Source organism: Staurois parvus, unplaced genomic scaffold (genome assembly GCF_062004578.1).
Source record: "Staurois parvus isolate SC_StPar_1 unplaced genomic scaffold, SC_StPar_1.0 ptg000270l, whole genome shotgun sequence".
Lineage (NCBI taxonomy): Eukaryota > Metazoa > Chordata > Amphibia > Anura > Ranidae > Staurois > Staurois parvus.
Genome location: NW_028318066.1, coordinates 935978 through 1080156, shown reverse-complemented (window position 1 = coordinate 1080156; position 144179 = coordinate 935978). Strand labels below are relative to the sequence as shown.

At 42.5% G+C, this 144179-nt stretch overlaps 2 protein-coding genes and 1 long non-coding RNA gene across 3 annotated transcripts; 2 read left to right on the top strand and 1 right to left on the bottom strand.

Annotated features, from left to right (window-relative positions):
* The first annotated feature begins 54842 nt into the window (after positions 1–54842).
* On the top strand, positions 54843–105850 carry RBP1 (retinol binding protein 1). The gene is made up of 4 exons (XM_089681532.1): positions 54843–55030; positions 62598–62776; positions 96565–96666; positions 105624–105850. Exons 1-4 carry the CDS (start codon positions 54958–54960, stop codon positions 105678–105680), a joined length of 411 nt encoding a protein of 136 aa, XP_089537658.1. The 5' UTR covers positions 54843–54957; the 3' UTR covers positions 105681–105850.
* On the bottom strand, positions 84523–118896 carry LOC149459167 (uncharacterized). Its single transcript, XR_016313323.1, has 2 exons — positions 118804–118896; positions 84523–84682 (listed from the first exon to the last, which is right to left on the bottom strand). It is a non-coding gene; the product is annotated as an uncharacterized LOC149459167 (long non-coding RNA).
* RBP2 (retinol binding protein 2) lies at positions 116551–126141 on the top strand. The gene is made up of 4 exons (XM_089681533.1): positions 116551–116709; positions 124860–125038; positions 125125–125226; positions 126002–126141. Exons 1-4 carry the CDS (start codon positions 116637–116639, stop codon positions 126053–126055), a joined length of 408 nt encoding a protein of 135 aa, XP_089537659.1. The 5' UTR covers positions 116551–116636; the 3' UTR covers positions 126056–126141.
* Positions 126142–144179: the final 18038 nt, after the last annotated feature.

Sequence of the window (144179 nt, the reverse complement as noted above, 5' to 3'; positions counted from 1 at the left end):
ATCTGAGGCTTGCCCAAATTTCACCAGGAAATTAAGGATAATTACCAAAGCAGCAAGGATCTGCTTTATTTCAGTGTTCTGTAATAAGGAATTAAAATAAACTCTTAAACAGAACCAGAACTGAGTAACTGTAAACTTGGTGAAAAGCAAAAACTATGACCACTTCAGACAGTGATGGAGCGGTTGCTTAGTCTAATAACTGTATGAAATTATCCTACTCACGTATTTAATATTAATTTTGAATCATAATGAAAGTCAGAGTATCATTAGTCTTACTTTGCTACCATAGTTACAACTGTTGTTACATAATATTTCTGTTTTATGAGCTAAAGTTTACTTTATATAAACCACTCTACCATGCAGTAGTTTTAAAGCATACCTGCTAAGCAGCATTGAAAGCTCTGCCACAAATCATGGTACCTGTACCGTAGTGCATTATAGGTCCAATACACTAGGCTTATTTGTTGGGATGAGCTTCAGGTTCGGGTCAAGCATGGGTTTGCAAACCCAACCCATTCCCTGTTCATGGACACAGTGAACTGCCAACATAGAAACTAATTACTAATAATGCACTTCTATAATGCATTGGACTTTAAATTTAGGTCAAGTGGCTTAGAATGGCCAAGAATGGGGGCTTTGTTATGTGCCAGCAAGTGTTACCAGCAGTCAGTGTGTTTCGGAGTAGATAGGGAGAGCTGGCCGTGTATAATTAGGGGGAGATATTTGTGCTATACAGTGCTATACACAATGCCGTATTGTGCACACATTACTGTGAAGTGCAGTGTGGTGGGCTACATATTAATATATACAGTATCTATATAATTATACAATGCTGTATTTCCTATACCCAAGTATGTTATGAAAGGTAAGTATTACCTTTGAACTCCATGGCTTTGTATTTTGAAAATACTCAAAATGTTCCATATTACAGTCAATGCAGGGTAGCAGGGTATTGTCCCTGAACACTGTACGCAAAAGCACCTATGAGATGGAACAGTGCAGTCACTGGTGCACCCCCATCTCTAATTATATAAATAGCTTGTGGTGGGTGTCACTGAGTGGGCAAAGAATGACTTTCTGATTTTTCAGACCAGAGCCCTTTATTAATGGAAATTCAAGTCAGAATTACTGGGGGGGGTGGGTGTTAACATTAGAAAAAATACTCCAGCATCAGTGTTAGTTTTTGATGGTCACAATTCAGTGTAAAGTATCTCAACCTCATAGACTGGTATTTACCTCATGAATTATTATTTTATCTCCACCTAGATTTCCCCTGTTTCCTGCTCATTCCAATGGACACCTCACAATAAAAGCCAGATAGAAGGTAATGGTATGTTAGCAGTGAGAACTAGTATAATAATAATTTGTCTTTTCATGGAGTATTGCAAAAATCAATTCTATTATTATAGTAATCGAAACTATAAAGTGCATATAGCAAATTCACATGACCCATGTGGTAAAGCCTTCCTTGATTTTCTTTAAATTGAATTGAAAAAATTAGATGTAGAAATGACTCAATAACATATTGCTTGGAACTGCATTTCTGCAAAATGCATCAAGAACAAATCCCCAGTCCACCACCAATAGAGTTATCTTAAGTCATTATTGCTCAACATATAGAATTACAGTGCTAGTAGTTTACTATAGCTAATGGGTGTTGGATAGGTAAAATCTGTGCTTAAGGGCTACAGTGACTGTATCTCAATGTTTTCTCCCCCTTTTTTATTTTATTTTAACATATTGGTGATATTTGTACTTTTTAAATAATATTAATACAAAGTTTATTTTTATGCACATGGTAATTGCTGTAATTGGGGGACCTTAAAAGTCTGCTATTTCCTTCTGTCAGATTTAATTTGCAATGGAAAATAACATATGCGGTATATTTTTAAAAAGTGATGAAATGGTGTGTAGTTGTAACATTGTTTTTGTCTTGGAGCCTGTTGGTTTGTTCTTAGTTATCCTTGAAGAGAACCTATAGTGGAGTCCTGTAGGTTTTATTTTTTACAGTAGGACTAAAATATAAAAAAGTTTGATTATTTGTTTTTGTAGGGAGGTAAATATAAAATCTTGCATATGAATACTTTGTTTTTCATTTGCGCCTATCAGGGGGACCTCTTGGCTCATTTTGACATGTCTTCCAGTTTGTTCTTACAACCTACTGTAAAGAAATCCATTGCCCATTAACCTAGAAAATGGCCATTACTGATTGCTAAGGTTTGTCTCTCATTGACTTGACTGATTTTTGGATTCGGGACCTGAACTACAGAACAGTTTGGAGAACTTGTCCCGAACTAAATCCCAGGTACAATTAGCTCATCCCTAGCTGACGCATATAAATGTAGAAATGCTGCTACAGACAATAAAAAATCATTTTAAAAACAGTCCTGGTAAAGATATTTGATAGTTCTTTGCCTTTTATGTAAGGATATAGAGTTGTTATATTGTATTTGAAAAATAAATTACATTTTTGCAGGAAAATGGCTACTCATATCTCTTCAGTGGAGATAATAACAAATGTGGTTTCCTATACCCGAGTATCATTTTCATAAATGTGCTGGGGTGTATATATAGAAAATGCTATTTTTATATCTGATGCATTAAAATGGAATATGCCCTTAGGAGATGTCTATATTTATAGTATGTTTCAGTGAACTGCATTACTTTGCACACCCAGTGCTGAAAATGGAGCTTGGTTTGCATTGAATAGACATCATAAAGAATAATCACCTAATCTCAGGACAGGCTGCTTTTGGTTTATGTGCCATATGGTGATTATGGGGCATGATAGCTGCATTCTACTATTTCCAGGCAAGCATTATAGATTCATCTTGTTGCTTGAAGCTGTATTTCTTTCAAATCAGTGTGTGAGGAGTATGGTAGCTACAATGGTGCTCACTTACCAAAGTCTCTGAAAGAAAAACTGCATTTCTTTTATGTTCAAATCTGCACAGAAAATGGCAGTTGGAATGTGATCAGTTGCTATGAACAATGCAGATTTTCTTTGCAATGTATGTTAAATTGAGGGCTTCTCCTTTTTTAGATAAGTGATGGTAAATTTGAAAATGATAGAGGGCCTCAAGTGTGGCCCCCAACATTTCCAGAGGGCCACACAATAGCAGCATGTTTTTTGTGTGGAGGCCCATTGTGCTGCGCAAGGCAGCCCATGCAAAATGTTTGGATTGTAATGCACCTCAACACCTGAAAATTCCAGTCCTGCTGCATATTTACTGAAAACATAGTTGGAATATAAAAGCCCTATTGTTGGAGGTAGTAATAGTAACTCCCAGCATTGGTGTCAGTGGCCACAATAATAATTCCCAGCATTGGTGTTAGTGGCCATAATAATAACAACCCCCAGAGTTAGTGTCATTGGTAGCAATAATAGCTTCCAGAAATGTTGTCAATAACCACAATAATAACCCCCACAATTTATGTCAGTAGTTGCAATAATAACCCCCAGCCTGTGTGTTTGGTGCCAGCATTTGTGTCAGTGGCAGTACTATTACCCCTCCCCCACACTGGTGGACAGTTACAGTGCTATTTAACTCCCCTGCATCAGAGTGTTAATTAAAGCCCACCCCTGTCTTGGTTGTCTGTGGCAGAGTTATTTAACTTCTGCCCTGCATTGGTGGTCAATACCACTGTTATTTAACATTCGCCTTTGGTATTCAGTGGCAGTGTTATTTAACCAACCCACATTGGTAGTCAGTGGCGGTGTTAATTGACCCCCTTTCTCTGCATTGGTGTTCGGTAGCACTGTTACTTAACACCCCCTTCCCCTTTAGTGGTCAGTGGCAGTATTATTTACCCAGACTTTAACCCCCCCTATCTCCATGCTGCTGGTCATTGGCAGTTTAATTTTACCTCTATACCCTGCATTGATTTTCACTGGTGGTGTTTTTACCCCCCCCCCCCCCATGGATCAAGGCCAATATTCATGTATCACAAAGGGGTCCTGTGTGTCTCCAAAACATTGCACTTGGTCCTTTGTGATGTGATCTTTCTGCAATAAAAGTTTTGAACGACATTTGATTTTCCATGGTGTGCTGGCGAATATGTGCATTGATCCATGATGATTCCAGTATTCAGCTGGTAGTCAATGCAGCACCCATTACTGATGAGCCCTATTTCAAGGAAAGTGTGCAATGGGAATATAGACAAGTCTGGTTCCTTACATGATCACACTCTCCAGTGGACCAGAGGGAGATTGCTGTGAGGCAGTGGACATATGTCCCTGTAAGAGAAGAGTGTAAGTACTCACCTCTCCCACTGCCCATGCCGCCAAATGCTGTTTTTAATTCAGAGAAATCATCCACTGAATGGGAATAAAGGCAGAATTACCAAAGCATGAGATAACATTAAAAAGAACAGCCAGCTGACCACCTTGTCATTTTTTATATACTGAAAACAATAAAAGAAATGATTACAATATAAAAAGAACAACCAGCAGAACCTTTATGGAATAAAATTTGCAGCAGGACATGTTTTTTGGCTTTAAAATAAAGTTAATATTAAATCACATAAATGTCATAACCATAAAGCAGATAAGCTATAAACGGTATCTGCAACTACCACCAGCTATAATTAATATATAAATAAATATTATTAGTCCAGCCACCACAACTCTAATGGACTAACAAAATGAATAACATTTTGTCTTAAACTGTCCCTTAAACACTGTTTTAGCTAAACAGCAACTGATGCTGTTCTTTTCTCCCTCATATAGCCCATCCAGAAGACATGAGGACAGGTGGGGTGGGTAAACAACTACAATGGGGGGGGGGGGGTTGGGCTCAACCAAAATACTTAGTTTGCCAAGAGTGGGTGCACGCTAGTGGTTCTTCTCCCCACACTCATGGAAATGTAGGCAGAACTAATATTGAAATTCATGAAATATTAAAACGAACAACCAACAGGCCATTAGTAAAACAAAACTGATTGCGGTTAATCTTTTTTGGTTTAAAAATGAAAGTGGTTGTAAAGTAAAAGGTAATTATCCTAATGCATTCTCTGCATTAAGGTTAAAAAAACCTCTTACATGCAGCTCCTTCCAGCAGCCCTCCCAAATACTCACCTGAGCCCGAGCTTGGTCTGCTGCTGTGCAAGTCTGCAGGGGCTCCTCTCTCCTCCCCTGGCTCTCACAGGCTTGGCTGAGAGCAGTGAGAGCCATTGGCTCCTGCTGATATCGATCAAAACTTGTAGGTAGAGAGTGGAGGGCTGGGCTGAGCCAGACTGTGTGTCCAAATAGATGCAAACAGCCTGGCCAGGAGTACTGATGGGGGATCCCAGAAGAGGAGGGGTTGGGCTCCTCTATGCAAAACCATTGCACAGAGCAGGTAAGTATACTGTGTTCCATATTTTAATGAAATAAAAAACAAAGCTTTAGTATCACTTTAAGTTAATAATAACCCATGTAAAAATCTTAACCAAAAAGTAAATAAGCTATACTGTAAATGGTATCTGTAAGTGCCATCAGATATAACTAACTAGTATACGTATTAATAAATATTTGTAGCTCAGCTATCATGGCTGTAGCTAACTAACAACCTAAATACCAACTTGACTTAAACTGTCCCAACAGCCTGGGACAGTTTCATATTGTTGACACAGACTGGCACTCACAATCACCACTTCCAATTCTTTACACGTTTGAAGATCTAAATTAAATAAATCTACTGGAAGGCAACATCCAAGTGTATAAAATCAGAACAATTAAATCCTGGAAAACCCCCAAGGTCACAATTTCAAAACAAGATACTGATATTAGAGGAAAGGAACTTGGAAATAGATTTATTGTTCAATTCTGGAATAACTAACCACAGCAGGTGCTGGCTTGGGGGCTAAATTTTGTTATGCCATATAAAAGAGTATCCAGAAGAGCTGTTTCAAGGTCGTTGACCAGCAGACATATTTTTAATGCATCTTATAATGGGGTACACTTACAAGCGTTAGGCTATTTACACTTTCTCATGTTAAATTAAAAAAAATCCCTTCCAAAATTGGGGGTAGCTTAACAGCTAGCTTAGTTCTTTATTTTAACCCAACATTAAAGTGAATTTTGATTGTATTTGTTCCTGGGCTTGTGATTTTATTGACTTCCACAGGGTTGGGATCGCTCCTTTATTTGTTGTTTTGTGCTCATGTATCATTGCAGGTTGGATGAGTTGTTGAAGCTGAAATACTGTGGTTATCTACATATCCCCTGGAACCTCATTGCGCTTGGTATTTGCACATTTATTAACATTTTTGTAGGCCACCAATATAATCTCCACATGCAGTTACAGACCACTTCAGTGATCCAGGTTTTTCTCATCCATGACACTGGCATAAATACAGAATGCTTGTAACCAACTATTAAATGATATGCAGTTCTGCATCTATCCTCATTTCCTTTGCCTTCTTCCTTGTTATCAATCTTTCCATCCCTAGTGGCAACAAGGATAGGCCTCATATTTTTCACACAAATTTTTTTCTTTTATGCTTTTGCTAAAGCAAAAGCTCCAATGAGATATTTCACAAGGTAATGCTTCTTTTAAACAATTTTCAGCAATATGATGGACTATTCAGAATCCAGGAAGGTTAATAATAAAATTGGTATTCAAATGAGCTGTTGCATCCAACAATACAGAAGATTAGGTGCTAGCAGTATTAGCATGAAAGCCAGTAGCTGAAGAACCTTTAAACTGTTCTGCCAACTTAAAAAAAATATTTAGCCAATTGAAGTTACAGATTTAAATGATCAGACTTGCCAATTTCAGGAGGATGTGCTGTGTCATTCCTAGAGGCGATTGCCAATATCCTTCGGAAGCATATAGATGGGGAGCAATGTTCCATGCGGGATGACTGGGATCCAGATTTGGCTCTGGTATCCCTCCTCTACAGTCTTGGCATCTTTTATTTCCTGGGAGATTGACCCAAGTATATTGGTGGCCTGAGAAGCAGCACTTGCTGCAGATACTGGTCCAACAATTACTGAGCCCTCTATTGTTCATTGCCATAGGGAAAATTTTTTAGAGCCCTCTTTAGCAATCCTGTGGATCCAAGATGACGTTGCTCTTGAGATGACCATTGAAAATATATCTGCCATCCCTGGAAGATGCGTTGATAGCCAGTTACCTGGAAGTGGCATCAGTGGATGAACACCTGAAGCTGTACAGATTGCGGTGAACCCAGCAGTCAAGCAGCAGCTTGGGAACTGTCTTTGCAACTCTACTTATGATTGAAATCCAAAGAGGGCACTGGACCTTGATTCAGAGCACAGCCCAGGATCAGATCTACTTCTGGAGCTAAAGTTGAATCTGATGACTCCAAAGAGGATTGAACTGAAGATCTGGGGGGTCTTGACTTGTTGGCACTGGAAGTTTTAGGCAACTTCTCATAACGGCTTCTCTGTCTTCTTTTCTGGCCTGTGTCATAAGGCAACATGGACAAGCCTTCATGGATAAGCACTGCAGCAGCTCAGGTATTATATGTGTCAACTAGCTTACTGTAACTAATCTAATTGGCTTAGAGGGGTAAAGAAAAAGTAGATACATTTGATCATAAGATTTCAGAAACGTAAAAAGTAGGAACCAAATGGTCTCATTTGAATGTAGCTTGTATAATCCTTATGATGAGTTTTATTCCTTTTTTAAAGTGACCCTGCCAGCAGAGCCCATATCTTCACAGCTTTCCAAACACTGCATGTATTTCACATTTCCAGGTATGTGGAATACCTGCTTCCCCACTGCACACTGTGGATTCTCCTGCCAGTTTGCACATCACTAGAGGACATACACTATATTGCCAAAAGTACTGGGACACCTACCTTTACACACACATGAACTTTATTGGCATCCCAGTCTTAGTCCATAGGTTTCAATATTGAGTTGGCCCACCCTTTGCAGCTATAACAGCTTCAACTCTTCTGGGAAGGCTGTCCAAAAGGTTTAGGAATGTGTCTATGGGAATGTTTAACCATTCTTCCAGAAGCGCATTTTTGAGGTCAGGCACTAATTCATCCCAAAGGTGTTCTATCGGGTTGAGGCCAGGACTCTGTGCAGGCCAGTCAAGTTCCACCACCCCAAATGCACTCATCCATGTCTTCTTTATGGACCTCGTCATGTTGGAACAGAAAGGGGCCATCCCCAAACTGTTCCCACAAAGTTGGAAGCATGAAATTGTCCAAAATGTCTTGGTATGCTGACGCCTTAAGAGTTCCCTTCACTGAAACTAAGGGGCCAAGCCCTACCCCACACCATAATCCCCCCTCCACCAAACTTTACACTTGGCACAATGCAGTCTGGCAAGTACCGTTCTCCTGGCAACTGCCAAATTCAGACACGTCCATTGGATTGCCAGACAGAGAAGCATGATTCGTCACTCCAGAGAACATGTCTTCACTGCCTTAGAGTCCAGTGGTGCTTTATACCACTGCATCCAACTCTTTGCATTGTACTTGGTGATGTAACGCTTGGATGCAGCTGCTCGGTCATGGAAAACCATTCCATGAAGCTCTCTAGGCACTGTTTTTGTGCTAATCTGAAGTCCACACAAAGTTTGGAGGTCTTTAGCTATTGACTCTGCAGACAGTTGGTGACTGCTGTGCACTATGCTTCAGCTCTATCATTTTACGAGGCCTATCACTTTGTGGCTGAGTTACTGTTGTTCCCAGTTGCTTCCACTTTGTTATAATACCACTAACAGATGACTGTGGAATATTTAGTAGCAAGGAATTTCACGGATGGACTTATTACACAAGTGGCAACCTATCACTTTACCACGCTTGAATTCACTTCTTAGAGCTCCTTAAAGTGGCCCATTCTTTCACAAATGTTTGTAGAAGCAGTCTGCATGCCTAGGTGATTGATTTTATACACCTATGGCTATGGAGGTGACTGAAACATCTGAATTCAATGATTTGGAGGGGTGCCCCAATACTTTTGGCAATATAGTGTACTGTATGAGCCTATGGGAGAAACCATTGCATGCAGTTGGGGAAAAAGGTATTCAACCCATCTGGATGGTAAAATATCTGCAGAGGCTAGCAACCGGTAAAGAGACAGTATTTTAACAAATGGACCATTAGAAACGTAAGTATAGCGACTCTCCTTTGAAAGGTATGTAATTCTATACGCATGACCTTGTGTTTACAGGGTCGCTTTAGTTGTTTTTTTTTTGGGGGGGGGGTTTACTTTAGTAAATGAGAAGTCTGTTTTTAGATGCAAAATTATTTGGTTTCACAAATTGTTACCAGTTTCAAATAGATTTTGCTAGTCCACTTCCCAGGTGTTTATCAATTGTAATCTATAAACTGGCAAAGTTGAAACAGCAATGTGGGTTCAAAAGTAGCAAATACATTTAGTGTAACCAGTGATAGCATCCAATCTGACCATTGTAGCCACACTGAGTTATATTACGTATTGAATTATTTTTGTCTGTGTAATGACAAAAGACTGCAGCTACCAGTCCAATTATTAGCATGGCCCAGTGATTTCATTATCCTAGTAAATTCTGTAGGGGAGAAATTTACCTCAATAGGAATGCATTAGAACTATTCTGTCAGAGACACTAAAGGTAATTTGCTCAGGTCATATCAGGCAAGGATAACTAAACAAATTCTATCTGGGAACCTCACAAAACCTTCATATTGACAGATATATCTTTTAAGAATTTAAAATGTACTATTACATTTAGAATCACATTTCCATGGAGACTGTTAAACAGCACAACATTTAACCATTTCATCTTTCCATATCTTTATGCCTTTGAGTGGTTTTGTTACTGATGTCATATTTGCATTAATGTTACATACTGTCATGACGGAGACATGCACTCTTTTCCATAATATACAAAATATTGTTTAATAACGCATAGGAGCAATCAGATTTAGGGTTCCTTCCTACATTAATTGGAAACTGAACATGATCCAGCCATTTAGGGTAAATCAAGGAACTCTGTATGTCTATAGGTCCTAGCCAAGGCTCCACAGTTGAGCTGTCTCAGAGTAAGGACCAAGGTCGATGGGCCTTTATCAGCTTCAGAACTGCTTTTACTACCATACAAGTCTAAGAGACTGCAAAAGCCACTGAGGCAAGTTGAATGCATCTGAAAAGATTTATGAGAGTCTGAGAGATGCTGCAGCTGGATGGGGCTGTACAGTGCACCTACCGATAAGTACATTTGGGGCAATATGAACCCAGGGACGAATGCCCAGAATGCAAGTAGTCTCCGTTCTATGCATTTGTCCCTGGGCACATATTGCCCTAAATGTAAGTACTGTTGAGTGGACCTCCTAGCTTCATTCCGCAGCAGTTTCCGACTCTCATAGAGTTTGCTAGGCTGCCAGCAGTGGGGCTGGAGAGTGAGCCTGTGCCCTCCAGCCACAGCTAAACCCTGGAGCCTCATGCACTATGGCTAAATGGATGTGAAAAGCAAGTTGTATATTCTCATCAAGCCTCTATCAAAAAGGACACATTCTTAGCTGATGGTTTCACCTGAGATGGTCTTCTTCATCCATAGGCATGATCATGCAAGTTTGTCCAATAGGATGTTTGCAGAAAGATTTTTCATTTAAAAACAGTTCAGCAGCCAGGCTATGTGTGCACAGATGGCTCCGACTAATGTCATTCGGCAGCTTTAGGTTTTTGCTGATCTGACCTACTGTACGTAAACTGGAAACTGATTTTATTTGTTGCTGCACTTTACGCATTATCACTATTCTTTACACTGCTTTAGTGAATTAGATTTAAATGGTTATCTTTCAGCATTATTACCATGAAGCATACCACAGCATTGTAAGAAGGCTTTGTGAGCTGTTGTCTGGAAAGCAAGCATGGATACTAATAATAATTATCTAATGTCAGATGTGGGCATCACTTTATTCGCTAAGTTACACAAACATTCACTCTTTTTTGTTTTATTACACCAACCTCTTAGATTGTAAGCTCCAAAGAGCAGGGCCCTCCTAACCCTCTTGTATTGAACTGTACTGTTGCTGTATTGTCCCCCGTTGAATTGTAAAGTGCTGAGCAAACTGTAGGCGCTATATAAATCCAGTATAATAATAATAATAACCTCATTGTGTAGCCCTGCAAAGCAGAAGCAGAGTCTGTGTCTATGACAGACATACTTGTCATAATGTGCACTCCAGTGCTACGCAGTCGCTCATCTCATTGGTCCCCAGTGCATTCGTCTTTGCCTAGTCTTCCTTCTGGGTTCTTGCTGCTTGACCACATGAATTGCTGGGCCACAATGATGTCACTCCTGTGCATCTGTATGGGAGTCACATTTCCAAGGCACACAGCAGGTGCCGTAAATGTACGCTGAACTGCACATGCGCAGCTCAGTGTACCTGGCAGCTGACAGGCAGAGGGAAGCATTTATGACAGAAGAGACCAATAGGTTTAGGACCGCAAAAGTCATATTTCCACAGGCTCCAGTGATTAACTCGACCTTTTGTTCAGAGTGTTGCTGATTTATAGCAACTGAAGCAAAAAATGGAGCTACTGTCTCTCCAGATGCATCTCATTTTTTCCATAGAATGAAAGATAAAAGCTGACTGGTTGCTGTAGCTCCATATTTGCTCCACTATTGATAAATGAGTTCCAGCGTGTGCAGTGAATAGGAACAAAACAAAAGAGATGGCAGTATGGTTTATCTCCTACTTTTGCTTGTATGAACTAATATATACAACATATAAAGTGTATACATACAGTGGCAAGAACAAGTATGTGAACCCCTTGAAATTAACTGGTTTTCACAACAATACACAAACACAATGTTCTTATGCTGAGAACACGCAAATGATTCTAATTTCCTGTAAGTGAACCCTTGGAGTTAATAGCTGGTTGAATCTCCTCTGGCAGTGCTTTTGGTAGATCTGGATCAGATCTGAACAACATTCAGGTGGAATTTTTGATTATTCCTTTTTCACAAAACTGCTTCAGCTCAGACACATTTGTAGGAAGTCTGGGGTGAATGGCTCTTTGTAGGTTATTCCACAGCATCTGCATGGGTTACGTTCTGGGCTCTGACTGGGCCACTCCAAATGGTGCATTTTCTATTTCTGAAGCCACTCCATGGTGGATTTACTTTGATGTTGATAGTCATTGTCCTGTTGCTTACCCAACTTCTACTAAGCTTCAACTGATGTCATGGGCGGACTGACAACTCAAGGGGCCCCCGGGCAATGGGGGATCATGGGACCCCTGTGTCCTTGCCCAAACTCAAAAAAGCCTATGAAAAAGGTACCAGGGGCATCTCATGGGGCCCTCTACTGACTCCGGGCCCTCAGGCAGTGCCCGAGTTTCCAAATGGTCAGTCCGCCCCTGGCTGATGTACAGCTACTATCCTGTAGGATTTTTTCATTTTCCCCTCCATGATGGCAAGTGGTTCAGGCTGTGAGGCAGCAAAGCAAGTACAATTCATAATGTTCCCTCCACTATACTTCACCTTTGGGATGATGTTGGCAAGCTGTGCCTTTTTTACTGAGCATTGTTCCCAAATAATTCAACTTCATCAGTCCACAAAACATTTCCCCAGTAGCATTGCTGTCTACCAAGGTGCTTTTTGCCAAACTTCATGCATGCATCAATGTTTCCTTTGGAGAGCAGTGGCTTCCTACATGGTGTTCTGCCATGGACTTCCTGCCTGTCCAAAGATTTATGTATGGTAGACTCATGGACAGGGAAGTTTGCCAGTTCCAGTGATGTCTTCAAGTCTTTAGCTGTTACTCATGAGTTCTTTACCTCATTGAGGATTCTGGTTTGTGCCTTGGGAGTCATCTTTGCTAGATGCCCACTTCTAGAAAGAGTAGCCACAGTACCAAACTGTCTCTATTTATAGACAGTTTGTCTAACTGTCGAATGATGGATGCTTAAATGCTTTGAGTTGGCGTTTCAAGCCTTATGCAGATCAGCTACTTTTGATCATGTGTCTTTAGAGAGCCCCTTTTTGCGAGACATGGTGCACATCAGCTGATGCTTCTTATGAACAGCAATCTTAAAATGGTTGAGTAGAAATCCTAAAATGGTTGTCAGTAAATGAGTGTCATTTATCAATCAGAGTAGCTCTAAACTACACCTCCAAACTCATTTTGTTAATTGTGCAAACTACTGTCTCCAGTTAGCTTTCGTTGAAGCAATTAGTCTTCTTCTCCAGCACGGTGAATGCTTAGTGGGTCTGTTCAATAAAGACATGAGAAATTAAAAGTGTTTGAGCATTATTAGTTTAATGTGTGACTTAGATGAGGATTATGATTATTATACAGGATTTATATAGCGCCAACAGTTTCCTCAGCACTTTACAATATAACGGCAGACAATACAGCAACAATACAGTTCAATACAAGAGGGTTAGGAGGGCCCTGTTCCTTGGAGCTTACAATCTAAGAGATTAGAGATAAGAGATTAGATCATATTTAATGGAATGTTACTGCAGAAATCTAGTTAATTCCAAGGGGTTCACATATATTTTCTTGCCACTGTATATTACATTTACATCTACTGTGTATCTTTGATTTATTTTCTGCATACATGTTGTCTGTTGTGTTGTCTGTGATGGTCTATCCCAGTGTTTGTATATAACTCTTAGGGGATATACCTGCTGACCAACCCCATCCGCTGTCATTTAAGCCCTGCAGAGTTTATGATCTCCATGCTAACACTGGCTGATTTTGTGGAGTGCTGTGTCAGTATGATAAATAGTACCAGGGTAAATGAGATGCAGGGAACCCTGCTGATGTTTTGTTTAATTCTCCCTTTGCCACTCGATACCAACATATCAGAATATTTGATAGCATTGTGTGTGACTCCAGAGCAGAAATATTTCTGCTGTTTAAAAAGATCTGTAAATTCAGCCTGACGTTTCTGGAACATACAGATTCTTGTCACTTGTGTCCTGGATTTTCAAACCTGAGTGAAGCAATGAAATGATTTGCAGCCAGAAATCCTGAACTGTGTAATTATCTGTTCTCTCATACCCATCTGTAAAGCATATCTAAATCTACTTGATTTAAATACCAGTATACAACCACACAGCTTTCATTATATTATGATGATTTAACTAAAGAAGTGCCAGTTTCTTAGAATTTGATGGAGATGCATGAAAAATGTGCAGCAGTTTGTCACCCTCTTCTGGCCATTTCAGGGAATGCAGGATTCACTTTAGGGGGAAAAAAATCACCAGAATTAGAAGGAATTGCCCTGATAAAGCTTGTGAGTAGAGATGAGTGAGTCTAATTGCAAATAGAGGTAATATGGAAACTTTTCAGAATTAAATTTTTTATAATGACATTTTTGGTTTGCTTTAATTTGTGCTTGTGGGTTTGTACAATCTATAGAAAATTATTGAAAAAATCATGTGGGCTCCCTCATCTTGCCAGCTCTCCCTCACTGCTCCTTCCTCTATATCAGCCAGCAATAAAATCTCCAATGTCAGCTGGTGTCAGACACTAAAAGGAACAGAAATATCACTCGCTCTATCATGTGACGGTGCTCAGGCATGATGATTGACAGATAGACCTGAACACTGTCACATAAGAGGAGGAAACATACTCCCCCATAGAGCCTTATATTATCACAGGCATTAGCAGGAGCAGAGGGACAGCATTGTAAAGGTGCAAGTCAGGGTTTCAGAGGGGGCCTTTACATACAGTGCCATGAAAAAGTATTCATACCCCTTGAAATTAATACTTTTTCAAGGCACTGTATTTACCAAATATTTGTAAATGCTATATTGTGCTGTTTGCAACACTGTAAAATGAAAGGTATGCAAAACTGTAAATCAGCAACTTATGATAAAAATCCGGAGGTATTGAGCATTTCTGTGTTCATTTAGGGAGAGAAGAGATAGTAAACATGTAATTTATGTTTCTGATCCCTTCAGCTATGAATGATCACAGGAGTGCTCGGTATTGAGTACTCTTGTGTTCATTCAAGAAACCGATAGGATTGGTAGAGATAGGAGACGTGTTTACCAAACTCCAGTTTGCCATCTTTGCCCTGGATATTTAATGACCTTGCCCTGGAACTACAGTAGTTGTCACACTGGAAGAGGAGTGTATTAGGATTACAGAAAATTAAAATAGATAACAATCAGCACATTCAAACAGCAAAGGAAATAATCACCCCACCAGATATTTGACAGCATTCAAAGGTATTTTTTGCACTTATTTACCAGATGTATCACAACAATTTGAGTGGTATATACAGTGGGGCAAAAAAGTATTTAGTCAGCCACCAATTGTGCAAGTTCTCCCACTTAAAAAGATGAGAGAGGCCTGTAATTGGCATCATAGGTTGACCTCAACTATGAGAGACAAAATGAGAAAACAAATCCAGACAATCACATTGGCTGATTTGGAAAGAATTTATTTGCAAATTATGGTGGAAAATAAGTATTTGGTCACCTACAAACAAGCAAAATTTCTGGCTCTCACAGACCTGTACCTTCTTCTTTAAGAGGCTCCACTGTCCTGCACTCGTTACCTGTATCATGGGCACCTGTTTGAACTTGTTATCAGTATAAAAGACACCTGTCCACAACCTCAAACAGTCACACTCAAAACTCCACTATGGTGAAGACTAAAGAGCTGTCGAAGGACACCATAAACAAAATTGTAGACCTGCACCAGGCTGGGAAGACTGAATCTGCAATAGGCAAGCAGCTTGGTGTGAACAAATCAACTGTGGGAGCAATAATTAGAAAATGGAAGACATACAAGACCACTGATAATCTCCCTCGATCTGGGGCTCCACGCAAGATCTCACCCCATGGGGTCAAAATGATCACAAGAACGGTGAGCAAAAATCCCAGGAAAACACGGGGGGACCTAGTGAATGACCTGCAGAGAGCTGGGACCAACGTAACAAAGGCTACCACCAGTAACACACTACGCCGCCAGGCACTCATATCCTGCAGTGCCAGACGTGTCCCCCTGCTTAAGCCAGTACATGTCCGGGCCCGTCTGAAGTTTGCTAGAGAGCATTTGGATGATCCAGAAGAGGATTGGGAGAATGTCATATGGTCAGATGAAACCAAGATAGAACTGTTTGGTAGAAACACAACTCGTCGTGTTTGGAGGAGAGAGAATGCTGAGTTGCATCCAAAGAACACCATACCTACTGTGAAGCATGGGGGTGGCAACATCATGCTTTGGGGCTGTTTCTCCACAAAGGGACCAGGACGACTGATCCATGTACAGGACAGAATGAATGGGGCCATGTATCATGAGATTGTGAGTGCAAACCTCCTTCCATCAGCAAGGGCATTGAAGATGAAACGTGGCTGGGTCTTCCAACATGACAATGATCCCAAACATACCGCCCGGGCAACGAAGGAGTGGCTTCGTAAGAAGCATTTCAAGGTCCTGGAGTGGCCTAGCCAGTCTCCAGATCTCAACCCCATAGAAAACCTTTGGAGGGAGTTGAAAGTCTGTGTGGCCCAGCGACAACCCCAAAACATCACTGCTCTAGAGGAGATCTGCATGGAGGAATGGGCCAACATAACAGCAACAGTGTGTGCCAACCTTGTGAAGACTTACAGGAAATGTTTGACCTCTGTCATTGCCAACAAAGGATATATAACAAAGTATTGAGATGAACTTTTGATATTGACCAAATACTTATTTTCCACCATAATTTGCAAATAAATTCTTTCCAAATCAGCCAATGTGATTGTCTGGATTTTTTTTCTCATTTTGTCTCTCATAGTTGAGGTCTACCTATGATGCCAATTACAGGCCTCTCTCATCTTTTTAAGTGGGAGAACTTGCACAATTGGTGTCTGACTAAATACTTTTTTGCCCCACTGTATAGACCAAAAGGGAGCAAATAAGAGAAGTTTATTATAATCAATGTATACAGGCGAGCGCTAATACACATATATAACAGCAGCTAGCACTTAAGGTATAGGTAACATTTCCAACATAAATATATATATAAAAGTGCAGCGCTATAAAACTCACAATCTTATCGATACAAGGTGAAACAGTAAAACGCAGCATATAAAACTTTGCATTTACAAAGATATAAGAAAAGCTCCTTGGACACGCCCCCACCTGGAGAGCTGAGGCACACTCAGGAGAGTGGAAGAACCTGGAGAGCGAGGGTAGACTGATTGCCAGCTCTTCTGTCACACAGGAGGACCGGGGAGCCCTGGATCCCTCACTGAACACAAACAGTTGAGCTATCTCCCTAGGACCAGGGACTTATCTTCCATCTATATTCGGATGAAGCAGTAGGATTAACCCCTTGGCTGCCTCTTCACCTCCAGATGTGACAGGTTACAGTAGAAGCCTAATATTATTTACTTTCTGGTGAGTGTACATCCATCCAAGGTGGTGGATTCCCTTTGTGAATACTTGCACACTCGCACTTTGCACTTGGCGATATTGCACTTGATCAACATAAGGACATTTACAGATTATTATTTGCTGGATGTTATTAGATATTATATTGAACTATGGACATTTTTTGATTCACTATACTGCACTTTAGTGCACTGTATAGCACTTTACCTTGCAGAGTTCTTTTCTTATATCTTTATAAATGCAAGATGTTATATATAAATATATGCTGCATTTTACTGTTTCACCTTTTATCAATAAGATTGTGAGTTTTATAGAGCTGCACTTTTATATATATATATAAGAGAAGTTTATTGTTTGGGTTAGCATACACGTAACCCTTTAAGGCCTCGTTCACACAGGAACACTTAGGCCTCTTTCACACTGACAGTCCAGCCGGGTCCACCTGTCAGTTTTCCAGGCAGACTCGATCGGACCATCCATAGACCTCTATGGACTGGCGGCCGTCAGTGAACAAGTGTCCACTGACACACGCCAGCATCCAATCTGATCCTGTACGCCAAAAGCAGTCGGATGGGGATCTGTTCAACATCCGTTTGGTGGATCCGATGGCAGTCAGATGGAAACGGACAGGCGGTCTGTTTCCATCCGACCACCCATAGAAAACAGGGGGCAGTGTCTGTGTCTGCTCTGCAGTAGCGGAGCGGACACAGACCTGTAATCTGCCTGCTAAGCAGGGCTCAGCAGAGGGATCCCCCACTGAGCAGGCGGGTCCGCACTGTCTGTAAAGGGCCTTAAGCATACGGGAATAAGCTTGAGAAAAATTAGTGCTGTAGGAACAACTAGCTGGAAACATCACAGAGCAGTTTACATGTTTGCCAGTGACCCATGGATCTTCAGATAATGTCCAAATAATTCTTCCTTGAAGAATAATAACATCACAGCCAGGGGCGGACTGACAACTCATGGGGCCCCCGGGCACTAGGGGATCATGGGGCCCCTGTGTCCTCACCCAAACTCAAAAAAGCCTATGAAAAAGGTACCAGGGGCATCTCATGGGGCCCCCTACTGATCCCGGGCCCTCGGGCAGTGCCCGAGTTTCCAAATGGTCAGTCCGCCCCTGATCACAGCATAGTGTAGAAGTGCAATGTTTCAGAGCCAAGCAGGACTGGACCCCCTTGTCAGGCATGCCCTGTACGGTTCTGAAAATCTGTGCAATCCATGTGGGGAAACATGGCCCCTGCACAGGTGTACACTTATGTATGCCTGTGTGAGTGAGGCCTTACTGTCACTGTCATATGACATACATCAGTGGCAGTGGGCAGGTTTCATTACAGCTGCTGGGTGTGCATGTACAGTAAATCTGAAAAGCTGACTGATGATTTTCAGGCAGAAGTGATTTGGTGGATGAACAGCCCCCTGATTACGTTTTTTTTTCTGCCCTCTTCCTCGTGTGACCTTTCCCCCAGCACCATGTTTTTTAGGCTTTGCTATCCCACCTGCAGGCCCTGGACCCACTGGGTGGGTGTTGCTGCATAGAAGGGAGAGAGACCAGCAAACGTCACTTCTGGTTTCTTTTTTCACATTCCCCTGGGATGAAGCTAATGGAGAGCGATCTGTACTTCATTACCTTTAGTGGAGAGCAGGTGAGACATTAGTGGTCTAATAGAAAACCTGTTTGAAAGAAAAAAGGGGTGCTGTTGCGGTTAGGAAAAAAATGAAGTAACATATGTGAAGAAATTTAACTATATATAAGATACCAATAGAGCAGCAGTCCTAAATGTGAATTTCTAATCACTACTAATAGAAAACCTGTCTAAGTAAAAATGCTATCACATCAGGGCTACTGGTCCTTTTGTGGTAGCAATAAAGGTAGGTGTGAACATTGAAAAAATAATAAATGATTGTGGCTTCAAATACTAGATATAAAATAAAAAATAGATAATGAAGAATCCTGCGAGTGACCTGTAAGGAGTGGTATGGCATAACCAGCAAGGATCACCTGTCATAATCCATTTATACATCTTTTGGTGAATCTATTGACAATTTTACATCAGTCTTCCTGACTATGAAGTGTAGGTGATGGAGATCACTTTTGGAGGAACCTTAGAGAATGTCTTGGCTTATAAAACACAATGCGATCTATGACCACCGGAATAGGGTCATATAGGTCTGGTGAAAGAGACATTCATTTGTCTTTGCACCGAACTGTGGATATACGGATTTTCTTGTCACCATCAGTGAACCTTAAAAAAGGACTGTTACACTTTCTGTTTATTTAGCACATGGTGGAAGCACAAGGACTTTTTATGGAAATAGGATTAATATATGGCTATTGATTATATTGTTTGATGAACAGTTCACCAACAGGTTGTCCACCCACAGATAACCAATATCCAGCAATTACCTGGGTGAACCCTTGTTCTTTTTATGCATAGCGCCTACCTATGCGTTATTAGTTAGCAATAAAGGTATATGAAGAAAAAAAAAAAGGGTAAGTTTAGCATGTTTTTTACTGACAATGTGCACTTGATAAACGCTTGTTACGCTAATATCATATGACATTAATTATTGAACCTAAAACCTTTTTATTCTCCAGGGTCTCTGCTTTCAGAAAATATATACTACTGAACATGTGGATTTAAATTGTTTGCTCTCTTGGGCTAACCTAGAAAGTTTTTTATACAATATCATCCCCTAGTGGAAGTTTACAAAAGTGCAATTTTCCCCTACAATACTGAACTCTAAGGCCTCCTGCACATGGGAGTAAAAAACATCATGTTTTTTTTATTTGAAATGAGATGCATTATTGTCTATGGAATATTATACACAGCAGAGTAAAGATCAGCAATACAGCAATGAGTACAGAGCCGTAAAACAAAAATAGAAAATTTTACATTTGAGTGCAGTAATTTACGAGCATACGCATGTTTACGCATCTACAAGCATGTTTACGTGAGTAGAAATGAGTATATTATAACACTGGCAATGAAGAAGAATTTTGCGCATCTATAAGTTTATGAACCTTTACATGCCTACACCTGTGTTTACTCAAGGTCTTTACAAAACATTTTACTCAGGATCTGTTAATAAGAAGTATAAACATCAGTAAATTATTATGCCCGTTTGCAACTGACCTAAAGCTGGGCATGCTAGCTGCATAAAAAAAAAAAAAAACAGATTCCTGCAACCACACAAGCAATGTGGATATAGAAAACTCTCTGCTGAGACAATGTATTCTGAGAGCAGGGACTCTCCCCTGTTGGAATACACGGATCAGCATTGCAGCTGATTGCCTGCAAGCTGCTGATCGAAGCAGGTTTTCCAGCAGTCCCGTTTGACAAAAAAAAGCTCATCTAACAATTGATTTTTTTCTAACAGGGAGGGCTACACACAGAACAAAATTTGTCCGCTCCCTCCAAAACTGGACGAATTTCGATCCGTGTGTATCCAGCTTAAGTAATTATTTTGAGCTGAAATCCAGGGAAAAAAAGAAACATTTTTAGATATTTGCTTTGAAAACAATCACCTCTAATGATTGTTGTACCATCTGTGGGGATGCTGCTGTGTTAAGTAAGACTATTGGTTTCATTCAGGCAGAAGATAAACACAGCAACTCTAAGACTGTTACAATGTATTAATAAATACAGAGGTAGGTAAACTCACATTTTTAGAGTGAGATAAAGGTTCGTATGTATAATGGGTGGCGGGGACATTATGATGTTGAGCTCAGCGCTGGGGCACAGTGGATTCGCAGGCAGTGTGGAGTAGAGAAGCTGGTGGGCACCTCTATCCAGGAAAGCCGAGATGGAGCGCACAGTGGAGTGCAGGCATCTGCAAACATTGCGGCATTGTGATGTCACCAATGAGGAAGCAGAGAAACGTTTCTGAGCATGCGTGAAGTCCCGATCATACATGTGCACTCCCTTTTCAAGCTCTTGGACTTTGCGCATGCTCAGAAACATGTACTTTCTCTGATTCCCCCTGGGTGACGTCACAACGCAACGTCCACAGATGCTGCACTCCAGTGAGCTCCATCTCAGCTTTCCTAGATAGAGATGACCATCCCCCGCCACATTCGCGGCTCTTTTGGGCTCTCCCACTGGGAGAACCAAGCGACCAACAGGTGCTTCCACTGGCTATCCATAGAGCTGATCAGAGACAGAACATCTCTGATCACTTCTATGGTACAGGAAACTTGAAGCAATGAGATGAAGCATTCATCTCTTCCAGTTTCCCTGGATGCAAACAGCGCCATTTTTAAATAGGTACAGTATCTGATCACACCTATCAGATGCTTTTAAGAGGAGAGGAGACATCTGGGGTCTGATAGACCCCAGATCTCTCCCTAAAGAGTATCTGTCACTGCCTATTGCTATCACAGGGGATATTTATATTCTGATTTAAAAAACATTTAAATCAACAGTGTAAAAATAAGTAAAAAAAAAATAACTTTTAAAAAATGATGGTTGAGCCCAAAGGTGAACGCACGCAGGCAAACGATTGATCGTCCCCCACACGTGTGAGGTTTCAGTTCATATCAGATCAAGGGCAGTAATTCGAGCTCTAGAGTGTCTAAATCTAAAGTGGTAACCTGTAAAGGTTTTTAAAGCCTTGCCTATTGACCTGTGCACAGGTGTGCGCAATTTTGACATGTGTGGTATTTATTTACGTGTAACAATCTTTTAGATTTTACCAAAAATTGGGTACTATATTGTGTTTTTGTGCATTAAAATTCAAAAAAGTGTATTTTTTGCCAAAAAATTGCATTTCAAAAACTGCTGCACAAATGCTGTGTGACATAAAAAATTGCGACACCCGTCAATTTATTTTTCTAGTGACTCTGCTTTAAAAAAGAATAAAATGTTAGGGGGTTCTAAGAAATTTTGTAGCAAAAAATACAAATTTTTACATGTACACAAAAAGTGTCATAAAAGGCCTGGTCTTAGTGACAGTATGAATTAAACTAATTGTTAAAAGCAGCCTTATTTAACCTTTTACCATGAAGGAACCCTTGGAATAATGTTTGGCGCTGAGGGATTCCCTGCTAATAATTACTGCATCTACATCTCACTGTAAATGAATGTGATGGTCAGTGGCAGTGGCGTAGCATGGGTTGCCAGCGCCTGGGGCAAAGCAAGTAATTTGCACCCCCTTACCCATGGACTTTGAGTCTCCATACAAACTAGCAGCTCCAAAACCACTCGAAAAAACATTGGATAAAAACGTTAATATTAACGTTTTTGCAGTGTTTAGTAGCACTTTCAAAAAAGTGTTTTAGGAGCGCTAGCGTTTATAGAAAGTGGCGGTTGCCGGCATCCTTAACAACCACCTGGGAGCCACCCAACCCCAAAGCAGCTCCCCCATGTTCAAGGCATGTGGCCTGGTATGGTTCAGGAGGGGGAGGCAGTCACTTGCCCCCTCTCCCTTTCCTGGCCTGCTAGGCATACTCAGATAAGGGTCCTGGGATTTTGGGGGGACCACCAAGCCATTTTATTTTTTTTTATTTTAGTGTGAGGTTCCCCTTAAAATGCATACCACACCCAAAGGGCCTGGTAGAGAATTGTGTGGGAATTCCCCCTTACAGATAGCTACAAAAGACCACTAAGGCAGTGGGAATTTATCTGAGATACAGAAGTTGCTCATTGCTCAAGGACCCGCTAGAAACCTATGGAGGAACCCTGCTCTGAGGCTGCATTCTTGAGGGACCTCAGTCAATCCCCAACAGAAAGCTTGGCAAGGGGCTTGGACTCCCTTAAAAGTTTAAGAGCCTGCTCAGTAGCAGGAGTGTGTGAGGAGTCAGGGGGAAGAAGGAATCGGAGGCTGGAGGAGGAAGGCTGTCAGGAGGCCTGCCTACGTGCCTGGAGCTGGAAAGGAGGAAAACTCAGGACTCACTGGTCCCCTGAGAGAGGACCACCTGTATGGCAGGGAAGGAGCAGCCCAGCTGATAGAACTGGTAGCAGCCGCCATCCCGCAAGCGGTACAAGAGAGGATCTGAGTGGTACAAGGAGGACTGTGGTGGGAAACCAGGTTACTCCCTACTAGTGACTGATCACCTCAATTAAAGGGACAGGAGTAAGATCCCCTGCTCAGAAATAGAAGTTCCAAGATTGCTGGGTGAAGAGGAGTTTATCTAGTGTCTGGGGTGGTAAAACTGCAGCTGCTGGCTAGCACTCCAACAGAGACTAGGTTGCATCAGAGAAGGAGAAGCTTGTGCATAGTTTAGGAAGTTGTCCTTAGATTTTGTTTCCCTTGAGTATCCTATACCACCTTAGTCCATCCAAGTTCTAATCCACGCAATAAAATAACAAAACAAACAGTCAAAGACTGATTTCTGGTTCCGAATGCAAGCCTGTGTGGAAAATGCTGAATGACTGGCTGTGCAGTACTATAAGGGGACCCAAATTCATCAGCAATCCCTAAGGGGGTAGTGCTACATATCAAACAATACAGTAGGAATGCCACCTTGGGTTTTGGTAAGGTCAATGTAAACTGTATCTTTGCCCACTGAAAATTAGCAACATAAGGTGACAGTGGACTTGGTATCACGAGAATAATGGCTTAGTTGCCTAGAGACACTTATGGTGAGGAGGCTAGGGCCTAGGCTATAATGCAATAACTGCAAGGCAACTGTAAACTCTTGACTAGGCAGGTACTCTATTACAGTCCTTAACCTCTTGCCGACCGCGCATAGCCGAATGACGGCTTCACCGCGGCCGGCCAGTTCTGAGTGGACGTCATATGACGTCCTCCCAGAACGCACTCTCCTGCGCGCCCCAGGGGGCGCGCACCCGGCGATCTCCGTGATCGCTGTGTCCTACGGACACAGCTGATCACGGGATGTGGTGAAAGGCCGATCCCACCGGCCTTTTACCACGTGATCAGCGGTGTCCAATGACACGCTGATCACAGGGAAAGGCAAGTGCCGGTTCTCGGCTGCACTTTCCTCACGCTGTCAGATCGTGAGGAAAGTACTGCCGAGAACCGGCAGTTGTCAGAGCGAGGATCGGCACCGATCATCAGGGCACTGATGATCAGTGCCCTGATGATCGGTGCCCAGCAGTGACACCCGCAAGTTGCGCCCACTAGCCCCGCCCACCCGTTCCCAGCAGTGCCCCCACCTGTGCCCAGCAGTGCCCCCACCTGTGCCCAGCAGTGCCCCCACCTGTGCCACTCTGCAGTGCCACCTACCTGTGCCCAGAAGTGCCACCTACATGTGCCCAGAAGTGCCACCCACCTGTGCCCACCCACCTGTGCCCACCAGTGCCACCCACCTGTGCCCACCAGTGCCACCCACCTGTGCCCACCCACCAGTGCTGCCCACCAGTGCCACCCACCAGTGCTGCCCAGCAGTGCTGCCAGTCAGTGCCACCAGTCAGTGCCCAGGGGTTGTGCCAGTCAGTGCCGCCAGTCAGTGCCCAGAAGTGATGCCAGTCAGTGCCGTCTATCAGTACCCATCATCAGTGTCACCTATCAGTGCCGCCTATCAGTGCTGCATATCAGTGCCGCCTATCCATGACCCCTAATTAGTGCTGTCTATCAGTGCCGCCTATCCGTGCCACCTCATTAGTACTGCCTATCAGTGCCCTTTAGTGCTGCCTATCAGTGCCCATCAGTGCCGCCTATCAGTGCCCATCAGTGCCGCCTCATCAACGCAAATCAGTGAAGGAGAAAAAATACCTGTTTGAAAAATTTTATAAAAGAAACAAATAAACTTTTTTTTTTTTTTCAAATTTTTTGCACTTTTTTAATTTATAGCGCAAAAAGTAAAGCGCCCAGTGGCGATTAAATACCACCAAAAGAAAGCTCTATTTGTGAGAAAAAAATGATCAAAATTTCATATGGGTACAATGTTGCATGACCGCGCAATTGTCAATCAAAGTGCGGCAGCGCTGAAAGCTGAAAATTGGCTTGGTAAGGAAGGGGGTATAAGTGCCTGGTAGGCAAGTGGTTAAAGTAAGTCTTTGGCCGGCCATGTTGGAGCATCTGAAGATAGTTTTTGTAACAAGGAAATGTTTTGTAGAACTAAAGTGGAGAAGAGTCCAGCAAGGAGTTAATTATCAGAGATATAATACTAGATACTGTATCTCCCAGATGTTCAGGGATACAGTTCTGATTTTACTACAGAGCCAGTCAATATGTAACAAAGGGTTAATACCCCCCTTACCAACTCCACAGTATTTGTAGTACAAGGTCTCCTTCAGTGATGAACGGGGGTCCACTTTAAAATGAGAATGGAAAAAGGGGGCACGAATTAGAGCCCACAGACATGGAATTGTGACTGCCATATTCTGCTCTCATTATTTAAAAAAAAAAAATTTGGATCAATATTTTATGTCACTTCCCTGTTACGAGTGAGTCATTAAGACTGAGCTGGAACTTCATGTGTACTTGCAGTGGGAAAAACGTGTTTTTTTCAGAAGATTCTACAGCACAATTTAAGGATCCTACCTTCAGCCACTCATCACAGTTGACCGGGATCGGCTCGGCGAGCTCCCTTTCCGCCCGCCCTTGTCGCTGGCACCTTATGTGGTTTTGTCACCCTTGTATCAAGACAGGACCTTCCCTTCTGCACACACCATTGCCTCTATCCCAGACTTCCTTGTGTTTTCCTAGGCTTTCTAATTTATATGACTCCTCCTGACTTAAGCACACTGAATTTTGTTTCATGGGTCTGGATAGTAATGGAGTTCCTTCTGGCTGGCACCTCAACTCCCAGAGTGCAATTTAAAAGGACATTTGACATGCTGGGATTTTCAAGGCACAGTACAACCATTCTCATAAAATATACATTTTATTGATACATACACCATAAAACAATTTTTGACATCAAATTGTATAACTAAAATCGCAGTTGCCTTGAAAGCAACAACTCAAGATACATTACAAAGCACAAAATACAGATGTAGGTTCTCTGAAAGCTCCATGCATTTCTTGAATTTTATCTACTTCGTCAGGAGCCAGAGACGGAGAGATGATATAACACTAAATCTAAAAAGACATATACATCACATTAACACATATTAATGTATTCTGCTTTTTTGTCCATGTGTTGTGAAGAATAGTTACCTGAATGCATCCAAAAGAAAAAGAAACCTTAAGGGAGGAGCCAATGTCAGAGGTTTGAGGGGGGAGGCACATGTGGATGTAAAAAATCAGCTCATATGCTTGTTGAAGGAAATTAGGCGACGATACTGGTAGTATATCCCATAAAATTGGAAATGTAGAAGGTGTACGCTGATGGGGTATTTACATAGTTAGTCTGGATGAAAAAAGACAAAAGTCCATCCAGTTCAACCATTAAAAAAAAAGTTATAATTTTACGCCCACAGTTGATCCAGAGGAAGGCAAAAAAAAATCCAGCAAAGCATGACCCAATTTGCTCCTGCAGAGAAAAAAATTCCTTCCTGATCCCCCGTGAGGCAATCGGATATTCCCTGGATCAACTGTACCTATAAATGTTAGTATTCAGTTATATTCTGTGTATCCAAGAAATAATCCAGGCCTTTTTTAAAGCAATCCACTGAGCTGGCCAAAACCAACTCTTGAGGGAGTCTATTCCACATTTTCACAGCTCTCACTGTGAAGAAACCTTTCCGTGTTTGGAGATTACATTTATTTTCCTCCAGACGTAAAGAGTGCCTCCTTGTCCTCTGTGATGACCTCAGGGTGAATAACCGAGTTCACTATATGAACCACTGATGTATTTATACATGTTGATCATATCCCCCCTTAATCTCCTCTTCTCAAGAGAGAATAAATTCAGTTCCTCTAATCTTTCCTCATAGCTGATCTCCTCCATGCCTCTTATCAGTTTGGTTGCCATTCTCTGTACTTTCTCCAGTTCCCCAATGTTGTTTTTGTGAATTGGTGCCCAAAACTGAACTGCATATTCCAGATGAGGTGTTACTAATGATTTGTACAGGGGTAATATGATATCTCTCTCTCTGGAGTCTATACCTCTTTTAATACAAGAGAGGATTTTGCTCACTTTAGAAACCACAGCTTGGCATTGCATGCCATTATTAAGCTTGCGATCTACCAGAACTCCCAGATCCTTCTCCACCATTGATTCCCCCAGTTGTTCCCCCCTAGTATGTATGATGCATGCATATTCTTAACCCCCATGTGCACATTTGCATTGTAAAATAACACCAAATACTCTCTAGTTTCCATAATCACATAATAAGGTTGTCCCAGATATCTCCATATATCTATAAATAGGCACATATTTACTCATCTCTCCTAACAGGGAAAGCGCAAACGTTTGCCAATATGCATGCATGTTCGTTATACACACATATAAGGGCAGTAATTAAACATATAATTGGGATGTGGCACTTTTCAGGCCAAGAAATGTTGTGTCCCAGAGTGCAATGCTCTTGACTGAAGATGAATCAGAGTCCACAAATCTCCATTTAGTTGAAGAAAAAGGAACCTTCTTTCAAGAAAGGTTAACTGTGATAATGTATTAAAAAAAACTACACATTACACAATGAGCCTTGTTACACCTGTACAGGGGATCAGAGTCTTCTTAAAAGCTCAAATACGTAATTACCTCTTGAGTATGTATCAGGTCTACCTGCTGCCACTGCCACTTGTCTAGTGTGTATCTTGGACATATCTAGGACAACTTCAGGTAAAGGGAGAACCTAAGTACAGTGCCAAAACAGCTCTGCTTTGCTCCATATGATTGTGTTCTGGAGGTGATCCCAGATCAGCAAATTCTCATTATGTAACAGAAAGCTCAACAAGCAGGGCTGTCAACCCAAAATGTGGTTTTTGTTTTAAGGATAGCTGCCAAAAAACAGACAGCTCAACTGTTCTGTGGGAACTTTGTGATAGCTTGATGACCCGTAATAATATCATGGCCTAATTTTTAAGCACTGAGATTTTCTTGGCAATTGTTTAGTAATGTGATACACACTTCTTACTAACTTCTAATTTTTTACTATTTTGAGACTTATGTGATAAAGCTTTGTGATTGGCAGATACACATATGCATAAGCAGCTAATAGGAATTTGAGAAAGGCCATACTTTTTTGAACAGAGGAGTGATTTAAAAAGAAATTATGAACAGACCAAAACTTAATTTGTCATGAATCTAGGCCACTGTTGTTCAATGTATTTGATACAGGATGCCTCAAGTGCAGCCCAAGACATCACCAAAAAGGTCACACCTCATATTTAGTGAATTTAGTTACAGAAAGCTGCATAAAGGCAACAGGAGATGGTCAGAGAGTAAACATGCTATAGCATAAGTTCAAACCTGAAAATGAAGTGGAATGTAAATCAATCTATACCCCACTTCTCTATAGCAGTTGGGAACTGGGGGGCATGCTTTAGGAGACAGTCATAGCCTGCAGACTCATTACATGAGACTGTTACAAATCACAATTTTGCAGCCTCTTTACAGGTTAATGCTTCCACATTTGTGGTCCTTACAGTTCTCTTTAAAATTACTCGTGCCACATTTGGCATTTCCCTCAGCAAGATCAATTAAAAAAGGTTAGAGTAAAAACAAAATATACAAAGTGTAAAGAGAGGGGCAGGACAGAAAAAAAGTAAGATGGTGTAAAAGTAATAAACCAAACATTGCCTATTAGAAACCACTTCATAGAAGATTTTACCTTCACTGGCCCGCGTAAGCACTAAAACAGACCACTGTCTGCAGGTTGGGCACTGGGGATCTAGGCAATTCACATTAAACATATGATTAAATAATGGTTATTGTTTACTGCAGGGCAAAATACATGTTTGAATGATCAGTAGATCCATTAATTTAGGCACCTGATGCAATGTTTGAATTTTCCTGTAGAAGTCAAGTCTGCTCCCTCCCCTTTTACCTCTGAGCCTCCATAATGTTTAGACCACCAAATACACTAAAGAACCAATAGGGTGACTTAGGAAATGAGAAGGTAAGCTCTGCTTTTGTGTTTTTCGTCATAGACTATTTGGCTTGTGAAAACATACTTCAGACTCAGAAGCAAGTCAAATGAGGTCATCACACAGGACTAAGGGGGCATTCTTTACGTCTGGAGGAAAATAAATTTAATCTCAACACAGAAAGGTTTCTTCACAGTGAGAGCTGTGAAAATGTGGAATGGACTCCCTCATGAGTTGGTTCTGGACAGCTCGGTGGATAGCTTTAAAAAAGGCCTGGATTCTTTCCTAGATACACAGAATATAACTTGATAAGATTTAATCCAGGGAATATCCGATTGCCTCTCGGGGGACCACAAAGGAATTTTTTCCCTGCAGGAGCAAATTGGATCATGCTTTACTGGGTTTTTTTGCCTTTCTCTGGATCAACTGTGGGTATAACATTATAACTTTTCTTTTTTTTGTTAATGGTTAAATCAATCCTTTTACCCCAGAGGAACCCTTGAAATAATTTTCATGTCTCAAGGAACCCCTAGTGAGATTAGACTATCAGGGGTCATTCCTCTTATGTTGGTGATAGTAAATGGGAAAAAATGTCACCCTCACAGTGGTAGCCAGAATGACTTTCTTGCAATCACGATGCTTGTTAGCCGGTGTTATTGCCCCTTAAAGAGAATGTAAACCCAACATTTCATATTCCTGATATTTTACTGCTGTACCATGTACTTGTATAGAAAAAGTTCCTTAGTGGTGCTGGAAACTCAGCCTGCTCTTCTACAATGATTAGACTTGTCCTGACACCCCCCCCCCCCACACACACCCACTGCCTTTGACTGGGAAGACCAGTTTGCTGCTGTTTCTCCTCCCCAAAACAGCTGTGATCACTTATAAAAAAAGGGAGAAAAAGGTATTTATACAGTTTTGCTTTTCATTTCTATTTTAAACTGAATGGGTTGTTTTACAAGGTAAGGGTTTAGAATCCTTTTAAGTACCCATGATCGATTAGGAGGTAACCACCCAACATGGTCTACCCAGTACAGGTGATGCTCTACGTTATCGCATCACTTTCAGATACTGGGTTGTGTGTGTAAAATACTTATATTCTTAGTTTAACAGGCTGTGGATCTGTGGTCTTTTTTTAATTCCACTGGCAATCTATTTTTGCAGAATTATTCTGGCAGCAGGTCAAAAAAGAGCATTGCCTCCTGAAAATTGTACAGAATGAATCCTGTGAAAATGACTCAGCTGACAGTGACCACTCTGTAACCCCCTTTAACAGACTATTTCATTTTCACGGGAAATTGGCTTTTCTTTTCCCCTTCCAGCGCAGTGACCTAGTGAGCCGTATATCAGCTGATTCTCTATTGTGTTAGCGAACATATTCAACTCTTGGCCCAAACACATATCAAAGCACAGTGTGCTGTGACAGAGTGTGGATATGCAGGGCTGATCTGTGGCCACTTGCTGGTAAGAGACAAAGGAGGATCCTGGAGGGTGATCACAGTGTGAGTCACACAAAGGAAGCCTCTGCTGGGGAGAAAGGAGCCTAACTATGACTTGTATCCAAAGTTACAGCTACTAATCGAATAGGCATTGTTGCAGAAGAAAGACACATGAAACTTAATTACATCTTATTGTTAGATATTAGTTGTTTGAATTGTAGGAGAAACATGACATCCACATATCATTACCTAGGCACCATCAGTACAGCTATTCCTAGTTTTTTTTTATTAAATAAAATACTGGTTTCACTTTTTTTCATCCTTTATTGCATGTTAGCGCTGTTAATCTCATGCAGCCTCTTTGTAACCATGTCCTGTCTACATACAAATACACTAGTAATAGCTGCATGGCGGTCAGGGTTCCCTGATGGTGATAACTGTAGACCATGTTTGCGTAGTGTGTGTTGAAATGCTTACTTTGAAGTCTCCATTGGGCATTCCTTTAACAGGTAACAATGCAGAATAATAATTGGGAGACACAGAGAGTGAAATGTCACCCTATAACAGGAAGTGCCTGAACAAGGACCTTTGTAGCAGAATTTGGAGTTTGTCGTAAAGAAATTAGAATGCCATTGACTCTTCCTTTACAAATTCTAGTTCCCTGCTTATCAGTCTAATCCAAGGGTCTCCAAACTTTCCAAACAATGGGCCAGTTTACTGTCCTTCAGGCTTTAGGGAGGGCCGGACTTTGGGCAGTAGAAAATGCCCCAACATCAGTGAGAAAACAATGCCCTATCTTTGGTTTTAGTGGCAGGACTAATGCCTTATTGTTGGTATCAGTGGGGGGAATAGTGCCCCATCATAGGTGTCAGTGGAAGAAATGTTACAGCATTTGTGTCTGTGGAAGGGATAGTGCCCCGAGGGCCAGATAAAGGCAGTCAAAGGGCCACATCCGGCCGCAGTTTGGAGACCACTGGTCTAATCCATTAGGATCAACACTGGCCTGGAACATATATGCAATGATTTTAAGATGCAAAAATTCCAAAAGGGAACCACTCATCATGTAAAAGTCTCAAAAAAGTTTAAAGTGAGATTAACCACTTACCATCCCCCCTATAGTAGAAGTACTGCTACAGGGCGGCATGACCGCACAAAATCACGTACAGTATATATACTTGATTTGCATTTTTGGGTAGGGGGCACGTGCACCGCCCTAAACGTGCTGCTATTGGAGGCTGGGGATGTCAATCACTGTGTCCTGGTCAGGACTCGGTGATCGTTGTCAAAGTTGACAGCAGAGAGAAACAAAGCAGCACATCTCCCAAGTAAAACAGCACACAGTTAACCCTTTGATCGCCCCAGATGTTATCCCCTTCCTGCCCAGTGTCATTAGTACAGTGTCAGTGTTTTTTATTAGCACTGATCACTGTATTAGTGTCACTGGGGATGTCAGAAATCAAAGAAATTTGATTTTTTTAAATTTTTTTATTGGAAATGTTTATAGCAAAAGTCAAAAATATTGTTTGTTTGATTTTTTCAAAATTGTCAGTCTTTTTTTGTTTATAGCGCAAAAAATTAAAAACACAGAGGTGATCAAATACCACCAAAATAAAGCTCGATTTGTGGGGAAAAATGAGATAAATTTTATTTATGTACAGCATTGCATGTCCGTGCAATTGTCAGTTAAAATAGCGCAGCGCTGTATCACAAAAAAAGGCTGGTCAGGAAGGGGGGTAAATCCTCTGAAGAGCAAATGGTTTTTAGTGTTACTAGACCAAGGATCCTGCATTCACTCTGGTCTCCTGCAGTACACAGAACATTTTATTTTAGTAAATATAAATTGCTAAATACTTTTTCTCATCAGCAGTATAGCAGTCTTGTGACTTCTATCAGTGTCCAGCAGAGCACTTATTAAAGCTTGTAGAAGGAGCTTTCATTCTCCTCTGACTGTCCTATGAGACTGCAAGACCCCTGACCCTCTCTCTGGAAAGTGCTGATTGGCCCTGTGCTGATCACATGCACTCTCTCAAGAAGAAAAAAACCTCCCTAGTAATATATATCAAATTCAGCATGCCCCTAAGGCTCTGTTCTATAAGGAGATGAGTCAGGGACAGTAGAAGAAGGGGGGGCATAGAAAACAGGCTCAAACATCCTTTTACACAATGCAGACATTTCACAGTGAGTATACCAAGCATGTTTTACTGCATATACAGGGTTTGGCAACACTTTAAAGGCAAACCTCTTCTCGAGTACCCCGCTGGCACTCCTGGTCCCTCCCTCCTGCCGTGTGCCCCCAGAGCAAGCAGCTTGCTTTGGGGGCGCCCAAGCAGGCTTGCTCCCAAGCTGCTGCTCTATGTGTCCATTCACACACAGAGCTTCAGCCCGGCCCTGCCCCCTCTGTTTCAACATTGGCTCACTGGCTGTGATTGATAACAGTGGCAGCCAACGGCTCCCCCTGCTGTCTCAGCTAATAAGGAGGGAGAGTCCCTGAGAGCCAAGGCTTGTGCACATTGCTGGATTGCGACAGGGCCCAGGCAAGTATTAGGGGGGCTCAGGGGGATACTGCACACAGAAGGTTTTTTACCTTCATGCATATAAAACCTTAAGCCTTTACAACCACTTTAAGTCCTGCAACACATAGACTAATCCATCTGATTTACAAACCCTCCAATGCATTTCGCTTAATCATAGGGTATTGGTCACACACAAGAACAGGTCTGTATAACAGGATTCCATCCTGTTTATCTGATCAATTAGTCTGTGTGTTGGAGGATTTAATATGCTTTTTTCAGGCTTTTGCATGGTGAGTGGTTCCCTTGTCCTTTTGGAATCTTAATATGAACTGTGATAGCGGCTGATGAAAAAAATCTCTCCAAATGGGATAGAATAAACAAATGCAAACCTGACAAATGCTTCAGCCCTTCCCACTATATCCAAAACTATATTTAGGCTGGAGTTGTACTTTCACAACAATCTGGCTACTCCAGCCCTCGCTAGTAGCAGACATTGCAAGGGTGCACACTCCCTTAACACGGAAAGGTTCGCTCACTCTGCATCGCAGCTCCACATACAATCATAGAATGTCTAGTCGGATATTGCTTATTGTTATAATGTACAAAGTCCAAAGAATTGGCACAAAGCAGAAGCATGATTTTTCCATCACTCAGACAGGTGAGTTGTAATAGCCTTTTCAAAAGGCTCTCTCCTTTTACTATCCCAGTGATAATTAATCAGTCATTTCCATACTAATGGGTTGTCCACTAAGAGGATAAATATCCCACCTATGCTGTTCACATGATGCTATGTACAACAAACAAAAATCCACCAAAAAGGATATAACACCTCATAGGCTAACAACAGAAGTATTTATTTTGGACATAAGAAAAATATATAATGTAATTAGCATATCATACATGTCAATGCATACCACCAAGTAGAGTTCACCCCCCCTTCCTTCCCCTCCACCCCCAACCAAGAAGCCGCCCCCCCCCCCCCCCCCCACACACACACACCCACTACCCCCCCCCCCCCCACAGCCCGAGCCCTACACCCTTCACTCACCTAACACCCCCAACCCACTCCAAGACCCCCGGGGCCATCACCACACACCCCTCCCTATGTTCACCTTGTCCCCCTATCCTGATGAAGATGGGCCCCACAATAGTCCCTCTGGACCAGTACTGGAGAATGTATGGAATATATATCAGTATAATGATAGTCAATGTCTCAACAAGGATTGATACCAGTAATCACCCCACTGGGGGGGAGAATTCACTCAATCAATTTGTGTCCTTGTTGTGGGGATATATACCCCGCCGCTCAGTTCTCTAATACACAGCTGCTTCCTCCGGACTGTGATGGAATAACTCAGAGTCTTTCAGGTTAACCACCTGACAGGTGCCAGCAACTCTAGCCTACCAAAAGTGCACTGTATGAAGGGTAGCTGATTGACCCATAGACAGCCTTTATGTGTCATAGATGGGTGCCTTGATTAACATTGCAATCATATGCCATATAGAGAACAGATTGTAAGGCTGCCTGAGCATAGCAGCATCAACCAGTTCAACTCCAGAGCATTTTTTTTTTCACATACATGTAAAAATGGCAGTTTTTGGCAAAAAAATTACTTAAACCCCCAGAACATTGTATACTATATTTTCTGAAAGCAGAGGCCATGTAGAATTTAAAAAATTATATTTGCACATTTTTATGTCACATGATATTTGCGCAACAGTTTATTAACCACTTTCTGACCGCCCTATAGCAGATATACTGCTATAGGGCGGCACAGGTGCGCAAAATCACAGATATATAAGTGATTTTGCATTTCCCAGTAGGGGGCGCGCGCCCTACCCGCACTGCCATTCGTGGCTGTGGCTGTCAATCACCGGGCCCCGGCCGATGATTACTCACCGGCGGCGCCCGGTGATTGCCGTGCATCCTCGATGGGGAGGAGAACTACTGTATATGTAAACAATACAGTTCTCCTCCCTGTCAGCACGTGCATACTGCTTTGCATTGTCATGCAAAGCAGTGTGATTACAGTGAAGCACAGACACACAGACACAAGTGAAACAGCACACAGTTAACCCTTTGATCACCCATCATGTTAACCCCTTCCTGCCCAGTGCCCTTAGTACAGTGTCAGTGATTTTTCTGTGAGCTCTGATCACTGTATTGCCGTCACTTGGGGATGTCAGTGATATCAAGTCATTTCCTCCCAGTATCAGAATGCCCACCGCAGTCCTGCTATGAGTCGCTGATCACCGCCATTACTAGTAAAAAAATAAAAAAAATTCCAGTATCTATACTGCCATTTGTAAACGCTAAACCTTTCTTGTAAATGATTAATTTACATGTATTGGGATTTTTTTTAGCAGAATACATTTTGGCCTAAATTTATGACAAAATTAGATTTTTTAAATTTTTTTACTGGACGTGTTAAATAGAAAAAAGACAAAAATATAGTTTTTTTCTCAAAATTGTCTGTTTTTTTTATTTCATAGCGCAAAAAATAAAAAAGGCAATCAAATACCACTGCAAGAAAGCTCAATTCGTGGGGAAAAAAAGGACGTAAATTCCATTTGGGTGCAGCATTGCAGGATTGCGCAAGGGGGGTAAATCCTCTGGACGGCTAGTGGTTAAATGCACATTTTCAGGAAAAAAATATAATAAAATGAATTTTAGTGTGTTAGGCAAATTAGGCAGCCACAAGGCCCCTGTGAGAGGGAGGCCCTATGCAATTTGCCTAATTAGAGAGCCATCTCTGTATGGACATTGATACTTTTAGTGTACAAAGATTTTCTTGAAGCCAATATCCAAGTGTGGGTGTGCCTATATCTAGTTACAGTTGTATCTACAGACATGTACTCTTGGGAGAGAGCTGTTAATATTTGAGCACCACCAGTTCTTTCCTTTGTTGTGTTTTTCCTTTCTTTGCATTGTAGGTTGTGACATTGGTGTGTGGTGAATCAAGCATATCTCTCCATATACAGTAATCAATATTCCCTGAGATGTACTAAAGCCGGCCATACTCAGAATAAAATTTGTCTGGTTCAGCAGGGGACAAATCCTGATCAAAGGGACATGTTGGAAATTTTTCCAAGGACCAGTAGCTGCAGTCATTTGGTACAATGTCCAGGCAGGGAGATTCCTCCATCCACTTTGATGACTCCATCTGCCCATTTATATGAGCATCAAAAGGATTTGACTGTTGGATCAAGGAAAGACATTGGTCATGCAGACATTTTCACATTTGTTGGAAAAACTCTTATACAATAACAATTTTTCTAACAACAGCAAACCCTCATTACATTCATTAAGCCATACAAGACAAACCTTGAGGACTTCTGTGACTTGTTGCTTATGCATGGATTTACCCAGGCTTCTTTGGGGCTAATACCTATTGGAGAAAAACTGATGGATTTACTGGCAGCAGATTTGGGACTAGAGGTGTCGGAAACCTATGGACTAAATATAAACATTTTGTTTCACTAATCCCTGACTATTGGGCTTCTATAAATAATAGGTTACGACTGATCTGATAATTTTCTATATTGCACTACAACTAAATCTCCTCATGCAGGTAGGTGGGCTCCAGGAGATTGCACATCAATTGAGCTGTACTGGCAAGAAAGTAAATGAGCTTCTGCCTCAGCCGCCTGGTGCTCCACAATTAAGGTGACCATTTGTTTTACAATCCCTTCTATAGAATGACATCTTTATGGCTACACAACTTAAAGTGTTCTAAATCATGGCAACCTCAGCTGCCATGTAGTCGTTTATATGCTAAGAACATTCATTTTAAACAGGAGAGCGGATGTATGTGTTATGGCAAAGTACTTGCAACATATACTTGGCCAAATAAATTATAGGGGGTGATTCACACATAGTATGATGACTGGAATTGTTCCACACTGGATGAACTGCTAGGGCACACAGAAAACAATTGTTTTCTAAGTGCCCCGTTCACCCTGCAACATAGCTGCATTTTACCATGGCTGTGGAGTTTGAGGGATGCTGAAATGTTAGTTCCTCATCAGGTCCACCGGCATGTGATTCCTGTCTTTAGTCAATTATGGAAATATTTAGGAAAAACCTTCAGCAGCTGAATACTGCCAGGGTTGTGTTTTTAGTGGTTGCTAGGATGCCTGCAGCTGCCAACATCCTAGCAACCTACAAGCTCTGAACAGGAAGCTCTCATATTCGTGTAACACTTACACTTGAAGGAACTGCTTGGGTCCCCTGCTCCTGTGCCCGCGACTCTGCAAATAGCACCTCATACTCTGACACACTTGGCTGGGTGGGTAATATTTATTGCAGATTTCAATGAAGCCCTGGTGGTAAAAGAGATATGAATAATAGTAATGACACAGGAAACAATTAAACAAGAGCAAGAAATATACTGCAAATGGGTGAACAGTAGCAAGAAGCATACTTTATAGCAGCCTTTCTCAACTAGGGCACCCAGGCACCCCGGGGGTGCCTTGAGGTTTCTTCAGGGGTTCCTTGGCAAAATGCCTAAAAGTTGCACAAAACTTGTATACAAGCCAGTTGGTGGAAGAAGCCTGACTTTTAGTTACACAAAGCCACAGGTTTTCATTTTGGACCATTAAGACCTCCTAGCCTCTGGCGTCCTGACAACCAATGATATCAGTTGATAAGGAAGTTGTCCGTTGCCTGCACAGCATCCTAGTTTGTCCCTCCCTTGCCCCTCTCTATCAGTTCTGGGGTCACATTAGCTCAGTGATGGAGAAAAACTAAGAGAAACACTGTAATACTACTCAGTACCAGTGTGCAAACGTGTATTTGATTTGGAAGAATAAATCACCTCTAATGTTGGGTGTCCTACATGTGTAGATGTTGCTGCATTATATAAAACTATTAGAACAGTTTTTTACATTTTAGAATGGGGTGCCTCAGGACTGTCCGTAATTTTAAAAGGTGCTTTGCGACTGTACATAACTTTAGAGGGTGCCTTGGGACTGTCCATAATTTTAGAGGGTGCCTTGGGACTGTCCATAATTTTAAAGGGTGCCTTGACTTAAAAAAGGTTGAGAAACACTGCTTTAAAGGATTATCTCATCTTTTGTAACATTTTACATGTTACATCCATATTCAGGGTGTACCATGTAACATGTTATGATCTGACCAGCCCCCGCACCCCACCATTCCCACTGTGACAGCTAGCAGGGGATCTTCTCTTCTCTGCTAGTTGACACAATTTTAAAAAAATGTGGCTCTGCCCACCCATCCACGTCATTCATTCTCGGCAATCTGTGAATGGGAAAACTACAAGTCCTGGAAGCCTTTGCAGCTGTCAGCTTGTAGTTTTCAATGAACTAACATTCGTAGTTAATTGAACCTTCCTGTCAGTAAGTATCTGCCTGCTCATATGGGATGTACGAGCAAGCAGATATACTGAAAGGCCAGGGGTCTGCTGATCGCTGGTGCACTGCTTTAGAGACCCCACAAACAAAAAATAACAAATGTACATTTTTTCACCTGCAAACAAATCTGCATTTATTATTTTTTGTTTAAAGGTGAACTTATCCTTTAAAGACAAATAATTGACGTAGAGAGCAACCCTTTCCTAAGTCCTCCACTGGAGCATTCCTAACTAAGGAGAATTACACCATCATAACAGTTCAGCAGTCTGTAATCTATTCTCTCTATTTTGCTGGCTTATTAGGGCCCAACTCTTATGTCGGAGTGCTCATGATAATGTCCCTTTAGGCTCAGATAAAGGCACTGGCACTTGGAAATCTGGCACTAACTGACACTGGGTGAGAGGTAGACTGACTGACCAGCGATGCTAATACAGTGATTATTGATAATAATATACACCAGGGCTTAAAACTTTGAGTCTAGACCTACTAGCCAGGCACAAACCTTACTCTCCACCAGTTGCCCCAGCCAACCTTGTCCAGGTCTGCCTCCAACCCCACCCCTGGCCCGTCCCCCAACCCTGCCCCCAACCACGCCCCCTTAAAGCTTATGAAATTACATTTTTCTTTAGAATAAAAGGTCCAAAATATAAAAAACTGCAATTATAACATAGCTTTATTATGTCAATTTAAACATAACAGCAATAGCTTAATAGCAATAGGGTGCATTGTTATTAACCAGGTTAAATATAGGTACATACTGTGCTTGCATGTAAAAAGAAAAATACATTGAATGATGAATGATTGAATGATGAATTAATCAATACAGAGCTCCATTAATATGTATTTGTTTTTATCAAGGGACATTTGTATCTTTTATATAATAGTAATATTACTATTGCCCCTGTTAATCTCCTATTCTCATAACGGATCATTATTTGTCTTCTCTCAGCGGAGGAGAGCGGACCTCTCCTGCACCTATCCCCTCAGCGGCGCTGCCAGTGTAATGGCGGTGCTGAAGAAGAAGCCGGAAGTCGGAAACCGGAAGTTGGAAATCGGAACTTCACAATGAGGCTTGGAGCGCAGGTGTAGCCGCTCGCCACACAAGGATTTCTGAGTGGGCGAGCGGCTTTTTTAAGCCCTGCTATACACTGTCTCTGTACTAATGACACTGGCAGGGAAGGGGCTAAAGTGATACCTAATTTTTTTTTAAATAACAAATATGTCATACTTACCTGCTCTTTGCAGTGGTTTTTCACACAGCAGCCCCACACCCCCAATCCTCGTCTTCTCTGGTCCCCCACCGAGGATTCTGGCTCCTCCCCCCTGAGCAGTGCCCCCCATAGCAAGCTGCTATGGTGGCTGATGTCCTTGATCAAGTATGGTCATTGCTGTATTTGGTCAGTGATGTCAGCCACCATCCCCAGCACTTTATATTCACCTGTCAGCCTGGAATCCCCAGCTGACACCTGAATGGGTGGGGGTGGGGTACATCACTGGTTGCTAGGAAGCTGCCAGCCTCCAGCCCTCCAACAACCGGCCTGAGCTGGAAGGTGTCACAATTAAGCAGCTTTAGCAATACTCTGAATGTATCACTTCCCCCAGCAGCTAGAGATCTGGCAGGTGGAAGGGCTAACATCCAATTTAGTTTGTGCATTCACTGAACAGGCAAAAGCAGATCCTAGTTTGGGCTGAATCCAAAGTTCATGCAATAGTGACAATAGTAGACCATGCCTGCACAATGATTGACAGGGTGACAACATAGGAGCACAATTGGGAAACAGTTATCATCCCATGCCTGAACAAGTACCTTCATGGCAGGATCACCAGGTATTATTTTAGTTCAGGATTGAAACTAACCTTTGATATTACATTTATACGTGTGTTAAAGCTTTCGTGACAATTAATGCTTCGATTTACATCTACTTTAACTGTATGGCTAGTTGGAGACCGACAGATATCTACCCATCGTCTGAAACATCAGTACCCACCACTGTTTCTTAAGTGACTCAAGAGCAGATGCAGTCTAGTGCATTTTTAATCTGCATCAAAAATGCATTCACTGTGTTTTCCATGTATTCCAATGGCCCTAGTTCACATGTATGGAAGCATCTGGAAGGCAGCAAATATCCCGGAATGCATGTAAACACACCAGAATGCATATTATCCTGAGATTTTTCAAGTGTCAAAAAAAGATGAAAAAAAGACAGTGGAATCAAAAATGTATGTAAACGCATATGCAAAAATGCCTCCACAACATAATCGTGGTGTCAACTAGCCCTGAGAATGAAGAAGCATGTATGCAGAGATAATATAGGATTTGTGTCTATAAAGCAGCCCCGTTTCATTTATTTGGCATACATAACACATATAAAACATAAAATGACTCAACTTACAATAGATGCAAACATATCCACATAATATAACCATTATAGCTTGGCAGAATACCTTCGATGTGTACTGAGATAAAATTCAGTGTCTTTTCAGATTTTAGAGGAATGCAGTTCCTCCAGCGCTAAATGTAATGGCAAGGGGTGCTAGGGTGTGCTGGAGAGCCTATTGTTGCTGGCTGCTGTGGAACTATTGACACTGGGGGGATCTATTGTTTCAGGGGGGATTATTGTTGGGAAAGTCCCCTGTGGCTGGTGGGGGATCTATTGTTGCTGGGAGGGGTTAACTGCTGCTGGAAGGGGTCTACTGTTGAAGGATGGGTCTATTGTTGCCGACAACTGGAGGGGTTGTTGAAGCTGACTGCTGGGAGATCGGTTGTTGCTATCGGGTCCATTGTTGCTGGAACGGATCTGCTGTTGCTGGCAAGGGTATTTTGTTGCAGGGGAGGGGTCTATTTAACCTCGGAAACTACTAAGCAACATATTCACTCCCTTGTTATCTCTCGCCTTGACTATTGTAACTCCCTCCTCATTGGCCTACCTCATTGCAGGCTATCCCCTCTTCAGTCTATCATGAATGCTGCTGCCAGACTCATCCACCTTACTAACAGTTCCATATCAGCCACCCCTCTCTGCCAATCCCTCCACTGGCTTCCCATTGCCCAACAAATAAAATTGAAAATATTAACAATAACATATAAAGCCATTTATAACTCTGCCCCAAATTACATCACCGATCTTGTCTCCAAATATCACCCAAACCGTACTCTCCGCTCCTCGCAAGACCTCCTGCTCTCTAGCTCCCTTGTCTCCTCCTCCCATGCTCATCTCCAGGACTTCTCCAGAGCTTCCCCCATCCTCTGGAACTCTCTACCCCAATTTATCAGACTATCGCCTACTCTGCTCACTTTTAGGCAATCTCTGAAAACCTATCTCTTCGGGGAAGCCTATCCTGCCCTCAGCTAATAATGGAATCTTCTACATCTCCTACCAGTCCATCCCCCACAGCTACTACCTTTTGTACCACTAGCCCCTCCCTCTTAGATTGTAAGCTCCAAGGCGCAGGGCCCTCCTAACCCTCTTGTATTGAACTGTATTGTTGCTGTATTGTCTCCTGTTATATCGTAAAGCGCTGAGCAAACTGTTGGCATTATATAAATCCTGTATAATAATAATAATATTGTTGCTAAGGGGACTGTTGTTTCTGGGGGTAGCCTATTGTTGTTGGTGGGATCTATTGTTGCTGGTGGGGTCTATTGTTACCGGTGGGATCTATTGTTGCAGGCTGCAGGAGATCTATTTTACTGCTTTTCTTGTTATCATGAATGAATCCCATACACATACAAATTACCTAGTACCACAAAATGATACTTGGGTCTATATTCTCTAAAAGGGTGCTCGAAGGTGGGTGGGGGATGAAGACAATGGATGGAGTACCTGCACCTATTTTCTGAAAGAAAGCCCTGGGAGGGAAGATATTACTAGCACACAATGGGTGACTGATTTCTGCTATTTTGCAGAAGAAAATATCTCCAGTGCAGTCTTTGTACACGCAACACAGGGCTGTAGCAGGACCGGCTGATATTTGAGTCCTGGAAGTTGGTAACTGTTATAGTCGACTCAGGTTGCAGGTCATGGGTCATGAAGCAGATTGAGTGTGCATAGTTTTTCTAGATTCCATCCATCAGATGGTGCTATAAACCACAAGCATCCCATACTGTATGGTTTTCTGTCATTTGATTTGTTATACATACATAGTAGAAATACAAATAGCGAGGATGTACAAAGTGCTACATTCCATAGCAAGCCATCAGAAGCCATCCTTAAATGAACTGATTTACAGCACACTTGTACTGGAAATAAAACAGCCCAGATGATGTAACTGCTGAATAGCAGGCACTGCAAACTTGTTGATCATACCTGCCCTTCACAAAATGTCTGTTAGGCCTTGCTAAAATTCCCTAAAGCCTAAAGGTGAATTTCACTATAAAAAAATTTAAATTTAAATTTAAAAAAAAAATAGATAGATAGATAGATAGATAATCATATAAAACTGCTACTCAAGCCATTTTGTAATTTAATGGTATTAAAATATACCTTTCCAGTCTGAAGCAGCTTTAATTTACTGAATCTGTCAAAAAATTCAATGCAACATGACAACCTGGAGGCGTTCTATACACTGTGGGTGTACAGACCACCCCCAGAATCGTCATTTCCTGCTTATGTGATTGGCTTACTGTTCTTCTCAGATGCCTGCTCTAAAATTCAAGTAAAATGTTTTGCATCCTCTGCAATAGGAGTTTCAATTTTGGTCTGATACGCCCTAATGGTTAAATACTTCTAGAAGGATACTGAGTTTTCCTCATTAGAACACTGAGAGAGCAATAGGTGGGTATAATGAACACAGACCAATGGCATACAGAGGTGCAGTCCACACAAACTCCTGACCTCTGTACATCATTGCTCAGCTCTGCACCCTGTGCTTTATGTACTTTTGACATCTGCATTCTGTGCGTTATGCACTTCTGAGCCCTGCACTGTGTGCATTATACATTTCCTAGCCCTGCACACTGTACTACACGTTCCTAAGCCCTGCACTGTCTGTATTATGTACTCCTGAGCCCTACGCTCTCTGCATTATGCACTCCTGAGCCCTGCACTCTTTGCATTATGCACTCCTGAGCCCTGCACTCTTTGCATTATGCACTCCTGAGCCCTGCAGTCTTTGCATTATGCACTCCTGAGCCCTGCATTCTCTGCATTATGCACTCCTGAGCCCTGCATTCTCTGCATTTTGCACTCCTGAGCCCTGCACTCTCTATATTATGCACTCCTGAGCCCTGCACTCTCTGTATTATGCACTCCTGAGCCCTACGCTCTCTGCATTATGCACTCCTGAGCCCTGCACTCTTTGCATTATGCACTCCTGAGCCCTGCACTCTTTGCATTATGCACTCCTGAGCCCTGCACTCTTTGCATTATGCACTCCTGAGCCCTGCGCTCTCTACATTATGCACACCTGAGCCCTGCACTCTCTGTATTATGCACACTTGAGCCATGCACTCTCTGCATTATGCACTCCTGAGCCCTGCACTCTTTCCATTATGCACTCCTGAGCCCTGCGCTCTCTACATTATGCACACCTGAGCCCTGCACTCTCTGTATTATGCACACTTGAGCCATGCACTCTCTGCATTATGCACTCCTGAGCCCTGCACTCTTTGCATTATGCATTTCCAAGCCGTACGCTCTCTGCATTATGCACTCCTGAGCCCTGCACTCTCTGCATTATGCACTTCTGAGCCCTATGCTCTCTGCATTATGCACACCTGAGCCCTGCACTCTCTACAATATGCACTCCTGAGCCCTGCACTCTCTGCATTATGTACTTCTGAGCTCTGCACTTTCTGTATTATGCACTCCTGAGCCCTGCGCTCTCTGTATTATGCACTCCTGAGCCCTGCACTCTCTGCATTATGTACTTCTGAGCTCTGCACTCTCTGTATTATGCACTCCTGAGCCCTGCGCTCTCTGTATTATGCACTCCTAAGCCCTACGCACTCTGCATTATGCATTTCTGAGCCGTACACTCTCTGCATTATGCACTCCTGAGCCCTGCACTCTCTGCATTATGCACTTCTGAGCCCTGCACTCTGCATTATGCACTTCTGAGCCCTACGCTCTCTGCATAATGCACTCTTGAGCCCTGCACTCTCTACAATATGCACTCCTGAGCCCTGCACTCTCTACAATATGCACTCCTGAGCCCTGCACTCTCTGCATTATGCACACCTGAGCCCTGCACTCTCTGCATTACTCACTCTTGGCCTCTGCACTCTGTGTTAGGCACTCCTCACCCATGCACTGTGTGTCACAAACTCCTGACCCCTGAACTCTTTGTGTTATACTTTTCTGAGCCCTGCACTCTGTGTGTTACCCACTCCTAAGCCCTGCACTTTGTGCATTACCCTTCCTGAGCCCTGCATTGTCTGTGTTGTGCACTCCCCATCAGGCTCCGCCCATCAGTGTCATCAGTGCCAGTCAGTGTCGCCTATCAGTGCCCATCAGTGCCGCCTATCAGTGCCAGTCAGTGTCGCCTATCAGTGCCACTTATCAGTGCCCGTCAGTGCTGCCTAACAGTTCCAATCAGTGCCGCATAACAATTGCAATCAGTACTGTCTATCAGTGCCCATCAGTGCCATATATGAGTGCTGCCTTTCAGTGCCCATCAATGATGTCTGTCAATGCCCACAAGTGATGCCTGTCAATGCCCATCAATGCCGCCTATCAGTGCCCATCAGTGCAGAACTATCAGTGGCCATCACTGCAGCCTCATTAGCGCACATCAGTGAAGGAAAAAAATTACTTATTTACAAAATTTTATAACAGAAACTAAGAAAAATGTATTTTTTTTCAAAATTTTCAGTCTTTTTTTAGTTTGTTTAGAAAAAAAATAAAAACCCCAGTGGTGATTAACCCCTTCACGCCTAAGGGTAAAACAAATCTAAATGCCTAAGCACAATTCTGCAACGTTGACGTGTTAGTAAAACCGTACATATCGTCACAACTACTTTGTACATCCAGGTGCATTATACCTTGTTTTTTTCAGGACAAATTGGGCTTTCATTTGGTGGTAAATGGTCATGGATAGCTCCTAATTTTTTTTTATTATTAAAGGAAAACTGGGCCAAAATAGTAAAAAAAATAATTTTTTTAAATTTAACTGTGTGTTTCTTGTTACGACCATAACCTACCACCAAAGAACAACCCAAAATACATTCTCCAGTTCTTGACGATCGCAGCGATACCATATATGTGTATGTTATTTGTTGTTTGTACCCGTAGTACAGCCCAGAAACAACAGTGCGCATTTTGTTTTTGTCTTTTTTTTTTTTACATAAAACACACTGTCACTGACATTGACATTAACACTAACTGACACTGATACCAATTTTTTTTTTTAATCCTGACCTTTGCCCTTGACCCTGACCTTTGACCCTAACCTTTGACCCTGACCTTGACCCAAACACTAACCCTGGTACTGAACTAGATCAAACCTTGAGCTAGGTATTTTTCTTTATTTTTTAATATTTATTTATCTTTTTTTTTTTTTTTTACAAACTTTTTTTTTCTCTCTCTATGTCAGGAGTTCGAAAGATACAATGTATCTCTCTTCTCCATTCATAGAGAGAGAGAAAACAAGGGGGCCGGGCTGCACAGTGAGTGATCACTGTGATAGCCAATCAGAGGCTATCACAGCGATCACGTGACCCGGAATCGGGAGTCCCGGGTCCCGATCGTTAGAACGGGACCCGGGGCTCTCAGTGACACCGCGGTCTTGGTGCTGGGAGCGCGCCGAGCGGCGCGCTCCCAGCACAAAGACAGGTACGCAAATATGCGGCCCCACGGAAAAAAGCCCAGGTCCGTGAGGCCGCATATTTGTGTTACGTCGGCGTCAAGGGGTTAAATACCATCAAAAGAAAGCTCTATCTGCACAAATGTCATTCAAAGTGCTACAGCAGTAAAAGCTGCAAACTGGCCTAGGCAGGAAGGGGGTAAAAGTGTCCAGTAGGCAAGTGGTTAAGCACCCCCTCCTCACCTATCATTGTACACATAGCTCCCAACTGCCCTCTCAGTTGTTGTTTTTGGTCTGCTATATAGACCTGTAAAGAAAATTGTACCGTTTAAATAACTACAAGTGTTATTCTACACTAATCCTTTCAGACGTGCTCTAAATTCCTGTGTTTGTTATTTAGAAAAGCTGGTATAAAAGAAAAGTAGTCATGAATGAAATCACTTGTGGATTTACCCAATCATGCTTTTCGTAATAAGTCTATATATAACTGGGAACATGGCAGGTCTTTTGCCTGCATACTTTTTACTAAGAGGTGTCCTTCCTTCTTACGTCAGGAAGGTGGGAGGTATGTCATGGAGCCTGGTAATAGGTGACTTAGGACCTGAGCTTTGCATTATGGGAGGGGGACATACCTCGGCTCCCCTGACCACAGAAGTTCCCTGAGGCTTAGCCACCACCCTCCTCGAAAGTGATTGGGTCTGGTAACAATGTGGGAAGAGGCATACCGTTGCTCTCCATCCCACAAAAATCCAGGATTTATACAGCCCTTAGTTTTATGTTATGCCGCAACCAGGGGTGGACTGACAACTCATGGGGCCCCCGGGCAATAGGGGATCATGGGGCCCCTGTGTCCTTGCCTAAACTCAAAAAAACCTATGAAAAAGGTACCAAGGGCATCTCATGGGGCCCCCTTACTGACCCCGGGCCCTCGGGCGGTGCCCGAGTTTCCAAATGGTCAGTCCGCCCCTGGCCGCAACCTATAGATGACTATACTGCTTTTATGTAACAGACTTAAGCATACATGGGTCGAATTCCGAAAGAATTTTCTTTGTAAAACCTTTTCTAAGAATTTTTGTTTGAATTTTGCATTGTTAGTGGGCCACAGAAATGGTCAATTTTCAAACAATGTTTGAAAAGCTTTTCACTGCAATTTTGAAATCAAAAGTGGCACCATCAAATTACAAAATGCATGAAAATTCCGATTTTCTAAAGAACATTCATTCAGAATTCAGAGTGATTGGGCATGTTGGAAATTTTTTGAATAACAAACGAATTTATAATCAATGATGGGAGAATCGTGCCAGAAATGTAATCGAAAAAAAAATGAGCATGAGCTGTGACCTGGAAAGAAAAGAAAATTCTTAGCCAAGAAAATTATTTTCTGTAGCAACATGAGGTGAAACTAAAGGCTTGGTTTGTTGAATTTTGAAATTAATGGTGGCATTTTCTAAAGAACATTTGTTCAGAATTCAACCCATGCATGGCCTGCATAAGGTGAGTTGCGGTGTGGTATACCATGAACAATCAGTTTTTTTAATTGTCTATTTTTTTCAAATAGATTAGAAAAATCTCTGGTCACAGCATACACTTTCATTTTCTAGCATCAGCACTGTAATAACAATACAAAGAATAGCTATAATTGACAAATAAATTTAAGCTTGCTAAGGGCTTTTTTTTTCAATGGGAAAGCGGGGGAACGCAGTTCCGACACCTTTTGCACTGGATGTATGTCATGGCAAGATGTACTGGGGTGTGCTGCAGAGTCTATTGGTTCTGGCTGCTGGGGGATCAATTGTTGCGGGAGTGGTATCTGGTTGCTGGGGAATCTTATGTTGCTGGGAGAGATCTACTGTTAAGAGAGCAGTCTATTTTTGCTGACTGCTAGAGGGGTCTATTGTTGCCAAGGTGGATTTATTGTTACTGGGTGGGGTCTATTGTATGGGGATCTATTCTTGCTGGGTGAATCTATTGTTGCTGGGGTGATCTATTGTTGCTGGTTGCAGGGGATCTATTTTACTGCTTTTCCTATTATCATTAACACATTCAATAAAAATTACTTAGCACCGCAAAATACTTGGTTCCGCATTCTCTAAAAGGGGCCATACTAGGAGGTGGGTAGGGGGTGGAAGCAAGGAACAGTGCTCAGAGGTGGGTAGTGGTGGAGACAAGGAGTGACTCAGAAGGTGGGAGTACCTGTGCCTATTCTCTAAGAAAAAAAGCCTTGAGCTTTCATGTTGTGAGTGTTGCCTATTTTCTGGCCATGCATGCTTTCCAGCTTTTTCTCTGCTGTTTACTTTGAATTTCTATGGACTACATATCCCATGGTACCTTGCTGCCTGCAAGCTGTGATTCCTGTACTGACTCCTCCTCCTGAAATGCCTCCTCTCAGCACCTCTGTAGTTCAGAAGGCAGACCCTGTGAAATGTGTGACACAGCAGTGACTACTCACAGGACATAGTGATTACGTGCCACAGAATTCAATGAAAAAAATGTGTGGTGATCTTCACAAAGTAAGTTACAAAGGTCAATATTTTTCAGATTAATAGAAGTAGGCTAGAAATCATTGAAACACAAGATGGAAATGAATATAAGATTTTACATTTTAACCATAGATATGTTTTAAACTATTTGCGATTGTTTTTGCTAATGTTAACTATTGAAGGTATTGGTGAAGCTGAGTGCACAATGGTCAATCATCCTATGATTTTAGGTTCACAACAGAGCGTGGTGTGGAAAAGGCACATTTGGTGCGCTTAAAATGCACTGCCTTTGCAATATGCTGCATGTGCCAATGTAATCTTAATGCCACCCCAAGCGCAGATTGAAAAAGCAGTGTGCTTGCAGGCACCAGATTGTATGGTACCTCGGTACTATGCGATTTGGTGCTGCACATTTTTGAAAAGTAATACATGCACTACTTTTCTTGTGTTCCAGTGTGACGGGCTGCAAAATCGCACTGCACCAGAATGTGCAAGAATCACACAGGAATGCAGATTCAGGTGTGAACCGGCCCTTTCTGCATGCAAAAATGTTTGTAGCTCATGATAAGGGACCATAGGATAACTAGTGATGACTTAATTGATAGGTGGCATGAGCCCCTAGATGGGGTACAGTTGTAGGTCTCTGCATGTCCCACTTTATCTTCCTCTGTTTTCGTATAACTACAAGTCCCAGAATATCCCACTGTTGTTTTTTCAAGGCCAGGCATGTCTCACTATTGAAAGGAAGAAAACCATCTCTGTAGTGAAAAGGAAATTCAGTATCAGGGTGGAGAGCGGTTACATGAAGGACAAAAGTGTGGCTTAGTTTACTAATAAAAAGGAGTTAAATACACATAATGCAGTACAAAAAAGATCAAAACTGCGAATTGCAAAAAATTCTCCACCCAGCTTCACAAGAGCACTTAATGGTATGCCAAATAACGACGCACACTGAGGTTCATTAAAGCAGGTAACCCTGCTTATATAGTAAAAGATAGTCCCAGTTCTAGTGTGGCCAGAGTAAATAATCTCATGCATAGGTAGATACTACTTTCTCAATTATAGCAATGAGATTAATTACTCTGGCCACGCTAGAATTGGAACTTTATTACTTTGCTTTATTTACTGGTATTCTGCTAAGGGTTATGCTCAAGCTTCCTAGGGTCAAACATGCTGAGGTTTCACTTCAATTTATCTTTTTACTATATAAGCAGGGTTACCTGTGTTAATGAACCTTAGTGTGCTTCAATATTTGGCTTCCAGACACATTTATTTTATTTTGTGCACATTGTCTTGTTGTTTGTTGACCATGCATTCTGAGTATGTGTGTAGCACCCTCTTGTGCACATAGTTTGTAAGTGTAGTTAGAGGTTTGCTAGAAGCCTGGGTGTGAGTCAGAGGGTTAACTTCAGTGCGGGCTGGAGGGCTCTACAGGTAAGTCCTCTGGTACCTCCCCCTGGTTCTAGAAGCTTGGAGAAGTTTCTAGAAGCCAGTGGGTGGAGGCCAGGACAAAATGATCTCCACAGTCCACTGAGGAAGGGCAGCCTGTTAGCCTGGAAGGAAACCAGCCCAGCAAAAGCCTGAAAGCAGTTATTCCAAAGCTACAGACACAAGGACAGTGTGAGTACCTCTGCACCCCTGGGGCTTATAGGAGAAAGGGCTGCTAAGTGCTATACACAATCAGTCCTCCCTGGGACAGTGCTGCAAGCGTGTACTAGAATCTCTTGCTCCAGGATATTCTTCAAAAGACAGCCAAGTGGATGGGTAGTTTCTAATGAAGTCACATAGATGTCCAAGTCGCACCTGAAGTCACACGGACATCTGCACAATTTCAAAGTCGGATTCGGTGTGTCCGAAGTCTTAAAAAGTTTCCTTCTACACTAAACCTTTCATCCAACTTTAAGTTAATATTTTGTATGCCAATTTATAAAAAGACGGACAACTGAGGAGGAAAGGACAGAGGGATTTAGCTCCAAATGAGGGACAGTCCCTCCAAATGAGGGACAGCTGAGAGCTATGGTGTTTAAACGATAGTCCCAAGCACAACCCACATGTAAAAGAGTCTTTAGAAAAATCTACTGTGACTTGTCATAGCATCAATTGTGTTTGCTCCATCCTGTATTACCACCATTCAGCAAACGGCACACATTTTCTGCTTAAAACCATAGAAAAGTGTGGTGTAGTAATACGTTAGCGCGTATACTGTCCTCAATCCTCTTATTCCAAGGCCTTTGGCCAGATTAAGAATTTCATATGAATAAGGGTTGTTTAATAAGTAATTAAAGCTACATTCCAGCTTAACATTGAACCTTGAACTGCTCATTACCTAAGGTTTTCATTGCTGTAGTTTGGGCTAGGCTGAGGGGTAGGAGAGGAGGTGGCCACCTTGGGTGCTCATCAAAAGTGGGGTGCAAAAAGAGCAGTACCTACAACCTATGCTGCTGAGGTAGGTCACAGCAATTCCACAACCACCCAGATTACTTTTACCGGATTGCTGGGATTTGGCTGAACGAAATGGTAATAAACTCACAGTTGCTTTGAGCCTGTTTTAACCCTGTGAGTTGTTTATAAGCAGCCTTACGATATCAATATATACTCAATAACAGAATATGTTAGGACAGAATTATGTGAATTTCCATTACTAATTTGCCTTTACAGGATCATTTCACCATTAGCAACATGTTATACCCGTATTTATGGTGTAACATTTTACTGTGGACCAGTCCCGTGTTCCCTTTCCTTGCTGTCACAATTCAAAAACAGCGTGACTGTGCGAGGTTCCACCCACACAGCGGCATCATTTATTCACAGGAATCTAAAAGACTGAACTACAGGTATTATCTGCCACCTTAGTAGATGTCTTGTAGTTCTCAATGTACTACCATGGCTCTGATCTGCCACCTCTTAGTTCACTGACACTTCCTGCAGATGAGTAAAGCCTGGTACACACTCAGGGGCGGACTGACCATTTGGGAACTCGGGCACTGCCCGAGGGCCCAAGGTCAGTAGGGGGCCCCATGAGATGCCCCTGGTACCTTTTCATAGGCTTTTTGGGTGTGGTTTGATTGTGGGCAAGGACACAGGGGCCCCATGATCCCCTGTTGCCCAGGGGCTCTATGAGTTGTCAGTCCACCCCTGTACACACAATGAGAAAATCAGATGAAAAAAATGCATTTGGAGCATTCGTGCGATAATCTATTCCTTAGTACACAGATTTCGAGAGCTGATCACCACAGTTCATGCCAAAATATCCAAAAGGACAAGCATGAAAATGTTTCTAGTAAGATAACGCAACATTTTGTGTAATTAGTATAATATTTGTAAAAAAAAATAAATCGAATGACGAAGACCACGCATGCTTGGAAACAAAGTAATACATTACAATACCATATATAAGCAATACAGGGTCTGGGATTAAAAATACCATTTCAGTGTTTGCAGATGACACCAAGCTGTGCAGTGGAATAACGTCCTTACAGGATGTCTCCAATTTACAAGCTGACCTCAATGCACTGTTTAATTGGGCAACTATGTGGAAAATGAGGTTTAATGTTGATAAATGTAAGGTTATGCACTTGGGGGCTAAGAATATACATGCATCATACATACTAGGGGGGGTACAACTGGGGGAATCAATGGTGGAGAAGGATCTGGGAGTTCTGGTAGATCACAAGCTTAATAATGGCATGCAATGCAAAGCTGCGGTTTCTAAAGTGAGCAAAATCCTCTCTTGTATTAAAAGAGGTATAGACTCCAGAGAGAGATATATCATATTACCCCTGTACAAATCGTTAGTAAGACCTCATCTGGAATATGCAATTCAGTTTTGGGCACCAATTCACAAAAAGAACATTGGGGAACTGGAGAAAGTACAGAGAAGGGCAACCAAACTGATAAGAGGCATGGAGGAGCTCAGCTATGAGGAAAGATTAGAGAACTGAATTTATTCTCTCTTGAGAAGAGGAGATTAATGGGGGATATGATCAACATGTATAAATACATCAGTGGTTCATATAGTGAACTCGTTGTAGATCTGTTCACCTCGAGGTCATCACAGAGGACAAGGGGGCACTCTTTACATCTGGAGGAAAATAAATTTGAGTAAATACAGAAAGGTTTCTTCACAGTAAGAGCTGTGAAAATGTGGAATAGACTCCCTCAAGAGCTGGTTCTGGCCAGTTCAGTGGATTTCTTTAAAAAAAGTCCTGGATTCTTTCTTGGATACACAGAATATAACTGGATACTAACATTTATAGGTAAAGTTGATCCAGGGAATATCCGATTGCCTCTCGGGGGATCAGGAAGGATTTTTTTCCCCTGCAGGAGCAAATTGCATTTTTTCTGGGGTTTTTATGCCTTCCACTGGATCAACTGTGGGTGTAGGATTAGAACTTTTTTTATTTTCTTTAATGGTTGAACTGGATGGACTTTTTTGTCTTTTTTCAGCCAGACTAACTATGTAACTATGTAATACAATACATTATATCACTTCCGAAGTTGTATTCTGTCTTTATTCTGTTGTATTACTTTAGTAACCTATTCATAAGAGACTAGCATGCAAAAAAAGAAATCGAACGATCATTCAACCAATATTCTCATCATATGTACCAGGATTTACCATCTGGCTGTATGAAGAAACCAGCAGAGAGCTCTCAGCAGTCTCTGTGCAGGAGCCTGGGATTGCACATGCAATTTTTACCTGAAAATGTGCATTTTTGTGAAGGTGAACATATCCATTTAAAGCGGAGCTTCACCCAAAAGGGGAAATTCCGTTTTAATGCTTTTTCCCCCACTCCCCATTAAGGATTAGCACCTTTGGGAAGAGGGGGAGCGGGTACCTGAATTTGACAGGTACCTGCTCCCACTTCCGCTGCAGTCACCTAGGTGATAGGAAGCAGAAGTTGTCCCCTCCCTCCCCATAGTCTTCTGGGACACGACAGGTCTCAGGAGACTACGGGTCCATTCACAAAGCGCAGCGCTTCTCACGCATGTGCAGTGGGCGCCCGGCTGTGAAGCCGCAAGATGTCACAGCCAGGTGCCCACACTGAAGATGCCGGTGCCAGGGAGAGAAGATGACCAGTGAAACCAGCCGTGGTGAGGAGACCGCTGAACCGAGGGACAGGTAAGTATCTGTATTTTAAAAATCAGCAGATACAGTTTTTGTAGCTGCTGACTTTTTTTTTTTTTTCAGCTGGAACTCCGCTTTAAGCTGCATGTATGTTAAGGGTAAACCAACAGGTTCACTGTAATGTAAACCTATGCAGATGCTTATACTTACCATACCTTTACCTTTGTTTTTTTTATACCCATTAAGAGTGAATGCAAAGACCTGTAATAGCTCACAGGAATATGGATCCTCTATCTGTGACAGCATAGATGGGTCCAGTGGTGTCATGTGAACAAGTCACATGCTCCTCCATACATGTAAGTACCGGGTATTTCCTTGGGCTAAATAGAGTGGTGGGAGCGTATGCTGCTGGGAATGGGACAGGTAGGGTCATAGCAGATGTGCTGGGTTTATACTTCTACAGCTTTAGATATATAGCTTTTACAGATATATAAGGGCAGCACAGTGGCTAAATGGTTAGCACTTTTACCTGGCAGTACTAGGGTCGTTGGTTCGACTCCCAGCCATGGCACCTCCTGCCTGGAGTTTGCATGTTCTCTCTGTGCCTGCGTGGGTTTCCTCCAGTTTCCTCCCACACTCCAAAGACATGCTGGTAGGTTAATTGGATACTGTCTAAATTGGCCCTTGTATATGAATGTGAGTTAGGGATCTTAGATTGTATGCCCCTTGAGGGTTAGGGACTGAAGTGAATGTACAATATATATATAAAGTGCTGCGCAAACTGATGCAGTATATAAGTACCTGAAATAAATAAATATATATATATACAATCACTAAAGCCACGCATTTTTCAGTTAGCCCGTCAACAGTAGTAATGTGATCCCGGAATTAAGATACTGGTTTTGGATCTGAGTTTCACTTTTATTTGACGCGCCAGCTTGAGAGTAACAATGTGAGCGAAGAACAAGCAGCTGTGCACAGTCAGAGATGGCCAGTGGGAGGGAGGTAACTTTTTGCATTGTGGTAGATTTAGGAGGGGCTCTCTTTAACAGCAGGGTCTGGGTAAAGACCTTGCATAGCACAGCTCTCAGTCACAGCCAGAGCACACACTCCTCCAGCCTCAGCAACAAGGAGTTCACTTGTGGACGCCAAGCCTGCAATCATGCCAACTGACTTCAACGGGTACTGGAAGATGATGAGCAATGAGAATTTCGAGGAGTATCTGAAGGCCCTGGGTAAGTCTGGATTGACGTCAGGTGGCAGATTTTCCACTTTCTGGAATGCACTTTGGGGTTTTGCTAGACTTTCTGTGGATCAGCACACAGCCTCGTTAACCATTTCACAAGATATTCTCCTATTTGATGAATGGAGTATACACAGTCAGATGCAAACAAATAAACACAGTGATAGTAAGAAAAGTGGCGCCACTTTTCTCACTATCACTGTGTTTTTTGTTTGCATTTGTTATGTCACCTAGTGGCAGCAAGGGATTTTATGATATTATTATTCAGGAGTTATATAGTGCCAACAGTTTGCTCAGCGCTTTACAATATAGCGGGAGACAATACAGCAACAATACAGTTCAATACAAGAGGGTTAAGAGGGCCCTGCTCCTTGGAGTTTACAATCTAGGAGATTGATATTTTCATTAATGTTATGTATATTTATTAGTATCTATTTATATTCACTTATATTTTATGTAATTTTTTGCATCTAGTTCCATATTTTGTGTTTCACTATAGATTTTTGAAATACTTATTTATTTAGTATACACAGTCAGAGTTTATCTTTTGTTAATCAGAAATTGCCTCTGCCATTCCCCTCACCGGTCTCATGTTGCTGCTTCACTCAGCACTTTGTGTGCTTTTTTTTTTTCTTTGGCCTGCCTTACCGCAGAAAAATCAACAGCTGTATGAACCTCCATTGTCAGGAAAGCTATGAGATCTTTTCATTTGTATGAATTTAGAAATATTGTCACAGCTGCTGCGTATGAGAATACAAGCTGAGCATCTAAAGAACATTAATACACATACTGGGTTTTTCGAAGTATACATACTTGCATTGTATGAGTTTATATGTGTGTTCTGAGCATGCATTGTGTATACATACCTACAGTATATGTATGCATGGTCTAGAACAGCATCAGTACTTATAAACCTGTTTTCTTCTGTTATTAAAACGTAGCTCATCAGTCTTTTGTGCAGTGGACAAAGGTGATACATTGTATACACTGATACACTGAAGTTTTTGTTGTTGTTTTCCTGCCCCGCACATTGACTGTCCACTAAACATGCAGTGATTACAGGCCAGGCATTTATTATGGGTACCTTTAGGCTCCTGCAGATATGCCACCCAATCCACTTGATAGTAGGCAGATCTTAGATTGTAAGCTCCAAGGAGCAGGGCCCTCCTAACCCTCCTGTATTGAACTGTATTGTTGCTGTACTACCTCCCGTAAAATTGTAAAGCGCTGAGCAAACTGTTGGCGCTATATAAATCCTGTATAATAATAATCTCAGAATGTTTATTTGTCTATGGTTACTCTTCTAGGACTTGAGACACACATTCCCTAGGCAAAGCCATTGCTGGAATGAGCAAACAATCTGATTAGATTTCCCTGGCAGATCGCTATTGTTTTCCCTAGGACAAGCTAATTTTGAGGCCTTGTGTTACCCCCCTTTTCTTCCACTGGCATAGAAATGCATTTCCAGCGATCTGAGATTGCCTATTTATGTAAACATCTGTCAACAGTCAGACTGCACATGCGTGTTGGATTGCCATCGGATGTCTATGGGCACCTGGACATAGGACTAAAATAACAATAATCCCAACCACAGCACCACCTGCCTGGAGTTTGCATGTTCTCCCTATGCCTGCATGGGGTTCCTCCGGGTACTCTGGTTTCCTCTCACACTCCAAAGACATGCTAGTAGGATAATTGCCTCCTGTCTAAATTGGCCCCAGTATGTGTATGTAATGAAGTAGGTGTAATGTAAGTTAGGGACCTTAGACTGTACACCCCTTGAGGGTTAGGGACTGATGTGAATGTACAATAAAGTGCTGCATAAATTGATGGCGCTATAGAAGTACCTGAAATAAATAAATAATCATGGATGTAATTAAGTGATAAGTCTGCCATACAAGAAGGTCTGTCAGCAAACAGATTGTACTTGCATGTTTATTTATTTCAGGTACTTATATAGAGCTGTCAATTTATACAGTGCTTTACATATATATATATATTGTACATTCACATCAGTCCCTAACCCTCAAGGAGCTTACAATATAAGGTCCCTAACTTACATTACACCTATACAAGGGCTAATTTAGACAGGAGCCAATTAACCTACCAGCATGTCTTTGGAGTATAGGAGGAAACAGGAGTACCTGGAGGAAACCCACGCAGGCACAGGGAGAACATGCAAACTCCAGACAGGAGGTACTGTGGCTGGGATTCAAACCAATGACCCTAGTACTGCCAGGTGGAAGTGCTAACCATTTAGCCACTGTGCTTGATGTCTATGGGCACCTGTAGATATGACTAAAATAACTTATAGATGAAAAAATGTGATAAGTGTGCCATGCAAGAAAGGCATCTGATTATCTTCTTCGTTCGACATTCCTAGCTCTATGCACACTAGCGTTTTTTTTTAAGGTCCTAGAAGCTGTTATTAGCGTTTTTTTCTGCTCCTAGACTGTAAATAGTGTTATCCTATGTGTCTATACACACTACTTAGGCAATTAGCAATTTCGAGCTTCAGCGCCTAGGAACAGAAAAAAAATGTTTTTGTAGAGTTTTTTGGAGCTTTTCTCCAGCAGAAAAAAGCTAAATGCTACTAAAACACTCCTAACAGCTTTTCTATAGCTTTTTTTTTTTTACATGTACTGTAAAAACACTAATAAAATGCTAAGGCTCCTAAACTCTACTAAAACGCTACTAAAACATGCTATTACCAGTGTTTTTTAACTAGCGTTTTTTTTTTTAATAAATGCATGGAGCTGAGTGACCCACCCCATTCCTGTCTATGACATTTATTCCAAACATTTGCAACATTCAGAAACCTCATTGTCAGCTAAGGTGTAGTGATGAATGGGTGGTTTCTGGGGAAAAGATGGAGAGCTTTATTAATACTTGCATGGTAATTAATTGTCCCTTACTTTACAGGACAGTTCAGCCATGCCATTCTGGCCCCTGGAGATGTACCAGCTTTCTCTTAAATGAGCAATACCCAGCCTTTTTGTGTCTGTTAGATGTCACTTTTACAATGTTTTATTTCTCTGTAGTTCAAATGGTTCTAATTTGTTCAATAACAATCTGTAAAAAGATAACAATGCTGAGATCCAGTCCAATAAACGTGTGACCCTGGGAAATTTAGGGAAACATAGCACGTGTGCAAAGGGGTCTATCAAACAAAGGCACTTAGCAGCTGTGTAATGACATCACTGCTTCACAACCTCTTGTATGCTTCATATCAATATATCAGTATAATGTCTCTTTATGCCCCGACAGTGGTGACAGTCGCAGTATTCCAGGCCGCCACATATTTTAAGTGATCAATATAGCACAGACAGCTTTATGAAACTTGTGATCTTCATTGGTATGTGGCGTGTATGCACAGGAGAGTTGTCTTTGTTTGTACCAACCCAAAATCCATAACCTTACACCAAAGTCCATAAACATCTACATGCAGTAAAAAAATATATAGCTGTGCAATCACATGCTGAAAAAATAAACAACAAAAGATCATTTTATTATTATTATACAGGATTTATATAGTGCCAACAGTTTGCTCAGCGCTTTACAATATAACGGGAGACAATACAGTAACACTACAGTTCAATACAGGAGGGTTAGGAGGACCCTGCTCCTTGGAGCTTACAATCTAGGGGGATAGATGTAAACTTTTTTTTTTTGTTGAAAAAATAACTGATGGCATAATTGCATACATGTGGCTCAGTACACAACAAAGCTGTCTAGGACCATCCAATGGTACAGCTATACCTCCGAGTACAATAAAATGAAACATGCTCATACAATCAAACAATAAAACTATACCTAATGTTCATACATTTGTCTCTTCATACACTGAAAGAAACAGAAATTCATTAGAAATGCATTATCGTATATACTGTCTATACCAGGAGAGAGCTGAATTATGTTCAAATGAATTAAGTATTGATCAACACATCGACATGTCAATTCATTCTAAACAAAATATGCCCATTTGGAGTTCTTTTTGAACCATTTTTGAATGGCTAAATTGAAAAAGAATGCATTTGTTTCATTCTTTTCATTCGGGTGACATCTCATGATGTGATAGTAGTTCAGGCCCATGGGGAAATAAGTTCAATTTTCAAATTCATTTTCTAATTCAGATAACAAATTGATCCGAATTGCATTCCTGTCGTTATTTCGAATGCACATGACGCCAGTCGATATTATCCAGCTCATGCCATTTTTCTTGGTGGGTTGGGCTAGCATCCGAAAATATCGAATCCTTCCAATTTTAAATTTGTCGGATTTGATCACGTATCAAATATATAGCAATCTTCTGGAAAAACTGCAAAATTTTTCAAATCCATCTGGACCAACAAATATAAGAAACAAATGCCAAAGATACGAAATGAATATGACAAAGCAAAATTCTTCAGTGAACAAATGCATCCGAAACAAAATGAATGTTTCCGGCGTGCACATGTCTAAACACCATACTGATTAGGGTGCTTTCAGGCCGAACATTCATTTTTAAAGGGCTGTGTAAGAACACACAGATAATTGGGCAGGAATCTTTTTAATGTATATATTTGTTTTTCTGCCCAACACAACAATGCCTGTGCATTGAGGTACATTTACAAAGTGCAGTTTCAGAGTCACTGCTCCTCAATTCATGTAATATCAAAGACATGATTTACCTCTTAAGATTTCAGTCTGTTCATCATTTCCAATCAAATTGGATTAAAAAGCAATTAAACAGAATATTAACAGCACCATTTTTGCCCTGGGATTTTTTTCTTATTAAACAAATTGAAAGAAAAAAACAGACGCATTAATAATTTAAGAAAAGGAATCTGATTGACTAGGATTAGGAAGCTATATATAAAGAAATCTTGAGCATAGTGTTTTCTTTTTTTAATGAGACATGTGGTGACCAATTAGATTTAATCTTTTATTTTTGGAAAAAACAAAAAAAGAATCTGTTTGCCATGAGCACAGTTTTTTAAGTCTTTAAAAATAGCTTAGTAAGGCCTTGGGAAGGGGGATGTTTGTTGTATGGACTGATTTTAAACTGTAAGCATATTTTCAATGTGAAAAATTCCAAGATAACTGATGTTGTTTTGCAGTGAAAGGTTTACACATAGATGGACATGGAGTAGTGCATATATTATGCTATCAGTTCATCTGCTTTGTCCTTTGTGCACTTACTATGTATTCTGAACATGTTAAACTTTAATCCTGTCTGTTCAGTGTCAGTGAAGTTTTTGCTTTTCCACATTGTATGAGCCATGGTTATATACTATACATCTCTCCAGGGAATTCGGCTACAGATCTTGCTGGAGCACATCTTGCCATCAAAGTAGTAACTACTTCATTATTTACACACCTCTTGTACATGAGGGAACACTTTTCTCATCCAGCATTCTTACATAAAAAAGAATAAATAGGCTGCGGTTATTGCAGACCTTCTTCTAGGAATACTACTTGCCTGGCTGTCTCTGGCTTCATTCATTTCTGAGACAAGAAAGGAAAGTCAGGACAAAATACTGAAGTCAATATAAACTAGCATTCATGAAGGAGAGCTTTGCAATTACAAAAGACATTTTGTGTTTATTTATATATATATATATATATATATTCAATATTCCTAATGTAAATATTCTCAGAAACCTTGTTTTTATATGCAGATAGCTATACACTCATCGGCCACTTTATTAGGTACATCTTGCTAGTACCGGGTTGGACCCCCTTTTGCCTTTAGAACTGCCTTAATCCTTCATGGCATAGATTCAACAAGGTGTTGGAAACATTCCTCAGAGATTTGGTCCATATTGACATGATAGCATCACGTAGTTGCTGCAGATTTGTCGGCTGCACATCCATTGTGTGAATCTCCCGTTCCACCACATCCCAAAGTTGCTCTATTGGATTTGGGATCTGGTGACTGTGGAGGCCATTAGAGTACAATGAACTCATTGTCATGTTTAAAAAAACCTGTTTGAGACAATTTGAGCTTTGTGACATGGTGCATTATCCTGCTGGAAGTAGCCATCAGCAGATGAGTACACTGTAGTCATCAATTGATGGACATGGTCATTGGGCAGGCTGTGGCATTTAAATGATGCTCAATTGGTACTAGGGGCCCAAAGTGTGCCAAGAAAATATCTCCCACACCATTACACCACCACCATCAGCCTGAACCCCTGATACAAGGCAGGATGGATCCACGCTTTATGACATGGTGCATTATCCTGCTGGAAGTAGCCATCAGAAGATGAGTACACTGTAGTCATCAATTGATGGACATGCTCATTAGGCAGGCCGTGGCATTTAAACGATGCTCAATTGGTACTAAGGGCCCAAAGTGTACCAAGAAAATATCCCCCACACCAGTACACCACCACCATCAGCCTGAACCGTTGATACAAGGCAGGATGGATCCACGCTTCCATGTTGTTTACGCAGCTGAAATGAAGACTCATGAGACCAGGCACCGTTTTTCCAATCTTCTATTGCCTAATTTTGGTGAATGTGTGCAACTGTAGCCTCCATTTCCTGTTCTTAGCTGACAGGAGTGGCACCCGGTATGGTCTTCTACTGCTGTAGGCCATCTGCTTCAAAGTTCAATGTGTTGTGCGTTCAGAGATGGTGTTCTGCATGCCTTGGTTGTAATGAGTGGTTATTTGAGTTACTGTTGCCTTTCTATCATCTTGAACCAGTCTGAATTTTCATCCACGCATCTGCCGCTTACTGGATATTTTCTCTTTTTTGGACCATTCTCTGTAAGTCCTAGAGATGGTTGCGTGTGAAAATCCCAGTAGATCAGCAGTTTTTGAAATACTCAGACCAGCCCTTCTGGCACCAACAACCATGCCATGTTCAAAGTCAGTTAAATCCCCTTTCTTCCCATTCTGATGCTCGGTTCGAATTTCAACAAGTCATCTTCACCACATCTAGATGCCTAAATGCATTGAGTTGCTGTCATGTGATTGGCTGATTAGCAATTTGTGTTACTAAGCAATTGAACAGGTGTACCTAATAAAGTGGTCCTAGAGTGTATGTTCATCCTTCGATTTGAAGTGCTACCAGACATTGCTTGCCTATAAAGCCTCTCTTCTTCATGCTTTGAAACCCCCATAATGCCCCTGGTTGTCACATTCCATGCGATCCAAGCTGTCCAGGTTTTGAATCACATAGAAATTTGTTTAAACATAAAACAGTATTTTTTTTAAGTATTGAATTGATTTGACATTGTGCACCATATTGATTGGTTTATTGTGATTTATTTTGACCTCCCAATTATATATCAGTGACATAATGCATATTAAGTAAATCTGAATAATACTATAAGAGCCAAAGCCTCTTTCCTTTCACTGTTAAGTCCCCACACATTGAATTAAGTGCAGTGATTACATTGGAATGTTGATCCTGAATGTACACACACACACACACACACGCTGCTATTCTTCCTTTAAGCAGGATGAAGGCCCTTAATTGAGGAGCTAGGCCATTACTGGTTGCAGGCTGCTCAGGTATGAGGGTTTCCCTTGAAAGACAATAAAATGCCTCTTCTCCTCCCTATACAGACGTCAATGTCGCTCTGAGGAAGATCGCCACTCTATTGAAGCCGGACAAAGATATTATTCAGAATGGGGAGCACATGGTGATTAAGACACTGAGCACTTTTAGGAACTACATCATGGAGTTTGATGTGGGAAAGGAGTTTGAAGAGGATTTGTCTGGAGTAGATGATCGCAAATGCATGGTAAGAATTAAGGCCAGATTAGCCCATTTCTTTAACAAAGAGTTCCTTAGTGAGCAGATTAGTTTTGTATTCTCTTGGTGTGTTAGCCTTTACTACCTCTGCTGGGAGGAGATGTTATGTATTCAGCACCCTTTCAGCAGAGCTGTCCTTGCTCTTGTTCCTTCATCCTATATAATCCTACATACTGTCAACCAACCAGTTTTCCTGGACAGTTGTATATGAAAGTGTAATCTGAATGCTAATGCTGCTGTACAGACTTCTTCCAAGGCAACAGTTCATTCAGTTAGATGAAATGACTCTTGCTTTTGAAGAAGTTTGGATATTTATGACATTTTCTTTTATCACTGGGGCACTGCTTCTCACTGGTTTAGGCACCATTCACATGGGCAGGAGCGGACTGACAACTCATGGGACCCCCGGGCAATAGGGGATCATGGGGCCCCTGTGTCCTTGCCAAAACTCAAAAAAGCCTATGAAAAAGGTACCAGGGGCATCTCATGGGGCCCCCTACTGACTCCGGGCCCTCAGGCAGTGCCCGAGTTTCCAAATGGTCAGTCCGCCCCTGCACATGGGCATTTTTCACACTGCAAATCCCAGTGGCAGGAATCTGCTGATTGACTTGGATTAACAGCTATGTGGGGATAGCAGTGGACACCAAGCCTGTACACTGCAATGACAGGCTGTTGACGGCTGCACATATTCCTGCCTGATTTCAAAGCCAGCAACCCATGGTGGCTGTGGCTAGAGATATTTTGTGTGCATCCAGCTGTGATCGCTGGCTTTGCAAACAGGCATGAATAGCTGTGCCCACCAACAGCCTGTCATTACAGTGTATGGGCCCAGTGGCTGCTGCTATCTGCATACATCTGTCAATCCCAGCAGCAGGAATTAGTAGATTCCTGCCACTGGGATTCGCACTGTGGAATGGTGCCCTTGTACCCATTCACACTAAAAGAATGTTTAAATGTTTGCATTTTTAAAGACTTCACTTGCTTTTATTTAAATGGCAAAACCTGGTCATTATCCCCACAATTCAGAATGCAGCACTTTCTTTGCTATCCACAGCAATGCGATGCAGGCCCAGCAAAAACCAAAGTATTTATTTACGTCCTAGCAAACTAAAAATATTTGACAAACCAATCAGTGTGAATGAGCCCTCAAATCCATTCAAATTTTGGCTCTGTACTGGCCTTCATGCAGTGAGAAGCACCCTTTTGTATTGCCCCTGTTTATATACAGAATGCATTGAAAGTACTATATATGCATACTTGCTTTAATAACTTTCTTGCTATGCAAGGGATTCCCAGAAAAACTGGTGCAAAAGTCATGATTAAAAGATTTGACTCTGAAACCCGCATATTCAGTACATTTCCAACAAATGGGATTTAAAAGGTGTCATCTCTACCTAGACACATAAAGTGGATTATATTCCGCTTCTATCCAGCACTGCGGTCTCCTGTATCTCTCCTCCGGCCACTGTTGTCTTCTGCCTAATCTGTTTCCAGGTACCGATCATCTACCTTTTTCACTGAGATGATTTCACTCCCATGCACACATGGAGTTCATTCACTTTGGCATTGCCAACATTTGTACGATGTGTGTACAGCTCTGTGTACAGGGCATACAGGCAGGTAATGAAAATTTAATGCAGGAGAGACGTAGTATGGGATTATTTACCTAAAACTGCACAGTGCAAAATCTGGTGCAGCTCTGCATAGAAACCAATCAGCTTCCAGGTTTTATTGCCAAAGCTTCATTGAACAAGCTGGAGTTAGAAGCTGATTGGCTACCATCCACAGCTGCACCAGATTTTGAGTGCTCTAGTTTTAGTCAGGCCATACATGGTTCGAATACCGATTTTTCGTCCAAAAATCGAAAACTTTGTTTGCTCGGTAATCCGATGGTGCCATCAATGATTTAGAAAATCAGCCGACCAAGTGCTAAAGTTCACCCATATAACAGGCAATACTTCTGTTCCTTCCAGGTCACGGCTCATGCACATATTCTTTTCGGAATAACGATCATACGATTTGACCATCATTGAGTCGAAAATCTGTAGTTTTTCACTAATTTTCCAACATGCCTGATCATCGAAAAGGGGAGGAACCACGAAAATCGGCCAGTGCCATTGACCGACTAAAAGAGCGAGAATTGGCCGATTATTCTTAGGTCCGATTTTCTGATGAAAAATCGGTTGAATTTTGACCCATGTATGGCTGGCCTTAGTAAATCTTCCCCTATTTCTCTTCTGCTTAAGCCCTCATGCACACTTGATGTTTTTACAGCGGCTGTTTTTGGCTTTTGACGTTTTTTTCTACAGCCAGTAAACCCCCCAGCATGTTATCCTATGTGTCCATACACACATAGACTGTAATCAATGTTTTTTGGCTGGAAAAAAAAACAGAACTAACGGGTTTCTAGAGGAGTTTTTAAGCTGTAAAAATGCTCTAATGCTGAAAAATGTGGTGAACAGCCACAAACCAGCATTTTTGGACTTTTTTTTTACCCCAAAAAATTTTTGTTGGTTAAAAAACACAAACGCGGAAAAACGCAGCTAATTGCGGCAAAACACCATTAAATGCTGATGCAAAAACACTAAAAAAAGCTGAAAAACACATGTGACTTTAATGTGACTTTACGCACCTAATGTTACCAGCGTAATCAAATGCGCAGTGTGCATGGAGCCTTAAAATCTTGCCTGTATGATTTTTTTTTTCTAAAGAAAATTCCACTTCAGTTTTATGAAAAAAAAATGTATATATTATTTACAGCTCAATATTTCCATAAAGACATTATAAAACGTATTACTTAGAAAATATATTACTTGGGTGTTACAAATATATAATGCAATGTTTCTGTACATTCACCATTATCACTAGGAAGTTCAAATAAAATAGTCATGACATTAATTGCAGAGTCTCTACTGATTGCAGCAAATTTGATTGTAAGAAGGCGGTTGCAGTTTTGCTCTGCAAGGTATTCCATGAAAAACTGGTGCAAAAGTCACGGTCAAACGATTTGTACCTGCTACTTGCATAGTCAACAACATGTGCTGGTTACAAAGGGTCACTCTTTTTTTTCCATTTACATGAGCCACACAAAAATAGACCTTGGTAGTTTTATGTGCCTTAAATGCTGCAACACGGTGGTTTGTATATACAGTACATAAGACATTACATGTAGATATGAGGCTAAGTGATTTTCCATGGGTTGTGTTTGGCTTTTAAATAACGTGTGTAATTTCTGAGTGACTATGTGGACATACCCATACAGATCATTTTGTAATGCACACCAGAGCCTGCTCTGCAGTTTGATTGAAGCAATTGGAACAATAGGCTTTCTATTTTATTGCAGCTCAGAGGCTGTAAAACTACTGATAAAATGTGTTGGAGTGATAATCAGCAGGTCTGCCACACTTCAATCAATATTGCCCCCAATTTCTGAGTCCTGTGCAAAGGAAGACATTACAGGAAGACTTGTTCTAGCTTCACTTCTATTGATAAAGAGTCAGAAGAGGAGGGGGTAGCTGCTCTGTCAGAGGTATTGGATGGAGTAGTGGATGCTGGACTGGGTCAATTCAGTATATAGCATATTTCCAGCTAATGCACCGCTCATCATATAGCATATATAGAATAATAATGGAGGTCTGTGAAAATCTGCAAAAAAACTGTATATTTCCCTGACTTCTGCACTGGGTCCTCCACAGTATTCATATTTATGTTGTGGGCTACATGAAACACATTCCACAGATACAGACTGGACATAAGTATTCTAATAACTAATGTTAGAAGTTACAGTTTTACTTGTAAAGAAGAAGTCATTGGCTGCTAGAATTTGATTTTCTTTTTACAGAATAAAGTGTTATTCAGGACAAAATTTAGACAGCACAAGGAAGAAGTAGAAGTCAAATCATGTAGAACAATAATCTGTTAACATTGGACTGTTACATACAGCCTGCATAGACAAATAAAGAAGAAGAGAATGTAACTTAGTTCTGTTATGTTATATGTTATAGTTTCATAGAGAAAATCTCCACATAAGAAGGAGATGAAATTGAGTCCTGGAGAATGGAATATGTGAAGGTAACGTATTTAGCATCAGTTAGGTCCATCAGATCCTCTCATGGGTCTTAGAGTGTGTATAGTCTTAGTATGAGACTACAGTCAGTGTCCAAAGGGTAATGGCCCTTATAATGGCCCACTGTGTAGGGTCCAGCATGGATCAATGAGGTAAGGTAATGATCAAGAAGAAAGTGAAAAGAAAGTGAGGGTGAGACCACGTCAGAAAAAGAAAAAGAGTTAAAGAGAGGGTGGAAGAGTTTGAGTGTCAGGGGGATTAATGTACCCTGAAATCTGTATGTCACATGCTTATGACAATGAGAAAATGAATACAAATCAGGGGGAATCCAAAAGAGACTACCCAAACAGACCATGTATCTAGACAGGAGGAGTATTTGTTGTGATATTGGGCCATCAGTTCTTCCAAACGCAGTATGTGTGAGAGTTCAGTAAACCATTCTGCAATCATAGGGGTGGTCACGGATCTCCAATGTCTGGAAATCACAGTTCTAATGGTAATTAAAAAGCATAATAGACCCCACCTGGCCAAGGATATTGTACTTGGTATCAAGGAGAGTATGAATTTGCTTTTCTTGTTAGGCCATTGTCATCTGATGCAGTACGGCATTGCCATGAGGAGCCCGTGATGGAAGGCGGTGCTCTGAAGTTTTGCATTCCACCAGCAATTGTACAACAATGGCTTACTGTTTTAGCATTTAATGTACAAGTAGTAAAACATTAGACACTCTCTTTAAAATCAGTGCAAATAATTCTCATCAAGGGGCTTTAGGTTTAATGCCAATTTTACAGGCTGTAAGTTAATGCCCAACACACTGGATTTAAAAAAAGAAATTTGCTTGGGTATACTATAGAATGACAGCAGCAGGAAACATGTGCAGTAGCCTGCAGTCCCTACTACTAAGTCAAGATCCCATGATTCTGATTAGGGAAACCTCTGGGACTTGTTTGTAGTGTAGAAGTGTGTCCACTCCTCTCCATCTACTACACATTCCCCTATTGACTTATTATTATGATACCTTGCCTCACTGGCCAGTAGGAATATGTGAGAAGCAGGTTGATAAGCTTTGACAATACCAGTAACTGTTGGGGCTTTATCCACATATAATGTACCAGGATTTGGTCCTATTTTTGTCTGTACTTTATACCTGATCGCAACTTTAATTTTGTGTCGTTTTAAGGGCTGATTCAGACATTTATGATGCATTACCATATACATGTTAATGTGGGTTATTTTGCAAATTGGTTGTCCTCAACTTAGATACTTACCTGCCCAAAACTAAACAGAAAAAAAAAGACTACCTTTAGTTGTACTTTTCAACATTTAATTCACTTTGGGTCTGACATGTAAAATAACATTACACACCTGGTGTCCAAATTGTGAGCCTTTGCCACTTATTGTGTGGCCCTCAGGGCTCTTACAGACAGCAGTCTGTTTTTGGCTACTCAAGCCAGCGAAGGAAACATATTCATCAGAGTGAATTCCAGTAGTTATTATATTAGGGTTTCTTATTTTACATTCTTACTTTTTTCTGTCTGTCTCTTTTTACTTTTTACTTTTCTTCTGCTCTTTCATAATGCATTTTGCTAAAGAAATCTCAAATGTTGCACACTAATTTTAAAGGATAAGTTCCTCCTTGGGAACATGTTACATGTTCCACCCATTTTTAGCTCTCATGCACACTTGACGTTTTTACAGCGTCTGTTTTTGACTTTTGACATTTTTTTCTACAGCCAGTAAACCCCCCAGCATGTTATCCTATGTGTCCATGCACACAGACTGTAATCAGCGTTGTTTCGCTGGAAAAAAAACCCTGAACTAGTGGGTTTCTAGAGACTTTTTTAGCTGTAAAAATGCTCTAACACTGAAAAACGCAGTAAACGAAAAAAAAATGCAACCGTGGAAAAACACCGCTAATCGCAGCAAAACGCCGCTAAAAACTAATGCAAAAAACGCTGAAAAACTCCTGTTTTTAACATGACTTTACACAGCTTTCGTTACCAGCATTATCAAAACACCCTCTGTGCATGGAGCCTTATGGTGGAAAATGTAACATGTTCCCAATGCTGCAGCTGCTGCCCAATCCCCCCTCCCTGTGACAGCAGTACGAGGAGAATTTCCCCACACTAGCTGTCACTTTTTAAAAACAGCACGCCCATGCAGGGCTCTGCCCACATTGCTGCGTCATTCAATCACAGTGTTCTGTGAATGAATGAACTAGTCTGCCTTAGTGGCTGTCCACTTGTAGTTCTCAATGAACTATCACAGTGCTGTGGAGCACCATGGTAGTTCATTGAATCCTCCTGTCAGTATGTCTGCTTGCCCATACAGCCCATACGGCAAGCAGATATACTGACAGATCTACAGGAGACCTGCATGGCATCAGCGATCTTCTGATTGCTGGTGCAATGCTTTACAGGCTCCTGCAACCAAAAATATTAAATGCACATATTTTTTACCTGCAAAAAAATGTGCATGTATTTTTACTCGCAAAAAAAATGCATGTATTATTTTTACTCGCAACAAAAATGTGCATGTATTATTTTTACTCACAAAGTGAACTTATCCTTTAAAGGGGTTGTAGGCAGAACAAATGTGAAAGCACTGACTTGTAGAGGGACTGCAAAGGCAGTGATCTCTAGCAGTCTTGTTTAATGAGTCTCTTGAAGCATGTCCTCAGTCTCCAACAACCTCTTTAGCATGTTTTCAGTCTTTCATGCTACACGTCTTCTGCCTCCGATATTTCCCCCTAACATTACATTCATTGAATATGAAATGTGGCCCATTGGTGATGTCAGGGGTGATGCTTACGTCCACCTATATCATGTACATTTACCACCACTGCATTTCACAGTAGTCTTTGCTTCTTTTGGAAGGGTATTACGTGTTTTCTAAATTCCCCATCCAAACCCATTCCTTGATATGCTATATATACATATTCTGATATAATGGAAATCTTTTAGAATTGTAAAGCACAAATAATTTACTTTAAGAGGAAAATCATTCAAGGTCATTATCTGTGCAGGAGTTATCTGTTCTTCCAGAACACAGTGGTATGATGTCTCTGCTAGTTGTAGTCCTAGTGGTCATTTCAGATGAGAATACACAGCTTTGAATTACACTGCATATACATGAACATCTGGATGAAATCAGCTAGATGCCTCCCAATGACCAGTGTAAACATTCATTTCCTCTTCAGTTTATTCACCTTAGTTCATGTTATCTCTTTACAAAAAAGTCATGCTGCCCTTGTAACTCCAATGTTTAATGTTCAGGGGTGAGCACAGGAGTTATATGTCACAGAATGAGCTGTTTAATATCCTCTTTATTTAAAGCAGAACTCCACACCTTTTTTTTTCAAATTTGCAATCGCAATGTAAATAAAAGTGCCACTTTTATTGAAGCCAGATCGTATAGATATCAGTGCTGTGACTATGAGTGCTGCACCCTAGACACAGCAGTTTTTATACTCCTAAATGGCCTCCCAAAGCATGAGAATGGGCCAAATCAAATTGCCATCCTTGTGTGAGAATGAGGAACCATCAGCTGTTCCACAACTTGCTTCCATTCTGTCTTTATTAGATACTGTAAGTCATGGTAGATTGAAAAATGGGGATATACCAGGCTATCTTCTGGTTTGTGAGGTACCCCGTTTTTTCACCTTTATATTTTTCCAAGTATTTGTCAAATTGGGATTCTCCAACTGTGTGCTCCCATAATCTTTCACAATTTCTGGCACAGAGGCAGTTTTCTCTTATTCCTACTGCTCTGACCACTAGTGGGATGTTGTCAGGTACCTCTTTTGTAGGGTGTTAATATCCCCTTCAAGTTCAGGAAAAATAGTAACATCATTTACTTTCGACACATTTTCAGGACAGTTACCAAAACAGTGGAAAAATCACAGCCCAGTATTTCACTGTGTAACAAAATCATATCCACACCCACGACATGCTTTGCAGTTTCACTAGGTGTTGTCACAGAGAGCACGGCACTAGGGTAGGCTTTAGCTTCGCTATGTACACAATGTACTCCCATTCTGATACAAGTTTGATAGAGGCCACAAGACTGGTTAGTAGTTATCCTCTAAGTGTAAGATACTCCAAATATAGTAGTCAAAGTAAGCATTTTGGGGGGCTCCATTTTTAAAAAAAAGGGTGCTAGCATGTTAGCCCACTGCTCCTTGGGTAGCTTCTCATATTCCACAAATCTATTCAAAAAGCAGATGTAGGCTTCCTCATTGACATCTAGGGACCATTTCAATAAAGCATTCAGAACCAGCTGTTTAGGTGTAGACATCGGCCCCTGTAGTACCATCTGCCTCTAAAAAAGGGCCTGAATATGCTGCTTTAGAGACAGGTTAATTTGCTGTTTTCCCCCTAAAAAAGCCTGGTATTCTTCAGTCAGCTGTTGCATCATCTGTTGCCTGTAGTCTTCTGTTGGTAAGCAAAAAAACTAAAAATTAATGGGATACGCTGTTGAAACAATACTCTGGGGAAGATTTATCAATTCTGTTGCACAGTATGACAATGCTAAACAGAAGCAGTGAGACAGAAACAAGACAGATTTAAGTTGGGTGCACATGGATGGTTTTTGCTAGTGAAATTACTCTGCACTTACAGTAAAATGAAGAGGATTAGCCTTTGGTGAATCCAGCACATTGTCTATTAAACCTCAATATATTACCCAACCAGATTGAAATCTATGGGAGCCAAATCTTGTTATTATTTTTCTGGCCTCTTCAAGGCCAATTTGTATGCTTATGCTTTTATTGCAGCTTGCAGCTCCACATTAAAAATACACATTTCCTTTAAATAACATGTTTTGGAGATGCCATAAACCTGAGGGAAATTGTGGATCCAGTAGGATTTACTTCTTTAAAATTCCATTAGGTTGCAGCAGTGACATTAGAGGTAGCACTAACATCTCCAGATGATAGATCACTGGCTGACTTCTGGGTAGCATCATTGACCAGTTAGGGTCATAATCATGTTTAATCAGTGACATTGCCCAGGATCACTGGCAGCCTGTTTACATACAGCATCCTGTGGGGATCTCTTATTTCTGGCAGGAGTAGCAGCAGGTGAAAATTGTCAGACATGGCTGGTCATTGTGGCTCAGGTCAACATCGTTGCCATCACTCATCATGTTCCATGTTGATTAAAATGTTGACCTGCCATCATGATGACTTGCTGATGACAGCGCTGCTACTCCTGTTTGGAAATTACAGATCCCCTGCACTGCTGGAATGTAAACCGCTCTAAGATTCCTGGGTGACATCACTGACCAAATATATGTAGCACTATCCCCTTAAGGGTTGCTTATTCATTTTTGGGTTCCCTGTCAATCTGGACCTCTTTATGAAAGCCCAACCTCTGCTGATACCACCGCACTTTTGTAACCCGAATAAGTCACCACTGAAAAAGGGAATCACACACAAGTTAGTGTAAATCAATATGAAGTTTGTATTGAATTTGAACGTAGCTTGTTGAAAAACAAAACACAAAATAGCATTGGCTAATATATTAGCATTATAATCACTCTTGTCAACTTTCAGTAAAAGTATCAGCATCCACAGAAAAGTACCAGTAACTGTTAGCAGGCTTCTTTCAGAAATAATCCACTGCCTACAATCTGAGTTGACTGTTGAATCCCCAGCGAGCGACAACAACTATCAATAAATGGGTAAGCTCACTGCGGGTCCTCAGAACCTGATGGCAAGGATTGGATTTGAAAATGGAGAGAGCTCTCATCTATAAATCAACCAATGTCCCTTTAAGAACAATATGGAGTCTTCTGCACGTTAGTTGGGGCCCAATTGGTGTGAAGATGATCTAAGGTATAGATAATAGCTAATAAGTACTTCTCTTACTGGTGGTGAACCGATGTAAAGTCCCCTTTAAGGCACTAAACAAGGTCAGATTTGAAGTAGTAAAGTGTAACAGTTGGCATAAGTGTCTGTAAGCAAGAACAACTCTCTCTCTGGGTGACAAGGGCCACAGGCAATAGTAGTAGAAATCCCGTTCAACTGGGAATGGTAAATTGCTATTTCAGTGGGCACTGCTGTATTGTGGCCTGCAGCTGTGTCCTGCAGTCAGCTTGGATGATGAGACTGTAATGCAAATGTGTTTCAACTGTGGGAGAACTAGGCCACAAAATAGGGTAACTAAGTGTAATGTCCGCAACTATGTGCAGGTAGATAGCCAATGTGATGAAATTGTCAATGTTCTCTCAGTTAGTGGGTGTATGGAACACTCTCACCCTATTAATGGTGTTCGAAAGGTCTTTGTGGCCCATCTTTTCTTGCAGATGGGGGCCCCCACAGACTCTCCGGTCCCGATTCGGTGTCCTGGCTGGTTTCTGCTTGCAGTTTGGCTCACTGGTCAGTGAAGCAAGGCTGACGATCAACAGACTATTTCTGCTTCTCCTCCCTCTCGGACTCTGGCTCCGCGGCCTGGTCCAACACTCCAGCAGTCAGCACACTTCCTCCTCTCTCGCTCTTTTCCCTCTCACTTCCTGGTCAGTATCCCAGGATTTTAGTTATATATGCCCTGCCCACATGCAAGCTCCTCCGAGAAATGTAGTTCCCAGGTACACTGTTCTTCAGTGAAATCTTGCAATTCAGAATACAAGTTCCACATGGCTGTTCTTCAACATGTGCCTGCTACTGTTCTGCAGGACACTGTCATCTAGTGTTGGCTTAAACAATCTGCATTAGACATTTATAGCAGGGTGTTACTGTGACAGGCGCGGCGTCGCACCCCCAGCCCTTCTCACCAACTCATGACCAAAGGACTAGCCAATCTAAAACCGCTCTGTCATGTGTATAACAATGCCACGCTCAGCTGCACCCTGCACAAAGATTTTCCAGCTCACTGGACCACAATCTATGTGCTGCAGCCTGAGAGCGATTGTTACTGGGTCAGGTTAATTACGCAATTAACCCTTCACACTGCCACCATCACCTTTTTTCATACAGAGGGGGAAACTCACCAATCTTAGCAGTAACACTATGATGTTTGAATAAGCATCTGTATACACACTGTCACTGCAGGCAGATGTATGCAGAAGTTTAAAACACACAGTAGCGCTCTTCAGAGACAGGGATTCTTAGTTTGCATTAAAGAGCTTTCGAAACAGTTCAACACTTTTCAGAAAATAAGATTTATTACTAAAAAGGTCAAAATGGTGCAATAAAAATATTTACAGAAAAAGATGTAGCCAATATATATATATATATAAATACAGAGAGCAATAACACAACCAGAGAGATAACAGAAAGAAGTTTAGAGAGGTAGAATACTTCCTAGAGTCCTGGTTTAAGCAGATTCAAGTGTCCTGAACAAAAGGGTACCGTTTCTCCCAAAGTTGGTTCCTGATGTTAAAAGGGAGATCTCTTCATCTTTTTTCTCCAGGCCTGATAGCATATTTTCTAGTCCTCCAGCAGGGGGCGTCTACTGAAGCCAAAGGCCAATCGCCTCATTTGGGGAGGGGGTTTTAGGCGGAGACCCAGGCTAGGACCAAAATCCCTCCCAAGTTATTCCATGGTCAGTAACCTTCCATAGGTACATGTAGCATCCCATCCACTGGTAGGATAATATGCAGAATGATATTCTGAACATCCAGACTCCAGATATGACATATCTGCTTGGGACGGTTAAGGAGATATCGCTTTCTGCTCTCGGCTAGACGTAATCTAGGGATGTAAGGTATCAGGTGACTCGCATTAAACTGACCTATCTGAATATATGCTTTGTTTCATTGTACGTATTTCCTGCTGAAAGTTATGAAATTGTAGGAAAAAGTGGTTTCAAATGGGATGTAGGTTTTACTGCTATTCGGGAATGCTTTCAGGTTCAGTGACTGACGGGTTTATAGCTTTATGATCAGCTCAGAGCAAGAGTCTGCCAGACACTATGGCACCAGCTAATTGGGTTTACAACCATGAAGTGTATCCAGCTGTGCCCGATGCACTACTGAACTCAGCACACACACAGACCACATGCCATACAACAAAAAGGGAGGGGGGGACTGATTTGGAGTGAGAATGACACAAGATGGAGGATCTTTAGCAACATGGTTGTCTGCGTGCATATCTGTGCGCACGATTGCTACAGTTACATATTAAGGTTTGGCCGGGCACACTCACCATATACAGTATATGGCCAGTTTGTTTGCCCTTTTTTGAAGACAGTTTGAGGAACTCATCTTCAACCTGAAGCTCATTCCTACTAGTGAGCATGAACTTTTTTAAAGTTGCTGGACAGAATGAACATGCTTACCTTGATGCAACATGTATAAGTGTAGCTCTACCCCTGTAGGAGCCACTGAATGATGCTTTTCCTCTGGTGCTGCCTTGACCATTCAAACTCCTCAACCCTTCTGACACTCTAGGTTCAGGCATGGTTAAACCACAAATGCTCAACAAACTAATTACCAATAATACCCAGTAAAAAAGAGCAATGGATACAATATTTCAATAATCACAACTGTACATAATATCTCAAAGATGGCTCAAATTAGAATTTAAGGGATTACAAACTATTTACAGCAATGTACACAATTTGAAGGAATATCCAATGGTAACACAAACTGAATATCAATGCTTGAGTAATGTCAGCAGACTTTGCATACCCTCTGTGCATCAATGGTGCCTTTTGAGAGTGCAACACTGGTTGTGGGGGAGAGGGTTAAGAAAACTGCCAGCTGCATTGTGACCACTGGTGCATCACAATGGAACCACATGAATGCTTTTTTATGGATATGTGTATAAAGGAGGGGTGCCCCTTCACATAAGTGAAAAGAAGTTGTGGATATGGAATAGAGTCAATCTAAATGTTGGGTATAGTATCTTCTGCCAGCATGTTGGGACCCTTTTAAAGGTGAAAAGTAATGAAGAATGACAGAGTCAGATCTGAAGACAGAACTAAGGGAATAGCCAAGCAAGGATTCCTTGATTGATTTGGATAAGCCAGTGTCTGCTAGCAGTGTCCTTATACAACTGGGTAAACAGAAAGGTAGGCAGCTACCCTCTCACCAATCTTTTACAGATATAACTCCAGCACTTCAGGATGAGCTGAGCAGTTCTTTATAACTGCGCAGGGGAAGCAGTGGTGATAGAGCAGGCTGCTGGTGTGCTGACAGCCATGACGGATGATGCTGAGAAGGGCTGTAAGGATTGTGGGATAGTGGAGAGTGGCTTTGATTATCTGCAGTGAAGCTGCACAGATGAATTAACGGTGTGTCACTACCACCAACTGGTCTGCCAAGTTCCAATGCAACTGGATGCAAAGCAGCAGCCTCCAACTGTCCTCTTTAATGTTCCTGGGATGAGACAGCAAGCCCCCCAGAAGCAGTCAAATATATAAGCTCTCCATAATCCTTAGTTACGAAGTGGCTCTAAAATACAATGAGAATTGACTGCAGAACTACAGGTCCCAAGATCCCGTGCTCTGTTCAGGAAGAACAGCTCCCCTCCTCTATAGGCAAGAAGTGATGTAATGGTCTGTGTCCTGGACATTAAAATGGACGTAGGTAGTCTATGGCTCTCTTTGATAATGTCCTCTCCATTCCATTTTACAGTAGCCAGCACCTGGCTACATTAGCTTTGATCCATGGATTGGTAGGTCTCCAGATAAAGACAATAACCAATATCCTGAAAGGAATATCCTACCACTGAACTGAGTATTAAGTCTGATAGGTGTGATTGAGAGGCATACAAAGAAAAAAAAGAAAAACAAAGAAAAAACTGGTGATTGAGAGGCATAATTTAATGTTGATTGATTTGCTCATCTATACATTTAATGTTATCCTCATATGTTGTGTTAGAGAAATACCAGGTTAAAGGCCTTTAGAAACCCTAACAATGAACTTCTCTACTTTTGGTCTACTAAATATACCATTGAAAGTGTTTTATTATATCTGTTATTATGTGCAAAAACACCAGCTGATTTTGCCATAAATATTGTGAGCTGATAACATCTTGTGCTTATACACAAATTTATGGAGAGGAAGGGGAAGGAGAGGTCTGTGTTCTTTGTGCTGCATCTGAAATGAAGTAGGCAGGGCTGACAACCCATACTTTGGAATTCAAAGCTAAAAATACACTGTGTTGTCATGTCAAAGAGGAAGCTAGGCGCACACTATATTTAGGTCACATCAACAGTGTTTTCTTCTGTAATTGCAGCATGTGTAAAGGATAAAAACATGAGGAGGTGTGACATATTCTAGAAATGTACCAAATTTTTTTACCATATAAAAACATTTTATAAAAAAATGTGTAAATAATAAAAATATCAAAATGCCATTTTTCTATTTTGAACCATTTGTCAGCTTATAATAAAAAAATGTGCAGTATATTTTTTTTTAAACAGTGTACTAAATAAAAGACGTTTGTCTATAACTTTGAAGTCCCAGGTGCCAGTTATGTTGATCTGAGGGCTGCATGGGGGTGGAAAATATTTGACAGAGGTGAGGCATAGGAGAGGTTGGTCAGCAGGTGAGTGGAGGATCGGTGTGGAGGGTGTTTTAGGGTCCATTCACACCACAGTGTCCGTTCAGCACAGGTAAACGCATGTGCACTGATGTGCATTAGTATGCCTCACTGTGTTGCATTGTTTTAACATGCAGTTTTATCCTCACTTTCTAGAACATGCAAAGGGTCTACAGCACAGCAGGGGATCCAAACTTTTTCTGGACTGCCATTTTTCCTGTGCATTGAGGAGTGTTGTGTTGCACTGATATACTTTACCATGTGTTGTGTTCAGCTGAAAACAGTAGGGCTTGCTCTAATTTTTTCCAATGCAAACCAGCACATATCAAAACAACACATGTAGTGTGAACTGCCACATACCTTATTTTTTACAGGTCCTTGCCTTGGCATACGTTGAAAAAAAAGGTGCCAGCTCATCTGGTGTGAATGGACCCTTGAAGAGCAGGGTCCTGGCAGAGCAGCTTTGGAGGTCAGGGGGCAGGTTGAGTTAGATGGGTTTGTAAGGAACAGTGCACTGAGAGCCAGCAGCGGAGGAAGGATGAGGTGAATGCCAGGGCCGGTAGATTGAAAACCGCTGTGCAGTGAATGGGTCAATTTTTCAAGGAGTTGCAGTTTATGGTGGCCATGCAATGTTCATGGTAATTGGACACTGGAATTAAAGCTAACGTTTACTTTAACATATTGTGGATACAGTGCCAGGGGTATAACTTACCTCTAAAGAAGTGGGTTTCTTGTCCTGTTGGCTGCAGCTTACAGTGAAGATCTTCCCTCCACTGACACTGGATACTCCCCACAGCGGTGATCTTCTCATGCTGAGGGGGTTGAAATCAGTGACTGGGACTGTAAAGCATCTACACCATTCACCCTCATCGTCCTCCTCTCTCATTGATTCACAGAACTTGTAGCATTCATTTGCACAAAATGCAAAGCTCTCTGTGAATGGAGGAGGCTGATCCTGTCATTCATCTACCTATCCTTCATTCAAAGAACTCTTGCATTCTAGGAAATTGGTGAGAGAGAAGGAAGGGAAGACTAATTACAGCCACTGATCTTAAAGGCCAAGTTTAATAAAAGTTGAAAAAAAAATCAGCACAAGGGACAATGTGGAGTGCACCATGTGCTGATAGCTTCTGCTTTCATTGAAATCATCCATCCTCCAATTGCCCCCCCCCTCCCACACGCGCACCCCTGCCAACATAATTTTATGGTGCAGTAGGGGTTAAAAGAGCCAAGGGACCTGTTGTATGCACTCATCAAGAGTGTTGGCTATGCCCACCCTTTCAACACCTACCTCCTCCATCCATAGAAGCTGTATTATAGCTTCTATGAATGAAAAACGAGTTATTAATGGATAGGTGGACTAAAGTTCCACCTCCTCCATTCACAAGTCAGGTTTCATTACTAGAAGCTGTAGTATGGCTTCTTGATGAGTGCATATAACAGGTCCACTTTTTTAACCTCTGCCACACCAGAAGATTATGGCAGTAGGGATGGGGGGGGGGGTAATCAGGGGATTGATGATTCTAACGAAAGCCATCACCACAAGGGATGTATCACATTAATTGTAAGTAATGTCCCTTGTGCTGATTTTTTTTTTTTTAATATTATATGTTTTAACTGAACCTAAATTTTCAATGCCGCAGCGCTGCAAGATCACTCATGTAGCAAACCTCCAAGCTTAAATATAAAATGATGACGAGGGACCAGGGGCGGACTCACAACTCATGGGGTCCCCGGGCAATAGAGGATCATGGGGCCCCTGTGTCCTTGCCCAAACTCAAAAAGGTACCAGGGGCATCTCATGGGGCCCCCTACTGACCCAGGGCCCTCGGGCAGTGCCCGAGTTTCCAAATGGTCAGTCCGCCCCTGCGAATAACACATTCACAGTATGTAGGCAAAGGACACATCTCTCCTACAACATCAGTTACATAAACCACAAAGATCATTGAATAATTAGCTGAACCATACCACACGCTTTTTTGACCCTATTTTCCCTTTATATTTGTTTTTCTAAATAACAAATGCAGTAATATGCAAGTTGGTTAAAACGTTTAGTGCAGCATAACACTTTTGGTAGTAAAATAGTACATTAAAATGTACATTAGGGATGTACATATCAGACCAAAAAGAGGGACAACTGAGGCTGCACAAGGGACTGAGGAATTTTGTCTTAAATAAGGAAATTCCCTCCAAATGAAAGTTGGTAGCTGTGGCTGCAGGGAGTTTCAGGCAGGGAGCATCTGGCAGCAACAAAAGGAAGATTTCTACAGTAAGCAGGAACCAGCAGGACATGGAACACACTTCATTAGAGGCAAGTTCTGTCCCTGGGGCTGTATCCACAACATTTTTAACTAGTGTACTTTGTTACATGAGATTTTATAATACAGCCCTCCAGAACACTAGAATACATCCTAGGTTACAAACATATATAATTTATTAATAAAAATGTAGCACTAACTCCCAAATGGACTGCTGAAAATATACGGGAACCTGTCTAGAAGCTGTCCACCCTGTTTCCAGTCTTGAGCACACCTAAAAACTCAAGCTCCAGCCTAGGTGGTCTTTTTGTTAAGATTTATTCCTGGTCTTCAACAAAATGCAGGGAGGGGGTTGGAGGACAGCTTCCTGAAAAATCTTGTCTCAGCAGTATTGGGCCCTATAGTAACAGAAGAAAGATAGTAAATCTATGACCCTATTAGAGACAGTCATAGTTCTTGAGCAACTTCTGGTGTCTCACCCTCAAGAAGGATTGGATGCGGTTCAAACATATATGTGAACTGGAACTCAGGCCCTCAACCTACAGCACATGCTGAGGTGTAGTCACAGTAGCTCTCTGGAACACACACACACAGGCTCTCTCCCAGGGGGGAAGCCCCAGGGGAAGAGTGCTCTGAACAGATCACCTGAAACATTTACCTTCTCACTAGCCACACCTTCTGGGTCAGTCTCCCAGGGATTGGCTAATGTCAGATATATATTCATAATCCAGTGACTGATCCACCACACTTACAGATTCCATTTTCCTAAAAAGGATATTGTACATAAAAAAGCCATATTCCTAAATTTTACCAGCCCAAGGCAGGGGTGCTACACAACCAACACAGTCACCGGCCACTTTATTAGCTACACCTGTTCAATTTCTTGGTAACACAAATTGATAATCAGCCAATCACATGGCGGCAACTCAATCCATTTAGGCATGCAGACGTGGTGACGATGACTTGCTGAAGTTCAAAGTGAGCATCAAAATGGGAAGGAAAGGGCATTTAAGTGACTTTGAACATGGCATGGTTGTTGGCTCCAGACGGGCTGGTCTGAGTATTTCAAAAACTGCTAATCTACTGGGATTTTTCACGTACAACCATCTCTAGGGTTTACAGAGAATGGTCCGAAAAAGAGAAATATCCAGTGATCAGCAGTTGTGTGAATGAAAATGCCTTGTTTATGTCAGAAGAGAATGAGCAGACTGGTTCAAGATGATAGAAAGGCAACAGTAACTCAAATAACCAACAGTTACAACAAAGGCATGCAGAATACCATCTCTGAAAGCACAACACGTCAAACCTTGAAGCAGATGGGCTACAGCAGCAAAAGACCACACCGGGTGCCACTCTTGTCAGCTAAGAGCAGGAAACAGAGGCCACACTTTGCACAGGCACAGAGGAGAATGGACAGACTGGTTGCTGGTGATGGTAGGGTCAGAATTTGGTATAAACAACATGAAAGTATGGATCCAGCCTGCCATATATCAATGGTTCAGACTGGTGATGGTGGTGTAATGGTGTGGGGAATGTTTTCTTGGCACTACCTAATAAAGTGGCTGGTGAGTATACTTCACATAAAAATGGTGCCTTCGAATAAAACTGTGTTGTTGATGTCACTGAACATTCTAATATCCATTGTATTAATAGTACTATTTCACTCAGAGAAACTGGTGATGGTGAACATGTTTCACATACATATGTGCTTCTTTAGGACAGAAATATAGTGGATGGTATCATACTTTTGTCACCTTAGATTATTCCTGTGTTCTGGAGTGCTGTATTTTAAAATCCCATGTAACAAAATACTCCAATTTGCTGTAAAAATTTGGGATGACAGAACTCCTTATTTACCCCTATAGTTTGATATGCAACAGTTTTAACTAAACTTCAGCTTTAAGGAATGATATATACAAACATACTGTAAATACATTAAAAAACTAAAAATATTCCCTTCCCAGATTAAGCCCCATGTCATAAAAATGACATGGATGCCATTTGTGTTTACCGCATAAGAATTGATTGCTCACATAAGCGAATGCAAAGTTCCTGTATGCATAATGCAAAGTATGAAAAATGTTGCCATCAGGGTAACTTGTGCCTTCGCCAATATGAACTGATCTTATCTTATTGTTATTCTATCAATTTATGCAAAGCAATTTTTTCCCTGCCTGTTTCACAATGCCGTGCCAAAGGGTAGTAAAGCATTTTACATTTAACTATAGGAATGCGCTAGAAACAACAAAACTTCAATAAACTGCATAAATCAGTGTAAGATCAAATAAAACATTTCACATATAAATAATTAAATAGATCATAAAGTGTTCAAATAATCAATCTGTGAAAGTCCAAAGTCCTAATTAAGGGTGTGGCGCTTTTCTAAACAATCTTTTACTTTTTAGTAAAACATTTTAATCTGAGCTTTTCTGTTCTGCTGCACTACTTGAAAATCCCACTTATGTGATATCATTTTAATCAGCAGACTTATATTTTTGGGGTTAATATATATTTTGTGCAAATTGCATTAAAGTTGTTTTGGGAAACATACAGATCAATCTAATGTTTTTCTAATGTTTCAATATTTCTTCCAGCTAAAATATTTTGGAAATAAAATCATATGTATTCAAATCTGCATTTAAAGCTGAACTCTTGGCATATATTTATTTATTTCAGGTACTTATATAGTGCCGTCAATTTACGCCGCACTTTACACATATATATTGTACATTCACATCAGTCCCTAACCCTCAAGGGGTGTACAATCTAAGGTTCCTAACTTGCATTCATACATACACATACTAGGGCCAATTTAGACAGGATCCAATTAACCTACCAGCATGTCTTTGGAGTGTGGGAGGAAACCGGAGCATCTGGAGGAAACCCACACAAGCACAGGGAGAACATGCAAACTCCAGGCAGGAGGCGCCATGGTTGGAAATCGAACCCATGACCCATTTACTGCAAGGCAGATGTGCTAACCACTAAGCCACTGTGCCGCCCCATATATAATAGACATATATAATACACACATGCAAAATCTGTAAACTTTAACACGTTATTAAGTATTTTTTCAGTGCAAGCAATATAGGTACCTAAATTTGACCTGTATCAGTCTCTTGCAGTCCCTGTACAGCAGTGCTGGCATTTGAGATGAAGAAGCAGTACAAATAAATGAGCAGTTCATGTGCTGACAAGAAGCATGCTGGTAGGAAGAGAGAGCAGAGTAACAGAAAGATGAGCTCATTACTGGCTGGGGCAGGTCCAGGAAAACCTGGGCTAAAAAATAGTGAGTTGAATGATACTGGCCGTCAGACTGAGTACATCTAGTGGCAGCAAATAAGTACTGTGGGGGAGGGGAGCTCTATATTGGAAGTGAAAATTACATTTGCTTCTTTTATTTTATCTTTTAATGGGCTTTTCGGGTTTATCTTATTTTTGGCTGATGTTCTGCTTTAAAAATACAGCTAATGATGTAATAATTACAGAGCTAGATTTGTGTCTTGTACACTCACTGGCCACTTTATTAGGTACACCTTGCTAGTATCATGAAAATATTCCCCACACCATTACACCACCATGGCCAGCCTGAACCATTGGTGCAAGGCAGGATGGATTCATGCTTACATGTTGTTTATGCCAAATGCTTACCCTACCATCTGAGCTGAAATCGAGACTCATCAGACCAGACAGCGCTTTTCCAATCTTCTATTGTCCAATTTTGGTGAGCCTGTGCAAATTGTAGCCTCTGTTTCCTGTTCTTAGTTGACAGGAGTGGCACCTGGTGTGGTCTTCTGCTGCTGTAGCCCATCTGCTTAAAGGTTTGACATGTTGTGCTTTCAGAGATGGTATTCTGCATACCTTGGTTGTAACAAGTAGTTATTTGAGTTACTGTTGCCTTTATATCATCTCAAGCTAGTCTGCCCAGTTTCTTATGACATCAGCAAGGCATTTTTGACCACACCTGCTCCTCACTGGGTATTTTATCTTTTTCAGACCATTCTCTGTAAACCCTAGAGATGGTTGTGCGTGAAAATCCCAGTAGATCAGCACTTTTTGAAATACTCAGACCAACCCGTCTGGCACCAACAACCATGCAACGTTCAAAGTCACTTAAATTCTCTTTCTTCCCCATCCTGATGCTCAGTTTGAACTTCAGCTAGTTCTCTTCACCACGTCTACATGCCTAAATGCATTGAGTTGCTGCCATGTGATTGGCTGATTAGCAATTTGTGTTATCAAGCAATTGAACAGGTGCACCTAATAAAGTGGCTGATGAGTGAATATCAGCTTTTAATCCAGATTTAAAATGATGAAGTTTTGACTTATTAAAGGAAATCTCTGTTTAGGCAAGGTTTCCTCTGCTTGTGTTCAGCTACATATGTAGGGATCCATTATGACTATTATTATGCCAAAGCTGGGGATTAGTAGTGTGTCATGTGGCAGAAGAAACCTTATATAGAGCAGTTGATAACACGGTAAGGTTCTGGGATGCAGAACTATCATAAGAGGCTTGGTTTGAGAGGGTGACAACAAGGGAAGCAGGAGAGTGTAAAGAGGCAATGTTTATTTTGCAGAGATCACTAATGAAGTAAACTGATTTCTGGGTAGATGTGTGATTAGGCAGAGATGTAAAAATGATGCTATACAACACAAGTGCGCACGTCCCCTTAAATCAAATAATGCAAAAAAGGTATCCCACAGATAAGTAAATATACCTCAAAAAATTCAGTTCATATAGAAAATGTAATAACTATATATAAATATAAAAATTCCACAATTCATACAGTGCATCCAGAAAGTATTCACAGCGCTTAACTTTTGCCACATTTTGTTTTGTTACAGCCTTATTCCAAAATGGATTAAATTCATTTTTTCCCTTAACATTCTACAAACACCCCATAATGACAACGTGAAAGAAGTTCATTTTGAAATCTTTGCAATTTATTAAAAGTAAAAAATGAAAACAAACACGTACAAAGGTATTCACAGCCTTGGCCATGACACTCAAAATTGAGCTCTGGTGCATCCTGTCCCCACTGATCATCCTTGAGATGTTTCCACAACTTGCTTGGAGTCCACCTGTGGGAAATTCAGTTGATTGGGCATGATTAGGAAAGGCATAAACCTGTCTATATAAGATCCCACAGTTAATAGTGCATGTTGGAGCACAAACATGGACGTCAATGTGAAAGAGGCCTATTGCTCTCACTCTAATGTTTGCAGTGATACCGCACATGTGTGGTGCGATCACTGTTTACACGTGTGCCGGACCAACGAATGCTTTCACCACAGCATGGGGGGCTCTTTACATTTTTTTATGTTATTATTTATTTTATTTTGCACTGTTTCATACAAAAAAAAAACCACTTTTATTGCTGTCACAAGAAATGTAGACATCCCTCGTGACAGCAATAGCAATGACAGGTACTCTTCATGGAGAGATGGGGGGTCTATTAGACTCCACCCCCATCTCTTCTTTGGACGCCAAGGCAGCCGATAAGACACAGATCGATCTAATCGGCTGCTTCACTGGCCAATAAACAAAGAGCGGAAGCCAGAAGTGACTAAATCGTCATTGCTTCCGGGTTGTGACATCACATAGTGGGAGGAACAAATTCAGTTGCTCTTACTGTGAGTCTGGAGCTGGATGCCGCTGGTTGCATCCTTACTGGGCTCCCCGGTCGCTTGGAAGAGCCCGGTAATGGCGGTGGTGGGAGGGGAGTAGGACCCTTTCTGCCACCTGTAAAAGTAATCCAGCGGCTGGATAACTTGAATGCTAAAAAAATGTTACCAGGATCATGATTGTAACCTCAACCATGACCACGATATAACCTCTTCCCTACGAGGACGTATATATACAGTGGGGCAAAAAAGTATTTAGTCAGCCACCAATTGTGCAAGTTCTCCCACTTAAAAATATGAGAGAGGCCTGTAATTGGCATCATAGGTAGACCTCAACTATGAGAGACAAAATGAGAAAAATAAAATCCAGACAATCACATTGGCTGATTTGGAAAGAATTTATTTGCAGATTATGGTGGAAAATAAGTATTTGGTCAATATCAAAAGTTCATCTCAATACTTTATTATATATCCTTTGTTGGCAATGACCGAGGTCAAACGTTTCCTGTAAGTCTTCACAAGATTGGCACACACTGTTGCTGGTATGTTGGCCCATTCCTCCATGCAGATCTCCTCTAGAGCAGTGATGTTTTGGGGCTGTTGCTGGGCAACACGGACTTTCAACTCCCTCCAAAGGTTTTCTATGGGGTTGAGAACTGGAGATTGGCTAGGCCACTCCAGGACCTTGAAATGCTTCTTACGAAGCCACTCCTTCGTTGCCCGGGTGGTATGTTTGGGGTCATTGTCATGTTGGAAGACCCAGCCACGTTTCATCTTCAATGCCCTTGCTGATGGAAGGAGGTTTGCACTCAAAATCTCACGATACATGGCCCCATTCATTCTGTCCTGTACATGGATCAGTCGTCCTGGTCCCTTTGCGGAGAAACAGCCCCAAAGCATGATTTTGCCACCCCCATGCTTCACAGTAGGTATGGTGTTCTTTGGATGCAACTCAGCATTCTTTCTCCTCCAAACACGATGAGTTGTGTTTCTACCATACAGTTCTATTTTGGTTTCATCTGACCATATGACATTCTCCCAATCCTCTTCTGGATCATCCAAATGCTCTCTAGCAAACTTCAGACGGGCCCGGACATGTACTGGCTTAAGCAAGGGGACACGTCTAGCACTGCAGGATCTGAGTCCCTGGCGGCGTAGTGTGTTACTGATGGTAGCCTTTGTTACGTTGGTCCCAGCTCTCTGCAGGTCATTCACTAGGTCCCCCCGTGTGGTCCTGGGATTTTTGCTCACCGTTCTTGTGATCATTTTGACCCCACGGGGTGAGATCTTGCGTGGAGACCCAGATCGAGGGAGATTATCAGTGGTCTTGTATGTCTTCCATTTTCTAATTATTGCTCCCACAGTTGATTTGTTCACACCAAGCTGCTTGCCTATTGCAGATTCAGTCTTCCTAGCCTGGTGCAGGTCTACAATTTTTTGTTTCTGGTGTCCTTCGACATTTCTTTGGTCTTCGCCATAGTGGAGTTTGGAGTGTGACTGTTTGAGGTTGTGGACAGGTGTCTTTTATACTGATAACAAGTTCAAACAGGTGCCATTGATACAGGTAATGAGTGCAGGACAGAGGAGCCTCTTAAAGAAGAAGGTACAGGTCTGTGAGAGCCAGAAATCTTGCTTGTTTGTAGGTGATCATATACTTATTTTCCACCATAATTTGCAAATAAATTCTTTCCAAATCAGCCAATCTGATTGTCTGTACTTTTTTTCTCATTTTGTCTCTCATAGTTGAGGTCTACCTATGATGCTAATTACAGGCCTCTCTCATCTTTTTAAGTGGGAGAACTTGCGCAATTGGTGGATGACTAAATACTTTTTTGCCCCACTGTACATGCGCTGGTAGGGAAGCATTTAAAGTGGTAGTAAAGCCACTTCTTTGATTTTTACCTATATGTAAGACTCTAATAAAGCTTACCTATAGGTACAGTAAATGTCTCCTAAACGTGCACCGTTCTCTTCTCCAGTGACCCAGGAAAACATAAAAGAGTGTATTCCTCTTGACTTCTCCTCTCTTTGCAATGTTGCTGTGGTAGAGCGCCACCAGCAATGGAAAAAATAGACTGCACCTGCCTGCAATCACATCTAAGAATTATGCAGGCCATAGACGGTTCGTTTATCGGCCGATTTTTCGTCCAAAAGAATAATCGGCCGATTTTCGCACCGTTAGTGGGGCAATATCATCTGCTGATTTTCACAGTTCCTCCTCATTTCTTTTATCGGTCATGCTGGAAAATTTACGAAAAACGGACGATTTTCGCAATCATTCATGGCAACAGAACGACCGATGTTTAGTTTTTTGCCCGTCTATGGCCTGTGTTAGGCTCCATGCACATGGGGTGTTTTGATAACTCTGGTAACGTTAGCTGTAAAAAGTCACGTTAAAAACAAGAGTTTTTCATCCTTTTTTTGCATTAGCGTTTTGCTGCATGTTTTCCCATGTTTTTCTATGTTTGTGGTTTTTAGCATTTTGTTTAGCAAAAAAAGTATTTTTAGTCAGAAAAAGTCCAAAAAAGACGGGTTGCGGCGTGTTAACACATTTTGCCGCATTTTTCAGCATTAGACCGTTTTTACAGCTAAAAAACTCCTCTAGAAACCCACTAGTCCTGGCTTTTTTTTACAGCCCAAAAATGTCCCTGCCAAAAAACATTGATTACAGTCTATGTGTGCATGAACACATAGGATAACATGCTGGGGGGTTTACTAGCTGTAAAAAAAAAAAACGTCAAAAGCCAAAAACAGCTATAAAAACGTCCCGTGTGCATGAGGACTTAGACTAGGTACACACCTATGCAGTTTGCGTTTGATTCATTTCTGCATTGAGCTTTGCGTTCCATTTTGCATTTTTGCACCTGCCTTTTTGACGTGTTTTTGCTTTTTTACATTTTTTTTATGTTTTTTATTTTCTTGTTGCTAGGCAGATTTAAACTGCAAAATGCAGCAAAAACGTGGCAAAAACGCAGCAAAAATGCCCTACATGCTTTTCTGCAGCGTTTCCATTGTAGTCTATAGAACCAAAAACGCAACTTTTTGCATTCAAAAAAGTCCCTGACCCTTTCCAAAAAACACACCGGGTGAAAACATGGAGATATGAATGCGTCCCATAGGAAATCATGTTAAATAGACTGTAGTGCATTTCTGCAAAATAGAAAACGCTTAGGTGTGAACCTAGTCTTAGTAAACAGCAATATAATAAAAGTTTGCTTTTGGGTGTAATACTGCTTTAAGAGATGATAACGCATCTTCCAACGGACTGTTGGGGTGATTTGTAACAGAAGAGGAGAGGCATAAACAAACCATAAAAGAGCAGACAGAAAAGAAATCACTGTGGCAACTGTTGCAGAAGTATAAAAGAGCAGTCAATGCAGCTTCCAAGCTTTCACAGGTGTGTTCATTTGAGAACTCTTGGCATACTCCGGGGCTGTAAGCCGCAGTCCATGCGGTGGAGGTTGAAAAACTACCTTCTTAAGTTTCCTCATGATTAACTCATGTAAAATGCTAAAGTTTTGTTTTCCCTGATTATCTTTGCTTGAGCAGCCAATCTCTGCCTGGAAATGCCTATAAAGTCAACCCCAAATTTAGATGTAAAAACTGCTTTGAGAACCTTTGAGAAGATGATCATTGCCTGAAGGTCTAAATCCGTTCTAGAAATATGGCTTTCATTTTCTGCACTCTTTTTTTTTTTTACCAAGCAAATTCCAAAGGTCTCTCCACGTACACTGAGGGGAAAGGGCAGAGTCGATTACAGAGCTGAGAGCATTGTAAATCAAGCTGTGCAAGATCTAGAAATATGCAGAAACTGCAGAAGTTAGTTGCTGAAATATTGGCATGCTGAGGAGAAGGTGGGATTAGATTAAAGTGGTTGTAAAGCTAGAAGGTTTTCTACCAAATGCATTCTACTCAATAAAGAATATATAAACCCAACATTTCATATTCCTGATATGTGGCTGCTCTACCATGTACTTGTGTGAAAAAGTATCCTGTTCTCTTTGTATTGCTTCCTTTGTGTGAAATCCCTGGTGTTCCTGCCAGTCCTTCTGCTTTCCTTTAAAAAACTGACAACACTAGACAAGAGAGCACAGCGTGGTCAGTTCTCTAGCTGTGCTGGGAAATCAGCCAGCTCTCCTTCAATGGTCAAACTTGTCTTGACATGCTCCCCCTGCACAGCTATTAACTTGGAAGATCAGTGTGTTGCTGTTTCACCTCCTCCAGCTCTTTGAGAACAGAGGGTATGTGATCACTTACAAAAAGGGAACAAAAGGTCTTTTTGTTTTTTTTATATGTATGCACAAATGTTTTCCTCTTCATTTTTATTTTAATCTGTTGCTTTACAAAGTGAGGGTTCACATATACTTTGAGTTTAAGGTAAAAAAAAACTGTAGTTTGCTCTTACTCCAGCCCCCCCAACTTACCTGAGCCCAGTCTCGATGGAGAGATGTGCATGACAGCAAAGGCTCTCTCGCATCCCTCTCTCCTCATTGGCTGAGAGACAGCAGCAGGAGCCCTCAGCTCTTGCTGCTGTCAATCACAGCCAGTGAGAAGAAGCACTGGGTCTATGTGTGATTGAGCTCCATTTACAAAAGTATATTGCATGCAGTGTCTAGGTGTCCAGACACATATTCCCTAAATATTACATGCAATCCTGAAACTGTCAATTCACTACACCGTTTTGTGGTATGTACCGCAAAACGCTCAAAACATTCGGTAAATACCGAATGAAAAGGCATTCACAAAAGGAATGAAATAATTAAATGAATACTGTAATTAAGTAGTGGTCCAGGCATGCAATATTTACCCATTTGCCGACTGCCCTATAGCAGAAATACTGCTACAGGGTGGCATATGTGCTTAAATTAACATATATATATGTGATTTTAGATTTCCGGGTAGGGGCCACACGCGCTTCCTACCCGCGCCGCAATTCACAGCCGTTGCTGTCAATCACCAGTCAGCGCCCGGTGATTACCAAGGATCTCCGACGGGGAGGAGAACTGTTTTGTTTACTAACAGTTCTCCCTGTCAGCTTGGGCACACTGTTATGGGTGTCTGTGCACAGCACAGACATCCAAAGCAGTGTGTTTGCAGTGAAGCACATAGACACCTCAACATAAAAAACCACACCCAGCACACAGTTAATCCTTTGATTGCCCCTCATGTTAACCCCTCATTTTTCCAGATTTTCAGAGACTTTTTTTGTGAATATACAACATATATATCATTTGCTGCAAAAAAACTTCCAATCCCTCTAAACATAATACAATGTACATCGATATCACAATGGTCTAAACCAGTGGTCTCCGGGGTCCGGATGTGGCCCTTTGCTTGCCTTTATTCGGCCCTTGGGGCACTATCCCTCTTACTGACACCAACATTGGGCCACTATTTCTGACACTAATGATGGGGCACTATTCCTTCCACTGGCATCAATAATGGGGCACTATTCCTTTCATTAACAATGACAATGGAACTATTCCTCTCACCAACACCAATGATGGGGAATTATTCCTCCCACTGACACCCATGATGCAGCACTATTCCTCTCAATGACAACAACAATGGGATACTATTCCTCTTATTGACACCAAAAAGGAGCACTATTCCTCCCATTGATAACAATGGGATACTTTTGCTTCCAACTGACACCAATTATGTGGTGCTATTCCTCTCACTGACACCAACGATGGGGCACTATTTTTTCTACTGACACCAACGATGGGGTATTATTCCTCCCCCTAATATTAAAGATGACATTTTTTACTCCCATTGACAGCAGAGCATTTTCTACTCCCAAAGACCACAGTCCAGCTCCCCAAAACAAACTCGATCTTTATTTGGAAAGTTTGGAGGCCCCTGGTCTAAACCCTTGCTAGAACATATGTTATATATGTAGTGGGGATACTTTACTTTTTCACAATTATTTTTTGAGATGTATTCCCACTAACAAGTTCCCACTGACATCATTGACCGGGGGTAAATCTTTCCAGTGATCATCACACTAATGTATCATGAGTTGTAGCTATAGTCATTTTTAGCAGGGGTTTCCTGAGACTGGAAAGTTATCTCAAGGGCTCCTCTGTGCTGAAGAGGTTGAGAAAGGCTGCTTGAAAGTGTGAGTAAAGGAAAAACTTTCTTTTTCATTTTGGGTAGCGTAATTGAGGTTTAAAACCCCTGTCAATTTTTTTTTGCCATCTGTGTCCCCAATGAAAAAATCCCCTCTATTACTTTTCTGGGGAGAACCCAAAATTTGGGATTTTATTTTATAACATTCAAAGATAATGGTAGACAGGACAAATAGAGAGGGTGAATCTCCATAATGGGGGCACAAACAGCAGTAAAAACCTAATAGGTGTTCTAATCCCTCTCTACCCTATCCAAAACTAAAACAAGTTTTTCCTTTAGCTACACTTTAGGTAAATACAAAATATCTTTATAAATGTCAAATATTGAACGAAAATAGTATAAAAAATCACACACATATATAAATACCCCTTATGCACCAATAAAAATTATGTGGGTAGGGTATTTATATATGTGTGATTTTTTATACTGTTTTTATTCCATATTTGATATTTATAAAGATATTTTGTATTTTCTAAATTGAACTTGTTTTTGATACACCTTGTGAAAGCAGCTTCCTTTTGATTGTTTTTTTCTTTTGTATTAATACATTTGCTGTAGAGACTGCACTGACTTAGTGAGTTGGCATATTTCTACGGTTTAAAACATTTTAGCTCTTTATTAGTAATAAAAACTGACAGGGGTTCTAATACTTCTCCACTGTATCCATCCCACTGGATATTGCATGAGAAAAAATACCCTATATTTTGAAAAAATACCACAGTATTTTACTGCATTTCTTAAAGTTGTAGATACTGCTTCATGAATGGAGCTCATTGTGTCTGTGTGCCTATGGACACACAGGGCAGGACTCAGGAGAGAGCACGTACGAGTGCCCCCCATAGCAAGCGGCTTGCTATAGGTAACTTGGCAGGGGGGAGGTACCAGCGAAATACCTGAGAAGAGGAGCATCGGGGCTGGTGTGTGCAAAACCATTACAAAGAAAAGGTATGTATGACATGTTTATTTTTTAAAAAAATAATAAAAATCGTAGGTTTACATCATTTTCAGTATGTGGTATTTGCTTAGAACGAGGATCATGGTTGATCTACGTGATTGTAAAGCTGGCCTCTCACTAGAAGAATTTTGTTGAGAAACTTTAGTTTCAAGACTTTTCATTTTGATTTTTGAATCGTTAGTGGGGCCAAATCGACATTCGTTTTCAACTGCAGCAATGAAAACATTCAAATGTGCAGGAAGGAAATTTTTTTTCAAACAAATTTCTATTTCTAAATTTTGTGAATGTGATTTTCATTATTACATTTTATGCCAAAATCGAATATTAAAGTGTTACTAAACCCACAACAGTAAAATCAGTCTGTATATGCAGTAAAGCATGCTTGTTATACTCACTGTGGAACCTAAGGGGTTAATCTTATGCATTGTGTAAAAAGGCTGTGTAATCCTGACTTCTGTGATCCTCCCCTTCTTCTAATGTCCCCAATCCATCTGCCATAGTAGAGAGCTCTAGGAGTCACTCTGCAGATGCTCAGTTTAGTGCAGGACTTGACAAATTTGCTTCATAGTTAGGAACCAGTTTTTTTCACTAACAGGGCTTTATTTTCGATGACAGAAATGGCAGATATTGCACTTGTGCATAGAGGGGACTGAAGCCTGGCATGCTGCTAGGTGGGATGGCTTCTTGGGGATGAGGTTTTTGATATGTATGTGTGTTGTGGTGTGGGGACAGGACTCTGCTCACCTTCAGCCCCGCAAATGGACTGGCGGGGACGAGGAAGGGTGGGCCACAAATTGGCTGGTGACGAGGGAAATGGGAATGTGGGGGAGCCTTTCTGCACAGCGGCGGGGAGGGAGTGAAGAGTGCATGGGAGTGCTAGTGTGTGAAGAGGAAGAGAGAGCTGGAGCTGGATCAGCTGCCTGGCAACTGTAGCTGTCTGGGGTGTCAGGCAATGGGAGTTGCTCCTGCCTGTTGCCAGTGATGAGTAGGCTGGCAGAAGCCCAAGCGCCGATACATGGTTTCTATATACGCCCTGGTCCCCCCTGTATACACCCCGATCCGGTTCTCTATCTATCTATCTAGTATAAAACCAGAGAGTAGTCGTAGGAGAAGAGGTTGCAGTTGATGTAGGAGCCTAGGCTGATGAAGAAGGAGCACATTTGTCCTGGATGCACCACGTTCCCATGGAAGAAAAGCAGTGTTTAGCAGCTCCCCGGGCACAGCAGGTGAACATACAGTCCAGGCAGCTCCTCCGCTCTGTCCTCCATCAGAACATCACCACCGCATCCAGCTTCTGCTGGGAGTACTGCCAGTCCACCTGTTCTATCAGGTGAAGGCCACATGGGGGGGAGGGCATAAAGACCACTAGGTCCCCCCTCACCTCACCCTCCGCTGAGGCCTGACCTTCCCCCGCCAAGCCCTCCTCCTCCTGCACCGTGTGCACACTAGGTGAGCTCTGGGGGGAGGAAGGCCAGCCTGGCAGCAATGCAGCTTGGGCATGGCAGGCAGCAAAAGAGCCAACACAGTTACCCCAGCTGTTTATCCTCGGACTCTACTAGGGCATTGGGGTGGGGATATCGGATGCCTGACGACTATGTCACTTACACCAGGCCTGACAGGTGGACATCAGACTCCTGTCCAGCCTACTGCCTGCTTCTGGGGAAACCATGAAGACCAGCCTGGGTAGAGAGAAGGATTGGCTGCCTGGTGCCTGGAGCTGCATATCAGTGGCGTCAGGCTATGTGAGTTGCCGGTGGTGAGTGGGCTGGCAGAAGCCCAGGTGCCCGGATGCGATTTCTGGTTGCCATGCGTCCTGGCGCCTGGTATTTGCCTGGCTTAGTGTGCATTGCTAGAGAGTTTTTTCTCTTTGGGAGGGTGCACATGATGAGCAGAGGTCCAATCAGCACTGTCCAGGCAGAGGGTCAGGGGTTACGCAGCCTCATAGGACAGTCAGAGGACAAAACTCCTCCTACAAGCTTTAACTAGTGCTTAGCAGGATACTGATAGAAGTCACAAGATTGCTGTAACTGCTGATGGGAAAAGGTATTTAGCAGTTTATATTTAAGTGTCGTTGCATGGCAAGACCACTTACTGTTATCTCACATATATATTCTTATTATTATAGCCAAATTTACCACCCTAACTCCTGCCACAGTTTTTCCACTACATAGACAGTAATATACCGAAATGTGCGGATTCCCAATTGGTGTGCTATTACTTTGTGGAACGTTTAGCCGAATGGTTCACGAAATAGCGGCGTTTTTGTGGTGAAATTGGTCCCATAGGAATGAATGGTGGAATGTGAGCTGACAAAAGCTAGAGTGTGAGCTGAAAAATCAGGACATGATTTCTAAACTGCCATCACTCCCTCATTTTCAAGCCCACCTACACAAATCTTATATCAAAACGTTCAGCTATCCCTGCTGCCACTAGAAATGTCCACGACTAAGCCATAGTCCTGATAGTTTTCACAATATGACCATTTGTTTGCAACTCACGCCGCCCATTGACATTCATTGAAACTCCACTCTAGCCACCTCAAATCTGAAGGGCAATTTCTAAACTGCGACTGTGCCTTCATTTGTAATATTTCAGAGACAAACTATGCATCAAAATGTAGGTCTGGGTCTTGTGATTCTCACAATATAAAGCTCTTCGGTGTAGGATTTATAACTTTTAAACTACAACCGTTTGAAGATGGCAACCGCCAGTGAAGTGAGCAAGTTGGAGCAGTTTGTTTTTAACTGCTCTTCTCTGCCCTTGCTGTAGAGTGAGTTGCCATAGGAACCCAGGTGTGTGAGCAGGCAGCAGAGTGACAAGCCACTCCACCCAGTTACTCCACCCACTCCAGTTGTAGACTACTGGTGGAGGCAAGAACACTTCACAAAATTTCCCCAGAAATTGTAGCTTTTCTAGTTACTATAATAATTGCATGTCCATGTTCTGGGTACTGTGGGAGACCAGTTATAGTGAATGCAGGGTCCGGGGTTCAGTAACACTTCAAAAGCAAACAAAAAATTGAAAAACTTCTAACGCCCTTTGAATTTAGTGTATGGCCAACTGTGAACCAAAGAAGCAATATAAAAAAAAATGGCTTGCATTTGGGATGTGTTCCTATTGTCTTGTATAGAAAAATAGCAAAAGCAACAATAAATGAAAGTGAACACATACAGTCCAACTCAAAACCCAAATGCTGCATTCTAGAATCAGCATTTCTTAACCTTTTTAACATGGCGGAACTGCTAATAATCTTTATATCTGCAGCTCACAAGATATTAGTTAAAGCTGTAGGCTGTTGATCACTGAATACAGAAGGAATGTGCCACTGCCAACCCTGATACTGCTCCATACGATATTAGTTTTTAGTATTATATTGAAATAATATAAATAAAAGAAACTCAGACAGTAAAAATTGTAGTGCTCCCTAACATTGGTGGTTGTTTAAAAAGTGACCCCTTACACTGCTGGTAAGAGGGAAAAATGCTTCTTATATTAGTGGCTAGTGGGAAGAATGTCCTTTACAGATGGCTGAAAAGATCATTTGTGTGAATGGTAACTTATCCAAGATGCAGAAATTAGTCATTGCTCAAAAACACCCTAGCAACCTCTGTAGGAACCCTAGGTTTCCAGAGAAGCCTGGTTGAGAAAAACTTAGATATTTGACAAATGCATCAGAATATTTGTATTACACTAGTTGGTCCTGTTGAAAGTTTACAAAGCTTACTAATGCTATTTAATCCTATTACTGCTGCCTCATTAACTATTATAGAAGGGCATTAATATGCCATAAACAAGTTTGCAGCCATAAGCTTTTCAACGTTTTTCAGCAGGTTCCAAGCTTTTTAGCAAAGGTGGTCTGAGGGGCTGTAATGCCACTCAATCACTTGTACGTTATTGTGAATGTAAGCCCCTCAGTTATGGTTCCCAGTCTCACCTGAGAACACAGAACTTCATGAAGTACAGAAGTAAATGATATAATGCAAATATCTTCTCTTTTTTGTAAAATCTGTAACAAAGCTGCAGTTTGAAAAGGTCTTTTGCTAATCGATGGGATGTGCTGCACATGTGTTCTTAATGTTTGTGGGCCACCACCCAATGAGATCATGCATTACAGTGTAAGAAGAATCACTGTGAGCAGACTGATAAAATAATTTTTAACAAATGTTAAGATTGTGGTTACTTATGCACTGTATTTCTTGCGATTTGTATAAATATGTGAGTCGGATTTTTCAAAATACACATATCTCTCTAGACAACGGTCAGCTGGGAGGGTGACAAACTGCTGTGTGTACAGAAAGGAGAGAAGGAAGGTCGAGGCTGGACGCAGTGGGTGGAAGGAGACGAATTACACTTGGTATGAAAACTTTACCTTTCCTTTTTGTATAACAGTAACAAATTCACACATGCCTTTGGTTTCTTTCTATATCCTAAATCATCTTTCCCTTAGGCTGACTATTGATTATTTTCTTTTATTCCTATCAGCCAGCGGGGTGATGGAAACAAAAAACTAATGGATTCCCCCATCTGCACAAGCAAGATGGATGGAGGAATCCTACATAGTTACATAGTTAGTCTGGCTGCATAAAAGACAAAAGTCTATCCAGTTCAACTATTAAAAAAAAAAAAGTTATAATCCGATACCCACAGTTTATCCAGAGGAAGGCAAAAAACACAGTAAAGCATGATTCAATTTGCTTCTGCAGGGAAAAAAATTACTTCCTGATCCCTCGAGAGGCAATCGGATATTCCCTGGATTAACTTTACCTGTAAATGTTAGTATCCAGTTATATTATGTTTATGTAGGAAAGAATCCAGGCCTTTTTTTTAAAGCAATCCACTGAGCTGGCCAAAACCAACTCTTGAGGGAGTCTATTCCACATTTTCACAGCTCTCACTGTAAAGAAACCTTTCCGTGTTTGGAGATTAAATTTCTTTTCCTCCAGATGTAAAGAGTGCCCTCTTGTCCTCTGTGATGACCTCAGAGTGAATAACTCTACACCAAGTTCACTATATGAACCACTGATGTATTTATACATGTTGATCATATCCCCCTTAATCTCCTCTTCTCAAGAGAGAATAAATTCAGTTCCTCTAATCTTTCCACATAGCTGATCTCCTCCATGCCGCTTATCAGTTTGGTTGCCCTTCTCTGTACTTTCTCCAGTTCCCCAATGTTCTTTTTGTGAATTGGTGCCCAAAACTGAACTGCATATTCCAGATGAGGTCTTACTAATGATTTGTACCGGGGTAATATGATATCTCTCTCTCTGGAGTCTATACCTCTTTTATTACAAGAGAGGATTTTTCTCGCTTTAGAAACCGCAGCTTTGCATTGCATGCCATTATTGAGCTTGTGATCTACCTGAACTCCCAGATCCTTCTCCACCATTGATTCCCCCAGTTGTACCCCCCCCCAGTATGTATGATGCATGCGTATTCTTAGCTCCCAAGTGCAGCCCACCTGACGACCCCCTCATGACCCTCCAACCTCGGTCTCACGCAGACTGGAACTCGCTACCTGCAAATTACAGAACTGATCTTCATCCATCCAGATCCTAATCACTAGTACTCCTGCTACAAAAAGCTACTTCAACGAGATCCGCCACTGCACGACAGACTTTCCGCATCAATATGTCCTGAGGTGAAACCTTGCACCTCCCTCACTTGACCAACACTCCGCTCACCCTCCTAATATGCCACCTGTACTCCTCATACTCCTCTCCTCCATTCCCAAAATCTCCTCCCTCTACCCCTCTACTCCCCCAAAACAACTATACATCGCACCCTCACTACTCCCATTTCCCCACTACGGCTCTCAACACCTCCTCCTAATACTCCACTCTCCCACCGACCCACACGCCACCACTAACAGACCCACACGCTCCTGCACATCCCGCTCCCATGCCACCTTTCTCACCCTTCTTCTTCTCCTAACCGCCGGGGACATCTCCCCAAACCCTGGTCCCTCACCACCTCACTCACCCACTAGGCACCCTTCTACTCCCACAAACTGCCGCAACCCCCTCAACCTAATACCTGTCCCCCTCCTCCCCACATCCACCCCTCCATTCTCGGTTGCACTCCTGAACGCCCAATCGGTTTGCAACAAGCTCACCGCCATCCATGACCTCTTTATCTCCCACTCCCTCAATCTCCTAGCGGTCACCGAAAACCTGGATCCAAGCCACTGACTCCACCTCCCCTGCGGCACTCTCCTATGGAGGTCTCATCTGGACCCATTCACCCAGACCGAGCGGTCGTAGAGGAGGTGGGGTCGGCATGCTCTTGTCACCGCTGAGCACCTTCCAGGTCCTCCCAAACCCCCCCTCTCTATCCTTCTCCTCCTTCGAGGCCCACTGCATCCGGCTCTTCTCTCCCACCCCCCTGAGGATTGCAGTAATCTATCAGCCCCCTGGACCCGTATCCCGCTTCCTCGACGATTTTTCCACCTGGCTACCCTTCTTCCTCTCCTCTGAGCTACCCACCATCATCCTTGGCGACTTCAATATCCCTATCAACGTCAACAACCCGGCTACATCCCAACTTCTCCACTTAACCTCTTCTTTTGCACTCACACAGTGCACACAGTCCTCCACCCACACCGACGGGAACACCCTGGACCTCGTGTTCTCTCGTCTCTGCACCCCCCACAACCTCACAAACACCCCTTTCCCTCTCTCTGACCACAACCTCATTACGTTCTCCGTCTCCCCGTCCTCAAACACTTCCCCCCCAAACGTCAAACCATCACCAGCCGTAACCTCCGAAACCTGAACCCAGGCCCCTCTCCACTCTGCAGCTGACTGTATGTGCGACAGTATCCTTCCACTGTCATGCCCTGACCTGGCCACTACTGCGTATAACAACTCGCTGTCAGCTGCCTTAGACTCCTTAGCACCCCTAGCCACACGCAACATTAGACCCCGACCGCTTCAACTCTGGCAGAAGAACCACACCAAAAATCTTAAACGACGTAGTCGTGCGCTGGAGCGATTATGGCGCAAAACCAGATCCCCTCAAGCGTTCACCCTATACAAATCCGCCTTCCTCACCTACACCTCCTCCCTCCACGCCGCCAAACAAGCCTACTTCGTTACCCTCATCAATACCCTCTCCACCTGTCCTCGCCGGCTCTTCTCCACTTTCAACTCCCTACTCTCCCCCCCCCCCCACCTCCACCCAGTACCTCACTCACCGCCCACGAGATTGTCAACCACTTCCAAAACAAGATCGACGCAATCCGTAAAGACATCGCCAATGCTCAATCTACCTCCCCACCTAGCCTCCCTCCCACGATAACCCCCTCAACTCTCCCCTCCTCTGAGCTCACAACCGCCCTGACCCCCACCTAACATCCCGCACACTAAAACCTCCCCAACATTCCACTCCTTCAGCCTTGCTACCACTGATGAGATCACTAAGGTCTTCTCAGAAGCCCGCCTCACCACTTGCCCCCTTGACCCTGTCCCCACACAACTCCTCCGGGCTCCCTCTTCCTCCATCCTACTCTCCCTCACCCACATCTTCAATCTCTCCCTCTCTACTGACGCATTCCCCTCCCCCCTAAAGCACGCGCACATCACTCCCATACTCAAAAAACCCTCCCTGGACCCCACCGACCTGAGCAACCTCAGACCCATCTCCCTGCTGCCATTCTCATCCAAACTCCTCGAGTGCTTAGTCTACAATCGCCTAAGCTCCCACCTCAATGACAACAACCTCCTCGATCCACTACAGTCTGGCTTCCGTCCCCTACACTCCACCGAAACCGCCCTACTCAAAATCACTAATGACCTGCTAACCGCCAAAGCTAATGGCCACTACTCAGTCCTCCTACTCCTCGACCTCTCCGCGGCCTTCGACACAATTGACCACCCCCTTCTCCTTAATAAACTATACTCCCTTGGCATCAGAGACTCCACTCTTTCCTGGCTCTCCTCCTATCTAACCCAACGCTGCTTCAGCGTCACCTATAACGCTGCCACCTCCCCCTCTCTCCCCCTCTCTGTTGGGGTCCTCCAAGGCTCTGTCCTCATGCCCCTTCTCTTCTCCATCTACACCTCCTCCCTTGGCCAACTGATACACTCCCACGGCTTCAACTACCACCTCTACGCCGATGACATGCAAATCTACCTCTCCACCCTTTGCCTCACCCCTTCAGTCTCCGCCTGAATCACCTGCCTACTGAACGACATATCAGACTGGATGTCACTCCACTTCCTCAAATTAAACCTTTCCAAAACCGAGCTCCTAATTTTCCCCCCAGCCCGCACCCCCACCCTCTCCATCACGACCAACAACTCCACCTTCAGCCCCACCCCGCAAGCCAAAGTCCTAGGTGTCACCCTAGACTCAAATCTGTCCTTCCAAACCCATGTCCAATCGCGGGCTAACTCATGCAGGCTCCACCTCCGCAACATCTCCAAAATACGTGCGTTCCTAACGCCAGACACTACTAAACAACTCATTCACTCCCTTATTATCTCACGACTTGAGTACTGCAACTCCCTCCTCACTGGCCTACCTCACCATAGACTATCCCCGCTTCAGTCTATCCTGAACTCAGCGGCCAGACTCATCCACCTTACCAACCACTCCGTATCCGCCACCCCCCTCTGCCAATCCCTCCACTGGCTTCCGATTGCCCAATGCATTAAATTCAAACTACTAACATTGACGTACAAAGCCATTCATAACACTGCCCCAAACTACCTCACCGACCTGATACCCAAATACCACCCAACCCGTACTCTTCGCTCCTCGCAAGACCTCCTACTTTCTAGCTCCCTGGTCTCCTCCTCCCACGCCCGACTGCAAGACTTCTCCAGGACTTCCCCCATCCTCTGGAACTCACTACCCCAATCCATCAGACTGTCACCTACCCTCCTCACCTTTAGGCGCATCCTGAAAACGCATCTCTTTAGGGAAGAAACCCCACCCTCACCTAAGAGCCGATCTCACTTTTGTACCACTTTCCCCCCCCTCCTAGATTGTAAGCTCGAAAGAGCAGGGCCCTCAAACCTCTCGTATATTGTTTTGTTACTGTACTGTCTCATGTACTGTCCCCCACTATATTGTACAGCACTGAGCAAACTTTTTGGCGCTATATAAACACTGTATAATAATAATAATAACCTTACATTTATCAACATTAAACCTCATTTGCCACATAGTTGCCCAATTAAACAGAGTATTGAGGTCAGCTTGTATTCTGACAGCAGAGAATCCTGTGATGTCAGAATAGACTTATCAGCGTTGCAGCCAGCTGATCGTGAAAAATTTATGAACATTACCGTTCAGCAGGAGCTGCCATAGATGGATCAAAATTCAGCTATTCCCTACTGAACTGGCTGAATTTTGATCCATCTATGGCCATCTTAAGCTCCTTACTCCTTCTGTTGTGTGTGGGGTTTTCTTTAAGGGCTAATTCAAATCCATAGACCCCATATAACACGAAGAGTCATTTGTTTACCTTTTACTAGTTCTGAGCTTCTTGAAAGCAGCCTATATGTGATTGGATATGCATCAGCTGTACAGACTCTCCTGCACAGCCAAGTTTGACAGGTATGCAGGGAAGAGTGATGTTGGTGACCGATGTTCTTCCACAGCATTGCTAATAGTAACCAATATATCTTCCCATGGATTAAATAGGGTTGTGGATGGTAACCAGTAATCCTGGAATGCACACTGGAATGCGGCAGCCATCTTTGATTCCATTCACAAGCAACAAAGCTGAATACACTCAGTGCCAAGTTATAGACACTTTTCTGTGAGTTGAATTTTTACTATTTGTCCCCGCCAGGGGCGGACTGACCATTCGAGGGCCCAGGGTCAGTAGGGGGCCCCAAGAAATGCCCCTGGTACCTTTTATAGGCTTTTTTAGGAGTGGTTTGAGTGTGAGCAAGGCCATAGGGGCCCCATGATCCCCTATTGCCCGGGGGCCCCATGAGTTGTCAGTCCGCCCCTGGTCCCCGCAAATAAAGGTTTTACTGTTTTATACTATGGGATGTCCATTTTTGTTTCTATTTCTATGCTGACAATTTGCTAAATTGCCTGTGAAGGAGAGGAGGATTTCTGGGATTAATTTAGCTTCTGAGAAGGATTACTGGCTACCATCCACAATGCTATTTAATCCATGGGAAGATATATTGGTTACTATTAGCAATGCTGTGGAAGAACATCGGTCACCAACATCACGTTGTAGATTGGGATAGTCCCAATAAAAGTGCTAGTGACCATAGTAGAGATAGGTGGTCATGGGATGATGGTGAGTACAAATCCATGTGGGGCACCAGTCTGAGCACAGTGGAGCACCTGTCACTTTAATACAGAATTCACAGTCAAGAACTTAGCACACTTGCACCTTATTTTCACATTTTAGGACTGCATACCTAATACAACCAGTTTAATTAGATGTTTATTATTTATGATTATTGATTATTTTGAGTGTCATTGTTTACACAACTTATGCGCGGTCCACATGGTATTTATTATTAATTTTGTGTTTATAAGTTCACAATTAGGACTGCTACATTACATGGGTATTTCACATTAGGTTTTTATTCATAAGCGCAGCAGCATTCTTTTACTTTTCACATGCAGGGAAGAGTGCATGGCCTTGGACACCCAAGCTCTGCGTTGGGGGGTCTGCATCAATCCATGTGTTCATGTCAAACCCAGCTGTGCTGGTTAGTCCATATAGCCGAGGAACTGTCTACACAACATAAACAGCACAGAGGCTACAGGAAAAGTCCACTTGCATAGGGAAAAAAAACAGGAAGCTATTTCAATGCTCAAGTATCATATATACAATGGAGCGCGTGACTATTAGATATTTGCTTATCAGTATCTTACAATTCACACATGAATAAGCATCTATTCAAAATTACCTTCTGAAAACATTGCAACATGAGTCCGTTGCATATATAGGTCATAGGTCTTTAACAACGTGGTGACATTTAGTCCTTGTAATTATAACTGTTAGTGCAGGTTATACCGCTCATGAAAAAATGGAGAGTACAACAAGAAAGCATTGTGTTGTATAGGGTATGAGTTATGTCTTTGAGGCTTTGAGAATATAGGAAGCAAAAACGTAAAACGCTGGCTATGCCATGTTTGTACAGCCATATTTGATGGCTTTAGTAGTGCCCTTAAGTTGCTGGCCAATCTGAATAATTATTTTGATATGCAAAGACCTCCTGCATGTCTGCAAAGGCAATTTGGTGCGACAGTGCTCAAATCAAAGAAGGCTATGACCATAATAGAGCCACAGCATTATCCTTCTATTCCATTACTTCTAAAGCCGCCTGTCCCTTTCACATGGTTGGAGTGCATTCTGATCATCAGGTGATCCGTGAACAGATCCCCAGCTTTTGTGACATACATGTCCATTCACATTTTATCTCTAGCCAAAAAACAGACTCATGTTGTGTCTATGGGCAAGCAGACGTGAAGGGCCCTAGACACACATCTGTTTATATCTGCCTACCCATAGACTAACATTGAGCTACCTTTCAGGTCTGCATGAAAAACTGATAGGCAGATCTGATTGGAACAGCCATGTGAAAGGACCCGTACTAAAACATTGATGTATAACAAAGCAGTAAATGAGCCACAAAACCAACAACATAAAAACTACCAACATAAACCTGAACTCTGGGCTAATATAAAAAACAAACATTAATACAGCTCTGTAGTAATTCATCACTGAATGGATGTTTTAGATGAAAGCAGTGTAAGAAACCTGAATTTAATTTGGTATCAGTCTCTTGCAGTTCTTGTGCAGCAGAGCTGGAGTGCGAGAGGAAGCAGCAGAACAAGGAGCCAATCAGTGCTGATAAAGACCATGCTGATAAGAACAGAAAGCCAAGTGACAGGAGCTCATCACTGTGTTGTTTCTGCCAAGGGGCTGCTTTTAGAAACCACAGGGCACCATACAATGAACCTGACAGGTCCCCCCCCTAAAGAATGAAAACACAGTTTACTGTGCTTCAGTTATGAATGACACAGTGAGTGACCAGCACCGATCACTTATTGTGTTTATTCAGGAAAAGAAGGAGCTGGTAAATGTGATATATTTACCGGACCCTTCCCACGCTCTCCATCCAGGATCCTATTGTGTGCTTGCAGCTGCCCATGGGAAGGAGAGGAGGGAAGCTGTCCGCACTGCAGGGGTAGGGACATACAGGGGGACCTGGGCAGCAGGGGGAAATGTATGGTGCACAGGGAGGATGATGGGTGTGGGGGGGGAGCAATTACTAGAACCGATCCCCTGTATGGCTCTCTCTGCAGCAGCTGAAAGCCAGTGGGAGGGAGAGGAGAAGAAGCCATCTTTTAGCTGCTGTGGAGAGAGCCATACAAGGGATCGGTTCCAGTAATTGCCCCCCCCCCCCCGTGCAAATCACCCTCCCTGCCTACATCTGATTCACCCAGCTGCCTAGGTCGCTCTGCTGGCTTGTGTCCCCTACAGGAGGACTGATGGTACCCCCTTTTTCATGGCCCTGCTGCCAAGAATCCACCCAAAATGATATTTCAGATAGTGGCAGGCAGAATCACCTGCTTGTTTATTTGCACCTATACTATATATGTGTGCACATTTTATACAGGATCCAGGAACATCATAAAAAATGATTTGCAAAATAAACTGCAACCACTCTGCTAAATGCAATGTTGCCACTTTGTAATCACCCTGCTTTATTTAATAATGCAAGTAACCTGTAGCAACCAATCAGATTTCACCTTACTGAAGTGATGGTGTTTTTATTATGGCTTCTCACCAAATACATTAGTAAGTACAGAGAAAATAAAGCCTACGCACATCCCAGTGCAGATGGAATTACAGTGATGATTCTCTTTAGCTCATTTATACTGCTCTGCTGTGGACTGACAACATCCGTCCCCCCCCCCCCCCCCATAGAGGAGTGAAACCCTTCAGATGAAAGCTTTTGATTGGCTGCGGCAATGTTCTGCCAGCTTTCTTTCAGTACAAAGGCTCCATTCTCTACACCCCTCCCTGGACTGTACATGCCACTTCTATTCCAAGAGATCTTTTTCTTTTTCCTTTTCCTTTTGAATTCTCTAACAAAACCGCATGGATTCTAGTAGAAACAGCGTGAAACTTTTGATTGTGTATTCAACTGTAGATACAGTAGGGATGAGTCACTCGTGTGCAGCTCAAGCTTCCAAGTTTATGTCTGATGTAAGGATATATTATAAAATATACTGCCGTTGGTTTAGCACAGTAGAATGTATCAGGTTTTTTATTATTTGGTGACTGAACTTCTGACCCATCTTTCTACCTTCTTTCCAAAGGAAATGCGGGCTGAAGGTGTAGCCTGCAAACAGGTTTTCAAGAAGATTCACCAGTGACGCCGACTGTGACTGTGAAGAGTGACCTCCATCTCAGAATGACTCTAGGTTAACGTCTCCTCCGTCATAATGATGCCTTTTATTATTATTGTATTATTATAGTAGATGCCATATGTGTGGTTTTGTTTTATAATGCCAATTTAGGTACTTTATTAAAAACACTAACCTGACTCTGGTGCTTTTCTTGCTTGCTGTTGATCATATGAAGAGGGTTGCCCACACTATAAACATATGTATGATTTAATAGTTAAAGGGCCTTTATGCCAAAAAAAAACAAATTTCTTATCGCCCTTTTAACCATTTCAATACCAGGCACTTTTACCCCCTTCCTGCCCAAGTCAAATTTCAGGTTTTAACGCTCTCACACTTTGAATGACAATTGCACAGTCATGCAGCACTATACCCAAACTTAAATTTTATCATGTTGTTCACACAACTAGAGCTTTCTTTTGGTGGTATTTAATCACCCCTTGGGTTTTTATTTTTTGCTATATTAACCTCCCTAGCGGTCTGATTATGTCAGTTTTTCTGTGCTCAAAGCAGTACATTGTTTTCAATGGAAATATGTTGTTTTTTTATTGTAGGCCTGTAATTCTTAGGAATAACTCACTGAAATCTGTCCAAACAAGAGTCTAGTAAACATCCCGGGTATGATAAAGTTTGAAACACGAAATCATAATAAATATAATAATCATAAAAAATAATAATATTAGAATACATTTAATTCAATAATGTAACCAAACCAAAAACACTGAAATTTTAAATATAGCGCAAAGTTCGCACATCACTGAGCTTAGTCGCAAAATTGTTTTCAGTGTCTGGTGACAAATTTCTCCAAAAATCATTATCACTCAATTCTGCAAGTGGTTCTAATTTACTATCGCTGTTCTCTAGCTGATCTAAAACGCTTTTTGGACGCCATGGACGTTTGTCAGTTTCCAGGCAGAAAGAACGGTAAAAATGCAGGCAGGGCACAGGACAAAGCACTCGGGACAAAATGTATGTGAAATGGTTTGATACAGTAATGTAATACTATCAGATTTTAGTGTATTAAGTGAATGTCAAATTTTTACATTTTTGAATTTCCCGCCGGTTCCGTCCCCCGTACATCCTGTACGTCCTGACGCTCGCAGAGAACAGAACCTGGAAGACGAATGCCGGCATCAGCCGGAGATGGCCGGGGACGCTGCAGGGGGGACATCGCGGGACCGCATGACAAGGTAAGTGCTGGAGGGATCCCGGAGCAACGCTGCAGTGTAATCCCAAGTGTAGCTCGGGGTTACCGCTTCTGGTACTGAAGGTTAACCACGAGCTACACTCAGGAATACTGCCAGGGAGGTTAACAAAAAAAAGACAGAAAATTTTGAAAAAAAAAAACTTTTTTTTTTTCTGTTATAAAAGTTTGCAAATAAATAACTATTCTTCATAAATTTAAGCCAAGATGTATTCTGCTACATTTCTTTGGTGAAAATAACCCAAATCAGTATTTATTATTTAGTCTGTAGGAAAGTTTTAGAGTTCACAAACTAATTTCTTGATGCCCAAGAATGTCAGAACAGTACAGATATCCCCCAAATGACCCCTTTTTGCAAAGTAGACAATCCGACATACTTCATAAGAGGCACGGCGAGTTTCTTGAAGTTGCTATTTTTTTGTCATAATTTTTTGTAAAATGAAGAAATGAAAAAAATTTTTACATTTTTTTTTTTTACATACTGTCACCAGTGCAGTACAGAGTCAGCATATAACTGGTGTGGTGGTGATCAGGGATACTGACTGGTGACAGTACAAAAAAAAAAAAGATTATTTTTTTTATTTTTTTTTATTTTTTATTACATTTTTCTCTTTTCTTTAAGATTTTTTTTCATATTCGCACTATGACCAAAGTAGTATAATGTTACCATAGTAACATTGTACTACGTTGTGGATGTGATCAGTATTTTTTTATTTTAATACACAATTTGATTGCTTATAGCAAATTATTTATTTGCTATAAGCAAGCATTTAACTGAATTAAATCGATTCGGTCAGGTTTTTTTTTTTTGTTGTGATTAGCTGTGATTGGCCACGGCTAATCACGGGGTACACGGCCAGTGACAGATCTCGCCAAGCATGGCCCTGCGGGCACGCGAAAAGCGCAATCCAGGAAGGACATCATATGTCGCCCTCCTGGAAGGACAAAGTGTTTGCCCGGCCGTCATTTGACCATAGGCCGGGCAGCAAGTGGTTAATGCTGGTAATGAGGACTTGGCTACCCACACCTCTGTACTCTGCACACTGTACCGTACAGTGTGTACACAGGCCGGTACTAGACTATTTTGCGCCCCAGACAAGACCAGCTACTTGCCCTTCCCTTCCGAAAAAAAAAATTAAATTAAAAAAAATTTAAAAAAACAGTAGAAAATATTAAATCAACAAAACATGAAATGGCTATATTTTTTTAATTGGCAAAAATAAGTGCCATAAGATGCCACCAACACCAATAATAAAGACAAAATCAGTGTCACAGACGGACTGTATCTGTGGCTGGCAGTGGCAGGGTGACAGTTGCAGTGAGTGGAGGATGATGGATCCACACTCTGACAGATCTTAGGCTGGAATTCCCCAGGCAATGGAGAGAGATAAAACACTGACAGCAGGAAGCCCAACACACACACACACACACACACACACACACACACACACACTGAACTGAGCAATCCCACGCAGTGACAGATCCGACTCAACACACCAACACCGCCACAGATCAGCAGGCACTAGAAGAGCAGGCTGTGGGATTGTGAAGATGTCTTCACTCACTGACACATATGATGACTAGCTGACCGGGTCACACTCACACAGACACGAGACATCAGAGTCAGACATTACCTTCCTCCGCAGGCGCAGATCCACCTCCGCTGAAGAATGGGAAGAGAAGCGCTGGAACTCCACAGTGATCAGTAGCTGCCAGCTGGCTTGCAGTAAGGGACTGAGTCTGAGAGAAACACAGGAAGGAGTTGCAGCTCAGCTGCTACATTAGCCCCAGACACCCATCATTTTCCTCTGTCCTTTCTTCCTCCCCTCCCCTCAGCTGAAGGATCATTCATGACATGGCGGCATCCCACACAGAGAGAGTGCTGGCCTGTGCTGCGCCAAGCGCCCCTAGGTGGCAGTGAGCCTTAGGCAGCTGCCTAGCTTGCCTAGTGGAAGCACCGGCCCTGTGTATACACCACACTGCTCTACTCTGTACACTGAGCTATACACTCCACACTGCTACCCTGATCACCATGTTGCATGTTCTTGATTGCACACCACTCCACTGTTTACACTGTAAACAATGGAGCAAAAGAGATACTGCACTTCTTTGTATGCTTTGATGTTCAAGATACACTCCATCCTGTTCTATACTATACACTCTACTGCATGTTTTGTATTTTACATCACTCTTCTACTTTTTGCTATATATATACTTCCAAAGAGTGCCACTCAACTTTTCATGCTTTTCTTTACTGCACCACTCTATATAATGCACTATACATTTTTCTATATTATGTAAACCACATTGTACATTTTCTGCTCCCAAACGCCTCCACACGCCTGTAGCACTGTGCTACACATTCTATACCCCACACTTTCATCCTGTCCTGTACATTTTTACTGCACAAAACTCTTTTCTATACATTATGCTATATGTTCTATATACCATTTCACTGTCTGTTGTTTTCCCTACAATAGGCTAAATATAAATTGTAAATTACATACTGTATCTTTCATTAGATCTTACATGCTACTTGTATTAAAGTGTTACTAAAGGCAGAAATTTTTATTTTTTTTAATTAAAATACCAAACATGTTATACTCACCTGCTCTGTGCAGTGGTATTCCACAGAGTGGCCCCAATCCTCCTCTACTTGGGTCTCCCCAAGCGACCTTGGCTCCTCCTCTTCTTTGTGTGTCCCCATAGCAAGCCCTTTGCTATGGGGACAAACGTTGCATGCTTGCTCCTGAACTGTGTCTACAAAGCTGACGCTCCATAGACACTCACAGTGGGATTTAGCTATGCCCTCCCACTTCCTCTTCACTGCTCTTGATTGACAGTAGCAAGAGCCAGTGGCTCCTGCTGCTGTTCTAGTCCTTGTGTGAAGAGGAAGCGAGGGGAAAAGAGATGCAGCCATACACAGCGCTGGATCTATTTTCCCCTCTCTTCCCCTACACATGGAATTGGGAGCTCAGGGAAATTAAAAATGTGTTTACCTTAACCTCCCTAGCGGTATTCCCGAGTGTAGCTTGGGGTAAAATGCCAGTACCAAAAGCGGTAACCCCGAGCTACACTCGGGCTTACCATGCGGCACTGCATAGGGAGTCCCTGCAGAGCTTACCTTGTCTTTCGCTCCCGCGATGCGTCCCCTGCAGCGTCCCCGGCCATCTCCTCCGGCCAATGCCAGCATCCGGCTTCTGTGTTCCGGTCCCTGTGACGTCGGGACGTACGGGCGCCGCCGGCGGCGGGAAATTTGAAAATTTTAAAAAATGTCATTTTTTAAAAAAAAAAATTTCATAGTAAAACATTGCTGTTTCAACCCATTTCACATACATATTGTCCCTACTGCTTTGTCCTGTGCCCTGCCTGCATTTTGTCTGCTCTTTCTGCCTGGAAACTGAGAAACGTCCATGGCGTCCAAAAAGTGTCCCTTTAGGTCAAAAGCGGTTTTAGACCAGCTAGAGAACAGCGATAGTAAATCAGAACCACTTGCAGAATTGAGTGATAATAATTTGTGGGGAAATTCGTCATCAGACACTGAAAACGATTTTGCGACTTTGCTCAGCAATGTACGAACTTGGCGCTCTATTTCAAATTTCAGTGTTTTCGGTTTGATTATATTATTGAATTAAATGTATTATTATATTATTATTTTTTATGATTATTTATTAAATTATAATTTATGATTTCGTGTTTCAAATTTTATCATACCCGGGATGTTTAATAGACTCTTGTTCGGACAGATTTCAGTGAGTTATTCCTAAAAATTACAGCCTACAATAAAAAAACTACATATTTCCATGCAAAATAATGGTACCGCTTTCAGCACCAAAAATCTGAAATAATCATACCGCTAGGGAGGTAAATGCAAGCAATGCATTAAGGTGAAAAATGTTTTTAGGTTTAGTATCGCTTTAAGTCGACATCATTGAGGCCGGCAATCAGTTCTAATTGGAGAAAGCACAAGTGAACATGAATAGTTTTGGTGCCTTTATGGTGAATACACTTCCAAAGGACCAAAAATATTTTCAGCTGAATGTTTATTTTAATCTTTGAACGATACATTGTTGGCAAATCGGTGTCAGCAATAAAACAGAATTTTTTGCCAACAGTTCCCGTGTGTGCCAACATTGTCTGAGGTTATTGGATGTGCTGTGCTGCAAAGTGCAAAGTTAAAAGATTAGATAAGCTTCCATTCTACCAATTATCTGAAGACTCTACTCATGCTTGCATGGTTTGAAGTTTTCTGCTCATGTCCAATAAAATATTATCAAGTACCTTCAAGGATCAAAGATGGTAAATTTATTGAAGATTGTGAAATGTTTACTTTTCATTAATTTCAGTGATGTAAGACTGCGTTCATGCTTGAGCTGAGTGTCTGTGGTCATTTTGCAGATGTCTGAAGGTTAAGCATTTTTTAAAATTATCCTTAGCCAATGGAAAGCTAGTTACTAGAGGAAAAAAATGTGCGATACAGGTATGTGTGGTTTCATGCGTGTTTGCATGTTTTTTTAGGTGCTCCCGTTTTTTTTTTTGCCCACTAGAGAAAAAAACGCTTGAAGCTTGTAGCTCAAAAGAAGCCTATGTACTTTGAGCTGCAAGCTTCAAGGGACACTGTGCTCAGGTGTAAACTGGCACAATTGGATGTTGAGAGTTTTGGCGTTTCAAGCTACAAAATGCTCATTTCTCAACGTTGTCTGAGTTTTAGAGCTATTGGGAAGCACATAGACACATTTTAGAGCAATAAGACTCTTCAGCTACCCAACAGTTACATTATGAATATTCCAGACCCATTTGCTTGGTGATAAATGACCCAGAAATGTCCCATTCCGCTCAGGGTGAAGCTCTTATGAGGTTAGTAAGAATGATGGGTGCCCATCACTTTGCTTTGGGTTTTGAAGGTTTTCTTGCATATGTACATGAAGAGTAGGGAAGGAAGGTGAAGAGAGAACAGAAAACCTGTGCCCTCTCAAAACACAATCTCTGGTCTTCCTGCTTTATCTCTTTAGTTTTTTGGGCCCCTCTCTCACTAAGCTATATTGGCTTGACACTAAAAAATAAAGATTTCTTCCTGACATCAGAGGTTCAAGTGGTAATTAAGACTTTGAACTTCAAAGCAGGACAGCAAGTCCGGAGTTTCTTTTCTACTTGGAAGTCTCTCTCCACCTCCATGTGGGTGACGTCTGCAGTTCTACTTTTTTCAACAAACAGTGGACTTAGACAGTAGGCTTTTTGGTCTTCCCTGTCCACTCATCTGTAGGTGGGTTTGGTCTTGTCTTTGTATACACTTTCATGTATCCTCTCTTATCTACAGCAATTTCATTTTAACCACTTAAGTTCCAGCAGATTTTACCCCCAGGGCATTTTTTACTATTCGGCACTTCGCTACTTGCAATTACGTGATCACGCAACACTGCACCAAAATGAAATAATATAATACAGTAAGTTCCCAACTTATAAACATTCGAGTTGCAAGCTTTCACAGATACAAACGGACCTTGCATTATGAACATTCGTAGATGCGAACAAATTGTGGAAGTAGCTCACGTGACTGCCACACATTTTCACAGTTGTGCTGCTGTGTACTTACTGTACAGTGCGATAGTATACTGTACAGAGCCCAGGATGTCCGGAAGCAAGAGCAAAAGCAGTGGTGATGTGGAGGGGACTGCTAGGAAGTGCAAAGCAATAACCATGGAAATAAAAGTGAAAATAATTGAGAAACTGGACTGAGGCGAAAAGATTGTAGACATCACTCGTTCTTATAACATGAATTGTTCAACCATTGGCACAATTCTAAAGAACAAAGACAAGATCATGGAACATGTGAAGTCTGCTGTGCCTATGAAGTCAACAATAATATCCAAAAAGCGTGGTAAAGTGATAGAGGAGATGGAGAAACTTCTCAGTGTGTGGATGCAGGATCAGCATCAGCATTGAGTCCTACTGTAACGTACCTGGTGGTAGAACCTGAAGTGCAGAGGAAGGAACCCCTTGCAGCTCTGGCTCAGGGGCCCTGGTAGAGTAGCAGGGAGCGCCGGAGCACAGAGGTGCATGAATGCCTGGTAGGACTTCTGCAGATGGATGTTGATGTGTAGAAATGCAGGAGCAGCTGGCAGATGGCATGCTGGCAGAAGTGAAGGAGCAGGATACTGGCAAGGATAAGCTGGTTCAGGTGCAGGAGCAGAGTAAGGCAAGGTCAGGCGGTCCGGGTCGACAACTAACAGTCAGAGTAAGCATAAATGGCAGGCAAAAGAATAGTCAAAGGGCAGGCCAGGGGTTGGTACAGGCAGCGTTTAAGCAGGGTCAATAACAGGTCAGATCAGCAACGGAATCACAGGTAACAGGATGCATGGGTGCTCAAAAGTAATAGACCAAACGACACTAATGCAAGGCACTAGCCCAACTTAAATATCCTGCCTGGCGCCAATGCGCCATCACGCATGCACACTTGTGCGCACCTGTATGCGTAACCGCGTACGCACATTTGCTAATCAGTCATGAGCAGGGCTAACAGGAGTTTTGCGCATAGATATGCACATTCCCTGACATTGCCCCCTCCATACGGACAGCCCCTGGATGCCCAACTGGGCATTTTTCTCAGGATGCCTGCAGAAAAATGCATTAATTAATTCTTTGGCATGAACATTAGTCTCTAGTTTCCAAAAGTTCTCTTCTACCCCATTCCGCTTCCACTTAATCAAGTATTGTACCTGGTTTCTTCTTTTCCTGCAGTCCAGGATGGTCTCCACCTCATATTCCTCCTCTCCATCAGCGATTACTGGTTCCAGGAGACCAGTATTGCGACCTGGAAAAGGATCAGGGACTGTGTGTTTCAGCAAGGAGACGTGAAATAAAGGATGAATCTTTAAAGAGTCAGGTAGTACAAGTTCATAGGAGACATCATTGATTCTTTGCTTGACAGGGAAAGGTCCCATGAACCTAGGTCCCAACTTCTTCATCAGGCATGCCAACCTTAAATTGTCTGTGGATAACCAGACCCGTTCTCCAGGTTCCAGAATTAATTCAATCTTTTGTCTTCTGTCAAATACTCTTTTCTTGTCCTCCTGTGCTTTGGCTATAGTTTTTTGCAGGATTCTATTGTACTGCTGGAAAAAATTCAGGGTGTCTTGGACAGCTGGAATTGCAGATTCTGGTAGCTCATTGGAAAGAAATGATGGGTGAAATCCATAATTTGCAAAAAATGGGGATTGCTTAGTTGCTGAGTGAATGGCATTATTGTAGGCAAACTCGGCCAGGGGCAATAAGGATACCCAGTCATCCTGAGAGAAAAATATGAAGCAGCAGATATATTGATTTGTTTTCTTTGTCTGCCCATTGGTTTGTGGGTGATATGTAGATGAGAATAAAAAGTTAAATTTCTAGGGTCTCGCAGAGCGCCCTTCAGAATCTGGATGTTAACTAGACCCCTTGATCTGATACTATCTAGGTACGAGTACAATCTTCTTAACAAAAACCCTTGCTGTTTCCAATGAGAGGGTGTACCCTTCATGAGCAGAAAATGGGCGAATGGGCAGAAAATCTTGGAGAATCGGTCGACCAACACAAAAATAGTAGGGTATTCCTCAGAAGATGGAAGTTCCACAATAAAATCCATAGCAATCATCGTCTATCAGGGATCGGAAGGGGCCTGAGCAAACCCCACACCTCGTTTCTGCTGCTCTTGTTACAGGTACACTTGACACAGGAATTCACATATGACTTACAATCCTTGGCCAGGTCAGGCCACCAGAACAAGCGTTGAACCAAATTATGATTGGTGTAGATCAGAATAGGGTGAGCTTCCAGAAGATACCCCTTGTTTCTGCCCCCCCTACCCACTTCCAAGCACTGTCCTTTGGTTCCACCCCCTGCCCACCTCCCAGTAATGCTCCTTTTAGAGAATACAGAGCCAAGTATAATTTTGTATAAAATTTGTTAATGATAACAAGAAAAGCAGTAAAATAGATCCCCTGCAGCCAACAACAATACCCTCACAGCAACAATGGACCCCCACAGCAAAATACCTTCCCAGCAACAATAGACCCCAAGCAGCAACAATAGATCTCCCATCAGCAATAAACAATAGACCCTGCCCTCAAAATTAGACCCCTTCCAGCAACAATTGACCTCCCAACAACATTAGATCCCTCCCCAGCAACAACAGACCACCCTGCAAAAATAGATCCCCTCAAGTGACAATAGATCCCCCAGCAGTCAGCATCAATAGACCCTCCAGCACACCCCAGCACTCCTTGCCATTATAAACATTCAGTGCTGGTGTTTCCGGAACTGCATTTCCCCCACATTCCCACTGGAAAAAAGCCCTGGTTCTGAGTTTAATACTGCACTCTCTGGGAAAATGCTACTGAACACTGGGTACTAGGTATGGTCTAGGGCGGGTGTCGGCAACCCGCGGCTCCGGAGCCGCATGAGGCTCTTTTTCACCTTTCCTGCGGCTCCGGAGCACACTGCCCACCAGGTGACAGGCAATAGGGTCGGCAAGCCGCGGCTCTTTTAATGCAGATCTTCTGTGTGCCGGGCGCCCGCTGGCAAACATTGGCTGTCAGGATGTAGGCGGGGCAGCCCGGATGTAGGCGGGGCAGCGTGACAAACTCCTCTCCTCTCACAGTCCGCCCTGAAGACCAGAACGGCGCGGGAACCCAGCGAGAGGAACGCGCGGAGCAAAGGTAAGTGAATTCACACAATATGGGGAATGAATTACTATGGGGGATGAATTACTATAGGGGGGATGAATTACTATAGGGGGGATGAATTACTATATGGGGGATGAATTACTATAGGAGGGATGAATTACTATAGGGGGGATGAATTACTATAGGGGGGATGAATTACTATGGGGGATGAATTACTATAGGGGGGATGAATTACTATGGGGGATGAATTACTATATGGGGGATGAATTACTATATGGGGGATGAATTACTATATGGGGGATGTATTTTCAGTTTTAAAAATGTTTCTCTCAAAATAAATTTCAATCGTGGTTTTGGCGAGATTTGGCTCAGTCGAAAAAAAAGGTTGCCCACCACTGACCTAAGGCTATGATTGTGATTATGACGATACACTGTGGCCCTGATTAACCCTTTGCTTACTGGGCCCTTAAACCCCCTTCATGACCAGAGCGTTTTTTGCAATATATGCAGTGTCGGATTTGTTTTAAATGTTGCAATGGTTTTGCGGCTCCCAGTCTTTTTTTCCCTCTCGGAAACGGGTCCAAGTGGCTCTTTATGTCTTAAAGGTTGCAGACCCCTGATCTAGGGGGACAATGCTGCACGCTGCTCACTCTGGGAGGACCTTTAATACAATACTACTAACAATGGCTGTACTAATAGTGACAATAATAGGAAGGATCCTTGTGATTTCAGGAATGGGCCAGCAATATCAAGATGTACACTTGTCATTTCCAAAGGCAGCCCTGGCTATAAGGGGAGGTGGCAGATAACATAGGGTGACTCTGAAGAGGTTAATACATTTCTAGGTCTGTCCACTTCTGAAGTTCAAAGATAATTTCTACACTTGCCCTATGGACTTATTACTGGAGATAAAATCCTTGTCAACTTATCTGTGACTTTGAAACCCTTTTATCAGGATCCCAGCATTCAGCATATAAACTGCAGCAAGACGAGAATTCTTTTCTAGTCTCTGTCTTGTCCACGTTACTCCTTTGCACCATCTCATCTCTGCTACCAGTCACCATGCCTGCAGACTACAATGGAACCTGGGTCATGGAGAAAAATGACAACTTTGATGGATACATGAAGGCTTTAGGTATTTCTAATTTGAAACATCAGTCACTGATCTATGTGAAGCCAATTAAGAAAATAGATAGCATTCTCTAAGGCTGTCTTACATGATCACATAGTGCTATGGACAATAGTTATATTTATTTATTCCAGGTACTTATATAGCGCTGTCAATGTACGCAGCACTTTACACATATATATTGTACATTCACATCAGTCCCTAACCCTCAAGGGGTGTACAATCTAAGGTCCCTAACTGACATTCATACATACACATACTAGGGCCAATTTAGACAGGAGCCATAGTTGAATTTGTTTTTTCTTTAGGAATTGGCCCCATTGATTTATGGACTGAAGTGGCTGTGTGTGTTTAGAGAAGGGTCGTGTTGTTCATTTTATAGTTATGTTTTAGGCCTTGTTTACACTGGCATGGTCAAACCTGAATTTCATTGCTTTTAGTGCCCATTCACACAAAAAACTGCACATTTTTGCATGCAGTGATGTGCCATTGACAACACACTTTTACATGCATTTGCAATGCACTTTGCTAAGCCTGCATTTCTTTTGGTGCCACTTTCTTCCTTTCTTCTTTAGGATTTTATGTGCACTGCAGTGCATTTTCCTGCATTTACATGCATTTGCGTGCATTTCTATGTATTTGCAGTGCGGGAAAATGCAACTTGCTGTACTTTTTTCACTGCACTGCATTACACTGCAATAGTATAAACAATGCATCACTAAATGGAAGACCAGGGTCCAGATGCGGACCAAGTCACTGTCCCATCCGGACCCATGCAGTCCTGCCATTTAAGAGCCTTTTCTTCCCCCAGCTGTCTCGCGGTCATCCTCACAGAGCTGACAGTGGGAGGCAGAACAGTTCTGGATGGACAGTGGGAGCTGCCCGAGATTAACAGGCAGGTGATTGGTTGCTAGGATGAAGTGCAGTCCTAGCAATCAATCACTATCTGTGTAAGGTAGGACAGTGGGGGGGGGGACAAAATTAAAGGGGATAAGGCCAGTAGTGCGAAGGGGGGGCTGAGGACAGTAATGTGGGGGGCTAAGGACAGTGGTGTGTGGGGGCTGAGAATTGTAATGTGGGGGCTGAGGACATTAACATGGGGGGGCTGAGGACAGTAATGTGGGGGCTGAGGACAGTAACATGGAGGGGGCAGAGGACAGTAACATGGCGGGGGGGTCTGGGGACAGTAATGTGGGGGGATGATGTAAAAAGGGGCAGAGTACTCTTCAGTGAAGGGGCAGAGGACAGTACTGTTGGGGACGGGGGGGGGGGGGGGGGGGGGTTGATGTCAAGGAAGTGTGAGAACACTACTGTGAAATGGGTGGAGGGGGGTGATGTAAAGAGGGAGCTGAGGACACTCATCAAGAGGGATCGGGCTGTGAATGAGGAGGGGACTGTGATGTGCAGAGGGGATTGAGGACACTGATGTGAGACCTAGTTCAGGTCTGTACATGTACATGTGGTGCACACATTGTGGGTAGGTCAGCACTACATGCTAGAAACCTGAAGACGTCCCCGACCCTTTTTTTTTTCCAAAATCACACTGCAGCAACATGTGGTTTGGTGCACATGAAAATGCACCACAGGGGCCTACATGAGATTCGGACCTCTGATGCATGCAAATTTTACTGCCTGGACCTTGGTGAATTTGAATTTAATACCCCTGATATAAACTATGTCCGCAAGAGAACCTGAATTTTGGACTGTGTATGAAGCTGAAATGTAGTGAAAAATACATCCCACAGCATCTGGTGTGAATGGGCCCTGAGGACATTTCTAACTGCATATAAATGCATGTAATGATTTTTCAGTGGAGCCATTCACGTTGGGTGTTTACCTGCATTTAGATGTAGTCAGTTTAGCTGAATTTAGAGAAAATAGAATTCTGTGCATCAGGATCAAAATGCAACTTAATAAATCTAAATGCATCTAAACCTGCAGGAACATTTAAATGCAGGAAAATGTAATTTGGGAAGCTAAAAGTTGTTTATACTTCACAAATGACTTTTGCGTTTAGAAAAGCTAAATGCAGTAGTGCCAGTGTGAATGAAGTCTGCAAAGAAAAAAAAAAAACAACAGCATTTACACTTTTCTACTTACCAATTTGAAGCCTTTGTACACAGGGTCATCCAGCTGCAGTGCGTCCCTCGAAGAGCTTTAGTGCGCTTTGGAGGGACAGGTGCAGGCCCTGTGTGTGCATAAAAGGACAAAGGTCCACAGTGCAGCAGATCTAGTCCTGAACACAGAGGACCTTTATAATGGATTGCACAGGGTAATAAAATTCAAGTAGCACTCAGTACAGCGTCCAACCCATCCCAGTCATAGCCTGCCATTGATTTTGACAGGGTGCCTGCAGTGAGCTCACTGTACCTGAACATTGCACCTGTCCCTCTTGGGCACACTAAAACACCAGGAGGTACGCGCTGCGGCTGGACGCTCCCACGTGCAAGGGGTCTAAAGGAACCCTGTACAGAAAGAAATATAGAGGCTTGCTTTCTGACAGCTTCAAAATGCTACTTGGCTTTTCTCTGGATTCAGTACATTCTTAGATTAGGTTATGTGGGTGATTTTTAATCTCGGAGACTAAAAAACTCTCCTAGTGCAAAATTAATGCAGGCCATAGACGGGTCATTTATCGGCCGAATTTTCGCCTGCACGAACAATCGACCGATAATCACGCCGTTAGTGGGGCTGCTTTTTGCGGATCTCCTCATTTATTTTTATCGGTCATGCTGGAAAATCTGCAAAAAACAGCCATTTTTCGTGGACATGGGTGGCAGCATCGGCAACGTGGCCGACCGATTTTTTGTTTTTCGGCCGATAAATGGCCTGTCTATGGCCTGCCTAATTGTTGTGTTCTACTGGAGATTGATGGGTGAATGTCAGTCTTAGATTAACACTGTAAAGTATAATTAACCGCTTCCTGACCGCCCTATCGCAGAACTACTGCTACAGGGCAGCAGGTCTGCGCAAAATCACGTATATATACGAGATTTTGTATTTCCGTGTATGGGATGCGCGCACCATCGGAGGGCTACAGCTGTCGGTCACCGGGTCCCGGCCCGAAATTCCCCACCGGCACCCTGCGATCGGTGAGGAACACTGATGGGGGGAGAGGTCTGTATGTAAACAATAGAGATCTCTCTCCTGTCAGTTCCAGCAGGCTGCTTTGTATTGCTCTGCATAGCACAAACAAATTTTCTTTAGAAAATTGGAAATTTTGAGCGTATTGTAATCCGATGGCGCCACCATTGATTTCGAAATTTGACCAACCAAGCCTTCAATTACACCTCATGTTGCTACAGAAAAGAATTTTCATGGCAAAGAATTGTCTTTTCTTTCCAGGTCGCAGCTCACGCTCATTTCTTTTTCATTTATATTTCTCACACGATTCTCCCATGGTTGATTCAAAATTCGTTTGTTTTTCAAAACATTTCCAACATGCCAATCACTCAGATTTGATGGTCACATGAAAATCGGCTGTTTCTGTGACCCACTAATTGTGCGAAATTCGAACTAAATTTTTTAGAAAATTTTTTTAAAGAAAATTCTTTCACAATTCGACCCGTGTATGGCTGGCTTTAGGCAGGAGGGAGCAGTGGGGGGGGGGGAGGCTTTACTCTGACTACAAAAGATACAGGTGCACTGTGCTCTTTCACAATGTGCCTGTATCTAACAGTGGGATAACAGAGGACGTAAACTGACCACACTAGCATGAATCGGCTGCCATGCTTAGTGGGGTCAGTTTACTATCTGCAGGAGGAGCACAGGCAGGATTAACCAGGTAAGTGAGAAAAGCAGCAGACACTAAAATATTATTAACATGAAGACAGACATACAGAAATCCATTAAAGAGACAATGTAAAATATATTTATTTTTAGGTTTATAACAGGGGCGGACTGACAACTCATGAGGCCCCCGGGCAATAGGGGATCATGGGGCCCCTGTGTCTTTGCCCAAACTCAAAAAAGCCTATGAAAAAGGTACCAGGGGCATCTCATGGGGCCCCCTACTGACCCCGGGCCCTCGGGCAGTGCCCGAGTTTCCAAATGGTCAGTCCGCCCCTGGTTTATAAACATTTTAAGGGGGGGGGTGTACGAGGAAACACTGCAGACATTAGAGTTCCCAGCATTCCCTCTTAAACCAGGGTTCCCAGAGCCCCCTTACATCAGACCTCACACAGCAGACCTTATACACCCACTTTATTAGGTACAATTGCTTGCTAATACAAATTGATAATCCCCACTGGTAATCCTTCGACTGAAAAAGCTGAAAATTGCCAGCTGAACAGTGGCTGCATCCAATGAGATGCAGCCGCTATTTGGCTATTTTGACAACCACCACCGATGGCTGTCAGAGCCCAACAGGGAGATTTGTTCATCCAAACTGAAGCATGGTTGGAGAAATCGGATTTTTTTTTTAACTTGGCCCTTGAGTGTGTAAGGCCTACCTTAGTCACTGACCTGGGATATGCATGCAGCAAGGAAAGTCGGAGAATAGTAATATGCAAACTTGTCTCAGGTCAGTGTCTTCAAAAGTATTGAAGCCATTGGATCGGCACGACAGATAGGAAACTAATGTTTCACAGGCTTAGCAATGACTGTGAGCAGACTTCTTTACTACAAGATATTTCTTAAGCTCCAAGGAGCAGGGCCCTCCTATCCCTCTTGTATTGAACTGTATTGTTGCTGTATTGTCTCCCATTATATTGTAAAGTGCTGAGCAAACTGTTGGCGCTATATAAATCCTGTATAATAATCTCTTATAATACATAAAATCACCTTTTCTGCAATACTGGAAGCATTTATGACTCCACACTGCCCTCTGATGGAATATCAGCAGAACTGAGAAAAAAAAGAAGGACTTCCATACATCTGAGAACAATGGAGAGAGACTTCAAATATGATCAGAATTGTAACTGTTTACTGCAGTGCGGAAAGCATGCAGGCAGTGTGCAATGAAATACTGTGGTGATTCAGATGGCCCCACACAGGGGCGTCCCTAGGGTTGGTGTCACCCGGTGTGTTAACACTTGGTGTCACCCCTCCGACGATCCCCACAGGATGGATAGGATCTGCGGATTGAGCATAATGGATCAGAGTCCGATCCATTCTGCTCCCCAATCCGCAGATCCAATCCATCTTGTGGGTATCGTGGGCTTGCAACCTATACGGGGTTAACTGTTCTTTCAACACTGGTCCGGTCTGCACATGCTCCAGAAGTGATGTCAGATGGAGGAGGTTCCTGCCGCATTTCTTGGTTACAGACAAGTCACGGATCTTGCACAGCCTTACCTAGATCAGTTAACCCCGTATAGTTTGCAAGCCGACGATCCCCGCAAGATAGATGGGATCTGCGGATTGGGGAGCATAATGGATCGGACTCCAATCCATTATGCTCAATCTGCAGATCCGATCCATCTTGCGGGGATCGTCGGCTTCCTTTAAAACGTTCCTTTTTGTGGAGAGGGTCTGGTGTCACCCCGTGCGATAGGTGTCACCTGGTGCGGCATGCACCCCCCGCACCCGCCTAGGGATGCCGCTGGCCCCACATGTTACCATCAGAGTTGGGTTGAATTGTACAAATAGATATCATCTCTCTGGGTACAATCAGAGGACTCTGGATGAGTTTACGTGACACTACAGAGTTGATCATGGACACAGAACGTTTTGGAGTCATCAAGTCATTAAAGAGCCAGGCAGCTAGCATTTTCTGTTTGAATGAAAGGTTCACATTAACCAATGCATGTAACATCCAGCCCCTGGCATGTTCACTGCTATTACCTATCAATGGCAGATCGTCACACCAGTAGAGTGTTGAAAGCACTCAATGTGCCTTTGCTTTCAGCGTTCATAAGTACAATGTGGGGGTTTACTAAATCTAGAGTGGACAGAATCTGGAGCAGCTGTACCAATCAGCTTTTAAAGTGTTACTAAACCCAGGACCCTTCATTCACTCTGTCTGGTCTCCCACAGTACACACAACATGGAAACACAATTATTTTAGTAAATATAAACTGCTAAATACCTTTTCTCATCAGCATTATATAGCAGTCTTGTGACTTCTATCAGTGTCCAACTAAGCACTGCTTAAAGCTTGTAGGAGGAGTTTTCATTCTCCTCTGATTGTCCTATGAGGCTGCATAACCCCTGACCCTCTGTCTGGACAGTGCTGATTGGCCCGATCACATGCACCCTCCCAAAGAAAAAAAACTCTCTGGCCATACACTCTAAACCTAGCATTTGCATTGTGATTCCTAGAACTCTGTACTACCAGCAAATGGATTGGGGACAGTAGAATAAGGGGAGGATCAGAGAAGACAGGATCAACCAGCCTTTTTACACAAAGCAGAGGATTAACTAGTTAGGTTCCACAGTTAGTATAAAAAGCATGCTTTACTGCATATACAGACTGATTTTACAGTTATTCACTTAAAGAAGTACAGCCAAAGCTCACATAGCATAAATTGATGGTTCTATATAAATACCTGTAACAATAAATTAAATAAATAAATACAACACCTATCAACATCTCCACTATGATTGTATTTAACCACTTGCCTACCAGGCTATGAAGCTTTACCCATAACAGTTTGATAACAATGAATGTATTCTAACAAAAGAACATAACTTCCACATTAATAATTATGCCACCAAAATGAATGTGTTGTAAATTACCTCCACCATTTTTCCTGTTTCTACTTGCTGGAGAGCACCATTTGGTTGAAGCCTAGAGCAGTCACTTTCTTAATGGAAACTCTCTCCCTCTACTTCTCTCAAAAACTACATGTCAGTTTCTGTAATTAAAATATGTAGATTTCCATCCATAATGGTACAGTATGTATTGGCTCAGTTAGGCTCCATGTACACTGCTGCTCCCAAACTCGAGTTTAGCAGCTTTTGGCATTTTTTTGCCAAAGCTCCTAAACTCGACTACATAAAAGCCTATGTGTCCATGTACACATGGGCTTTTAGCAGAGTTTGGGAGCTTCCGTGTTTACGTGAGGTTAAATGTCCCTCTCCTGAACGCAGAAGAATTGCGTTCAGGATAGGAATGTTTTGACCGCTGGCTGCGGGAAACCGCAAAAAGCAGCAAAAGTGCGGTTACCACGTTTTGCAGCGATTTGCATTTTCCCGTGGCCGGTGATCAGGGTAGGCTCGTGTACATGGAGCCTAAGAGAGGAAAGCTGACAGAAGCTTTGCAGTGCTGGAGTTGACAGAAATGAGAAAATATCATGGAGAAACGAAAAGAAGCTATCCTTGTAAGTTTAACTCTTTTGTGTCTCCCTGGCAGCAGAGTTTGTCCTGTCACCTCTCCTGTTTTCCTTTTCTCTCTCTCTGATCTGTGTTTCCTCACACAGTCTGGCATTCCTGTTGTTTTCTTCCCCCTTCAGCAACAGTAACTCTTTAGGCTGGCAGCTGAACAGCCTCTAGTGGCTCTGATTTTAGGCACAGTGCTGAAAATAGAGAGCAAATGAGCATGTGTGGAACAGGATGAGACAGTGCACTACTGGATTTTAAATAGTACAGGCACTTATTTATACTATTTTACACAACTATACTTGCAAAAGGAACCAGACTAAAGTGATCTATCAGGACTTCATTGTCTGACTAAAGTTCCACTTTAAGCTGGTTAAATTGCTAGAAAACTAGTCTTTGTATGGCCAGCTTAAAGGGCTGCAGCATCCCTACAAACCTCTTCATCATTTACCTGCACTATGATCCTCAATGATTGCAAGGTAATTGAATCATATCCCTAGAGCCTGAACTGGATGTGGCAATCCCGCATCTCTCTACAATAAATAATGAAAATTGATCGCAACAAGATACATTTGTAGGCAGTTTCAGTTAATAAAAAGGATTTTACAGCTGATTATGCTACAATTGCCCACAGAATTGGTTTCTATGGGGAAAGATAATGTTCCAATGTAGGACCACTGTAAGCCATAATGGACATGTCTAAGGCTCACAAAGACCCTGTACTGCTGAGTTGCCCCAGACAGCTTTAATATATCAGAGTGTGTATATCTGACCTAAGATGTGTGTCTACGTGACGTGAAACATGGAAAACAATGCTACATCTATGGAAGGTCTATACAAAAATATTGCATGTTATTGGTTTCCAGTCCTGACCTGTGGGTTTTTTTTCCCTATAGACATTGATTTTGCTACTCGTAAGATTGCGGCCCACTTAACCCAAACCAAGGAAATCATCCAGAATGGAAATGAGTTTAAAACAAAGACACTCAGCACATTTCGTAACTATTTTGTGGACTTTACTGTTGGAGTGGAATTTGAGGAACACACCAAGACCTTGGACAGCAGGACGGTGCAGGTACAAGCTTCTACAATTAGGCTTCTTGGCTCTAATAGATCTTGATCTATTGTGCCATGACAAGGCTTGTTTTATGTACTCCACAGACCTTAGTATCCTGGGACGGAGACAAACTTGTCTGTGTTCAAAAAGGAGAAAAGAATAATCGTGGCTGGAAGAACTGGATTGAGGGCGACAAACTCTACCTGGTGAGGAGCTATGTTGATGATGCAGTCTAACAGAACTCCAGGCTATGGCACTGACAATAAACACTTAAGTGGTATCCAAAAAATGCTATTATTCATTCATTGAAGTAGAACTTAGGCCAAAACTATTATTGCTAGTTTAGGATAGAATGAGAAAATTATAGGGCCCCGTTTGGGGTTTTCTTCCTGATTCCTGTTATGTCTCTGGGACAGAAAATGAGGGTAAACCTCACCAATGGAGACACATGAATAAATACTTGAACAAAGCTCTAGCCTCTCCACTTTCTACGTAAAAAAACATTTTGTAGTTGTTCTTTGGCTCACATCGAAGCATAGCTAAAACCAAAGATAGAAATGTAATATATTGTAGCTTACTAGTCCATAGATGTCAAATCTTCTGTAACTACCAGCCAGATGAAGCAGTTCATTAGATCTCACACTGCAGACATACAGCCATCAGACTGTAGGTATAGGAGTGCCTAGGCACAGTTACATACCAGGAAGTACACTGCTATTTTCAGGAGCAATTTAAGACAAAAAGTACATTTTCAAGGTACAATTGCCATAACCAACACAATTGCCATAACCATAGATGTTTTCTATAACAGAACAGTTCTCACTTTTTGAGATCAGTTCTACTTTATCAGCAAACCTGATGATAGTCTTAAAAAGAGCATACCATTAAATTCTATAGGACAAGCTGCTTAGATGCATTGTTCAACACTGTTGTTAGGAAGGTTCCACCCAAAAATGATACTTTGCTTTTCTGTTATTTCAGGAATTAACATGTGAAGATCAAGTTTGCATCCAGATATTCAAAAAGAAGAACTAAAGCACTGCCATCATTTTCACTTAGTAAAGAGAGGATACAACTGTGATATATTTTTTTGCAATTGAATAAAATAGATTTATATGAAATATTATGTTTTCATGAATGTTTCATTCATCATTTCCCACCGGTCTACGAGGGGTAGACAAAATAAATGCTTGCTGGACTAAGAGGGTACTAACAACCCAGAAACTGCCAATGTTGTTTATTTACTGCTAAAGGGAAAGTACGGTAAGTAACTGAGTACTTTTTAAGAGTTGAGATTTTACCGTTTGTTCATTTTAAATATTAATTTTACATCTTAGGTTGCTTGCTGTTGCGGATTTCCATGATAGTATTTCTTAAAGTGGATCTACGCTGCATCTGAGCACCACAAACCAAAAACAAAATTTAGTTCATTTTTATTATTCATAGCAAACCTGTCCATCCATTTCTCCATACTTTATTTTAATGAGAAATCACTTTGAAACACACCACCCTAGCTTTCTGGTTGTTGCCATCTTGATTAAGGGCAGTTGATTCATGTAGCATTTACTTCCTGGAATACATCTGTCTTTAGCTCAGGCATGCAGGCAGAAGGGTGTGCTTAGATGAGAAACCCCTCCTCTATTGAAGACTCCTGGGATGTATGACATTGTTTGCCTAGACAATGAAACCAGGAAGGAACTGAAGAAATGTAAAAAAAAAGGTTTATAACAAATAAAGATGATACACTTTCCTATCTATTTACTAATGATAGAAGCACAAGGATTAAAAATAGTCAATGTTGATTAAGAGAGTGAGGTTCGTTTTTAACTGCCTCCTGTCCGCCATGTAAGAAAATGACATGAGGGCGGCGACTCTCTCATTCTGGGAGGACATCATATGATGTAATAAACAGAAGAATGCAGCACAATAATATTAACTTGCAAATATTGCTAAATTATATAAACATGCAAATGTGAACATTGAAACATAAATCTTGCTGCGTGACAGTATAATGAAATTGAATACCCATATCTGTGCATAAACTGTGCTACATATATAACGTCTCCAAATACAAAAATCTCAATGATGCACCATTCCTCTATTGCTTCCCGTACTTCATATGTGCTATTGCAACATGTCTGCTGTGCATCTAATATCATCAACAAGTGTCCCAATACTATGATAAAACAATCCTGGTGAACCGTCCCTTTAAGACCTCTGTGCTCCAAATGCATATGTGCAATCACTCCACTGCATATATTCATCCAGTGCTTCCGTGTGACCCCCCAGTGCTTTATCCACCTCCGACACACTTATGCGCTCCACTCATGGATTGCCCCGAAAAGTCAGGTCAAACCATGCCTTTCCTTTTAACCCGGGTGGGTATGCTGGTACACAGATCTCCACCTCCTTCTGCACCTCTAAACTCCAAATCGCTCCACAGATAAACGAAAAAAAATTCTCCAAATAGAGAAGTATATCAAAATGTGTAAAACTTTATTAAAACACTGTAAAATATTGCACTCCCATTCATTTGTGTCTACCTGGGACACTACAGGATCAAGGACTCTCTATATCTTGTTTTTCATGAATAAACTGCAGGGATCCCTTATTCGAGATGGCGATACGTGCACTTCTGGTTCTACGGCTTGACATCATCGGCGTACCCAACGCGTTACGTCACGACATGTGACTTCATCATATGATGACCTTTCACTCTAACTGTGCATTTGCACACCCACGGGGGGCACGCAGTGCAGCGATCGGTGGTGCACTGTATCCCTGGGACACAGTGGATCATGGATAAGAGTAAAGAGCCAATGACACAGGCTCTATCCTGTGATCAACTGTGTCCAATCTCAGCTGATCCCATGAAAATAGGAAATGTCGATTATCGGCAGTCCTTTCCTCACGCTGATAGTGCGTGAGGAGAGGAGAGACGGTAAGTGGAATTCCTCAGAGGGGACATCTACACTGATCATCAGTGCCCTGATTATCAGTGCTGCCTTTCAGTGCCCATAATTGCCAACTATCAGTGGCCATCAAAACCACATACCAGTGCTCATCAATGCCACATATCAGTGCCCATCAGTGCCCATCAATGCCACATATCAGTGCCCATCAGAGCTGCCTTTCAGTGCCAACTATCAATGCTGCCTATCAGTGCCAGTCAGTGAAGCCTATCAGTGCCCATAAGTGCCGCCTATCACTGCCCGTTAGTGCTGCCTATCAGTGCCCATCAGTGCCACCTAACAGTTACAATCAATGCTGTCTATCAGTGCCAGTTAGCGCCACCTATCAGTGCCCATCAGTGCCGCCTATCATTGCCATATCTGAGTGCTGCCTTTCAGTGTCCATCAGTGCTGCCTTTCAGTGCCCATCAGTGCTGCCTGTCAATGCCCACCAGTGATGCCTGTCAATGCCCATCAAGGCCACCTATCAGTGCCGCCTATCAGTGCCCATCACTGCAGCCTCATTAGCGCACATCAGTGAAGGAGAAAAATTGCTTATTTACCAAATTTTATAACAGAAACTAAGAAAAAAATCTTTTTTTTTCAAAATTTTCAGTCTTTAGCAAAAAATAAAATACCCAGTAGCAATTAAATGTCAACAAAAGAAATCTCTTTCTTAAAAATTTTTTTTTACATTTTGTTTGGGTACAGTGTTGCATGACCGAGCAATTGTCATTCAAAGTGCGACAGCGCTGAAAGCTGAATATTGGCCTGGGAAGGAAAGGGGGGTAAAAGTGCCCGGTAAGCAAGTGGTGAAAGAGTTTTGCAGGTTCTCCCTCTAGTGGAATTTATAGGTTAAGACAGTGCCTGCTGACCAACTTCTGAGATTAGGCACTCATTTTCAGTTAGTTTGAGAAAACTGATAGACTTACACTGACAGAGGAACAGTAAAGTAAATGCACTGTAGGCACTAACCATGAAAGAAATTTGATATAAGTGATAGCTGACCATTTACATGTTAAGTTAGGAGAAAAGCAGATGTGTGCACGTGTGTGTGTTGGGGGAGGGGAGGGAGTTTCTCTTGTAATCTAACTAATATCCAGAATGTTACTTCTGACAACAAGAGACATTAGCTACCTAGTGTAGGTGATTTTCTACACAAGAATTGTACCCCTTGTTTTATCGCCTCTCCAAAATCTGAATAATTAAAGCGTATTTATACCCAAAAGCTAACATGTAATATATTGCAGCTTACCAGTTCTTAGATGTCATGGCTGTATTAGTTTTGTTTTTAAGCTTTTCTTTCCTGTATTTTCACTTGGTGATTCAGCCAGTATGTCTGTTTTTTTTCCTTTAAAGCAGAGCTAAACCCATCAATTGAATGGTTTCAAAGAACAGTTACATTCCTGGCATGCTGGGAATGCTGTCACATTTGCCTGTGCTCTTAATCAAACTGTCAAACTATTAAAAGGCTGGTGCCATAACTGACACATGCGCAGCATCATGGCAGTTACAGATCAAAACGAGGCTAAGATGGCAGCTTCCTTGGCTGAAAAGGATAGGAGGGTTTAGTCCCACTTTAACAGACCAAATGTCCATCAAAAGTGGCAGTTAGAGAGTTGAGACAAAATCTTTATTCCAAAAATGATTGCTGTAACTGCCTAAAAAGTGTTAGGTTGAGTTCCGCTTTAATTTGTTAGTTGGATCCATCTAAAATCTACTAGTCTAGGCTCACTTCTGTGCGGGTGGTGCCGCTGCAGATCCGCATGAAAATCTGTGCAGCCGTACCTCCCGCAAAGACAAATGCGAACCCGCAGGTGGGTGCCATTAGTTCTAATGGCAAGCCACCCGCACTGGAAAACACAACCATACTGGGAACCGAGGTTTCCACGCAGGCTGCGTTTTTGGAAGAAGTGCAGGAACCTCTTCCCTGTGTGTCACAGGCACGGGAGTCCATTCAAATGAATGGGCTCTCATGCCTGCGCAAAACACGGCCTGCACGGCAGCATATATGTGAACCAGGGCTTAGACGATTTCTTTTTTTTTTCATTCAACCAGTAGGTTGAATGAAAAAAAAAATTACCCAATTCCCCCATGAATACACTTGATATGGATGGGGAAATCCTTCCCGCTTTTTACTTTGACAGCAGGGAAACTTCCCCACCCTCAGAATACACTGATCAGCACTGCCAGCTATAGCCGGTGGCACTGATTGTGCAGAAATTTTTTTTAACAGGCTGCTTGTATAGAAGTCAATTGGTATATCTCCTAGATTGTAAGCTCAAAAGAGCAGGGCCCTCGATCCCCTCATGTTTTGCATTGTATTGTTATTGTTCTGTCCCCCATTGTAATGTACAGCGCTGAGCGAACTATTGGCGCTTTATAAATACTGTATAATAATAATATCGACTTCTATGCAACCAACTTGCCTGTACATAGATCTAAAGTCAGCCAGTCCCTGCTGAACCAGCCGAACTGCGAACTATGTGTGGCCAGCTTAACTCCACCCTCTCCCCCTCATGTTGACAATACTGCTGTCCAAAGGTGCCTTCGTTTTTCCTCCATAGTGTGAAGCCACCCTAAGACAGGAGGTGTGTTACTGGCTCGATCAGTAGGCGAAAACAAAGGAAAAATTCCTAAAAAAAAAAAAAAAAGGGAAAACAATGCAGCCACCACATCTAAGGATTAATAAGCTGCAATAAGTTTTCCATCTTTGTTTTAGATACACTTTAAGGAAGACTGATGTATACCATTTTATTATGTTTTTTTACTTTTTAGAACTATAAACTGTGTTTGGCTAAAAAATTGGTTCCTTGTCTTGTTGTCCTGCTTAGTTTAATCAACATGCTATCTTTTTGTTAATAAATCATCTCTATTCTTATATTTTGCAAACCTACAGTTGTGGCCAAAATTATTCAACCCCCAATGCTGTAAAGGGGTTTAGGGACTATAGTGTACATTTGGAATTGTATTCAGAATCAAATCCTACAAGGACGTTGTAACTACCCAAATGCAACTAAAATGACATCAATTGTTTATGTAATACAGTAGTAAATGGTTCTTATGTGGTTTCTTCATTGCCACAATTATTCAACCCCTTAAAGACTACCACTCTGAAGAACAGAGGTTCATACAGGTGCTTTCCATCAGGTATTGAAAACACCTGTGGATGTCACCGAGCAGCAATCAAGCATAATAAGCACCAATTAGGCAGCTTTAAAATGACTGTGATACTCAGCTCCTTCTAGACATTTACTGGTGTGGTTACAAACATGGTGAAGGCAAGAGAATGGTCCAGGAAGACAAGAGAAGAGGTGATTTCTCTTCACAGGAAGGGCAATGGCTATAAGAAGATTGCAAAGATGTTAAACATACCAAGAGACACCTTAGGAAGCATCATTCGCAAATTCAAGGCAAAGGGCACTGTTGAAACGCTACCTGGTCGTGGCAGAAAGAAGATGCTGACTTCGACTGCTGTGCGCTACCTGAAGCGTAGAGTGGAAAGAAGTCCCCGTGTGACTGCTGAGGAACTGAGAAAAGATTTGTCAGATGTGGGTACAGAAGTTTCAGCCCAGACAATAAGACGCACACTGCGTAATGAAGGCCTCCGTGCCAGAACTCCCAGGCGTACCCCCTTGCTGTCTCCAAAGAATAAGAAGAGTCGACTGCAGTATGCCAAAAGCCATGTGGACAAACCACAAAAGTTGTGGGATAGTGTTCTGTGGACTGATGAAACAAAATTAGAACTGTTTGGGCCCATGGATCAACGCTATGTTTGGAGGAGGAAGAACAAGGCCTATGATGAAAAGAACACCTTGCCTACTGTGAAGCATGGTGGAGGGTCAATCATGCTTTGGGGCTGTTTTGCTTCTGCAGGTACAGGGAAGCTTCAGCGTGTGCAAGGTACCATGAATTCTCTTCAGTACCAGGAGATATTGGATGGAAACGTGATGCAGTCCGTCACACACCTGAGGCTTGGGAGACGTTGGACCTTTCAACAGGACAATGATCCCAAGCATACCTCCAAGTCCACTAGAGCATGGTTGCAGAGGAAAGGCTGGAACATTTTGGAGTGGCCATCGCAGTCACCAGACTTAAATCCGATTGAGAACCTCTGGTGGGACTTAAAGAAAGCAGTTGCAGTGCGCAAGCCTAAGAATGTGACTGAACTGGAGGCCTTTGCCCATGAAGAATGGGCGAAGATACCCGTAGATCGCTGCAAGACACTTGTGTCAAGCTATGCTTCACGTTTAAAAGCTGTTATAACTGTAAAAGGATGCTGTACTAAGTACTAAGATTGAATGTCACTTGGGGGTTGAATAAAACTGATAATGCTGTGAGCACAGAAAAGACATTTGTGGTTATTTCATTATAACTGTTATGTTATATTTGTCTGACCTACAAGTGCCTCTTTAATGTAAATGTAAGCAAGATGACTGAATGATCAAAAGCAATGTCAAACTGGCCAAAACACTCAATTTCAGTGGGGGTTGAATAATTTTGGCCACAACTGTATATGCATTCTCCACTTGGAATACCCTCTCTTCAGGACTCTCCCTTTCAAATGTCTCCATATTCGTACAGCTCCTTCTTATTCTAATAAATTGTTCATTCAAAACTGATCTAATGACGTGTCTAGGGTGACAACTTGTTGCATGTAGAGAGTATTCCAAGAGATTGGTTTTCTTAATACCTCAGCCTTAACTCTCTGATCATGAACTACACCTCTTAATCTCAAATCCCAAAACATGCCTTGAATTTTTTTTATTTCTTCACATGTAAATCACAATTATTCTAATATAGGTTGATCAACCTAATTTGAAGCCTCCAAACCTTCATTCACTATGAAATCAGATTGTCAGCACAATAGAAAAAAACGAATATGTAAGGGTCCCTCTCACTGGTCTTTAGTTTGCACCAAACTGATTCTAGACAGTCATCTACCTGTTGTTTGGAGATACTCCACCATATTGTGTCACGCTACTCCTGCCCTGATACCCACCATGCACATTGTCCTGGCAAAACACCTGTTACCTGGAATGAACAAATGCCCGACAAATTGCAATTTAACTGCTTTACTGCATTATTTCACTTACAGATAGATACAATAAATCACTAGATCCTGACTCAATGATAGACATTCACAGTGCAGAACACTCTCCTCCTCCTCATAACTCTCCATGCAGTGGTCAAGTACAGAACACTTGCCACTTATACAGTAATTGTAGTTATCTTCCCTAGATGTTAGAGTCTCTTCACAAAGGCATTCATCACAGGGTGCACCTTCATCACACTCTAAGAAGGCCCTCCATAGCTCCTGAGGCCACTTTAAACCAAGCTAGGCAAGGGTCACGGGGGATCAAGGTTTCTCTGTCTGCTCCCAAATGTCTTCACTCAACACCCTGGAAGTACAGACCTACAATGGACTCTTTAGTTCAAAAAGACCTTGGATGTCTCCTCTGGGCTTCACTAGATGTACTGCAATGCATATCGCATTCCAATACATTCCTTCCCGGCTATGCTAGTCGGGGAAAGTAGGGAAAGTAACAGTGGTGACCCCAAAGTGACATCATACACAGTGCCTTCAAGGTTACAGCAACAAAGGGACACACGTTCAGTCTCTTCTCCACCCTTCAGCACCAGCCATGTCGGTCCCGCGCCCAGAACACATGGCGGGTGGCACACAGGATGGGGAGGTGCTACTGCAGGGTGTGGAAGCAATTGAGTGGAAGCGCAGCCACCCGAATGCTTCCACCTGACAGGCAGTAGTCTACTTGTCAGCTTTATACACAACCCCTGTGGCCACCAGATTGTGTGCAACACCCCTCGGTGTCAAGTCCGTACGGCGTACAGACTGGGTAGTGAAAGGGTTAATGTAACAAACACAAATTGAATAATTAGAGGTCACATATTTCCTGTCTAGAGCAGAGCGCAATTGTGATCTGCTGTGACAGGATGATCGGAGCTTCTCAAGGTTGCTGTGCCTGGCTCCCAACCATTGTGCTGTGAGATCCGGATTTAGGGGTGTCTGTGTGCCTTAGACCAAGTAGGTCTCAGGGGGTTCGAGGGGTCTGTCAGTGGGGGTCAGGAATCAGTAGCTGAAGACATGGGGGTCTGTCAGTGGTGAGGTATGGGTCAGCAGTTGGGGGGTTGGGGCCAGTTAGTGGGGGAAGGGGGTCAGTAGTTGAGGGGTGGTGGTCTATCAGTGGGGACAGAGGGCAGTAGTAGGGGGGGGGTTTGTCAATGGGGAAGGGGGTCTATCAGTGGTACCCCTTCCTTCCACTGGCGGACCCCCAATGCCCCATATACCACCCCCTCCCTATACTGAAAGATCCCTAACTCCCCCAAATACCACCCCTCCCTCTGCTGACAGACAACCACCCCCCAAATACCACCGTCTCCCTCGACTGACAGATCCTCAACCCCCTCAAATACCACCCCCTTCCCCCGCTGACAAACACCCAAACCCCCTCAAATACAACCCCCTCCCTCCACTGACAAACCCCCAAATACAACCCCTTCCTCCCACTGACAGACCCCCAACTGTACTGCCACCTGATTGCTTCTACACACCCCCGGTAGTGCCACTCCCTGCCATGTATTCCGGGCTCCGCTTGCCCATCTGTGGGCCCGGGACCGACGTGCCTGGTGCTGGCAGGTGGAGGGGAGGGAAGAGAGTGGACACACGTCTGCTCCCCTTCCCTTCTTTCTGTGACCCAGAAAGTGATGTGTATGACCTCACTTCCCGGTCACCTGTCACTTTACCCCTGCGTTGGGGGCGCTGACGCTTGAAAACGTCAATTTCGATAACATTACACGCATACCGGAGTAATATTTCGAGCACCAGACCTCCTCTGTGTCAGGGCTCCGGGAATGACCAGAGGTGTGTGGACCGACACAGGGAAACACAGACTTCAGGTATAGTATGTAAACAAGATAATTTATTAAGGACAACACAAACATAAACGCAGTGCAACAAACCAAACCCAAAACTAACACAAATACATACAATAAGGTGAAGCAAACCTAAACTGATATATATATATGTATATATATATGGAGCACAATGTAGTCAGGCGGGCTGGGTCAGTAGCTAACGGGCAAACAGGGTACCAGGAGCGAGCGGAAGAGTGGTCAGGAATAGCCGAGGTCAGGACAGGCGGAGTTCGTTCAGAGTCAGGTTCAGAGTCAGGATCAAAGCAGGATCAGGCAGGAAGCAGACAGGATGCAGGTACAGGGGCTCATGGGAAACATACACCAAGGCACTGATCACAGGCCTGGTCCTGCTTAAATACACCTCCTGCAATCAGCCTCAGGTGATGGCCTGATTGCAGGAGTAAGATTCTGGCTGCTGAGAGCACCCGCTGGCCAGCCTTGGTACTGCAGCCCACAAGGCAGGTGAGTCCCACCACCATTGGCGGCCTCAGGACGCTCCAAACAGTCCTTAGTTGGCAAAATGTTCCACCGCCTGGGTCAGGTAACTGGCTGGATATCAGGGGCTGGCACATCAGGCTGGGCAGCGGGCGGAGGCACATCAGGCTGAGCAGCGGACAGAAGCACATCAGGCTGGGCAGCAGACAGAGGCACATCAGGCTGGGCAGCGGACAGAGGCACATCAGGCTGGGCAGCGGGCAGAGGCACATCAGGTTGGGCAGCGGACAGAAGCACATCAGGCTGGGCAGCAGGCAGAGGCACATCAGGCTGGGCAGCAGGCAGAGGCACATCAGGCGGAGCAGCGGGCACCGGCCATCAGGTGAAGCAGCGGGCACCGGGCCATCAGGCGAGGCAGCGGGCACATGGCCATCGGGCGGAGCAGCGGGCACCGGGCCATCGGGCGGGTGGCGGGCACCGAGTCATCGGGCAGAACAGCGGGCACCGGGTCACCAAGCTCAACAGCGGGCACCGAGTCACCTGGCAGGACAGCGGGCACCGAGTCATCTGGCATGACAGCGGGCACCGAATCATCTGGCACGACATCAGGCACCGAGTCACCTGGCAGAACAGCGGGCACCGAGTCATCTGGCAGAACAGTGGGCACCGAGTCACCTGGCACGACAGCGGGCAGAGAGTCACCTGGCACGACAGCGGGCACCGGGTCACCAAGCTCGACAACGGGCGGCGAATCATCTGGCAGGACGGCGAGCAAGGAGTCATCTGGCAGGACAGCGGGCACCGAGTCATCTGGCACGACAGCGGGCACCGAGTCACCAAGCTCAACAGCGGGCACCGAGTCATCTGGCACGACAGCGGGCACGAGTCATCTGGCACGACAGCGGGCACCGGGTCACCAAGCTCGACAGCGGGCGCCGCATCATCTGGCAGGACGGCTGGCAACGAGTCATCTGGCAGGACAGCGGGCACCGAGTCATCTGGCAGGACAGCGGGCACCAGGTCACCAAGCTCGTCAGTGGGCGCCGAGTCATCTGGCACAACAGCGGGCACCTAGTCATCTGGCACGACAGCGGGCACCGAGTCACCAAGCTCGACAGCGGGCACCAAGTTATCTGGCAGGACAGCGGGCACCGAGTCACCAAGCTCGACAGCAGGCGCCGAGTCATCTGGCATGACAGCGGGCACCGAGTCATCTGGCAGGACAGCGGGCAAATGGAGGGAGTAGCTGGAGACAGAGAAGAGCTGGAAGATGGAACAGAGGAGGGAATAGTTGCTACAGCGGCCTTTTTTACAGGGTTAAAGGCAGGATAGGTGCAGCGAGTGGGAACACGGTACTGACATGTGGTAGATAACAAGGTATATTGGGCTGTCACTGGGGGTGCTGTCGGGAATGCAGGAGTAGAGCTTTGAGCAGAGGAATGATTAGAAGCAGGACTGGTTTGTTGCAAGCTGACTGAGGCTGGGTGTAACAAGTCTGACCAGGTCCGTAGTATTGGTTGAACAAAACTCAGCTTACACATAGCCTGTCTGACCAAAGACTGCACTGCGTTTATACAGTCCACTAGCACATGTGGTGAACATGCTGAATAATGTTCCCAGAAGCAATCCGGATCATCCTCCAACAACCATACCAGTGTTTCTATTTGATCCACACTGAATGGTGGAAGAAAGTCATCTCTGCTTTCAGGGGTACTAGATGAAGCCAACTCAACACAAGCCTGAAACAGCTCTCTGGAATCTTGGGTCCATTCCTGGAGTCTCCAGGCCATCCTTCTGGCTCCCCTCACTCTGCTCTTCCACCTGATGCCCAGCCCCGACGCCTCTCGGAGCCTCCTCAGCACGATCACCACACAAGAAATGGCACAGCACAACTAGTGTCCCTTTTCTGGGGAGCGGTGCCACCCCCCTGAAAAATGCCGCCCGTGGCAAATGCCTTGTTTGCTTTGCGGCAAATACACCCGTCTGTAACACTAAACTGATGTCCTATAGGAGACTTTTTAGAGAAAATATAGGGTACTGAAGTTTGTTGTCATTTTCCAGGCGCACACAAATTTGACATGTTGGGTATCTATTTACTCGGTGCAATCTTGTTTTTTTATGTTTTACCAGATTTTAGGTAAATTGTTGCGTTTGCTTGCCCTAAAATTCACTTTGGTGTGTTGTTTACTGAAATGTTGCGTTTGCTAGACCTTTGCGGTAATATCGCATGACCTAAAAATTTCTAACTACCACCATTTTATTGTCTAGGGTGTCTTCTTTCAGAAAATATATAATGTTTGGGGGTTTTGTATAATCTTCAGACCTAAAATGATTTCTTAAAAGTGTGCAATAAAATGCAAAAACAGCTCTAGCAGCAAAAGGGTTAAAGTTGATTTAAAAAAAAAAAAAAGTGGCGGTTGTAGCAATCGTACCCACAGAGATGGACGCGGTTCAACCATTTTGCTCCAACCCTCCATCTTGTAGATCTCTCTCCCCCTCTTTGCTCATCCCCCCTCCCTCTCTGTTGAGTGACATGTGGTCAGTGTGTGTTTGCAGAGATCACAGGCACCAAACTCTGTGGGAGGGCATCCTGGCCATAAAACCTCACTAGCTGGGTGCCTCTCTGTTTAACAAACTGTGCAATCTGGGACATCGTAAAAACTTAAACCAAGCCCTTCACTGAGTTCAAAGACATTCCAGAGCAGTAATAAACTAGACACCACATTCAAAATCCATTTTCCCCCTATGATTTCATATCTTGGAATATGAGGGACTTACACAAAACACAGGCATAGCTTCAGATTGGTCACGTTGAGAAAAATCGTTTGGTATATTACCTTCCCTAGCTGAGATCAACAGGAGAGCAGAAATAAAATCTCCTTAATCATCCCAGCAGGTATGTTATATTTCATATGTAGATCTTCAGCAGACAATTATGCATATTAATCTACCCGTGGGTGGAATGTTACATATACAGTTGCAAGAAAAAGTATGTGAACCCCTTGGGATTACGTGGAGTTTTGCATGAATTGGGCATAAAATGTGCTCTGAACGTCATCTAAGTCACAACAATAAAAGAACACAGTCTGCTGAACATAATACTACACAAACATTAGATGTTGCCATGGTTTAATTGCACATAACATGTAAACATTCACAGTGCAGGGAGGAAAAAGTATGTGAGGCCCTAGCTTAATGACTTCGCCCAGAGCTAATTGGAGCCAGGAGTATGCCAACCTTGACTCCAATCAGTGTAATGATATTGGATGTATTGCTGACAGCTGTCCTGTCCTTAAAAAACACACACCTGCTTTGGGTTTACTGGTTTCAAGAAGCACTGTCTGAGGTGAACCATGCCTCACAGAAAAGAGCTCTCAGAAGACCTACGATCAAGAATTGCTGACTTGCATGAAGCTGGAAAGGGTTACAAAAGTATCTCCAAAAGTCTTGATGTTCATGTGTCCACGGTAAGACAGACTATCTACAAATGGAGAAAGTTTAGCATTGTTGCTGCTCTCCCTAGGCGTTGTCGTCCTGTAAAAATGACTGCAAGAGCACAGCGCAGAATGCTGCAGGAGGTAAAGAAGAATCCCAGAGTGTCAGCTAAAGACCTACAAAATCTCTGGCACATGCTAACATTTTTATTGACACATCTACAATAAGGAAAACATTAAACAAGAATGGAGTACATAGGAGGACACCACGGAGGAAGCCATTGCTGTCCAAAAAGAATATTGCAGCACGTTTGAAGTTTGCAAAAGAGCACCTGGATGTTCCACAGCACTACTGGCAAAATATACTGTGGACAGATGAAACCAAGATTGAGTTGTTTGGGAAGAACACACAACATTATGTGTGGAGAAAAAAAAGGCACAGCACACCAACATCAAAACCTGATCCCCACTGTAAAACATGGCGGAGGGAGCATCATGGTGTGGGGCTGCTTTGCTTTGAATTCCAGAGTTTATCAAGACATTTTGCAGGAAAACGTACGACCATCTGTCTGCCAACTGAAGCTCCGCAGAGGATGGGTGATGCAACAGGACAATGACCCAAAGCATACAAGTTATTCAACAAAACAATGGCCGCAACAGCACAGAATACGCCTTCTGGAGTGGCCCAGTCAGAGTCCTGACCTCAACCCGATTGAAATGCTGTGGCATGACCTTAAGAGAGCGATTCACACCAGACATCCCAAAAATATTGCTACACTGAAACAGTTTTGTGAAGAGAAGTGGTCCAAAATTACTCCAGATCGTTGTGCAGGTCTGATCTGCAACTACAGGAAACGTTTGGTTGAGGTTATTGCTGCCAAAGGAGGGTCAACCAGTTATTAAGTCCAAAGGTTCACATACTTTTTCCTCCCTGCACTGTGAATGTTTACATGTTATGTGCAATTAAACCATGGCAACATCTAATGTTTGTGTAGTATTATGTTCAGCAGACTGTGTTCTTTTATTGTTGTGACTTAGATGACGTTCAGAGCACATTTTATGCCCAATTCATGCAAAACTCCACGTAATCCCAAGGGGTTCACATACTTTTTCTTGGAACTGTACCTAGGAAAAGTTATGGGCCAAAATATCAGCTATGAGAGTTTCTGATCATAACTTAAGTCTCCACCTACACTTCCCTCCCCAAAAAGAGACGATTGGTTTCACTTCTCCAGGGAGACACCCTGCTGAGATCCTAGGAAAAAGATGCTTGGTGTGAGAGAGAAAAGAAAAGTCTCCCATTTAACATCGAAACTGACAGTGCAAGACAAGAAATCCTTTTTGAGCTCATAAGACTTGAAACTGCTTAAACCAAGGCTGATTGGCAAGTACTTTAACCCTTTAAACTCCTTTCTGTTTTCTCTTTGCTGTGCTATTGTTCTCTGTATATTTATATATATATATTGGCTACATCTACGGAGCGGGTCCAGTGTCACCCCGTATAGGTTGTATGCCGACGATCCCCGCAGGATGGAGGGGATCTGCAGATTGGGGAGCATAATGGATCGGACTCCGATCCATTATGCTCCCCAATCCGAAGATCCGAACCATCCTGCGGGGATCGTCGGCATGCAACCTATACGGGGTGACACCGGACCCGCTCCACGAAAAGGTAAGTTGTAAAGAAAGACGATGATCCCCGCAGGATGGATTGGATCTGCGGATTGAGCATAATGGATCGGAGTCCGATCCATTATGCTCAATCCGCAGATCCGATCCATTCTGTGGGGATCGTCGGAGGGGGTGTCACCAAGTGTTACCGCACCGGGTGACACCAACCCTAGGGACCCCTCTGGTCTGAAGTTCTAGGACACTCTACTGTCCTATTATTTTAAGTGGCAGAATGCGTCTTCACCCTACTAATCCTTTTATCCTGAATCCTGCTAGGTAACAGCCCCTATATCTTTCTTATGCTGGGTGCACACTCAGTTTTTTCCATTCAACCCAATGGGCTGAACAACAAAAAACACTGGATTGCTTGAGAGGAGCTGTACTAATTATCCGATGTCTCTCCAGTGAGCTATTGTTTTCTGACAGGGGGACTGCCCCTGCCAGAACACAACGGCCATTGATTGCCAGCACTGATCGGATGTTGGTTTTCCAGCATGCCTTTTCAACCGGGTTCTGACGGACAGACGGGTTTCTATTGAAGTGGCCAATATTCGGCCCATATGTATGGGCCTTCGGTCTTAGAAAGGGATATAAGGTGTCCTAAAAAAGGTTGCAACTATATCCAATAAAAGGTATCACTTACAGTGTTACTAAACCCCCAGCAGTAAAATCAGTCTGTATATGCAGTAAAGCATGCTTGTTGTACTCACTGTGGAACCTAAGGGGTTAATCCTCTGCATTGTCTAAAAAGGCCATTTGATCCTGTTTTCTCTGTCCCTCCTCTTGTTCAAATGTCCACGCTGATAAGACAGACTAAACCCGTAGCCCTTATGCACATGCTCAGTTTTAGTGTGTATTACTAGAGGGTTTTTTTTTTCTTGGGAGAGTGCATGTGATTAGCACAGGGCCAATCAGCACTATCCAGACAGAGATCAGGGGTTTTGCATCCTCCTAGAGCAGAAAGAAAACTTCTCCTAAAGCTTTAACCAGTGCTCAGCTGAAGTCACAAGACTGCTCTAACTGCTGATGAGAAAAGGTATTTAGCAGTTTATATTTACTAAAATAATTGCATTTCCATGTTCTGTGTACTGTGGGAGACCAGATATAGTGAATGCAGGGGCCTGGGTTTAGTAACACTTTAATCCATAAAATTTCTTCTTCTTCACAAATGCAATTCTCAGCATGTTCCACTCATTTCTCTCTTCTCAATAGGGAAACAAAACAAAAACCTTGCTCCGCTGCACTCCTTTCCTAAGCAGAACTATAAGAGGCAGCACCAAAAACCACACACCTTTAGACTCCATTCACATTTATGTGACTTTGGGGTCCAAAGTCACATGACAAGATGCCCCATATGCTTGACAATGAGTACCATTCATTTCTGTGCAACTTCAAAATAGTTCCTGCACTACTTTGGTCTGACTTTCATGCGACTTGAGGGCCATAGACTTCATGTTAAACCCTCCAAAGTCCCATCAAAGTCGCACCTGAATGTTGTACATGCGACTTGTGTGCGACTTTGTACAGCAGAAACAATTATCCTTGGTCGAAGCCAAGTAGCACCAAAGTTACTCTCATCCAAAGTCTCATTAAAGTCACATCAAGTTGCATTGTAAAGTCGCAATGAAAATCACGATTTTGAAGTCACACAAGTTTGAATGGAGCCTTACCAATTTACAGTATTCACTGCCACCTTGCACCATTACCAACCTGTATTTCCACACCTGCAAAAAGGTGAGGTGTTAGGAAAGACATTAGGTAAGGTTAGCAATGCACACTGGCTAAAGAAAAAATAGACGGGTAGGATTTGTGGTTTTCCCAGCCATAACACATACCAAAATTGCAAAACTGCAATGTTTGAAAGATAATTATGCACAGGTTGCTTTTTAACCAATTAAGCTCCGGAAGATTTTACCCTGTTCATGACCAGGCCATTTTTTGCTAAATAGCACTGCGATACTTTAACTGACAATTATGCGGTCGCGCAATGCTGTACCCAAATCAAATTTATATAATTTTTTCCCACAAATAAGAGCTTTCTTTTGGTGGCATTTGATCACTGCAGCGTTTTTTTTTATAATATAATTAAAAAAGACCAACAATTTTGAAAACAAAAAACATTTTTTTTACTTCTATAAAACATATTTTTTTTTTAAAAAAAAAAATCTAATTGCTTCATAAGTTTAGGCCAAAATGTATTCTGCTATATATTTCTGGTAAAATAAATAAATAATAAGTGTATACTAATTGGTTTGTGTGAAAGTTATAGCGTCTACAAACTATGGGATATGTACAGAAATTTGTATTTATTTTTTATATACTAGTAAAGGCAGCGACCAGCAACGTACGATAGTGCAGAGGACAATCTGACACGAACATCGCCAGTAACACTAATATAGCGATCAGTGCTAAACAAATATTCACTGTACTGATGACACTGGCTGGGAAAGTTAACATTTAGGGGCAATTTAGGGGTTGTGTGCCTAGCAAGTGTTAATGTGTTTACTGTATGCTGCTTTGTATTTCAGATCGATTTATTTTGCTTAGCAAGTAAAAGAAACAAAGCTATCTCTCCCTCTGTACAGAGCTCTGTTTTGTGATGCGACACAGCCAATCCCAGCCATGAACCATTGTCCAGAATCTGTTGATGAACTCCCACTGTGTCAAATCACAGGGGAGTAGGCAGACAAGGGCACGCGCCACACACCCGGTAACAGGCAGCGACATACCAGTAAAAGCACTGTGGCGGGTTGGCAAGTAGTTTATAAAGCCTTATTTTTAATAATTTGTTTTTAACATATTATGAAAACATGTTTATTGATATTGACATTTTATCAAATCAATTTTATTATCAGCACTACTACGGGCCCATGCACACTTGGCGTACAAAATGCTGCTTCTACAGGAGTTTTGTATTTTGCCTGCAGAAACAGTTCAATGTTGCATCCATGCACAATAGGATGTTTAGAGGCAGAAAAAAAAAACTCATCTGGTTTGCATTTTTGAGAGGAGTTTTCTGGCAGAAAACATACTAATCACTCCTCAACACCTGTACAAAAACACTCATCATATATTATCTTTCCTGCCAAAAGAACTGGCTTTTTTAAAAGCCCAGTGTGCATGCACTCTCAAGGTTGTTTAAAATAAATAAACTGCTCAACAAAATTAAAGGAACACTTTGAATACACCTCAGAACTCAATGGGGAAAAATCTCCTGCTGGATATCTATACTGACATAGACTGGGCTCCTAGATTGTAAGCTCCAAGGAGCAGGGCCCTCCTATCCCTCTTGTATTGAACTGTATTTTCTCCCGTTATATTGTAAAGCGCTGAGCAAACTGTTGGCTCTATATAAATCCTGTATAATAATATGTTAGGAACATAAGGATGCCCCATTATTTGATGGAAATTAAAATTGTCAACCTACAGAGGACTGAATTCAAAGACACCCCAAAAATCAAAGTGAACAAATGATGCAGCAGGCTAGTCCATTTTACTGAAATTTCATTGCAGCAACTCAAAACGGTACTCTAGTTTGTATGGCCCCCATGCATGCTTGGCAACATCGGGGCATGCTCCTAATGAGACGAAGGATGGTGTCCTGGGGTATTTCCTCCCAGATCTGGACCAGGGCATCACTGAGCTGGACAGTCTGAGGTGCAACCTGGAGGTGTCGGATGGACCAAAACATGATATCCCAGAGGTGTTCTACTGGATTTAGGTCAGGCAAGC

What these genes read in the sequence shown, in the direction of transcription:
- RBP2 (XM_089681533.1), top strand. Translation starts at nt 116,637, where the DNA reads ATGCCTGCAGACTACAATGGAACCTGGGTCATGGAGAAAAATGACAAC. An exon ending in TGGACAGCAGGACGGTGCAG is followed by an intron (nt 125,039 to 125,124) that starts GTACAAGCTTCT and finishes TGTACTCCACAG; the next exon opens with ACCTTAGTATCCTGGGACGG. An exon ending in AGGGCGACAAACTCTACCTG is followed by an intron (nt 125,227 to 126,001) that starts GTGAGGAGCTAT and finishes CTGTTATTTCAG; the next exon opens with GAATTAACATGTGAAGATCA.
- RBP1 (XM_089681532.1), top strand. Translation starts at nt 54,958, where the DNA reads ATGCCAACTGACTTCAACGGGTACTGGAAGATGATGAGCAATGAGAAT. An exon ending in TAGATGATCGCAAATGCATG is followed by an intron (nt 62,777 to 96,564) that starts GTAAGAATTAAG and finishes ATATCTCTCTAG; the next exon opens with ACAACGGTCAGCTGGGAGGG. An exon ending in AAGGAGACGAATTACACTTG is followed by an intron (nt 96,667 to 105,623) that starts GTATGAAAACTT and finishes TTCTTTCCAAAG; the next exon opens with GAAATGCGGGCTGAAGGTGT.